Here is a 144179-nt window from a genome sequence, read left to right as displayed (position 1 = left end):
TCAATGTCGGTATAGCCTTTACCTATATAGATAAAAGAGGCCTTATCCGCTAGTACTTTACTTACCAGGGGGCGACTCCATAAAATTTAACTTTTTTGTATGACTACAATCTCCAGGATGCAATATACGATACATTGGTTGAAATAAACAAAGGTATGTCACAAACAGACATTTTTGCATTTATTCAACCGACCACTTTTGAAAAACCTTTAAAACACATTTTATTAAATTTTATAGTATTTGTTGTTAAAGCGGCAACAGAAATACATCATCTGTGAAATATTCAACTTCACAACTATCGTGGTTCATTATATACACAGCCTGGTGACAGACGGGCAGACAGACAAACGGACGTATACGGATGTAGTATTTAGGGTATTAGGGCCGTTATACCCTTTGGGTATGGAACACTAAACATCGTGCAACTCTTCTTAAACCACGTAAGCTTTTAAGGCAAGGCTGGATTTCGTTTTCGTCAGATCATATTATGAGCCAAATTCAACTTTGGCTTAGTTAAATTTATTCTAGGCCTTAAGTTTTCGTATAATACCCATCTACCTACTAGAAATTCTTAATTGTACATGATTGCCTTTTACGTTTAAAACACGGCCTCGCTAACGATGCCCCGGAAAGTAAAATAAAAGCTCGCTATCATTGTAGTATTTACTTTTCTGAAAAACTATGTTATATAAAAAGCAATTTCGCGGTTTTTTTTTCGCATATACAACTCTTTAATTAATTCTCTTTAAAATAACCAGTGATATATTATATGAAGTTAATAAATATAAGTGCTAATAACCTTGTGTGGATTGAAGAACATAGGATATCCACTTTGGAGTATCGCTTCCACGCTTCACGTCTTTGTTTCTCCTACTCACTTCTAAGATCTGGTACCCACTTCTCCGCTGACGTCTTCCCTGCTAGCTATGATTTACCTAAGTTTTTTTCTTATTCCACTACAAGTTAGCCCTCGACTATCAACCTCGCAATATCACGTGATGATGCAGTCTAAGATAGTAGCGGGCTAACCTCTCAGGGAGTATGCCAGTTATATTTAAACCATAACCCTTTTTGGTTTCTATGCGACATCGTACCGGAACGCTCAAACGCTTAGTTGCACTTCTTTGTCAGTAGGGTGGTAACTAGCCACGGCCGAAGCCACCAGAGAAAATTCAGATGTTATAAATTCCCAAATTGCCTCAGCCAGGAATCGAACCCGGAACCTCCAGCTTAAAACCACCGATCACCACTGCGCCAGGGAGGTTGTCAAATCAAGAGCGTACAGGTATATTCTAGGCAATCTCTCACCACCTTGGGCTGCATAATCACTTACTTTTTAGTGTTATTACAGTAAAATCTATATTTGAATAATTAAATAGTTCAAACAAACTAAAAAAACACGCTTGGTATAAAAAACTAAACTAATTTCTTTCTTTTAGTTTATTCATAATAGCGTTTTTTTTTTAGTTTTTCTTGATCTATTATTTTTATTAGAGCAAAATTAATCGGTAACCCATCCACCATTAAAGAGATAAAATATTTTTTTTATTCAGTGTGCCCGTCTCTCGAAATGCAAGTTCTAATAATTATTTAAAACAGGCCATTAAAAAGTAATAGCTAACGCCCTCTACCATTTAGTACCTTAATGTTTTCTGTGGAATTTGTTAGGTACGCGAACGCCATAGGTTTTTTTACATTTGGGTCTAGATGGCGCTGTAGTAATTAGTAAAAAATCTTATTTTTTATAGTGAAAATTGGAATAATCTTTTCAGATTAGTGTATTGTCATCGGTTCTAGATATGTCTACAAAGTTTGAAAGAAATCTGACCGTTTAAAGTGGGTCAAAATCGCGCCCAAAGAAGTCGGTTACAAACAAACATACAAGTGAAGCTAATATAAAGCGTGTAAAAAGGGAAAACTCTTACTTTTATTTACGCGGCTAAGGGTGTTATGGGCTCTTCTTAGACAAGGGCTCGTTTGGAACCCTCGTAGCTTTAGGTTTAAGTTGGCGAACGAAGTTAACACCATCCCCTTAAAATTATGTAAACATATATGTATGAACGCTTCATAAGTGCCTGTGATAGGCTTACATGAATAAATAAATTTTTAATTTGAATTTTGAATTTATTTATTTGTATCTATACATTATGGTATAAATGTATATATTAGAACACTCTTTGCACTATCCCGTTTTCTTGCTCGCTCCCGTTTTAGTCCGGTATTCAAAGGTTGCCTGTAAGATATTGCTTGCAGCTATAAGGCCGCCTTTGCATGTTTACAATGTGTTTTCCTGCAATTTCGTACTGTTCCTTTTCCTTTTTATTATGCGTGCAAAAAAGTGTTTCTTCGTCTTCTTCTTCGTATTACAAAAGTAGTAGAACTGCGGAATGTATAAAACAAATAAAATCTTTGGTAGGGGTGTTGGTCGTAAGATGTTTCATCAGTGACAACTCATTTGGCACTAAATGTATTTGTTTCGTGGCTAGTTGTCTTGGCCTGTATTTTTTTAAACAACAATGTCGGCATATTTGGCATCTTGTCAGTAAAATCTCATAAAGTATCTATAGTTTGAAGGCCGATTGGCGCAGTTTGGAGCGACCCTGCTTTCTGTGTGCAAGGCGGTGGGTTCGATTCCCACTACTGGAAAATGGTTTTGTGATTAGCATCAATGTTTTTCAGTGTCTGGGTGTTTATATTATGTATATTCTAAGTATTTATGTATTATTCATGTGGATTGGTAATTTTTAGGCTTAAGTATTTCTATTATATCATTTTATTGCCGAAGGGGTTGTGTTCGGAGTAAAGTTATAAAACAGCAGATGTAACAACGGTAATTTTATTACACCTTTGTACTTAGCAGTGAGTAATATCTTTTAAAAGAGGTTGTAAACCAAGGGATCAAAGAAGAATCCCAAATGGTAAACAAAACATATTTAGTAACGTCTGTATGCGTGAGAACGTATAGGTATAGATTTGTGTCGTGGCAAATTACCGATGCGGGTTGAGGAAACCCAGGTAGAGCTGTAAGAAAACCATGTAACGACGAACGGGCAGTCCCAAACTAACCTTGATATAGGACAGACCTCTGTCTTTTTATCTGCTATCTTCGTATGAAAGTAAATTCACTTATATTTTAAGCGTCTTGTGATTCCTTTGATATTCAATAATATTCGTATCCTAACATCCGATACCACATTCATAAAAATATTCATTAGTCATCTTAGTAACATAACACTAGCTACGCTTACTTTGGGGCTAGATGGCGATGTGTGTATTGTCGTAGTATATTTTTTTATCTTCTTTATCAACCGAAAGCCGCTTCAGTCGTTTCTTTAATAATTGCTACGTATTAGCGTTCGATGATTTGGAGTAAGAACGCCTTATCGATGATTCTTGTAAGACTTTGATTAGCTCCTGCGTACAAGGTTTCATAACACAACTCTAATCGCAAGTCAATTTTGTCCAAAACGATAGCGATAAGTCACTAGGTTTCACACTGGATAGCTTAAGTATTGCTTAGATGCTACAGATGCCACATATCGGAGGCTTTTAGAACGCTCTTTATTCGGAAATCGTAAAAAAAAGTCTTGATTCAAAGATCAGGAAACTCTTTGAATCAAGACTTTTCTCGACATTACTTTGTTGTTTCGTAGGTATTACGTGCATACACATTAAATACCAGCACGTTACGTTATAACACGCGATTATAAACTTTACGAGTCTAGTAATAAGGTTCTTCATAATCATATAAGTCCGTCAGTTGTTTGCCCGTAAGTTGAGACTACAAAAATGACAACGACAAGCACTTAGAAAATCAATAAAGCTATGATCAAATAAATTGCTATTAACAGCTTATCTCTTATAACTTTCTCATTAACCAACTGTTATTAATATCAAGAGACATAATATCCTAATAATATTATTTCTGAGCTTCTAATTTATCTATCTGTGAGAAAACCAGTTAAATCTGTTAAGGATAAATAATAGTATCTACAAATACCTGAGTGTGTTTGATCTGACAGTTTTACGTTCCGTTCTACCTATTATGATCTAAATATAGTTTTACTTTGCAACATGACACTCAGTTGTCGTAGCGTGAAACCGTACGTCGCAAACAAATTTGCATCATGATAATTTTGCCATATGTTGGCGAGACACATACCTATATACAATTTTATTTTTGAAATGGATTCCTCTTATAAATATATCTTTAGGTGTCACCATTTTTAGGGATATTTAAGAACTTTGGAGATTGTATTAAATTCCAAAGTGAGCGCATCAAAAAATCGGCATAGTTTTTAAATGAATTGCCTTTAATACAAATGTTGGAGCTATAAAAGTCAAGCGTTGACAGCCAAGTGGTAAGAATTTTATAGGGCTAGTACTACTGTTAACTTTTTTAAGTTATGTGCAATTTAAAGATTAAAGTATCTCTTACTGTAACGGTTAAGGAACATCGTGAGGAAACCTGCATGCCTGAGAGTTCCAGAGTTCCTGGGAGAACCAATCCGCACTAGGCAAGCGTGGTGGACTATGGCCTACACCCTTCTCATTGTGGGAGGAGACCCGAGCATTACGTCGATAATGGGTTGATATGATGGTGAATGCCTTGCCTCTTGAAATCCGAGAGGCACAGTCTATTACCATTTTTAAAAAACTTGTCAAAGATCATTTTTTGTCTGCATCTGCGGATCTTTAACTTGCCTATTCCCTTCTGTTTTATTTGTGGTTTGACAATATTGTATATTTATTTATTATTGTTATTAATTATATAGGTATATATTAATTATTATCACTATCTATATATTTTATTGTAAGTTTGTTATATGTACATTTTATATTTGTATATATAGGTTTATGCATGTTTATTTGCAACTCAGTACAGTTAAATGCACCACCTACCTCTCTTCTTGAGCTGTTTTTAACGCCTTTGGTTGCCTGGAAGAGATCGCTATGTAGCGATAAGGCCGCCAAATTGTATACCTTTTGTTAAATTTTTACTTTTAATTTGTTATGTTTATGTGGTGTACAATAAAAGTGTATTCATTCATTCATTCATTCATTATGATGATAAAAAGTAAAAGATAAATTTAAATTTCATAACCACTACAACAGCATGCAAAATTAAACAATAAACAAACTAATTTAGTTTGTAGCTCTAATGATCGTCGGAAAGCGCAGGCATTTTACTATTTTTCCAACCAAAATATTATTGCATACGACCGCTGAAACAATACGCGGTATCTACACACCCACTGACTGGCGGAGTTATGTTTGTATAATAAACGAATTTGTGAGTCAACATTTCCTACTAAAAATTACAGTAGTTGGAAAGGTTTTAGAAAAATAGTCCTCTACAGCGGCCCAATGTTTGTAATAAGTCTGTAAATTAATTAGGAAAAGAGAGCCTTCACATGCTTAGCACTTAAACAAGAAAATAGGTACTTTACTCGTAATGTGTACAGAATCAACAAAGCGAGATTAGATATTTGTTCAAGCTCCTATAATCATCGTCTTGAACCTCATTATAACGCTCACTCTTGGACACATGTCTTCCTTTTCACAGGTGATAGGAGTTGACAACGGCGTAGGTACCCGGTCTAGATATGGGAGAAACAGCAACAGTGAAGACCTTTTAAAATATTTTATGAATACCTATTCATTAGAGCAATGCAGAAATCTAACCATATTTTTGTAAAAAACATAAAACCATAATTTTGCAAATAGTCATGATCTATATATACTATTATTCCATTTTCTCCATACTAAAGTTAATATTATGTAAGTGTCTTTGTTTGGACCTTACTTTACGGCAAAATCAACTTGATTTCTTGCATAGAGTAAAAATTGAAAGGGCGGAGAATAACATAAGCTATATAGGTATTTATATATATATACATATTTATATATGTTGTATATGATTGTTAGTAGTTTACATTAATTATGGGTAATTTAATGTATGTTTATATCTTATTTGTATATTTTATATGTAATATATTCATATATATATTTTATTTATATATTTGTATAATTTTTAAATTTTATTTATTGCACCATCTACCTCTTTTCTATTGTTTTTTCCTTTTACGCATTGGTTGCCTGGAAGAAATCGCTATGTAGCGATAAGGCCACCAAATTGTACTCTCTTGCTATGTATTTATGTCTCTGTAACTACTTTTTTTCTTTGGTGTACAATAAAAGTGTATTCGTTCATTCATTCATTCATAAGCTAATTTTTATCCTATGATGAAAACCAGTGGTTTCCAAGAGTTTTGGAAAAAACCGAAAACAAACTAGTGCCCCCAGAAAAGATGCTGACTTTGATGCTGTCACCGCTAGCAATGCTGCCAATAGGTAATTATGGGTATCATAATTGAACGCATACTTAAACTAAAAAAAAAATGGTAGCTACCATAGATGAGAATTGTTTTAAGAATATGTATTCATTTATTTAAATGACCTTCGTTACCTACGGTATTGACACTTCCTGTGCTCCGCGTCACTTAATGAAAGGCTTTGTTGACGTTTTCAGAAAACACTATAAGAGTAGCAACGATAGGAGTCTGATTACCACAAATCCATATATAACATGGATATAATCGGAAGCGATCACACACACTCTCAAATGTTCGGATATAAAAATATAAAATGAAATCTACTGAAAAATCTACACGGAATTAAAATTTAAGCTATATGGATAGATTATTATTTTAATCGATGAAACCCTACACTATATAACGTTAAAGTTTAAATTACTTATGTCATTTAAGTTGGAACACATATTAGATAGCCTTTAAGACTTTGCTTGCGAAGAAAACTTGAAAATAGTTTTGTTCATTTCGCTTAATTTCCCCAAAAGACCATAACGGGACATACTTCTCCACCAACCGTAGGCTTACGTAGACGATGTCGCAAAGTAACTACATACTTAGTTAGTTTATTAGCCCGCCCTCTACGTTGCCATTACGTGGATGGTGTTTGAATTGCTTCATTTACCTAACATGTAACCAGCGCGTATTATGATTTTTTTAATATATAAAAGAAAGTAGTATTGTGGTCTCACATATAAACAACATCATTACACACTGAAAAAAAATACGTACACATAATCTCAAAAAGATAATATTATCTAATAAATAAACTTAGAACTTTTAAGTGTCAATAATTGACATAGCTATACAGTGTATAGTATACACTCTCCGGAGATCGCGGCTTCAGCAAGCCCCGTATCTCGATCAAAATCTTTTTTATGATTGTACTGCAATCACCAAACAATTAGGTATCAGACTGCATCTGACGAAAAGAGGATCCTTTATTAGTTATCTAATAAACGATTTTTAATATATTTTCTGAATAAGTAAAAGCGAGGACTAGGTACCAACTTCTAAACCTCAATTCTTCTCAAACGTAAACCCAATTCAATATTATAGAGGCGAAGAAATACTGCGATCTTGCCAAGAATTTTATGACGTTCCCCGTGCCGTATATACCATAAAGTTGGAATTGAAAATTCTATTTTACAGGCCGGTCTTACACTGGGTCGTTTTTTGTATATTGCTCTACTTTTATTTCCTAGAGAAAGAATTCTTAGAACATCCAGAAACCACATAGCGTATGCTTACTCACAAAATTAACAATTTATATCTTACAGATTGTTACCGAACATGTTATTTCCAAGATTAAATATTATAAAGTTTATGTATGTACTTTTGTATGTTTCTATATATTATATATTTATTGATATATTTAATATATTTATATAAATTGATAGATATTTTATTTAACTTTAACTTTTAATATAGTTTTTGTTATTTCTGGTCTTCTATTTTAATTTGTGCAATTAAGACTTTATTTATTTATTTATTAATATTAATCTTATTGTGAGGACATTTTTAATAGCCGTTAGCGATATAAAGGCACTCATTTCGATTGAACTTTTATCACGAGTGTGAGTTGTGATCTCACATACTATCGAGGGAATTTACAAAACAGCTATTAAAAAGCATATGTTTTAAGTTCGTCAAATCTTGAGCCAAAAAATACGTTATTGATAACAAATACAGTAGAAAGTTGCATAGGAAAATTGTATTATGCATTGATACCTGGATTGATTCGTAATTGGGATAGGAAAATGATTAATTTATATAATGTAATATATATTTTATTTATTTACCTGTTTCCCACGTTCTTCGTCGGCGTATATTACGGTTTTTTTTCCTGGGATTAAAAGTATCTTACTGTCAGCCCTTTCAACGAGATCTATGCCAAAAATCAATGCCATCGATTGGTTGTTTAGTTAAGGCGTGAAAGAAGGACAAACGTAAAAAGGTGTTTGTTTGTTTGTGTAAACAAACAAACACCTTTTTACTTTTATAATATTAGTATTGATGCTACCCAACAATTTTAGAGGAATTCCTTTAATTAACGCTGGCAAATATATTTGAGTGCTAGACACAACATGTGGTTATGTGGTTAAAGGAGGCTCTATTCTGGACAGATCCTTTATCTATAGTCATTTATTAAAAACATAGCCAGTGTCAATTTGGATGATGTAAAGATTCTATATCTCATACAAGCAAGTCTGTGCCTGAATAAAGAATTTATGGTGAAATAAAGCAACTCACATAAATAGATCACGCCTCCTTTATATTTAGGAGTAAAAATAGAGAAAGGTGTTTCAATAATTAAAATGTCAAGATGCCTCGAATTTGCACCGAGTAGCCAAACGGATCGTAGCGTGAAACCGAATATCACACATCACTGACGTCATCCCCCTCAACTCCTATTATCACGATACAGTGCACGATATGTCATAACGTAAGATATTATGTGGCCTAGTTAAGACAAAATAAAACTGGACATCACAACTAGATAGGATAAGCAATGTTTACCGATACGATAGGAGAATAATGAATATATAATTATTTATTTAAACAAAAATACATGAATATATTACTGGATTTTCATCATTATCATGATAGCCAATAAACGATATTGAAATTTTATTTCCAAATTCCAGGGATTTCAGCTGGTTTCGGTGTCTACCAACGCTTGCTTTTCGGATCAATATTCACGTATTTATTTATTTTTGAATTGTTTTTTTATCTACCACCTATTTTAAGCTTAATTTTTGGCATTTTTGGTCCAAATTGATCGTGAAGGAAGGAAATTGGTGTTAATTCCCTTATCTCAGAGAAAGTTACCGGTCCATGTTAATATAAATATATATATATATATATATATTTTTTTTTTTCTCAATAACCTTATATTTCTTAGTACAACTAAAAATCAAGAATTAAAAAGTCGGTTCCAAGTAAAATGTAGTTTTCCCAAAGCCGGGCGTTAACGGTTGAGGAGTTTTTCCCGGCACTTCTCCATCAGGTCCTTTATTGTGACGAGCATAAATTGCATACCTACTTTATACCACAATCGAGCGCAACTATTGTATTGTTTAGTTTCGGTGGCCATACTTAGTTTTTATCATCAGTTTGACTTGTCTAAATGGTACTTTTTGAAAGAATATGTCCTTAAAAATACTTGAGGAGCGAAATGTGTATAGAGAGTACATTACCGAAGATCTGTTTTAAGATCTGCATTGAAACAGCATGGTGGGTTAGAGCTCTGAATCCCTGTAATCTTTGATAAAGAGACTAGGACCCAGAAAGGGGTATTGACAGGCTGAGAATAACATTGTCACTCTATTAACACATTAATAATTCTCTGTTGATACCAGGTCCGTACAACTACCGCTTTATAAAGATTTATCGCTCGCAAACTCACTTGCATTTCCGATAGGATTGAAGAAAGAATAAAATGTATGCTCATGAAATGTATGCTCTTGTGAGCAATATTGATGTGTAAACATCCGAAGGTAAGCAGAGTGCCTTGTGATGCAGGCCATTGAAAATAATTGAAAATGCAGCTTGAAAACTACGACCAATCGGCATCACCGTTGTATTACAATGATTTAAGGCAAAAGCGAGTAATCAAAACTGGCTACACTATGCAACGAATATCCGAAGAGATATTTGATTCATTTAGGGAGATGGAAGCCACTGCATCGGCTACGGTAACCCATCAACGAAATTGAAGTGAATGTAGTAGTGACGTGAATAACTATAAATGCTAGTTTCTATGGCTTTGGCTAAATCAACCCGTCAGCAAAATAGAAGCGAATTTAATAGCGAAATTTCTAATATAGTTTATTAGTGTATTCACAAATTACAATGCTTTATTCAGCGTCGCTGCTGAGTATTCGTTGGATATTTACTTTTTTCCTTCGCAAATAATAGATATTTTTATAATTGGTTCATTTCAAATGTTTTTAGAATGAACCAATGTGGACCGGTAGAGAATGCCGCCTTTCGTACAATGTTTTTTTTTTCTTGTGCAATAAAGTTTTTAATAAAAAAAGAAAAATTTGTATTTTTCTGCAGAGTCTTGCCAATTATTATGTTTTCAATACTGATAGCCTTGAAAGGTTATTTACTTAGTAAGGGTCGTACTAATATACAATGTTTTCTCTTTATCTATCATCAGTAAGTTGACATTCGGAAGAAGGAGACAAAACATTGCGTAACTATCGCAGTAACTATGCAACCGCTTTTCAACGTTTGCCTATCAGCAAAGGTATATCATTTTATATTTATCATTAGGTAAAGGCTTTTCATTTTCTTCTTCTACTGTCATCGTGATCATATTGTTATTATTATATCGACCTTTGTATTTCCAAAGCTGTAGCCCATAGCTAATTTGAAACAATTTTCGGTCTTTCGATCCTCGCATTGAATTCTGAGGGTTAAAAGATCGAAAATTCTCTTAATGTCGTATATCCCTATAAACGAATCTACTAACGCTGTGGTGCATTGTTGCCAATCAATCATCTTTTCATCGGCACGTCCAATGGTTTTCGGAGCTATGTGCGCCAATTAAGCTTCGAAACACGTTGAGCTATAAATGGTTATATACGGATCACCTCAATTTTGATTTATACTGTAGTCATACTCCAAGCATTGCTCTTTCCTTAACTCCGTGAGCGACACTGAACTTTCTTTCTCCTGTATACTAAAGAAGCTAACTATGAACTTAAATACTACATTACCTCGGTCTTTTTGCTTCAATTACGTGGATGGTGTTTAAACTGCTTTATTTATTCACTGTCTAATTTGTAGTAAAAGGGAAGTAAATTGTACTCAGCGCCTGGCTACACCCTGTTTACAAAGACCAACGAATAGGCAAAAGTACTTAGCTTTAATGAGCCTTTGATAATTCATCGAGTTTGTAACTTTGTACAGCGTTTTAATGTTAAACGGACCAAAAATTTAGATTTACTGTAACGGATTTAAGGTTTTGATTGCTGCTGAATATTAAAAGACTATCTAAAACATACACCATTTATTAATTAACACCAATATGCAGGTAAGTATAATAATGTTCTTTTAGCAGGAGTTATGCTAATACATATTTATAGAATGCAATTGATATATCTGAACATTACAATAAATAGGACGGTACAGGAATAACCGTTTGTAGGACTATAAAATCCAAACTGCTGCAGGCTCAATACGAACGGTAATCTTTTATTAAATAATCCTTAATACAATACCGAGGTTACTTATATTTTTCCAATACGCCTACAACATTTTTGCATGCGGCCAACTGAATGGAAAAATCTACCGCCTTCCCGCCATTTTTCCAGCCGTCGTACCACCCGTTTTTCGTTTAAGCCCGCGCCGAGCGCGCCGCTAGTCCAATGCTGCCACCCACGTGACCACAGATAACGCACAATATCCATGGACGACAACATCCGGCCCTCCTGCTGGCGCATTCGTCCCGAATCGCGTTCTTGTCTGGTGTAACTGCTGAGAACAAAAGATAAGATAATCGAACTGTAACTTAAATGTTAGGTTTATTCCGAATGTGCACATTGAATCCAGAATAACCATTACACCTTTTACTCAAAATCAAAACACAAGGTACTACAGTGTGAAAATGGCAACTTGAGCGTGTATAAACCCGCGATCTAGGGTCGTGTATAGCTCATGGGTCGATGGATGAAACAAAAAAAAGGTTAAAACCTCTTGACAACGATCCATGCCACCATTGCACAGCGTTCACTACGGATACCTGATACAATTTTGCATCACACTGTAAACCTTATGTTCGAAGCAAATACATTAGACTTAGGAATCAGCCACTAATCCTCAATACATAAGTAAATAAGAAATAAAAATAATACCTCTGACAACATCCCACTTATAATTCATTGTTTTCACGACGTATCCAAGGTTTCATGTTTTCGACACACGAAATCCCATCATAACGCCTAGAGGTCCTTTCTGACCCTCTCATATCTTCAACTCTGTATCTGTCATGGCCCAATATTTCAGTGACTTGGAATGGTCCTTTGTACTGCGCCATAAGTTTAGTGCTCTGTCCGTTATTTGAACAGCTAGAAACTCTTATAACTACAAGATCACCTATTAGATAACAGGGTGCTTCTTTCCGTTTGGAATCAAAAGCAACTTTTTGTTTTTTCGCGCTTATCTTTATTTTAGAGTCCACTCGTTCTCTTAATGCAGTCATATCTAATAACTGTTCTTCGTTATTGCAATCTATGTCATTATTCATTCGTAATCGATAACCAAAAAATACTTCACTAGGTACTGCCGTCGTGGTTTTATTTATCGTACTGTTAATACCTTGTTGAATTTTATCGATGTGCTGATCCCATTTATCATTATCAGTATCTGCCCCCATGCTACGAAGCGCTTCTAGAATTGTTTTATTATAACGTTCTACTTGGCCATTAGAACGTGGTACCGCGGTTGCTATAACGTGGCGTCTAATTGCTCTATCGTTGCAATATTTAGTAAACGATTTTGACGTAAAAGCAGTTCCTGCGTCACATATTATCCGTTTTGGATTACCGAAAATTTTAAATATTTTATCCAATTCATTAATAACCCTTTTGCTTTTTGTATCATTTGTGGCGGCTATGAAAACAAACTTTGTGAACGAATCCACTACGACTAGTAAATAACACTTTATTTGGGTTGATTTTACAAATGGTCCTAAGTGATCCATATGTAAAGTATGAAAAGGGCGTGCATATTTGGGTATTGGATACAACTGGCCAGGTTTTTTACCATGAATGTTTTTATAGTAAATACAATTTAAACAGTTCTTTATATATATTTTTTACAGTGGTTTTCAACCGCGGAAACCAGTACAATGACCGGATTCTTTCGACAGTTTTGTCAACAGCAAAATGCCCGGCGTTGTCATGATTTAATCTAATAATCTGCCAAATACATTGTTTAGGTACAACCCATCGTCTTCCATATTCCGTGCGTCGATAAACTTTGTTACCTAAAAGTTCATAGTTCGCGAATATTTGTTTATGCTGTTCGGCCTCTCCTGATTTTAATATATCACGAATACTACAAATACCGAGATCTTGAAGTTGTACGGATAGTAACCAGTCACCCTCAGTAATATTACTTATATGGAATGAGCCATCGTTATTACCTAACTTAACGGGGTTCCTACTCAATGCATCAACATGTTGCATTTGAGAACCTGCACTATGAACAATCTCAAATGAAAATTCTTGAGTGCGCAAAACCCATCTACTTATACGAGGAATTATATCTTTCTTTGTCAAAGCATGCTTAACGGCATTACAATCTGTAATAATTTTAAAATGAGATCCCAGTAAATAGTGTCTACATTTTTCTAACCCCACCACAATAGCTAGTAACTCTAATTCAAAGGAATGATAAGCTTTCTCTTCTTGTGAAGTCTGACGACTATAAAAATGTATAGGTTTTTCACCACTTTCGGAAACTTGCATCAAAATGCAACCTAATCCGTCTCTACTTGCGTCGGTATATAAATGTATGGGGAGCTTGGGATCAAATATGTTAAGAACTGCATTATTAATAAGAGCAGTTTTCAAATTTACAACCGCTTTATTTTGTTCAATGTCCCAGTTCCAGGCAGCATCTTTTTTCAATAGATTTGTGAGGGGTTTGCTTAGTAATGCACAGTCCTTAATAAATTTCCTGAAGTAATTAATGAGGCCTAAAAATTGTCTCAACTCATGAATGTTAGTTGGTGTTGGATAGTTTTGGACTGCATTCAGTTTTTTTTGGACTGGGGCGGATTCCTTCTTTTGAAATCTCATATCCCAAAAACCCTATTTTCTTTTGAAAAAATGAACACTTTGTTATATTTAACGTGAAACCATGCTCCGACAAAATATTTAACACATCTTCTAGAGAAGATATATTCTCATCTAAACTATTTGTTGCAATAAGTAAGTCATCCATATAACATATAATATTTCCAAAACGAAGATTTCCCAAAACGGTATTCATTAGTCTTTGAAATATTGCTGGCCCATTAGAAAGGCCAAAAGGCATTCTTGTAAATTCATAATGACCATCACTCGTAATGAATGCTGTTTTGTGAACATCTTGTTCTTTGATTGGGATATGATAATATCCACTTTTCAAATCAAGCGAAGTGAAATATGTACAACCGCGCAATCTATCGATAAGATCTTCTATCATTGGCATAGGATATTTTTCTTTTACTGTAATTTTATTTAACTGGCGATAATCGATACATAAGCGCTTTTCACCTGAGGATTTATCGACTAATAGTGCCGGACTTGCATAAGATGAATTACTATGGCGAATAATACCGTTATGCAGCAAATCATCTACAATCTCGCGAGTAATGACTTTTTCCTGCTCAGACATACGATATGGTCGTTGATAAACAGGCTTAGATGTAGTAAGATCAATTTGTAACTCCACCGATGAAGTTTTTCCTAATGTCGACAAGTCATTTGAAATACATTTTGGATATTTGTTTTGTTATTTTCAATAAATTTTTCAATATGGGTTCTTTGTCCGAACAGGAAATGTTAAGATTTGGAACATTAATCATAGATACTTGGATCGCGACATTGTCAAATAAAAGGCTATCCCCAATACGACTGTACATTATATTTCTGTGTTCAGTAAAGTTCCTACCAATTAATATCTCGCAATCAGATAAGGAATCTATAACGTACATGGTCACCATCAGTTCAACTTTATCAATTTTAAGTGTACTCTCAATAGCTTTGTTTACTTCAATAGTTATAGAATTTGTAAATCCCGTCAATTTTACTGGTTTTTTAAGTTCTCGTGTTAGCAAGCCAAGTTTATTCACCAAACTCGGTACAATTAGAGAGCAATCGCTACCCATATCTATAAAAGCGATACAAGGTTTATCATTTAGAAAAATATTTTTAAAAAATTTTTGTTTTTCCGAAGAGACTGACTTCACCTCAACATCTTTTCAGTTTTCCCTTTCAATTTACCTTTACAGGCTAACTCCAAATGCCCAGATTTCAAACAAAACGTGCATTTTACACTATCTTTAACAGAACAGAAATTTCGTTTATGCCCTATTTCCCCACATCGAAAACAGGTAGGTTGACCTCTACTATTAGTATTACTCAACTGGCTACCCGTTGAAGGAAATTGAAAACTACCTACTTCCGGCTTTGTATCAAATCTAGATTTAGAAAAAGACGCAAATTTCTTATTAATCACTTGCTGATTAGAATTATTTAAATCTTGTTGGACTTTACTGTGCAAAAATGAAGCTAGATCATCACAATATTTGAAACTACCTGCTTCAGCCGCATTACATAATTGTGTATCACCAATTGTACCAACAATTATCGAAATGATATCATTCTCTCTAAAACCCAAACGTAATCTATCAATTTTACTTTTTTGTTGAAAATAAAACTCGTACAAAGATTGACCGTCGTTTGGTTTGGTATCTAGTAATTGTTTAAGCAATAGAAAAGTATTTCGTTTTATTTGGAAAGTGTCGGATAATGTATTTCGCCAATCTTTCCATTTCCACGACGTCCATCGTGTTTCATTCTTCTGTAATGAATCATACCAAGTTTTCGCTGTGTTCCTTAATTTTTGTAAGGCCTGATATTTAACCACTTCATCTGCCCAACCAAAACTAATCGCGTTAGCCTCTACCACATTAAGCCACATATCAACATCATCCGACAAAGGATCAAACTCAGGTATAACAGACGATAATAAAATATTCTGACTCACTCTTGGAGAACGGCGACGGCGTCGCTTATTTCTTTTCCGACGGTAATCTTCACTACCATTGCTACTAGATGAGGAAGATGTTACCGTGTCTGAACTGGATGACCGTCTGCGCGTTCGTTTATGCCGCCCTTTTTCTTTCCGCGGCATTATCAAGCGCCCTGGTTTCTTGACCACTTCTGATATTAAAAGACTATCTAAAACATACACCATTTATTAATTAACACCAATATGCAGGTAAGTATAATAATGTTCTTTTAGCAGGAGTTATGCTAATACATATTTATAGAATGCAATTGATATATCTGAACATTACAATAAATAGGACGGTAAAGGAATAACCGTTTGTAGGACTATAAAATCCAAACTGCTGCAGGCTCAATACGAACGGTAATCTTTTATTAAATAATCCTTAATACAATACCGAGGTTACTTATATTTTTCCAATACGCCTACAACATTTTTGCATGCGGCCAACTGAATGGAAAAATCTACCGCCTTCCCGCCATTTTTCCAGCCGTCGTACCACCCGTTTTTCGTTTAAGCCCGCGCCGAGCGCGCCGCTAGTCCAATGCTGCCACCCACGTGACCACAGATAACGCACAATATCCATGGACGACAACATCAATATGTTTAAAAACTGAAATTATAAATAATCTGTGCAGTTCTTCACTTCCGAAAAATTAAAAGTACCCATACATTATTCTTGACCACATTTCTGACTCCGGTTACACAGTTCTGTACCGTTCAGTACCATTTTCGTGATTGAATGAAATGTCAGTTTTCTTAGACATTTGTTACAATTTATAAAATATTATGTAGACACTACTGAGTACTTTATTTCATTAAGCTATTAATTTATGCTGGTATAACCCATAAAAATAAATTTATTTCTACCACGAGGTCATAGAGTTTGTTAGTAAGAAACACACAAATAACCTAATGTTAGTAATCCCTAAATTAACTAAATCTATTACCTATGATTACTGATTTGTCAGTACGTGCACTATAGGACATTAGTTCAGGTACTGACAATCAAACCTGTCTGCAAATGCCTTCAGGATGCCACTTGCGCATGGTCGTGTAGAAGAGCAATCTAAAATAAATTTTATTTCATTAACAATTACATTCATAACTTAATTATTACGCTGAGATCTCATTTTAAGCATGTAATATACTTGTACCAGGAGGTCTCGCTCTTCTCTATCAAAATGTGTACATACATTGAGCTAATTTTTCTAATTCAGCTGTATATTATTCATCTTTTTTTTTTTATCATGCTTGCATGCAAACTTGAGGAGTGTGTGTATATGTGTGTGTATGTGCGTGTGGGTGTGCGTGGGAGTGTGTGGGTATGTGTGCGATGGTGTTTGTGACTGTGTGCTTATGTAATAGTTATTGTTTGTTTATTAAATTAACTTATTATATTTTTATTAAATTGAATTATTATTTATTTATTAAATTGACTTATGTAAAAATTATTTTAAAACAATTTGAATGGGTTCTCTAGTAGAGATTCCGTTTTTTCGTAGGTTTTTGTTTTCAACCATTGAGCCAGCCTTATTTTTGATTTTATAATTAATTGTCGTCATGTGTGTCTTCGGTAGACGTTCCTAACGCGCTGCGTATCGAGGCAGCATCGAGCCCCTGGCATCCTGAATCCATTATTATACTGTACAAGCGGGACATTGTACTGTTTTTATGTGTAACCCACATGCTGCTCGTGCAAAAGGGAGTGCAGTAAGCTCTAAAGAACTTAATAAGTGTAGGTAAACGTAAGAACAATGAATGTTTATTAATAAAATTCTCATCTAAAGATGTAAAACTTATAATAAACTTTAGAAATTAATAATTGAAAAAATATTGCACACTAAAATTACATACTCAAATTAAATCCAGTTATGTACGCTATTAAAGTGTTAAGCTATAACCTATAACCGTTTAAATAAGAGGTAAGGTAGTTCGACTATAAACGCGCTGTCAAACGGATACACATTTTAACACTATATCCCAAAAAGGATAGAAAAGATGTAATGATTTAAACGGTAGCTCAATAAATACATAATTTATTGAGCTACCTACATATTTCTTTAAAATAAAGTCAATACGGTGTAATTTTCATAATATGTAGAAATTCGTACAGCGTTTCTAATGGACTTGTTATTATTTTTTTTTAACTACGGCTCTATTGAATAATAGAGCCGTAGTTAAAAAAAAATTAAAAAAAAAAAAAAATTAGCATTGCTTGTTACAAATTGGACTGGTGATTATCGGTATCATTCAGACATACAAACACACCACGCCTTGGGAAAATGAACAAATCTATTGGGAAGGGAAATTAATTAAAAGGAGTGATTATTTTGGGAACATCGTTTGATTGGATCAAATCGAATGAGCTCGCTCGCTGGATCAGGTGACATCACTAATTGGAGACTCGCCTGTTAGGTATTGACTAATTGATTCGTGCGTGTACTGTACAGTGCACAGTTCATCTCACCATCTAGCCAATATCGCCGTAATAAGGTATGCTTACTGCCTGCAATGTACTCACTGGCCTTACACTGGAAAGGGTGTTGTCAGTTTATTTGGTCTTCAATTGATTGATGACATTAGGCAGTGGAAGTTGTGAAGCTGTAATACGAGTGCCTAAATAACTAAATTTTTAATTACTAAAAATATTATGGCCTTACATAAACGTGGTATAACGTGTCACTCTTCAACTGTGTGCACCTTTGTAATATCAGAGAGTGGAAGACCATGTATTTTGGTAAGGCCCTTATGTTACTTCCAGAAACACTTGTATTATACATTTTGCGATTCAAATAGGCATAATTTAAGCTGTCATTTGCATGGGGACACCAAGTTTTTGAACGTCTTCTGACAGGAGAGAGGGTTTGACACCATAGAGAAACTACACAGCTCCAATGTTAAAATGGTATGGTAGCGGATTAACGTACTCTACGAAACACGATAGAAAACCCAGTACGTAACTTTTTTTGTAGTTACACAGGAATCAAATACAAGACCTTGAAATCCATAACTGGGCATGCCAAGTTAACGAGGCTGGTCTGGTATATGTTATTCCACAATAGTTACCCATTTAACATCGCCAAAATTAAATAGCATCAAATTTGCATAGAGGGCGATCACCGCAACGCATATTTAACGAGAAGCTATGTGTTCGGCTAATTAGAGTTGCTAAACTTAGATTACCCAGCTTAACTTGTACGAAGTTTCGATTGGCAGGTATCTCTACTCAGTAAGTCGACCTTAGAACAAGTTTGTATATCTCTCCCTATTATGCTGTCCTGTGCGAGATGTTTCATACAAATTTCTTTGTATCTTACTATTTTCGTTTTATCCACTTTTACATGGGTTGCTCAAATGATTTCATGTATTTATTTAAATAAGTGATTTACTAGGATTTGGCATAAGTCATGAATGATGAGAAGTAATAACGGGGTCTAGGTTGGAGCGCGTTTGTCTGAAAATCCCTTGTCACTCTTGCCTCGAAGATACTCAAGTTACACGTTGCAGTAAATACAGTTACCAGCAGGACGATCCACAGCTTACCGGTACGAATCAGAATGCATTTTGATTGAAAATCAACCACCCGTTTACGTTGTCCCGCTGATACGTAGTAAAATGGCGACGGGGAAACTAGGTTGTGAAATTCCTGAGATCACTCAGCAAAGCATATCCTGTAAAAACCAATAAACAGGAACATTGCGTCAGTGATTGTTCGCATCTAATAATTCTTCTGGCGCGACGGTCCACTGAGTCTAAAGCTTCAAGCTGGTACTATGCAGTCACTCTATAGGTGGCTACAGTGAACTGTGCTGTTTAGACTTAGCCTTCTACAGCGTAAGGAGTTGTCCAGGCTAAAAGTACCTATACAAGTGTTTTAGCAGCTGCTTTAGCTTGAGACTTGGTTTTATAATAAATTGTAAACAAATAATTATTTTTAGGTTTGCATAACGAGCCTGTCAGCCTTAAGAGATTAAGTGAAGTTAGCAGCTCTCAAAAGTCTTGCCAGTTTTTTTTCAACGTGACATTTTCTAAAAAATACAATCGCCATAATATTAGTACGTTATAAATAACCTTGAATTTCAGCCACAACGCTTTGCGCTTGCCAATTTATTATTTCCATAAAAATTATAGCGGGCGTATGAAATTCTTACCCCTAATCCCCTCACAGAGAACAAAGCAGGCCAAATGGAAAATCGATGGAACCCTCACACGTATCTCTTTAAATAATGAGGTTGAAGCACGGCAAAGCGAAATGGGGGAAATGATTGTTATTTTATACCGAGGGAATTCAATCGCTTGTCGACAATTCATTATTTTGGAAAAACATTTTCAGACAAGAGCGAAATTTAGCTAAGGCTGTAATGACGTTTCTATTTAGTAATCTTTTACAATAGCCGTTGTTAGTTTTCTAATTCATTTAAAACCCGGCTACGTGCAAGATGGATTTACCAAATTGAATTTTGGTAAATCCATCTTGAATTTTCAAGTTTTTGTTTTTTTTATATTGACAATAGAACTTTACGGCTTAAGAGATACAGCCTGCTGGAGTACAGATGGATGGGCGGACGGAATGATGGATGGACGGACGCACAGCAGAGGCTAAGAAATAGGGACCCGTTGGAATCCCTCGAGTACCTCTCCTCGGTACCCTTATAAATTGATGGTACTTTTATCTATTCTTTAACGTAGACTGAAGCGCACGCAGTACTGCAACGTAATAAAAGTGGGACTTTTAAAACAAAATGCGCATGCGTTACTCTATCTTATTATATCGTGTATTGAATTGAGTGATATACGTCGCTCTCTTTTGTTCAATTTCTATAACGTCAGAATTATGCGTAAAAATTCTCAGTCATCGAGTCCCATACATCATCATCATCAACTTATTACCAGGCCACTACAGGGCACGGGTCTCCTCTTAGAATGATGAAAGTTAAGGCCACAGTCCACCACGCTGGCCCAGTGTGGATCTGTAGACTGCAAATGCCCTTGAGAACATTATGGATAACTCTCAGGAATGCAAGTAAAGCAAGTGTTATTTGCTTAAATTAAAAACGCACATAACTCCGAAAAGTTAGAGGTGCATGCCGAGGATCGAACTCGGTGCCTCTGAAAGGGAAAACGATGCCTTACCCACTCACTTACTTAACAACTTATTAGGCCGTCTCCGCTCTCTCCTATAATAAGTGACATACGTTCCAGAATACTTAAGGCAAATAAAAATCTTCCAACTGCCACTTCAGCTTACTAATCCTTTGGTCAATGTAGTTCTCCAACCGATTAAATTTTTTAAATTAAATCGAATAGGAACTAAAGTTCAAATACGTATGGATTGCATAAGATAATATACTATAATATCCAACTTCAAAATACAGAGAGTTAGCAGAGAACGTTTTTTTTTATTTAAATCGTATCGCTCACCGGCGACGTATTTCCATTACCACTATCGACTATTTAAATCTTATTTCCTAAGGATGATAGGCATTTATCTTGGCTATCCGGCAGTGCATCCTTACCAATATTCTAAATCCGAAAGTGGTTGTTTGTATTGGTGTCCTTCCTTAACACCCCGACCAATCAACTAAATTTTTTGGCATAGAGATAGTTTAAAGATTGCGAGTAACATAGGTTACTATTTATCCTCGGAAAATACAGTGCTACAGTGGATGTCGTACACGATACCTAAGTGTTCACTTATTTCAGTCTCAGTTATTTTAACACTGCTGTGCTGGATTTTTAAAGCAGATTTTTTAGACTGGTAGGTCTGAAATTGTATCATTTTTGTATTTTATAAACAAACCTTTAAGCTATGTTTGTTCAGCCATTGCATTATATTTGCTAAAGCTTCATTTATTAATGTTTAAACTGTTGTGTCATCAGCAAATAAGACACAAGGATGATAAACGATTTGGAAGGTCATTTATGTATGTAAGAAACAAAAAATAACCCATTATACTGCCCTGTGGCACACCTCTTTCAATGATTTTAAATATATTTACAATTAAAAAAAATATATTATTTATAAATTTTCCTACGGCATTTGTAAAAAACTGTAAGAAACGCGGACTAAGAAAACCGCTAACTTATACAATTATGATTTCACAATAAAACAATTTATATAAAATGTATAAATTACCTATGACAAAATTATATTAGCTCAGCAAGAGTTAAAGCTTTAAAACATCATAATCTAGGATTCCCAGGAATCAAATCAACAAAAATCTAGGTCAAACTCGGAACATATTCCCGACACAATTTACTAAAAGGCTGTTCGTAGAGATATTTCAAAGCAACAGGTGTATTCTAATCAACATATGAATCATTATAATAACGAAGATGAATGGATTAAAATACCTATTATAAACTTTAATAATTACAATTGTATTACTAACAAAGGATACACTTAGATTAATTAATTACTTAATAAATAATCTAACTTTTATTATTTACTACCCGCGTTCTTCGTCAGCGTTTATTATAGTTTTCTCACAATCCGGTGGGAATTGTTTGTAATATGTAGCTTTTGTTATTTCCTTCAATGAACTCCATGCGAAAAATCCAGTCGATAGGTTGGTTATTAGGGCGTAAAATGAGGACAAACAAACAAAGACCTTCTAATAAGAACCACTTTCTAATAAGAATAAGTCTAGTCTTTATTACACATAAAAATAGAAAGCTAGGTTAACAAACCAAACCATGATACAAAATATATGCGCAAAGGCGGCCTTATCGCTTGAAGCGATCTCCTCCAGACAACCTATGGTTGAAGAAATATATCATGAAACGGGATAGTGCAATACCCAAATTTGCTAATTATATACATAACATATATCTATACATAAAAATATAAACTTTAATACACATTACCATAAATTTCGCATTTCTAATATTAAGTAAGGATAAGGATTGAAACTACCAAATAGGTAAAAACATATCAGCAATACTTAAAAAGATCAAGGTATGTAGTCATGTCATGTTTTTGCTTCACGTATTAATATACAAATAAATAATATAAAAAATAATAAAACGTACCACTTTTGCACGGGAACATCAATCATGCTCGCACCTAGACGTTTTTGCCCAGTTAAAGTGTCCCGCGATCGATATATTGTAACAAGTGAGCCCTTGACCACTCCATCATTCAAAACGCCCGCTGTTTGTCGTATCGCTCAAAATATCTACAACCTGTTATGACATATTGTTACTCACGAGATTCGTTAAAATCATATGCAGCCTGTTAACTCTTATAGACGACGAGGATTTTTTAGAGCATAAACCCACCACACTGCTCCAATGACGGTTGGTGGTTGGTTGGTGATTATGGTCGATTGCGGCCTAAACCCTTCTTATTGTGGGAGGAGACCCGTGCCCTGTAGTGGAAAAGCAAAAGCTGTACGGTGTAATTTATAATTTCTTCAATCTTTATCACACTAAACAGATTTTCGGCAATGTACTCACTTAACAATTATTCATTGTTAAGTCAACATCTCCTGAGGGTTCTCCGTTATCGGAGCGAAACGTACGTATAGAGTACAATGCTAAATATATGTGTGAAGTATAGATATTGAAGATATAAAATACACCGTACTGATTTTCCTGCTTCTCGCGGAGTATAGCAAATTAAGGTTAATTTTCATAGTCTCTTTCTAGCCAAGATAGCGTTGCGATCGCCGTTTTCGTAAATTTTGCAAAAGGTGTGGAGTTTAGGCAGTTAGCAGCCGAGTTTGACGGCCGATTGGTGCAGTGGGCAGCGACCCTGCTTTCTGAGTCGAAGGCCGTGGGTTCGATTCCCATAATTGGACAATATTTGTGTGATGAACATGAATGTTTTCAGTGTCTGGGTATTTATCTATATATTATCAGTATTTATGTATATTATTCATAAAAATTCATCAAATCAGTTATCTTAGTACCCATACTCGTAACACAAGCTACGCTTACTTTGGGACTAGATGGCGATGTGTGTATTGTCGTAGTATATTTATTTAAAAAAAAAAAGAACCTGAATTATAAGCTTATATATTTGCAAACCATTACTAGTTATTTACTTTTGTTGAACATTATTCTATCCTTCAGGGATTTTGTTACAATGTTTGTATTGCAAAGCATTAAATCGCCAATGAGTATTCAATCACTTTTTTACACACTATACATGTATTTACAACTCGATTTGAAAATTACAAAGGGAAAGCCACGGGAATAGTGTTTGATCATTCGCGGTTCAGCTCGGTCCCATAAAGCGTAAACACTTAACCGTTTCATCATTCAAGTTGCCTAATCGCTCCAAATGAAACACCTTTCCGACATTCTAGTGCGACGCTTGATAGTACATGGAATAGCTATGATGTACCAGCAACGAACATCTGACATAGCATTTGTATCCTCTTTGCTGGAAACAACACAAGCCTACAATTGAAGCAAAAGATAAACCGTTTTCATCTTGTTTGTGATGAAACAGTGAAAGGTGTGGATAAAGTACCTAAGTAATTTACTTGTTTGACGAGCGACGAGCGCAGCACTGAGCGCTGTGGTTTTAAGTGGGCGTCTCCGGTTCGATACCCGGCAGGGAATTAGGGAGTTTATAATTTACAAATTTTCTCTGATTTGGTTATCTTCGGCTGTGGCTAATTACCACCCTACCAACAAAGACATGTCGCTTAGCAATTTTTAATTTCTGTAAGAAACTAGAAACTGATTAGGGGTATGGTTTAATATAACTGTCATACCCTTAATAGGTTAGCCCGTTACCATCTTAGATTGCATCATTACTTACCAGTAGATGAGATTGCATTCAAGGGGTAACTTATAGTGTAATAAAAAACTACTGTAGCGTTGGATTGATGGAGCGATCAACATCTCTTGCGAGTAAAAGCCATCAAGCTTACTGACATAATAGAAAAAAAAAATGCCACGTAAAGGAAAAATTTAAATTAAATTAAAGACTAATATTTTTATAGTAAATAGTATTTATCTACGTACTTATGATGGACTCTTACTGAGCGCACGCAGTTTACAAACTCATTAGATTTTTTGTTTATAAAAACATACAAAAACCTATATATAACAATAATTAAAAAACATCAAAGCTAGTGTCTTAATAGCTATCAACTTACATAATAAATAGATATGTACCCGCTATGTAGCAGTAGATACGCGCAGAATGTTACAGTCGACAGTTAAGTTGCAATTTGATATATTTCTAAGTACCAATTAATATAATCTACCTGCTATATTAATAAAAAAATTAATAAGATACAACTTTGACATTTAAAATTAATGATGCCAAGTTATTTTTGGAGGGATATAAAGGAGGAAATTTTTTAGTATAAGGTCAGAGGTGAACCAAAGCAATTTAACAGTTTGCCTTACAGAGTTTTCGAGAAAATAATATGCTACAAAATGTTTAACCGCGGTTAGTTACCTACTTATACCTCACTATCTGGTATAAAACTATTCTTATATTATTAAATATATCATAGCTCATAGGTTGCGTTCTGGACACAATCCATCTAATGTTGGTATTTCTAACGAGGAAAGTAAATTCTGCCAACTGCGATTAAGTTGTACGAAAGATGATGTACGTACTAGTATCTATTGGAATGTGGCAGACACAGAATTATGAACATACAGAAACAGTGTACACGACTAATATTGAAGCATGCGAAGCCACTCTACTTTAGAATGGTTTCTCGAACAAACGGTTAGTCACTTTTTACCATTTAGCAGTTGACAGTAATTATTTTACCCCTAATTTCTTAGCGTTCACTATTAAATGGGAAAGTGGGAAATAAATTATGAGCTAGCAACATTCCGCAGGTGTACCTACAGGGAGGCGATCGCGGGGCGTTTTCACTGTTTTTGGACACAATGCATTGCATACAATAATGGCCGAATAAGGATTCTTATGTTATTAATTCAATGGTAGCAGATATAAATTGGAGTGAAAAGATGTTATGCGGAGATATGACAACAACTGATTTGATATACGTGTTCTATCGAGCCTTCTGTCTAAACCGATCAATAATATTTAAAAAAATATCTTGTTAAGATATTGCGGAGGTGAGAGTAACATATATCAGTGGTGTATCTGTTACATTTCTATTATAGTAGATTTTATTTCCTCTCAGCTTAGCTGTATTGCCTAGTGATTTACCTTTCCGTTACTATGTCGCAAAGATATAGATTAATAATTCCTTCATTCAGAATAGAAAGGTCCCATTTTTGGCTCTTACTAATTAATCAACAAACTACGTTCAGGTTCTCAAGATCGATCTTAAGCTTACAAATATTGCCTTAAAATACTTCAAATAGCATAGATTGATTAAGAGGATGCCGGTGTCAGATGTTAAAAATCAGCTTGTAAAGTCAAAGTCAAGTCAAATATTTCTTTATTCAAATAGACACATAGATGGCACTTTTGATGCGTTATTATATACAAAATGTATACACAGCAGTGAGTAATGATGGCGATAACTACAATCGTAAACTTTAAACTAAAGCTACGAGGGTTCCAATCGCGCCCTGGTCTAAGAAGAAGCCCACAAACTTAGCCGGGTGTTCTTTTTGTTATCACCATCTCACATTGTCATTAGAAAATATTTAAGCAGCAACCTGGTCAGAGCAATTGTTCACACCCAAGCTTTTTTATCGTTTACGTCATCCTGTATACTATAATATGACTTTTCTATAAACTTTCGCTTAATACAAACTTTAAACTTCTTTAGTGACATCCCCATGATATCAACCGGTAATTTATTGTAAAATTGTATACAATTTCCTTTAAAGGAATTACTTATTTTGTGTAGTTTAGTGTACTGCAATGCAAGTTTATTTTTGCTTTACTTATTGTTGATAAGTTTATAGAGTGACTGCTGAGTTTATTGCCGGCTTTTTCTTGGTAACAGCTGTCGCTTTCCAAAGAGTCTGTACATATAGACACACTTTGCGTTTCAGAAGCCTATTACTTATAAATAGCCTTTATTAACAATCTCATAAATTACATTTCACCTTATTCTACTTAATACTACCAAAATATTTATTTTATTTATTTATCATAGGTATTTACATGGACAAGTAAAGTAAAGTAATTATAATAATTATACAACCAAATGCGTACCTCACATCTTATATTGGTGAGTATGTAATAAATGTTTGTTATGGTGAACTTTAAATCTACTGTCCCTGATTTTGGTAAAAACCTGTAACAGGCGACAGTGCTCTCCTTAAATTGTTGTCTCGATGATTGAGTGTATGATTAAAAGGCCTATACTAATTTCGGCATCGACGGTAGGAGATAATTGGAGAAAGCGCTCAGGCCGCGATTGCCAGAGAGTCGCAGGTTCAAATCCTGTTGGTTCCGAAAAATTTATTATGCATTTTAAATTTATAAAATTGATCATTCCTCCAAGTGTAGTCTTCTCTTGTTTCAAACGTGTCTCATTGTAATATGGACCTTTGAAAAAGTAGATCGAAACTGCAATTTTTCCTACTAGATGACGCTACCGTCGCTATAAGACTGATGTAAAAAGCATATACTAATTTCGGCATCGACAGTAGGCGAACCGTAGCTCGTTTATAAATATAAAAAAAAAAAAAGTAGCAATAAAGCATTTCCACCGCGTGTACCAAACAAAAAAAAATGCATGCAAGGAAAATGTCCTACAAAATGCTTCCCTGTGTCCATCAACCTGAGGCGTAGGTTGATCAGTAGAGCTTTTGAAGCCTCAAAAGCTCTACTGATTCTAATTACTATCGCACTTTGTGATTATAAGTTGCACAAATATCTTAACCTAGTCTCAAAGTATTTTTTTTCTGCTCTTACGCATCCCTTCCAAGGAAGGGTATGTGGGACTCGATGGCAAGCCATAATACCCACTAAACCCCAGCGAGTGTACTGTTGTGCAAGTGAACACCTCGGTGCTAATGGGATACTCCTTGGTGTCCACCGTTAGTGTTGGTGTGGGAGAACAAGTGAATATGTGGGAGTTGTAGCAGTTGCTGGGAGATATATTATATATACTTATATACTTATAAAATGTGTGTGAATGCTAGTGGAAATGAGGTTAGAGTGTTGTGTATAGAGTAAAAAGCCGTGTGGGATTAGTCTCAAAATAATTAGTATTGACATCCAACTGAAGCTTCGCTATTTAAAAACTTTTGGCCGACTTGGGTACTACTACGGACCTAGAACTCGTGTCCTTAGTCGACCATGATGCAGTTATACAGAACTAAATATTATGAACATGGAAAGTATGAATTAACCTTTTCGTAATGCAATCACTGCATTGACACTTCACAGTGACCGAGTTTGTACGCCCCGGGGATATTGATTTTAAGCCACTCGACTATAGTGTGAATCGCTAACAGCTGAAGGACGCCATTAAATAAAAACTTGGCTAGCTTCTAGTTCTGGCGTCCACTTTTTCTTATAAATAATTAGCTTGTACTAGATAAGCAGCATTGTTACAATGCTGTGATCCTGGAATAATTACAGGCACATACATGGGTCATAACACCAACGCCTCAGGTTAGAGGACACAGGGTGCACGTTGAAGGACGTCTTCCTTGTATGCCTTGCAAAGTACTGTTTATATGCGATGGTTTTCCACTAATTATCAGCTTCCCTCTCTTTGTCCGTCAGGTTTTTACAGGTTAGCCCACTACCATCTTATATCTCATCATCAATTACCACCAGGTGAGATTGCGGCCAAGTGCTAGCTTATAAAATAAAAGTTGTATTATTCCTTGATTGAAGTACAGAAAATATAAACATAATAAAATAGATAATAAAAAAAAAATAGATAAGCTTTTGCAAATTTACTATAAAACCATGAAACTATGAAACTCCTTGTGGGTAAACACTCTTAATATCATCTGCCCATCGGACCTTTGGTCGACCCCGTTTTATAACTTATAAAGGAACAAAAAAAAGTATATCTATTTAAAAAAAGAAAGCTTATGCGGCGTTTTAATAAAATCCGATACCAAAACGCCGTCGTACTCGATGATTATGTATTAATTGAGGTTCCGTTTGGTTTTTTCCTACAATCGAGATAGTAACTATTATATGTAGGAAAACCAAAATATATAATTATTATAAGCCAAGTAAATGTTAGGCGCAATGTATGGTATCTATTTTATCCTCCTTTTCACTTGAATATCGTTGTAGATGTTACTTTTTAATCATACTTTTTAGTTTTGTATAGATTTATGTTATACGCTAGTAGTTTATTTAATAGTACTTATTCGATTATTTTTAATTTTTTAAGTCGGATAATTTTTAAAGGATATTTAAGTCTATGCAGAATATTGTACCTAAGCGTAACTTATCAAACTAGTAGTACGTTTGTAATTTATTCTATCATAATTATAAATTTTGTGTGCTATTAAGTAAATACATATCTAAATTACCGGTCCATTACAGGCTAGGGTCTCCTCGAAGGATAAGAATGTTGTAAACCATAGTCCACCACGTTGGCCAAGTTTTGTTTGACAGCCTTCGAACACCTTTGACGATGTTTTCCTTCACCATTACAACAAAATGAAACTGTAGAAACACGTCCGCTTGAAACTAAATTCTCTACCATACCCCTTTTTTCTTTTCTTTTAGGTACAAAACTAAATGGAAACCATCCTGGAATGTCTTTTAATCTAAATATGCGTTAAAAAAATCTACAAAACTGCATATTAAATTGTGTTTTGAAGTTTGAGTAGTACTTACATTCATATAAAAGTTTCAGATTTTTAAAATATTTTTTTCAATCAAAGACCCCTGATTGTTTAAGACTTTTTACTTAATATATACCTAAAAAATACCTAAAAAATCCTACTGCAGTAAAATGCCTTTCATTTTATATCAATTTGACACAAAACGATCGCCAAGTTTTCGTGGCTTTAAAATTGCCTGAAAATGAACAGTGACAACATCAAACGAAAATAATATCAAAGCCCTGCCAAGAGAAAGTAGGTATAGTTTAAAGGTCAGCAAAACCGATAGCAGTGGTTTATTGTAAGGTGAAATTAAATTGTAGAACCACTTAATTAAAAGTTGATATTTGAAGATTTAATGAGGCGGCTTATGAAATAATATATATGAATAAATGTACTACGAAAATGAAAACATTGCCATATAGCCCTAAAGTAAGCGTAGCTTGTGTTATGGGAAATATATATACGAAATATATACGAAATAAAATATTACCAGTTCTATTTACAGACTCTACGTGAACATCATCCGTAAGATCGATCTGTTTGCCTAAGAAATTTTATTGTATTCTAGACAGGAATTTTAAATAACCGGCCGCAAATCAATTATTTATAAAAAAAAAAATATTTTGGACCATAGATAAGGTTCGAGACACAATCATTTTGCTGTAGGTAAGTAAAATTAAATTAACATTTTAACGATTCATTTTGGGATTTTTAGTAACTAGGTATAATAAAATAAATTATTATTTAGTTACAGCATTAGAGCTAGGAGATCGCGGGTATGTAAATTAACCCTGGCCTTTAGTACGATTCTTTCTAACACAAAGATTATATTTTCTACGGGGAAATATTATGATAAAATATTTCAAAGAATTTCGCAACACAAATAAGAATTTCAATAAAAAACATTGTAGTTTGATTATGGTCGCTGGTCGCAGATGTCATATTCATTAAAATTTGTGAGTTTCCGCCCTTCGGCTATTTACCTAAATAATGAGGACAAAACCGCATATTATGTATGTGATTAATGAATCATTCTGCTTCTTTATTTATCGATGTTACCAAAACTCAGGCGAAATTTAAATATGGTCATACTAAAAGATTTACAAGCATTGGATTATAGACTTTACCTTTATTGACCCAAAAATGTTTTTTATAACAATAACAGTAGGTAATTATAGTTAAAACAGTAAATATATTGCATAAGTCGGCTGTCTGAAATCATTAAACGTGAAATAATAAACTTCTGTTTTAAGCTCGCAAGAAGAATTAATGTGGTAAATATTAGAATAGGCGTACAAAATGTACTTAACGCAAAGTAAAGTGGCGTGAAGTGTTGAGTACTCCGCTTAAAAAGTACTTAATACTATAACAAACAAAACGCGCTAAAAATCTTGCTTTATCCGCGTGCTTTGACCGCTGACTAAATGATTATTTAGTTTAGTCGATGGAGTCCACAATAACGCATCTTCTGTTTAAAAAATACTTAATTTTTAACCATCATTGTTGGGCATATATTATTGATCCTTACAAAATACGTAAAAAGGGTAATTTTATGATCAAGACAAACTTATCTTTACTGAACCTTGCGACCAAAATAGGCAAGCCATTATTAACTTTAAATTAGTGGCGTACGAGATGGTATTACTTCTATTAGTAAAGTATCCGTATCACCAAAATACCATTACGTTACAACCCTAACTTAAAGCGTGTGAAACCGTGGGAAACAGCTAATAATGAATAAAAGCCAGTTGACAAGTAGAAATCAAATTAATTCAACTTCTGAATTATTTTCAAAGGATCCCTTTTGTCTTGAAGCAGCCAACAACCCCAATAAAGGGTGTAGTTTTCTATTATTTTACTTTCCTTAAGTGAGTCAAATTATGGAAAAACCCGCTTGAACAGTTTTCTCATTTATTTTTTCTAACCCTTTATAAATTCGCTGTCGGAAACAGCGGCAGTAAAAGTTTTCATAATTCCTTTTAAGTCACTGTTCATTTCTTAAACTAGTGGGTAAATTCATTGTCCTTTGTATTTCAATGCTTTTTGTCTGCTTCGAGTGGTTTTTCAGATGACTGAGCAAAGAGCTGTGCCGATAGATGAGGGTCGTAAATGGTTCCGATAGTGGCAAAGCCTAAATGCAAATTTAAGAACCAATCGATCCAATGTCATTGGTAGTCATAGATTCGTTCAGTGACTTTATGTTTCAATATCGCTCATCGAGGAGTTTGGTAAATCATACTAATATTATAAATGCAAAAGTGCGTCTGTTTGTTTGTTTGTTTCCTATGTCTGGCTGAACCGTTAAGCCGAACTTGATGAAATTTAGTGCATATGAAGCTTACATCCTGGAGATAAACAGAATCACATTTGTACTGGAAATACAGATGGTTAAAGTAACCCGCAGGATATTAAAAAAAATGCATTTGTTATCCATACGGTTAAGTCGTGGGCAACAGCTAGTAAAATACCGCGACTTTGTCCGAGCTTGTTTCAGTTTTCATTTAATCCCACGGAATATTTCCTAAATAAAAAGTCCTGAATGCAAACTGACAGTATCATATATACATATCATATATCATATATACATATACATTGCCATGATCCATTTAGGTGTAAATTCGTACATAGGCATTCTGGAGAGTTTTGGAGTGCCATTGTTAAATTCTGAAGCGTTTTTTGTGCAGAAATCAAATAGATTTAGGGATAGAGTATATTTTTAAAGAGAGTCACCCGTTTTAATACTCTATTACAAATACTAAAGTAAAGTCTGAATATTAATCAAATGATCAATAAATTGACTTCATTATTTACTTCATTAAGAAAAAAAATTACTGCAATAATTTGAACACTAGAAGTAAGAATTAACTTACAGTGCAATATACTAGATAACATACCATTCACAATTCGTTTAAAGGAATCTGCATAAAATTTGAGACCAGGATGCGTTTGGAACCCTCGTAGTTTTAGTTTTAAGTTTACGAATATGTATATTGTCATCATCTCACTACCGTCTACACATTTATCATGTTATTTTATTCATCAAAAGTGCCATCTATGGGCCAAGATATTTTTGACTTTGACATTTACGAGGAATTTAAAAGATTTTCGATATGGTTTCGATTTCATCAATAACACTAGAAAATGGCTACTGTTGGTTTCTAGTCAGAAGATATTATGTTTATTTAAAAATAAATATTTTTAATTCGTACATAGGCATTCTGGAGAGTTTTGGAGTGCCAAGAAATTCTGAAGCGTTTTTTTTGCAGAAATCGAATAGATTTAGGGATAGAGTATATTTTCAAAGAGAGTCACCCGTTAAAAAACTACAATTTGAAAATTTCGCAGGAACGTAATATTTCCGTCATCAAAAGTTACCTACGCCTTTAAAAGCTTTTTTGTATTTCTGTGAAATTAAGTTAGTTTTTAAACCTAATATAAAAGTAATCTATTCTATCCATTTTGTTCCTTTTTACTGTTCCTCTAAATTTACTTACAGTTCGCGTTTTACACAAACGGCAGACTATATTATTCCTCGTACCTATCTTTATACTTAGGTACGGCAGAGTGTTATATGTATGCGAACATTAAGAAAAAGAATACCGGTTGTAGAGTTATTACAAACAGACAGACTGAACGTTTCAAAAGTGCTTATATATAAGGCCTACTTGAAATAAATTCATTTAGATTTTTTTTAATTTTGAAAACAAAACAAATAAGGATTTAATTAAAGCCCTGTCGACCATCTCAGTTTTTATAAATTCCGACGACAGCATAAAGTTTACTGCCGAGCTGAAATAGGGTCATCAAAATGTATTAAATGCCTTGCGTACGATGGTATACGCATAACAAAACGAACTTCCAATTGATGTCCTTTATAGGGGGAGATTAAAAACAGAAATAGATCCATCATCATATCTTCCCAGGGCACGGGTCTAGTCCTACAATGAGATGGGCCGTAGTTCTCCACGCTGGCCTAGTGCGGATTGTGGATTTCATAAACCTTTGAAAGCATTATGGAGAACTCTCAGGCATGTTGGTTTCCTCACGATGTATTCCTTCAACTTTGAAACGTGTGATATTTTAATTGCTAAAAACGCACATATCAATATTATTTAGCAGAATGAAGTTTTTTTTTAATTCTTACTATAATGTCCTGATAGCATAAACTTAATTTTAAGATTCTATACTTAATTTTCAAAATACTGATTGTCTCAAATTTTCAATACTCGCTAAGTTTCGTTTATTCGCTAAGACTTATCTGTATTCGACTTAGCAGTAAGTTGAGATAGTTGTCTTACCGACTTATATATTTTTATTTTTTTTTAAATTGTAAGGCTATTCCCGTGTTATTTTTATTACACTTATCAATATTATTTAGCAGAATGAAGTTTTTTTTAAATTCTTACTATAATGTCCTGATAGCATAAACTTAATTTTAAGATTCTATACTTAATTTTCAAAATACTGATTGTCTCAACTTTTCAATACTCGCTAAGTTTCGTTTATTCGCTAAGACTTATCTGTATTCGACTTGGCAGTAAGTTGAGATAGTTGTCTTACCGACTTATATATTTTTATTTTTTTTAAATTGTAAGGCTATTCCCGTGTTATTTTTAATACACTTGTTGCACTTCTTTGAAAGAGAGCTATACGTGCAATAACATGGCATTAGGATGAGCCATTAAACTAGATGAACAAAGAAATAAAAATTACTGTCTCGTTCAAAATAGAGTAATATAAATAAAGAAAGAGAATAACGAGGCCAGATACACGTAAGCCGTTAGATAGCGCACTTTATCTTAAGCTCATGTTTTCTACATCTCTCTTAAGATGGAAGGTTTAAAGGTCTTGGATTATTACGACCTCTGGTATTGTTGAATCGACTCACATGAATAACATTGGTGTAAATGATTCTTTCAGTCTTTTATATCGCCCAGAACCATAGGAAAAATGTGGACCATAGGAATTATCTTTAAAATATTTATTTTTAAATAAACATACTATCTTCTGACTAGAAACCACCAGTAGCCATTTTCTAGTGTTTTTGATGAAATCGAAACCATATCGAAAATCTTTTAAATTCCTCGTAAATGTCAAAGTCAAAGTCAAAAATATCTTGGCCCATAGATGGCACTTTTGATGAATAAAATAACACGATAAATGTGTAGACGGTACTGAGATGATGACAATAGACATATTCGTAAACTTAAAACTAAAACTACGAGGGTTCCAAACGCATACTGGTCTCAAATTTTATGCAGATTCCTTTAAACGAATTGTGAATGGTATGTTATCTAGTATATTGCACTGTAAGTTAATTCTTCTAGTGTTCAAATTATTGCAGTAACATTTATTCTTAATGAAGTAAATAATGAAGTCAATTTATTGATCATTTGATTAATATTCAGACTTTACTTTAGTATTTGTAATAGAGTATTAAAACGGGTGACTCTCTTTAAAAATATACTCTATCCCTAAATCTATTTGATTTCTGCAGAAAAAACGCTTCAGAATTTAACAATGGCACTCCAAAACTCTCCAGAATGCCTATGTACGAATACTCTATGTAGGCAAATGGCACTCCCCAATGGCGTTTAATTTGAGTCGCATTCTATATCCGTGTCTTTTGTACACCACACCTTCTATAAAGACTGTTATGTGATGTTGGATTTTAATGTTATTTATAAATAGTTAATGCTAGATTTTTATTTGAATCAAAATATAATATACAATAAAATAGGATGGAATATATTCATAAAACTAATTTATTTCTATGACGTTTCAACTTTAAAGTTTAGTATAAAATCAATAGAACTTAAGAAAAACATATTATCAATAATATAAAGTTACGTAGAATATTTTTTTATAAAAGCCGTTTGAAAAACATAAAAGGCTTTCTATCACAAAGAATACCTGTAAACGGAAACTTTACATTCTCAAGGATTACAATTCTTTAGCTACATTAAAACTCCGTATAATTTACTGCTGCGTTTTCTTACAAAGACATTCTTTTTACTCCGTTTGTGTGTGTTGGAATACATAGCTGAAATGAATAAAAGAATTTAAACATCGACTTTTTTTTTCTAACGTTTTTCGTTAAGGGTCCGACTAAGTTATTCATGCTAAATAATTTATTCATTCATTATATTCAGGTGCTTCCGTGGTTCACCACAAATCGCCATATTACTGCGGTAAACCGCTTGTACTACTAATGGTCATGTTTGTGGTAGTTTTAACATAATATTATACAGTTTCGATGTAATATAATGAAACCGACGGCAAAGAGAAGATTTTCTATTTCCTCTAGGCCGGATTCTATCGGTACGCGTTGTTAAAATGAACGTGTAGGTAACCGCTGATTTCTAAAATGCTGACCTTTGTCCAAACAAGCGAATCATTTAAATTAATTAATCGTTTAACATTTATAAATTTTAGGTACTAGAAATGCTCGTGGTCTCGCCTACAATTGCTTCAGTTTTTTTAAAATCCCGCAAAATCACATAATTTATGATATATGTATGGTATATACACTTAAATAATAAAAATAATGCCCTTACAAAAGCCGTTAGTATCCAGTCAAACAGTCGGGAAGGAAAATATAGAAGTTTGAACAACTGTAGGAGTTTCAAAATTTGTGGTTCCCAACTTTGACTAACGTGTAACTAATACGCTCTAACAAAGCGAATTTACACTTAATTTGGTGTAGGTACTCATGTAGACTATTATATAATATTGCTTGGCCCTCATTCTTTATGACGTTTAACCTTAACACACGTGTAACCTTTACAGGTCAATCTTACCTGAATAATTGAATGAAGATGCGTTTAATTTCACATACATATATTCATTTCCACAGTGAAATTAGAGAGCGGAGATAGCCTATTTAATAACACTGCGGCCTCCCTTTCGGGGGTAAAGAGTTTGATTCCCGGCACGCACCTCTAAATCATCGGATGTAGATTTTTAATATATTTATTTAAACATCACTTGATTTACTCTGTGACTGAGAGATCTCCATACTCCAGCGATGTGTACTACGGCCAATATCCCATTTTTATTATGACAGGAACGTACCTTCACTGCAGTGGGCTGATAATAATGAAGATAATAATGATTTTACATCTCGGGTAGGACCTAAATTAAGTTCAAAGGTAGTAAGAAACGTTATTTTATTAAAATATAATATAGACTCATGCGAGCTTGAAATCCTCGTAGGTTCATTAATTACGAATGTACACTATAGTGCTACTAATCGTAAAAATTGTTCGCACGCATCGAAAGTTTCACCAATTATATTTAAGTAATGAAAGTTTAGACTTTGTGTAGGGCTTTTAGGCTGAGGACCCATTAGGAAAATAGCTTATAGCTGACTGTATGTTAGTTGAGTCTGAGCTGCAAATTGGATACAGCGACTGCCGTCGACTGGATCAAATGTCACCCGTATCGTTTTGGTTCAATTGACTGGATACGACGGCAAGCAAAACACCGTAAAGAACGTACAGTACGTAGGTATTATATGAACGCGAGATCTAAAATATATGAAAAAACTATTTCCTTAGTACTATTTCGTCTATAATACCTTATGCTGGTGAGCAAAGAACTACTAATGTAATAGGGGTTAAAGATGAAATTTCCGTTGTGTTGGTATTAAATTCATAGTGGAAGATTTTTAAGTGAAACTTATGTACCTGCTAACTAACTTTCGTCCAATAGGTACCAATAAGGTTCTTCCTTTAAAAATTGTGAACTATTAGATTTTTGATTTTATAGAGGCTTCAAAAAGCAGAGTTATTTATGAATCAGTGCTTGGACGCTGGTATTTTTAAAAATAAATGTTTGCTACGAAATTGACGTCATTTTCACATTGTTTCGATTTAGGCTGGCTTAGAAAATTACCACAAATGGGAACGTATCATTTGGACAGGAAGCGCAAATATGCTTTGTATATTCCAAAGAGCATCAAGTGATCCTCTTTGAATAAAGCGTGTTTTGAGTTTAACCTGAATATTACGCTCACCAAAGTTAGCTTGTATTAACAAGCACAATCAAAGTTGCAAGACAAGTGAGTGCTCCATGATGGGTCTTCTCAAACAACATTTGATATTCATGCTTAGCTAACAATAGTGACGCAGGTGTGTCGACCGACCTTGCAGTGTATAAAAAGCATTTTGTCTTCGTTATATCGATGTAGGTATACAAGGGGCGAAACAGCCTTTACAGCCAAAATTTTTTGATGTTGTCTAGCTCAGTTTTGACAACTTATTCAATCCACTGTTCAATCCAAAATCGTTTATCTCAAAAGTCTTGAACATTATCTATTGCAAAATTCATAAAATTGAAAAATATAGAATAATATTTTTTTTTATATCATTTTGAACAGCTTTTATCACGTCATGTTACTGATAATCACCGGGACGGACCTAGCATTATTATTAACTTGTCTGTGCAAAAAGAACATTTGTTTTTTCTTTCTATTTACTACAATAAAAGTAGGCATGCAAAGGCCGCTGCAAGCAATCTCTTACAGCCAACCTTATTATTAACCCGGTAGCATAAGAATACAATTTTTGGGAAGAACACTAGTTAGCCCTTGTTTGCTATTTTATCGGGCTAACCTGTTAGGGGTAAGGCACGCCACGCCACGGCCGAACCAGATATATACCCAACAATATCAGTCTCTTCCCGAAAATTGAACTCTTTTGCCACAGGATTATTAATAAGTTTGGCTGTAAGAGATTGCATGCAGCCTTTGCATGCCTACTGTTTTACTGTTTTGTTATCTGTATTCAAAATTCAAAATTCAAAATTCAAAATTAATTTATTTCAAGTAGGCCTAATATAAGCACTTTTGAAACGTCAAGTCTGTCTGTGTGTAGTGACTCTACCACCGGTTCGGAAGGCAGATTCTACCGAGAAGAAGCCGGCAAGAAACTCAGCAGTTGCTCTTTTCCAACATTAACAATTTACATTTTACATTTCAAAATTCATTTTTCTATCTTGTGAGAGATGAAAGCGGAGCCGGATGCTTCCAAGCAACCTTGTCATTAAGAAATTCATCAATTGCATAATAACCTCGCTGTAATATATGTGTTTTAACACATTCTTTAAACTTATGCATTGGTAGGTCCAAAATTACCTTAGGAATCATATTATAAAAGCGTATACTCAGTCCCACAAATGAGTTCTGCACCTTTCGCAGACGATATGCAGATGTCACTAATTTATGACCATTTCTTGTAAGTCGACTGTTTATATCCACTTTTTGTTTATAAAGACTAATATGTTGTCTTACAAATACTATATTGTTATAAATATATTGTGAGGCTTTAAATATTTATTTCTTTAAATTTTTCACGGAGGGATTCACGTGATTTAAGTTTATATGTTGACCGTACAGCTCTTTTCTGCAATATGAATATAGTTTCAATATCAGCAGCTTTGCCCCATAATAAGATCCCGTAAGATATTATTTTATGTTTTGCGTTCAACAAAGTATTTCTCTTTCTTCTTGAACCCAGCACCTTGTGATCCGTAATCGAACTTCATATTAATCTGGAGTCTTACAAAAAAACTTTGCAACGCGGAATGTATTTTTAAAGTGTGGAAAAACACTGCATAGTAATTCCGATGTTATGCCACGTTCCATTGTTCTTTAGTACCTACGCGCGTTATCAGATAAATTCCATTCAAAACTTTTTAAATTGTATTATTGCCTGACTGGGGTGCTACGAATAACCCAGTTGGAAAGTGTAAGCAAAGCTATGAAAATGTCACTACTAGGAAATTTAAAGAATTAAAATTTGCTATGTTATTCTGAGTTGTCGTGACCGGGCACAGTTTATTTCGAATGCAATTGAAGCACGATAAAAGTTATTTTTAACTACTTTGGATGGCACTACAGGAACTACAATTACGGAGTTTCCAATCCGTTTCAAGTCAAGAATTGTATTTATCATAATAATCATTAGATTAGATCAACCGATTGCAGGTCCACTATAGGGAACAGGCCCCCTCCTACAATGAGAAAGGTTTAGGCCGTACTCCACCACGTTGGCCCAGTCCTGATTGGTGGACTACACACACCTTTGAGAACATTATGCAGAACTCTCAGGCGTGCAGTTTCCTCATGATGATTCCTCACTTACTCAAAACGCACATAACTAAAAAAAAATTTCGAACTGCATGCTGGGATTCGAACTCGGCCCTCCGAAAGTGAAGCCAATGTCCTAAAAACTGGGCTATCACTGCTTCGATTTGTATTAGAGTCAATTAAATATTTACTATGCTTAAGAGATTTGGTGCCGCGACTGCAGATCAGAGTAAATTTGTTACCACCACCTTCACTTGTGGGTTTCATATGAGGCTTCTCAATATACATAACGGAGGATGGACAGCAGCGTACTCTGTGCCACTTTTAACATCTACTGCAATCACCAACCCGGCCGCCCAGTGTGGTGGTTAAAGGCAAAACCTCCCTTTGAGAGAAGTTCGCAGCAGTGGGCTGTTATAGGCTATTTATAATGAAAGAGAGTTGATTTAGTCACTGTGCTCACCTGTATTCTCTACATCTTATTATCTTACCTACGGGTGGCCACCCCAACTAGAACTCCAACTAGTTATTTTCTAATCTAATCTTTCAGGTATATCGGTGACTATTACGGTTTTACGGAGTTTATTACGGTTTAGTGCAAATTACGTTGGAATCGTTTGTTTTCCTGAAATAAAAAGTACCATGAAAATTAAGCTCAATTTGCTATACTCCGCAAAAAGCATGAGAATCTGTATAGTGTAATTTATAACCTTTTCTATCCTTATACTTCACACCAAACAGATCTTCGGCAATGTACCCTCGTTTACATAATGGAAATATGACTATTTCCATTATTAACTTATTATTACTAAGTTAGTCCAAACCTAACATCCAAATAATAGAGAGTACAAGCCACTATTTCATTAAAAAGTAATTCTCTATTAATTGCAAGGATGCGTTCCACTCAGCGAAGAAAACTGTGGTAAAACAATCACGTCATCTGTCAATGATCTAATTTGTGCATTTCTACAAGTCACCGCTCCGCTCTGTTCCACTCTGTTGGCTCCCGCTTCAGTAAAAAACCGCGCAATAATATTGAAAACACATCGTAGTTTAATTGCAACCAATGTTATAATTTATTTTCAATTTTGTACTAAGATATTTTGATATGTGTAAATTGTGTTTATTTCGATAACGATCATGACCACGACATGTGAAATAAGATCTATAGTGATATGCTCCCAAATTAATTTGACCTCAAACCATAAATTTTAAAATTAAAAATACGAGGAATAAACTTATTATTTAACGAGGACGAGTATTTATAAATAAGTAAAATAATTGGTAAACCATGTATCTGTTATTGATATTATTAAGTTAGTTTAATTTACTATATGTGATTGATACCTATTAATTAATCATTTGTACCATTCATCGGATATTAGGTATATGGGTACAACGTTATAAATACTAACATATTAAACATTTCTATTTTTACTATTTTATGTAAATTCTTAATGAAATCAAAAATAAAACTTATAAAAAACCAAGTCTCGCAACTCAGTTTTTCCACCGTAGTCCCTACTTTAGAGGTCTTCTGTGTTATGTTATTACGTAAATAACTAACCAAACCAAAAAAAAAACTAGAACAAAGATTGACTTGGCAATTGAACAAAATAATCCTATTATGTATTACTTTTTTTTTTAATCTTTATTTTTTTTGGGGACTTTATGTATTACTTGTGAGATATATTGTGTTTATGTATGCGATGGCCAAGTCAATCTTTTTTATTTAAAACATAAATCATTGATAAGTAGAATATCATGAGTAATTAATTATATATAAACTGGTTCAAAACTTCATACACGAATGAGACGTTTAGAAATAAGTTCAATATATTGACTACACTTTTTGTAGTTGGATTTAATCACATGTTTTTTTTTTAATATCTCTAATAAATTACTGATTTGTTAATAACATTTTAATAATCATTATAATTTTTATGCAAACAACTTAAATAAAAAGCGAAATGTAATACAATTTTCTTGAGAAACCGTATGTGTTGCTCCTGTGTTTAGTGTCCAATAACGCTCATTTTCGATTAGTTCAAACTTTGAACTAATGAGTCCTTTATTTCATATAAACAGTTTAACAGCATATAAAACCTTTTAAGAGCTCAGGTACTGGGATAAAATATTTTTTATCAATTAGGAGTGCTTCGAATTCACAGATGCTGATTTAACTGTTAAAATGCAGATAGGCGTGTATCGTCGGCCTAGTCGTCTGCCTAAAATACGCTCCATAGATTTGACTGTTATTCCAATTTTCGCCATTCTCGCTGTTCTAATTTACGCGCCGCCATTTGGAGGAATTGTCTAATTAACCTGCCTGTTCCAAGATTTATTACCGAACCCTTCGCTGTCTCGGCGTAATTTCGTAGGACCTTTATATTGACTGTGGTGTTGAGCATAAATTAAATTACGTCCTAACAAATTTGCTTGAAAAATCGTGGGTAGCGTATACTTACTATTTTTTTTAACAACTTTCAATAAAGGTGGCTGTTTTCAATTCTAGACGATTTTTTTTAGGCCTGTGTACGAAGATTTCTGGAATGATGCTTGGCTGTATTGCGTATGTAATGATTTTATATGAAAGAAGAAGCTCTTATATAGGTCCTGTTACAGATTCATTCTTGTTTTAATAAAACTATATTACTGTGACACATTTTAACAAATTTTTGCTATAATTACGTGCAAAGGAGAGAAATGGTCAAACTTCGTCTTACTTCCATAGTGACCGTGTATCGTACATCGCGTACACTATAGGTACTTTGTTACATTGTATCTTGTAGTCAATTATCGGTATATCTGTCTGTTATGTTTATCTGGTTAGACGCTTTTTTATAAATGGATGTCTTTAAATAAAGATTATATTTTCTATCATTTATTGATTTTCATTACTTTATTTATATTGTTAATGCACTTTTATTTTGCGATTGCGTGCGATAGCATTCTCCCGATCAAGCAATAAGCAAGCTAGATGTCACAAAATAATTCTAACTAAACCTTGACTCTGCGTGGCTTAAAAGTAAACATGATGATTTCCTGACTTTCCTGATTAATCTAATTGTTAAAAATGGTTTTTAATCTAGGGATGTTCATAATCGATAATATATATGTAATAAAGGATTCTTTCGGCTCTACAATCTGAAATTTTGCCAAATAAACTTTACCTGACAGATTAATTTGTCATTATGATAGATTTGTGCAAAAACAATTAAAATGTCAAACTTTTTCCACGGTTGCTAGTTGCAAGTTATTTGGCGGTTGAAAATTCAGACCTAAATATCTTTCAGATAAGCCAGCATAGCTTTGTTTTATTTGTCACTGGAATAGGCGGGCAAATTATGGAGATATGCATTTTCTGGGTCATGTGAATTTTTATACAGCATAGTGAGGTAAGCTAATTTGGCATGGAGCCAAACTAATGATCATCTTTGAGTTCAAAACGTGTAACTAAGGGGTAGTTAGTTGAGCCGATGGATACGCATCCCGTTATTCTTAAACAATCACGCATTAGGTATTTCTCTACTCATTACAATAAACGTATTTTGTCGTTTTTTTGGAATATAAAATTAATTTCTTGTCATAATCTTTATTGTCTTCTGAATATACATTTCTGCAGTATACACACTATGTTTAACGATATATTAAAGAATACTTTATTCTACACATAATCATCATCAACTCATTACCGGTCCACTACAGGGCCTCTTCTCAGAATGAGAAGGGTTTAGACCGTAGTCTACCACGCTGGCCAAGTGCGGATTGGTAGACTTCACATACCGTTTTCGAGTATAATGGAGAACTCTCAGGCATGCAGGTTTCCTCAGGATGTTTTCCTTCACCGTATAAAGAAAGTTACTTACTACTACTACTAAACTTAATTTAAACATTCTAAACATTATTTTAAAAAAGCTAAAGAATATCTAAAAAATCCATAACAAAGCGTGGCTGGCTTCGTTCCGATAATATGTAATCCCACTTCTGTTGTAACTTTCTAATAAAAAGTATGTGAAAACACTAATTGTATATTCAAATTTAATGTTGTCTAAACATATCAGTTGACTTTTTTTCTACTTTTTAAGTTTAGTGGGCGTATGAAAACAGTTTTTTTAGTTGCGTAAATTAAATATACCATTAGAAATTCAAACGAATCTTAGCCGTAGCTGTAAATATTTTTTGTAAAGTCAATTAAAAACGCCATCCTTCAGGATAACTAAATGTTTGATTAATGATATTTGAAGACACGCTTAGTAAGCATAAACAAGAAAGTTTTGCTTTAACTGCGTTTGCAGCATCGCTCCTAATTGCGCTGAGCCAATTCTGACAGGCGATTGTGTCTCAAAGATAAATGATAAGGGAGTCTCCGGACTAGAATAATAGAACGGAGGAAAATCAACAAGGAAATGAACGAGTCCCCTAGCAATTAAATGTGTCTTTATCAAACTGTTTTTAATACTTGTGTAAATGATTCCGTTTTAAATTTTTATGGGCAAATTTGTAGTTACTGGACATAGAAATATAAATATATATACATATATATATATAGTTAATAATAAATAAGGACACCCTATGTTCAAAACAAATTAAAATATTTTAAAATAATTACCTTAACTAAATAAGCTATCTTTAGACACTTTTGATATATGTAACTCCGGCAATTTCTAAAATCTCACTGGAACTTTTCCCGGTAGCATTTCCCTTCAAAAGTCACAAGTTTCTTAAAGAAGTCAAGTTCATAAAGGATCTAGGTATTATAATAGATTCTGCACTAAGTTTTCGCGAACACGTAGAACACATAACCTCAAAGGCATCTAAGATATCAGGACTAGTTTTCAGACAAATTAAAATATTCAGAGACCCCAGTTTATCAATTATTGTCTTCAACAGTGTTGTTCGCAGTATTCTTGAATATTGTAGCAAGGTATGGAGCCCAGGGTATCAAGTGCATTCAGATAAAATGTAACGCATCGAAAGTAGATTCTTGTATCACTTTTCATACATGGATTAAATTGTAAGAAATTATACACATACGACTCGCGACTTGAGTGCTATAAAATGTTTTCACTGTAGGAGCGTAGAAAGATTACAGTTGTAATTATTAGCAAAATTAATGAAAGGCCTAATTGATGCGCCTGAGTTGCTTGAGCGTTTAAAATTCGTAGTTCCACGTAAAAGTAGCCGCCTCCAAAACCGTAAGAATTTTTGCTAGCCCAAAAACCAGAACTAATCTTGGCCAACATAGTCCTATGTATCGAATGCAATTTCTTGCAAATTGCTTTCGTGATAGTATAGATATACCTAGTGTAAAACATACCTAGTGTAAAGCTTAAGTTAAGAAAAAAGTTATTGCTTAAGTAATTTTATTTCCACAATATTTTGTTTTTTTTTGTTTTTCTTTTCTTAGTAATTTATATTTTTTTTTTATATTATTCTAAATTTGTTTTTTTAGCTGTTTGCAGCAGCCTTATGTACCCAACGGCTTTGCATGCTATGTTCGCATCGAGAAGGCACAATTGTATACACATGCCAAATAGTCCTATAGATTATATTAGAGTAAGCAGTTGACTGTTAGTTTTGCGAACTAAATAAAAATAAAAAAACAAAGCTTTAGGATGCAAGCCACATACAGAATAATTGCATAATTTCATGAAGAACAATGCAGCGGTTGCTCCGAGCATAAGAAAAATCATCGTCATTACAATCGTCTGCAACACAGGCCTCCTCTGTAGCAGAGGAAACCTACCACACCGCACCAACGCGGGTTTCTTGGCCTAACTATTGTCGCAAGTAAGTTATGATAACTGGGACCGACAGCTACCTGTTCTCCGAGGGGGTTGACTACGCCAATTTACTAACTCAAGGCTGGTACTGAAATTCTTTTAACTAAAAAAAAGCAATACAACAAACAATTTTTAGCCCCACCCGGGTTTCCTAAACAATTTTTAAATATTCTAACCTCTCCACCAATGATACAAACAAGTAAAGATGCCGATATACTTTTGCATTAATAACATTAATACTCGTACCTACTATAAGCTATAAATGGTGTAAGCTCCTATTTCAGCACTAAATCACCTGCGTATTTATGGATACATGGTGTACTTATCTTTGAGCTTTTGACGTTTTTGTTACAGGACAAAGGATGGAAAATGAGAAAGCTGGACAATGACAACATGTCCCCGCCGCGTGCGATGACCCTGCAGGGCGCCGGGGGTCGCGAGCCGCAGGCGGGGCCCGCCCGGCACCATGCGCCTCGAAACCCGCCCTCGACACCACGTTTTATGAAAAACATAACGCTTATTAGGCTATATCTACAATTTATGTGTGTTATCTCACATCTGCGCTACACTTCGATGCCGCGGGTGCGCGCGAACTTAAATTTTCCAAAGCGTCCTCTAGTGAAATTAAAAGTGTATCTATTCAAATTTCGAACTAGTGTATTGATAATTAAATCGTTGTTAGTGAATACTGTAGTGCAATTATTCGTTGTTGCCAAGTGTAGAGTGTGTGTGCGTGTGCGGAAGTGCAGCAGAGGTGCGTGCCTGCTGCTTATGTTGAGTGGGTTGTGTAAATACAGTGATGGGAAGCGTGATAATGACCTGCATATTGGTGGTATTTTTCCGATGGAGGGCGAGGGAGGCTGGCAAGGGGGGCAGGCGTGCAAGCCTGCCGCTGAGTTGGCTCTCGCCGATGTCAACGCGAGATCGGATCTTTTATCTGGCTTTAAGCTACTTCTACATAGCAACGATAGTAAGGTAATTGATGATTTTTTTTATGTTTCTTTATGTAGATTCAAAAAATGCAGAAGCTACGAGATTACTTTTAACCCTGCTTTTATACTAAAAAAAGCATTGAAATATTTTCTCATAAATTATATCCATTTTAGATTCAAGTTCTATTTAGAAATATCACTCATCAGCAATGATAATATACTTACACTTCTAGGATAAAAGTAAAATATCATTTACTTTCGTCCTAAATTATATTTATTCAGATATTGTTAAAATTTTACCAAATTTACGAGATTACTGGCACACCCAGTTTACTTACCAAAGGAACAATGTAATATTTTCTAATGAAGCAAATAAATTTCACATTGCAGTTCCATTTAAAACTGTCAAGTATGTAGTTTAGTACTTTAATTGTTTTATTCATCGATAGACTCAGGTGTTGCAATTACTTTCACCGAGGCGTCTATTTATTTACCTTCGAGTACAAATTACAGTTTTAATCAACATAATGTTCACCATTTTGTCGCCTACTCGAGTAATAAGCCCAATCAATTACGTCTTTCATTTAGATAATAGCTAGGGAACAGCTGGGACAGTAGAATGTTAGCTAAAAAGGGGTTTGACTGGAAGAGCATTACGTTATGGTGCCCAAATGGAGAGGTTTATTGAAATTAATGACTTTGAGATTACAAACTTATTATAAAAATTATTATATCAGGTATTTAATAAGCATTGGAGACATTCATTGAATATATGCCGTTTGGTCTACCTATATCTACGTGTCCAAATTAGAAATGAGGAGATCCGTAGAGAAACTAAAGTTACCGACATAGCTCGGCGAGTCGCGTAGCTGAAGTGGCAATGGGCGGGGCACGTAGCACGAAGAACCGATGGACGTTAGGGTTCCAAGGTGTTGGAGTGGCAAACCCACACCGGTAAACGCAGCATTGGTCGAACCCCAACCAGACAGACAGACAGACCACATCAAGCGAGTCGCGGGGAGCCGCTGGATACAAGTGGCCCAGAATCGTCGAGTTTGGAACGCCCTACAAAAGACCTATGTCCAGCAGTGGACGTCAATCGGTTGATTTGATGACAATGCTAATGGAGACATTCCAAATTCGTATATTTTAGTTTAACCAGTATTTTTGATCTGCTACCACTTTTAATTTTTAAATTTGTCTTATTATTAACTCAGTGAAATAAAATGATAAATATTTTGTACAGTGCGAACCTGGGCTTGGTGCGAGTGTCATGTACAACTTGTTGTACAACCCGCCGCAGAAGTTGCTGCTACTGGCTGGTTGTTCCACCGTGTGCACCACTGTTGCTGAGGCAGCGAAAATGTGGAATCTCATGGTTGTAAGTATCCACTGTCTATAAGCTACAGGCTATTTGATAAGAATAGTAGAATACTATTAAATTATCTGAAACATAGTATGAATCCCAAACGTAATCGAGTCTAATTATGGGCCTGATAAGAAGGCTTACTCGGAGACACGGATAGAGCTATGTCTGCAGATACGTGACAAAATAAAAAAGATGAATATCGCTCCGCTGGAATTCTAAAAAGTGAATAGATAGACGACATAAGTTTCGCCATTCTATACAAACCAAATTAATTTGTTTAATGCAGTTTCTATTTAAAACCAAATAAGTTTCTTGATCAACTGTTTACCCTAAGCATGAAAATTGCTGTTTCCTCGGTAGACCTTGTCGCACTGCTGAGTACGACCATTATCACTTTAGTAACAAGCTCTCGGCATGACGTGCTCTCCGATACAGGGGGCTGGCCGACACTTTATTAAGTCCTGGTACCTATTGAAAATTTATGACTTTTGAGAACTATACCTGAACATCCTACTGGAAATTCATGGCTAGAAGAAGATATTATTTTTGCTATCCAGAGAGAGCCTAGACATAATTAAAATGCGTTACTTCTTTGCAGTTATGTTACGGTGCATCTTCACCGGCACTGTCAGACCGAGCGAGATTCCCCACGCTCTTCCGCACCCATCCATCTGCAACAGTGCACAATCCTACGCGGATAAAGCTTATGCAGAAATTCGGATGGTCACGCATTGCGATATTACAACAAGCCGAAGAAGTCTTCATATCGGTAAGTTAACCTTTAACTTCATAACGGTACCATCACGAGTGTCATTATTAATGAAGTAATCGTGGAGGACCCAACTCTCACCCATCTTACCAATATGCTCCAATTAAATGGATACAATCATCATCATATCTACCTATGCACGTCCACTACTGGACGATATAAATGAGTTTGGATTTCATTGTGCCGATTGCATTTATTGGCTCCCTGCGACTCCTTTAATGTCACCCCCTTAGTGCGGGATTGCCAACGTGAATAAAACTAGGGTAGTATTATTTACAGGTGTTATTTATTTACCAGAACCGGTGAATGTTTAACATTATCTTCGAGGCACTTTCGAAGCATCAATGCCTAGTTTAATTTCTTGCCTAGTTTAGTGACTTGCGCCATCATTGCACAACCAATGCAATGCAATCGGCGTTTTCGCTCTTTTGTAATTAGACGATTAGGTAATAAATACCGAATTTTCAGAAACTATTTAATGCGTACCTACGAAAATTCTACATATTCTTCTTAAAGTATATATTCATAATATCATGTCTTCGACAACATTCCTGGCGCAACAGTGAGGGCTGTGAATTTAGGAAGGAGTTCCCGGGAACAAATCCCGGCCGGCGCAATTTCGGAATTTATATTTTCTTAATTTCTCTGGCCTGGTCTGGTTGGAAGCTTTGGCCGTGGCTAGTTACCAGCCTACCGGCGAAGATGTACCGCCAAGCGATTTAGTGTTCCGATGCGACGTTGCGTAAAAACCGATTAGGGGTATGACTATCATACTCCCTAACAGGTTAGTCCACTACCATCTGCAGGGTTAACTTGTAGTGGAATAAAAAAAAAATTACAGTTTAGGGTTGTAATATTAAATTGGTGCAGGATGGTAAATCCCTCAAGAATCCACCTTTAGACAACCTGCGACCTTCTGTATTTATCTACCTTTCAATTTTCCGTGTAGTAATAAAGAAAAGTAATCTGTGTTTTTGTTCAAATAAATTCTGGTAGAAACCTTACCGCGCGTTAATTTAGCAAAAACAAAGTTAGTTACTGGATAAGTTTTTGTGTTTACTTTTGTACGAAGTCTTTCTACTTGTACTTTTGACATTCAGACGTATAAATGGAACAGAGTAAGGTTATGTTTGAGCTAAAGAACCTGTATGTTATTGTTTTTGAAACGTATTTGTATATCGTTTTCTATTTCCATTTACTAGATCCTGGAAATTAGAACTGCCTACAAATAAATTACCTATGTCGAACAGTGGGCGTGAATAATGTTAAAATAATGATGATTATAAAGATAATTCCATTGATTTTCAGTCCGTGAATAAATGAGGAAAATGTGATGTAAATAAATACAGTAGGTACTAGGTCTCTGATAAGAAAGAAGGAGTAAGAGCGTATCCGTCCAAGCTGCTCTAAAAGACTTATGACTTTACATGCTCACAGCGATGGACAAATCCAGTTTTCCTGATATTTTAATATCGATACTCACGAAAAGTTAACGAGGTGTGCAAATACAAAAATTTGATGCGCCATGCTCGCTTCAAACTTATAAGCCACCACAGTTATATGCATAAGTGGTGACCTAATTCTGTTAAATAAAGTCAGCGCCTAAATTGTTAATGCAAAGTCACACGAATTGTAAATATTTCATTACTTTTTGACCCCAGCGAAAATGAGGACCGTAGACCGTAGTTTGTAGGTTTCACTGGACTATGCGTTTCTTTGTAGCATTTTTTTTTATTAGCTCCGCTTTGTCATTCTATGTTTTGCCATTTTTTCTTTGATCAGACTCCTACTTTATAAAACTACTCTCTATAATTTGCTACTACGTTTTGCCGTTTATTCTTTAGTTGTGATGCAGTCGGATTCAATGAAAATACTTTTTTTGTGAAAGTTAGTTATAACCGGGACCGACTTTATTTTTCTTTTTTTTAATAGTTATAAATAACAGATCAAGCATGTGGCACTCCTGTAAACAGAGCAACTCTTCGCAGGGCATACAAGGAAAACGTCCTGCAACGTACCGCCCAATGTCCATCAACTTGAGGCGTAGGTACTAAGCCTCATGTGCCTATAGTTAAACCCTTCCGGAACACAGTATTGCAACACTAAAATACCGCTTAGCTGCAAAAATAGTGGTAATAGTTCCCCGGACGTTTACCCGGACTTGGAGTCTTAACGTGACGTCAGAGACCCCAGGGCTGTCACCGCCAATATCCTAGCTCCAAGCTGGTCTCAAATTATTTAAGCGCTAAACCCAATAGGTACCTATAAATTTTTTTGAGACAACCGGTTGGCACAATGTGTAGCGACTCTACTTTCTGCGTCCAAAGCCGTGGGTTCGATTTCCACAACTGAAAAATGTTTGTGTGATGAATATGAATGTTTTGTAATGTCTTGGTTTATCTGTATAAGTATTTGTGTTGTTATATTAAATAAAAATATTCATCAGCTGTCTTAGTACTCATAATACAAGCTACGCTTAATTTGGGGCGAGATGGCGATGTGTGTATTGTTGTAGTATATCTTATTTATTAATTTTTTAGCCCGAATCTTAATTTGAACCGGGAACATAAAGACTTTGAAGTTAAACATGCAAACCACAAAACCAACGAGGCACAGAATACGGGTCTCCTCCCACAATGATAAAGGGTTAAGGCCGTACTCCACGACGCTGGAAAGGCACAATCGCTACTTATAAATTGTGCATTGTAAAGAAAATAAAAATTGAAGAAATTATAGATTGCAACGTGCAAATGTAGATTGTCATGGTTTTAGTATAGCAAATAGAAGCCTATATTCTATACAGAATTTAAAAACGTGAATTGTTCAAGAGAGTTCACTGTTATTAAAATATATAATCATCATCATCATCATCATCAACCCTTTACCTACCACGGTTCAACTCTCAATATGAGAAGGGTTTAGGCCGTAGACGCTGTCCAAGTGTAGTGGTTCACAAGCCCTTGAAAAGGAGATTTCTCAGCCATGCAAACCGGCTCACGAACTTTCCTTCAATGATATTTAATTGCTTAAATTAAAAACGCACATAACTCCAAAAAGCTAGATGTGCGTGCCGGAGATCCACACCCAAGGAAAGCCCAAACGTTATTCAACAGGCTATCACGGCTTTTAAAGATTAGAGACACTTAATTTTGTTTTAGTGCAACTTAGTAAAAAAAAAATATTTTGTGTCACAGAACACCCGACGAAAGTGATTATTTTTACTAATTGTTTTGAAAATCTTAGTTAATATTAGACTAACCTTCCTAAAAAGCAGTCACTAAATGGATATTTTATGTAAAAATATTCTTCTTCAATATCTTTAGGAAGATATTTTTCCAGTGAGTCTACAATCAAAATTCAAATTCAAATTATTTTATGTGCATAAAACATTGTAGGTATACATGTTTAGTCATAATATATGACATGCCATCTTAATTTAAACAAATTCATTTATATAATAACTTAAAAACATCAAAATAAACAAAATCAAAATAATCAAAATATGTCGGCTGAATATAACAAAAATGTCATTAATTTTACTGTATGGAATAATAAATTTATAATCATGGAATGTCAATTAAAAAATAACATTTAAATTAAATTAGTACCTAAATAAATTGTATTTTATTATCCAAGAACTCTCTTACCGAGTAATTGCATTTATCAACCAACCAGTCACGTAATTTTGCCTTGAATTTCAAAAATGGCAAATCTTTAATAGCAAAAACCATGATAAATTCTATTTATAAAGTTCTCTTGCTATTTATAAAACTTACTTTCCACACTGGCACGGGTTAAAATCTCTTTATCGTTGAGTGCTTGCAGGTACTCTTTTACAGGATTGGAAGAGCACATACATGGTAAGCGCTCAAGTTGAATCGAGTCTGAGTTTTTGCACTAAGCTCTATTTAATTAGGTCACAGCAGTTTTTCGCATCGCTTTTACCTTTAATACGCATCGAGAATGACGTATAAAAACCGCGATTCAATCTATACTTCTATTAAAAAAGACGTTTTTGTTTGTACCTTACATGCCCAGCAACTAATGGATCTATGTTATCAACTTAAAAAAAAAAATAGGCTAAAACATTTTTAAATAAAAAAGGTCCCTTAGAAAATTGTAATAATGTAACTTAAAGCTGCTGATAATATATAAAAACTATGTATGATCAATAGTTTTCTAAGAAAAGCCCCTGGAAAATTCCCCGGTTCCCGCGAGATTTGCAAAAAACTATCGCAGACGAAGTCGCGGGCAACAGCTAGTTATATTTATAAATTTTCTTACAATATATGAAACTCTTACTTACCACACTGATTACTGACACAGGATAAATTCTCTACAAAACCGAACCGAAAACTAAAACCGATCTCACTGACACGAGTTAAAGTCTCTCACACGTTTATTGCCTGACCTTATACAGGGTTGGTAAAGTACTCGCTCAAGTAGAACTAAGTCCAAGCTTTTAACGCTGGCCTCAATTCGATTAGGATGCTGCTATATTTCGCTAAGTGGCAATAATAACTTTAATACGCATCAAAAGTCACCTTAATATTGGATAGAAGCTGGCTTAATTTTGCGGAATTCCATGATATACAACGAAACAAAAAGCCTAATTTTCTATTTTCCGTGAAAGCTGGAGCATCTGTACGGTATACTTTTTAATTTCTTCATGTAAGTCAATTATCATTTATTATTTAGCAAGTATTCATTGTAAAGTGAAAGTCTCGTGTGGCTCCTTTGGTGTTCCAGCGAAATGATCCAGCGAAGCATACAGAGCATTGCAGAATATCTTTTTGGTGTGGAGTCTAAAGATTGAAGAAATAATAAACAACACCGCACAGATTCTCCTTTTAGCAAAGTATAGCAAATTAAGCTCAATGTTCATTGTAAGGGAAATTTGTAAAACCCGTGAAAAATTAAATTTTTAAAATTTTCTTTTAATATATTATTATAACACTCTTACTTTCTACACAGACACATGAGTTGTTATCTTTTCAATGTTGAGTGCGTGCAGGAAACTGTGTACAGGATTAGTAGAGCATACACCCGGTACTCGGTGAAGTTTGAGTCCGAGCTTTACGCTGGCCTTAATTTAATGAGGGTACTGCCATATTTTGCATAAGTGGCAATGAAAGCTTTAATAAGCATCAAGAATCGCTTATAACAACCGTGATTCAATGTATAATAATAAAAATAATAGTATAAAAAGGGAAGATTTTCTGTTTTGTTTGTTTTACCCATCAAAAGCTCAACTATCAAGGAAAAACCTAGTCTTTTATTTTTTTGAAAGAAATTAGAGATCCCTAAGAAAATTGCAATAAAGTAAAATAAAGTAGCAAAACGTGCGCTAAGAAAACTATTCATGATAGTTAACAGTTATGTAGCTAATGCTTGAATGTTTGAATGTATGAAAATGTTGTAGCAATAACTCCGCCTTTTGTAAACCATTTTTTTCTAGTGTGCAATAAAGTGTTCAAAAAAATCTGTACTTTCCACACTAACACAGTTCAAAATCTCTTTGCCTCCAGGAAAACTATGTTCAGATTTAGTTCTCAATTAAGTTGAATTGAGTCTTGGCAGTTTCGCTAGCATTATTGCTAATAACACGTTGTTACTTTTCACATAATTCATTTTACTTAAAATATTTCATACTTAATGTTTTTTAAGTATATTCAAATTTATATATTGGAAAGAAGCAGACGTTACTTTGCGGAAATCTAAATATATTATGAAAATTAATCTTAATTTGCTATAGTCCGCGAAAAGCATTTATAATTTCTCCAATCCTTATACTCAACACCAAACAGATCCTCGGCTACGTACCCTCTACGCACGTTTCGCTCCGAAACCGGGGCGGGGCATCCTCAGGAGATGTTGACAAATTAAGCTTAATTTTCATAATATATCAAATTTATATATGAGCTTTAAACGCTTTTTTTTACAAAAGTCGCCTTTCCGACTACGTTAGTCAATTAAGCATGATAATATCAATAAAATACGCATCAAAAGTTACAAAAACCGTGATAAATTATACTTACGAAGTTCTCTTGCAATCTCTTGCATGCGGTGTTTACTTACAAGTAGCTAAATATTTTGTCTTCATACTCCATAACCTAGTTTAAATTGTTCTTTGAAATGCTGATAGTAAAAAAAAAAAAATTAAACTCTTACTTTCCTTACCCACTGAGTACTGACACGGGCTAAAATCCTTTTTACGCTGAGTGCTTGAAGAAAAACTTTTCACGAGATTAGTTGAGCACACACATTGCACTCGCTAGAGTTTAATTATTGACTCCAAGCTTTACGCTGGTTTCAATTTAATTAGTAAGCTGCTATATTTCGTTCAAGTATTTTTTCCTAAAATATTTTTTTTTTCAAAACTTGTACCATAATAGAATTCAATGATTTATCAAAAATAAAATTGGTTTTCGTTTGATAAGCGTCTGTCTGGCCACGAATTTCCACAAGATAATATTATATTTGCGTGCTTACGTTAATGGCTGCAGTCAGCATTAAATATTAAAATAGGTACACATAAAACTTTATTACTAAAACCGTGATAAATGATATTTATAAAGTTCTCTTACAATCCATTAAACTCTTATCTACTTGGCTTACCTACTGACACAAGCTAAAATCCTTTCTACGGTGAGTGCCAGAAAGGCGACTTTTAACGGGGTTGGCTGAACGCACACAGAGTACTCGATTGAGTCTAATTGAGTTCAAGGTTTACGCTGGCGTCAATGTAATTAGTGTGCTGTTATTTTCCGCTTATGTCACCTACAATACTTTATACGTTACCTTGTTTGCAAATCTTGTATCATATTCAAATATGAATTGATGATTGATCAAAATAAATTTGCATTTGTTTGGGACATCGCATGTCCATACACGGAAGTCCATGAAACTGAACATGATAATAATGCTTTAAAGAGCTGCATTTACAATTTGTGAAAAAAAAAACTAAAATTTCTATTAAATTTATATTCAATAGGTTCAAAAATAAGTTTGCCTTAAAAATTTGCAGGTTTGATACCTGCAAATTTTTAAGGCAATATTTTCTGAAATTGTGTGGACAAATTATTTTTGCAAAGGTGAGGAAAAAGAACATTTTTATTATCCTACAAATTCTCAGTAAAAGCTCTCATATCTCAATAATTTTATTAAAATGTTTGCAATGTATATCTTTAATCAAATCTTCCTATCCGTATCTCTCAAGGTTCCAGCCATATAACGCGCGTTTCAAATAAACCTTTATAAAAAATAATTAATTTCTACCCCTGCCTGTCATGAATGTAAATCTTTTCATACGCTTATACGAGTATGCAGTGAAACATTTCATAAGGTACGGGTACCGCATACTCGTTCAAGATGAATTGAGCTCGAGTCTCTGGCGGTAGCCTCAATGTAATTAGAGCGCTGGCTGCCGAGTTTCTGCTCAAGTGATGTTTAGACGTGTCATTTCTATCGTGTCAATGCCCAAATGCTTGTACGTATAAGCTTAGATACACCGTTGGTAGGGTGAAAGACAAAGCTAAAGTTGTATTATTTAATTATTTAAATTAAATAATACAAGTTTAGGATTAGGATTATATCCTACAGTTACCACCTTTCCCTTCCGTACTCCATTGTAGCGTGTAACCTTGCAGGTTAAACATGTGCTTGGTTGCCAGTCTTTTAATTGCCAAGATTCATGTTCACTATGCTCTTAAGTTTTCCCTTATGTTGGAAGTAAGCGGACTAAAATATTATTTATTATGCCCTTGTGCAATACTCATTGTAATATTATAAATGCAACAGTGTTTCTTTTTTTTATTAGTTTGTTTTTAGCTATACTTATTCGGTTCAACAAAATATGTAAATCTTGATGAAACTGAATGAATGAATGAATGAATACACTTTTATTGTACACCAAAGAAACAAAAAGTAGTTACAAAGATATAAATACAATCAAGAGAGTACAATTTGGTGGCCTTATCGCTACATAGCGATTTCTTCCAAGCACCCAATGGCGTAAAAGGAAAAAACGTCACATAAACTGGTAACATATTAATTACTAAAAATTAAATATCTACTTGTCGTGAATTCAAATCCCTTCATACGCTTTTACAAGTGTGCAATGAACCTCAATATAATTAGTTCGCTGGTTTTAGTACTATTGCCTCTACTCAAGTACTATTGCTTCGTGTCATTTCTATCGCGTTCATTGCAAATGACCTGCTAGGTATTTACGGTGAGACATGTGAGAGTCTAAGCAGATAACTTTACAGTAATTGTTTATTGCCAGGTTTAAGTGAAGTAAAACTACTTTTTTTGCCCTTGTGCATAAATGTGTTTATTCGATAATCTAAATCTGATGAAAAAAAAACTGGAATTTCTTTAATGCATGTAACACTTTCCCCTTACGAAAATATTTGATTTTCTAAAACTTATTCTCATTTCAGACCGTCGAAGACCTAGAAGCACACTGCAAGAAGGTAGGAATAGAAATAGTAACTCGGCAATCATTTTTGTCCGATCCAAATGATGCGGTGCGGAATCTTCGAAGACAAGACGCAAGGGTCATCGTCGGCCTCTTCTACGTAGTAGCAGCAAGAAGAGTCCTCTGCGAAGTCTATAAACACAAACTATATGGAAAATCGCACGTCTGGTTTTTTATTGGTAAGTTAGTAGTTTATAACTGTGAAGATATAGTAGTAGTTAAAATGTTAGGTAATTATAAGAATAAACGATGTGCCCTGCGGCGTCGCCCGTGTTAACGTACTGCTACATAGACAACACCTAGCTCAATAAATCAAATACTAGACGTATAGGTTTTTCAAAAGTACAGATAGTATTTCAACATATTTAAACACAAACTGCTAATGTGTAAGTAAATAATAGGTTCACTTGTTCTTGCTCTTGGATCTTTAATCACTTACTATTTAAAACCTTCAATCACGAAAACATTGACAATCGCGAATGACCGGCCCGCGAAGCTATTCCCTTTTTGACGTATTTAAAATAATTTTAATTTCCTATAACAAGTTACTGCAAATATTGGGCGCCATTACAGCAGCACTACATATTAGTCGATAGCTCAGGGTAAGCAACGTTTACCCAAGCCAGTAAATGGATGGGTGCCCATCTTTGAACATTTAAAAGATAATTTGATATCAATCAGTTTTAATACTAAAGGTTATAAACATTCTAGTTCCAAGGTTATAAACATTATTCTTCCAAGTATTTCTAACATTTTTTTATTTAGTCCTGGCACTGAAATTCTCATTAATGTGAATCGTTAAGTTTGAGGTTTGCTGCTATCCGCTGAGGAGTTCTGTCCTTTATTTCCAATCACAATTATCAGATCTACAAAAAATTTGGGCAAAACTAAACTTATAGTATATCCTATCTAGTAGAGAGAGAGAGTTATTTAAATCGGTTAACATTTGGCTTATGGTGTAAAATTGTCAAACACTTTTATCCCCTCTCCCAAAAAAACATAGCTGAAATTTGGGATAGGAAGTATCTATGTTCTCCCTCGTATGAACTATTGAAAATATGCCGTAGTTTTAGTTGATGTGCGGCCCAGATTCAGACAGACAGACAGCCACGAATGAAAAAAACAACAGTTTTGTGTACAGTATCGGTTAAAAAGTGTCCTCCAAAAAAAATCCGCTTCAGATTTATTATAAGTATGGATAAGGTGTTGGTAAATTATATATATAAAACACAATATTTACCATCATCAGGTTAAACTACATATCATTAGGTTAAACTACAGTGTATTAACTATTTAAATATTCCATTTTTATAACTGTTCCTGATAGTCATGTTAAGATTTTAAAGACAGGCAAACATATCATTCTATAAGTATTATTTTTTTTCCTTTGCTAGGTACGATGAACTAAAAATCATAAAAAGTATTAATATCAAAGGATATGAATTATCACAGAAATCAAAGGTAACCGTGTGCATAATATCAAATACAAATATAATATTAAATGTTTAACTGCAAAGCTTCGCTTCAAGCTATGTAAGTGTAAAGATCGCAGAAGTGCCACAATGCGGTTAAACAATTCATAGTTCCAAATTATTCACGAGCACAGAGCTTTATGTTCCAACTTACAGATGTTGCCCTGCCTTTAATATATTTAACCTTTGACCCATGAATCATGTACGGGCTAAAATTTGTTATTATCTAAGAGCTGGTGAACAGTTTGTTGAGTAATTTACACGGTTAGAACTTTTAACATTAATAATATAATAAATAGATAAACGGTATTTGTTTTTCATTTAAAGTTTAAACAATTCTATCATCACTGTGAAACAAATAAACAAATAAGAATAGTAAAAATAGCTTGTCATAATTTTTCAGAATTAAACATTTGAAAATCCTATGCGCGGATACTCAAATTGAAAGATTTCTGAATTCTGTTCAAGCCTGTTTTGGAGGTTTTGGCTGCTGTTAAGACAAAGAAACGATTTAGCGTTCAAGTGCGATACGACATAGATGAATCATATACTGCCTCGCTAGAATAAACCGTCCTCAAACCCTTCTCTTGTACGATGAACATTAATATGTATTAATTTGCCGTATGCCGCGAAAAGCAGGAGAATCTGTACGGTGTAATTTAAAATTTCTTCAATTTTATATTCCACAGATCTTCAACTCTCTCCAGACACGTTTTGCTCCGACACGTGATTCAATTTACATGAATTGTTCATGTAAATTATGAATCATCTTTTTAGAAAAATGTTTTAAAGTAAAATTGTGGGCACACTGCCGCAAGACCTACAAAAAGCGCATTAGACGTAGAAAAAAAGTATTCTTCACCTCAAAATGGAGGCATCGGCCTCGCCACGTCAATACAGCTCTCTTTTGTGGCCGCCTCATTGAATCCTTCTATTTTCTTTTTGCTCTTATATTGCGTGATGTGCGCGCTCTTCTTTTTCTTTCTCCATCTCCCGACTCTTATGCTTTTTCTAAAACGTTAGGCATTTGAGCCTAAACACAAAAAGTTCATTTTTCGATGTTTAGCCACGTTAGTAGTTAACGAAAAAGATCTAGAGCATAATCAATCTACTCTTGCGCAGAAATAGAATAAATCGGTTGAAAATGTAGTAGACTTTGGAGATTCTAGAGTCTGGATCTCGGTTAAATCGTCGATGAAAAGCTATATTAAATGCTAATGCTGTAATCTATCGCACCTGTTAAAACAGTGAAAATAATAATTTAAAGTTTTTTTAATACATAGTCTCTCAGAGTACATCTCGTCAAGTTTTACGATGGTATACATAATAGGGAGGGAGGTGATACAACGCCTTCTGAGCGAAGTTGGGCTAAGTAAGCAATTTTTTTAAAGATGCTGAAATACATGTATGATGCCTTGGTTGATCTCGTTGAATTCACTTTCAATGAGTATTTTAATTAAGTGATCTTAATTTGGTCACGTATAGTACTAAAAAATTAAAGGAAATAATTATTTTATGGTTCACATATAATAATTGCAATAAAGAATATATTTATTCATTTACAAGACTGGTGATTTTCTTACCGGTTTCTTCTTAGTCGAGTCTACATTTCAAAAAGAAAATGAACTTTCAAAAGAGAACTTACACACAACTTACATGAAGTTTTTTCAACTTTCAATTTTGAATATTTGTTTTTTCGTTCACCCATAATGAAATAATGTAAATGGACACGGCTGATATGAGCTGAAACTTTGCTGGATCTTTTTTCTAAATCTCTTTCGTGTTTTTTTTTATGGTGACTAGTGATTTCAAAATGAAATCTCCAGCCGTTTGGATGCCATTCCTCCATAGTTCATACATTTCATTATAACGTCATTTCCGAAATTGAAAACTGGCGAACAATGTCTCTTTAACTTATTTTGTGTCTGAACTTAAAGATAAAAATCTCGATATATATTCACCTCTATTGAACATATTCAGAGGCACTAATGAGGTGGGAGGGGCTTAGATAGATTAGGTGGGGGTCAGAAAGGTATAAAAGGCGACACATTTGGCGAATTTTTCAGATTCCGACTCGCGCATCATTCCGACTCGCGCATCCGTTCATTCCGACTCGCGCATCCGTCCCGTACGGATGTCTGTCTCGCAACCGATTGCTCGAGGTGAAAGTGTCAGTGGAAATCAGTGTCCGTTTCTGCGTTGTGGTAGTGCAGTGTAGTTCTAGGGTCTAGGATTCCTGTAAGTACACGTGTTATTATTAGCGTAGTTTAACACCCTCGTCACCTAAAGGCGAGGCCCCATAGGGCCACACCCTTTTTTTAGGCACACACCTCCCTGCATGGCAGGGAGGTCAACCGCTACCCCGGGGGCCGCCATGGCCCTCGCCGACTCCGACCTTAATCTGGAGGCCCTCTTAAAGGACCTCCAGGAGAATAACGCGGGTTACCTAAACCGCTTTAGGACTGTTAGGCCTAGAGTGTTCACGGACAGCCCGCAATCCCCGGCTCCCGCAGAGCCGATAACTGAAGACCCGGTCGCTATCCCTGCGATAGCGATCGAAGAATCTACCTCCCCGGCATCATCCGAGACCGACGACGGCTTCACCGTCGTCGGTGCTAAAAAGCGGAAGCTTAAGGCTTCCAAATCCAAGGCGAACCCGCCAAAGAAAGTGGTAACGGACCGCCCGATTAAGACCCAGTCCCAAGCGCCCCGCGCAGCGCCTCGCGCAGCGTCCCAGGCTTCCCCTGCGGACGAAGACGAGCCCGAAGACTCCCCTATGGAGGAGCAACCCCAACCCAGGGATAGAATCCCACCTCTCTTCATCCGCGACAAGCTCGCATGGATGAAAATCATCCCGCTTCTTGAAGCGAACGGCATCGGCTTCACCGGTGCCCGATCCACCGCTATAGGCATTAGAGTACAGTGCCTATCCTCCGACGACCACCGTCGGCTAACTTCAATGCTCAGAGAGCATAATATAGGTTTTCATACCTACGCCCTAAGAGACGAACGCATTCTCCGCGTCGTCATTAAAGGATTACCGAAGGAGATTAGCTCCGAGGTAATAAAAGCCGACCTTTTGTCGCAAAATCTACCTGTCCTGGAGGTACATAGGATGTACAATACCAGGACGAAATATGTCTACGAGATGGTTCTCGTTTTATTAGAACTTTCCCCCGAAGGTAAAGAGATTTACAATCTCGAAAAAGTGTGCCACCTTTCAGGACTCACTATCGAGAAGCCCCATAACAGAGGCAAGGTCGGCCAGTGCCACCGATGCCAACTGTACGGCCATTCCGCAAGGAATTGTTTCGCCCGCCCTAGGTGCGTCAAGTGCCTGGGCGACCACGGCACCGCCGATTGCTCCCGACGGGACCCGACCGTCGACGAACCACCGAGCTGTGTACTCTGCTACACCCAAGGGCACCCCGCGAATTATCGCGGATGCCCAAAGGCGCCGCAGTTTACACGGCGCAGGGGTCCGCCGCCGGCTCGGAGACCCGCAGCACAGCCCGCCCAACGCTTCGTCCCAGCGCCGGTACCCGCTACCAGCGCATGGGCCAAGCCCCTTAACGGAGCGCCTAGCGCCTCCGCCCCCGCCCCCGCACCGGTGCCGGTAGCCCCTCAGGCCACCGCACCGGCAGCGGCCCACCCGGCCTCAGCGCCCTCGCCCATGCACCTATCTCCGGATATGGACCCCCTGGACTTCATCCAGTACCTCGTGTCTGCGGTTGACATGAACGAGGTAAAAGTATTCTTTGCAAAGGCAAAGGTCTCCCTCAACCAGGCTATGCGTGAGCACTCTAGCCTCCTAACAACCATCGGGACTATCCAAAAAGCAATCCGTTAATGGGTAGTACATATAAAGGTAGGGTAAAACCACACTCCCTGGCAGTCAGCTTCTTTAATGCAAACGGCATTATCGATCAAATGCATCAAATCCGTGAATTTATATGTGCACAACAAATCGATATCTTCCTAGTGCAAGAGACCTTCTTAAAACCTAGTAGAAGCGATCCCAAAGTTGGAAATTATAACTTAATTAGAAATGATCGGACCACCAACCGGTTGGGTGGTACCGCGATCTATTACAGAAGGGCTCTTCACTGCACTCCTCTCGATCCTCCACAGCTTACCAACATGGAAGCCTCCGTATGTCAGGTGGGTATGACCGGCCATCCGTCGATCATACTAGCATCCGTTTATCTCTCACCGAACAAAACCTTTTTAGAGAGTGACTTACTCGCTCTCCTATCCTTAGGTGACTCTGTCATTTTGGCTGGCGACTTCAACGCTAAGCACACCGACTGGTCCCGCTCCACTAACGCGCACGGACGACAACTTAACATACTTGTCAGACGACCCGACCTCAACTTTATCGTAGTTGCCCCAGACTCGCCGACTCGCTTCCCGATGTCGGATAGTTCGATCGACCGACCGGACATACTCGACATAGCGCTCCTCAAGAATATCACCCTTCAGGTGAACTCTGTGGAAGTGCTATCCGAGCTATATTCGGATCACAGACCTGTCAAACTACAGCTAGGCCCCGTAGGCCCCGCGATCCTCCCGACCCGTAAAGTCATCGACTTCAAGAAGCTCTCCGGGCTACTCGAAGCGAAGGACTCTGTGCACCTCTCTAAAATTCCTGACGTCGTAGAGACATTAGAGCAAGCCCAGGCAGCCTCACTGCACCTGACCAACCACGTTTGTGACGCTACGAGCGAATGCTCCCGCGAGATGCCGTGCGGATTTTACCGCATGGTACTCACGGAGGACGCGCGAGAGCTAATCACAAACAAGAATAGGGCCCATAGGGAGCATGACAAATATCCGACACGACAGAATCGGTTAGAACTCTGGAGAGCCCAGAGGAAGGTAGTGTCTATCATTACCGCACTCCGACACGGACAATGGGACAGGTTCTTGGGGGAGCTCTCGCCATCGCGTAGTGCGTTCTACAAACTGGCGAAGGCTCTCAAAATGACCCGCGCTCCCGCCCTCCCCCCGTTAGCACGGCCCGACCTTCCGCCCGCCTTTGAAGATATCGATAAGGCTGAATGCATGGCTGACTGCCTCGAATCCCAATGCTCTCCGAGCACCGTATCCATTGATAGGCCCCACGTCTTGCGAGTCGAAAGCGAACTCGCAACAATCCTCTCGACCCCTCCCGATGGTGAACCTCTCGCCCCTACGACCTGCGATGAAGTTCATACTATTATCAAGGGTTTCCACTCTAAGAAAGCCCCAGGCCCCGACGGCATTACCAATAAAACCCTAAAGTTACTCCCAGGACAAATTATCAACCTACTAGTGGTAATTTTTAATGTATTCTTGGCAAACTGCTACTTCCCCAACCAGTGGAAGGAAGCAACAGTCATAGGTATTCACAAGTCGGGCAAACCCCGCGACCTTCCCTCCAGCTATCGCCCTATAAGCCTCCTCAACACCTTAGCAAAGGTGTATGAGAGGGTAATATTACACAGACTGAAGGCAGTCGTAGAGGAGAAAAACCTCCTTAACGACGAGCAATTCGGCTTTCGAGCCAAGCACTCTTGCGTCCACCAAGCGCACCGCCTCACGGAGCACATACTGGCAGGATTCAATCGATACAGACACATGAGCCCCACTGGGGCCGTGTTCTTAGACATTGCCAAGGCCTTCGACAGGGTCTGGCACGCCGGCTTGTTGTACAAGCTGCACCATCTGGGCGTGCCAGCTAGTCTCGTTCGTTTGCTGCGAGCGTATCTCACCGATCGCACATTTCGCTATCGTCTAGACGGTACGCTCTCTTCCCCTAGACCCATACGAGCGGGAGTCCCTCAGGGCTCCGCGCTCTCCCCACTTCTATACGCGCTCTTCACGAGCGACATTCCCCGCGACCTACCGGCGACGGTCAAACTGGCCCAATTCGCCGACGATACCGCTCTCTTTGCGACCGATCCCAAAAAGAGCAACATTGCAAGTCGACTCCAAAAGGCGCTCCACCTGCTGGGCAAGTGGTTCCGCCTCTGGAGGATCGAGGTTAACCCCGAGAAGAGCGCAGCGGTGCTCTTCACGGGCAAACCGAGAGGCCGCTTCACGGTAAACCCCGCAGAGGTCACCCTCTACGGGCGTCCCATACCCTGGCAAGACAAGGCCAAATACCTGGGAGTAACGTTCGATCATAGAATGAGCTTCACCGCACACATTCGCAAGGCCCGCAACAAGGCTGCGTATGTGATGGGTCGTCTCTATCCGATGATTTGCCGCAAAAGCAAATTATCCCTCCGTCACAAGGTAACCTTGTATAAAACGTGCATACGTCCCATTATGACATACGCCAGCGTCGTATTCGCCCATCGCCCTCACAGCTCCTACAGGAGCTTTCAAGTCCTGCAGAACAAATTTATGCGTATGACCACGGACAGTCCGTGGTACATGCGCAACGTAGATCTCCACCGAGACCTCGATCTTCCCACCATAGCCCAGTACATGAAAACATTATCAAAGACCTACTTTGAAAATGCAGTCCGACACCCCAACCCCCTAGTGGTCGAGGCGTCCACTTATACCCCCGTCCCCGACGTCGAACCAAAGCGGCGACGTCCGAAGCATGTCCTTGACGACCCTGACGACAAAATAACTACCGACAACGTGTCCCAACAACACACACACACGCAACATTCACAGCGTCTTCGCCGGCGAAGACGAGGGCCCCGATTTCTGACGTCATCCGGACGTGGATCCTTACCACGGTCACGGGGGCGTTCGGACTAAACAATGATTAGTCCAAAAGTCCACCAACAGTCAGATTAACGTCGAACCGAGCCGAGGTCCGAGTCCTCGCAGGAGGCACCCTCGGGTCGACGTCTCCCATACTCCCCCCGATGTCGTCGAGCCCTGGGGCTCTTCTCATGGCGAGCTTTCGCGCTCGCCCCACTCCCCCGGTGACGCCGTAGCAACCCCTTAGGTGGTTATCGGCAAGTGTCCTTCCGAAAAAGCAAAAAAAAAAAAAGCGAATTTTTCACTTAACAATTATTCATTGTAAAGTCAACATCTCCTGATGATGCTCCGGTTTCGGAGCGAAACGTGCGTAGAGGGTATATTGCCGAAGATCTGTTTGGTGTGGGGTATAAGGATTGAAGAAATTATAAATTACACCACACAGACTCTCCTGCTTTTCGCGGAGTATAGCAAATTAAGCTTAATTTTGATAATATATCATGGATTTCCGCAAAGTAACGCCTGCTTCTATCCAATATTTAAAAATCTCGATACGTTTACGATGAGAAATACCATGATTTTTGACGGGAGCGTCGCCTTGTAAATTACAGAAGCTTTAAGCCAACTTTTCTTAGAAGGAAACATTCTGTTAGCTGTCGCAGTTTTTTTCCCCATGCGGACAAAGTGCTGTGACGACTAGCTTGCGATAGAATCTTCCAAGGTCTTTTCGTGTCGTTTTATAGCCGGTAATTTTATAAATAGTTCGCTTTATTTGCGGAATAAAATAAATTTAATCTAGACTAATTTATCGAACACGCTAGCGGTTTGGAACGGAAATAGAATTAAAACTGGAAAATATCAAATACAGATATCCATCGAATAGAGAATTTTAGTCACGTTATCGAGAATTTCAGTAACGTAATCGACAATTAAAAAGTCTCTCATCAAGATTTTTGATAGATACTTCTTAAAAGGTTAATTGAAAGAAAGAAGGTGAGCACAAAAATTTTATTCGCAAGGTTATTTATATTTTCTAGGGTTTAAATGAACAAATATATTTCATAAGAGTAGAACAGCGATATTTTAGCATAAAGTTTTATGCTGAACTGTATTTTATATGTAGTTATATTTTACATGCCATAATTTCTATTTTGCTCAAAAGAACAGCTGGAATTCTAACCACTACGATTACTTCAAAAAACTAACGTTATTTTGCTAAAATGTATCTCTATCTTACTATGTCTAGGAAATATATACGTAGGTCGATATATAGACACAATTGGAAAACTTTATATAAAGGAGACGATAAAAGCAGATGTCAATTGATTTTTCAATGACAAAATCTTTATACTTTCTGGGTAAATAAAATCTATGGTATATCCATTACCTAGGAGGAGCAATAAATTTAACATTCAGAAGAAATTGAAATCTTCAGAAGCAGTTCTACAGGAAGCGCTTTGCAGCGAAAATGATAAATATCTTAAAAAATATATGAATTTCCTAATATTTGCAACAGTAATAATTATGAGCTGTATTTACGACCGCATGAGCTGTATATTATGAAAGTATCATAGCTATTATACTTTCATAATATATTTATTATACAGGGATTTCAGTCAAACGTTGGTCACGTTTGATTGACACACACACGTTGGAATATCAAAGAACTTGAGTGTGCTCACACTCAAGTTCTTTGATATTCCAATGTCCAGCTAAGCTCTACAGAGGAGTCCATTAACACTGTACTGTGCTGTTGCTGCGCAATTCGTTCAGCTATAGTGGTTCTTCTATAGATCTCTTCGTGTCATTACGTCATGAAGAGATACTCAAAGCCTAGCTCTCTCCATAGCCCACTGAGGCACTCTGAGGCTTCTGAAGAGGACCAGTGTAAGCAACTGGTTTCGGAGTTATGTTAAATTTTACGTACTTGCGTGGAAGTAGGTAAAGATAAAAAATAATGGAGACACGGGCTTTTAACGGGTATATATTGAATCGTAGTGGTTATATATGGAATCCCTATTGTTAGTATATATCGTGTTATATACTAACAATAGGGATTCCATCATGAATGTTCTGATACAAAATCACGTTAATATAATAATTTTCCTTACAAGCTAAGCACTTTTAACATACATACATTATAGCATTATAGGCTTGCTTGCTAAATTGAATATTAATTATTATCTTTAAGGTTGCTTGTACAATTAGGTATAGTCATAAATAATTGTTTGATAACCTCTTTTCTTCCTCATTTTTAAATCGTACAGCAAATAACAGATCTGCCCTTCTGACGTTTTCTCAACCCCATTTGAACTGATTTTACAGTTAAAATCAACAATGAAGATCGGTTAAATTAATACCCCATTGCTGACTTATCCATGGCTTATCCCTAATAGATCAGAGAATATAAATTGTAAACCCACCTCATTGCTCGAATGTGGGTTGGGGGGTTCCAAATAAATTCAAATACCCTAGAAAACACGTCATGTTAATATTACTTTCGATTTAAATTCATGGTTACATTCATTACATCGAATCGTTGTAGTACCAAATATGTAATTGAAGCGGTATTTTGGCTTGGGCCCAACAATCGACGAAATCTCGATTTCGGCAGGTTCTTGCCATCCGGTTGACCTGAATATGAGCCTCGAAAACCTCTTCCCTTGGATCGTAAAACTTTATTACGACCTATAATTTTTTTGTCAGCCACGGCCTAAGGGAGTGTTTGTAATAGTGGTGTTTGTTTTTAAATGTCCCAACTCAACTCAACACCTTTTTCACCAAAATCACTTAAAAATTGAACATGATACTTTTTAGAAAATTGTAAGGGAAAAATAACACTCGTTATCTTAAAACTAATGATGCAAGGATTCATATTGCACCCGGGTCTACGAGAAATCGTCAAGATTATGAGATATATTAAAAAATATCTCACGGCTCGAAGCGCAGTGGTATTAAGTCTGAACTAAATTGGCAGGCCTAAAAATACTGGTGTACTTGACGAACTCCCTGGTGCAACAGGTGAGCGCTTTGAATTTAAGTAGGAGGTCCCGGCTTCGATACCCGGCGGCGGCAATCTGTGATTTTTTTTATTTTCTTCGGTCTGGTCTCGTGGTAGGCTTTGACCGTGGCTACTTAACGCACTACCGACAAAGACGTGCCGCAAAGCGATTGAGTGTTCGCGTAAAAACCGATTAGGGGTATGACTACCATACTCCCTAACAGGTTATCCCGCTACCATCGCTTACCACGAGGTGAGGTGCAGTCAAGGGCTAACTTGTAGTGGAATAAAAAACACAAAAAACACTGCTATTACATTGCGGAAGTTGGTGTTCTTTTGCTTCCTATCTCTCTGCTTTTCCGCACGAAAGCGTTTCAGATGTACGTCAAACTTCCCCTTTGCTGTTGCTCGCTATTCCAGCTATAAAAGCTCGTTGCTGTAGAAGGCCGCCCAAGTTGATAACTACTTTTGGGAAACTGTTTTTGGATCTCACGTACACATCAAGTTTTTCTGCCATACAAAAAGTCTTAGTAAGTTATTATTACATGTTGTGTAATCACAAAATTATAATAAATAAATATAAATGTTATATAGTCAAAGTCAAATATTTCTTTATTCAAATAGGCACATAGATGGCACTTTAGATTATATACAAAATGTGTACATAGCAGTGAGTAGTGATGGCGATAACTACAATCGTAAACTTAAAACTAAAGCTACGAGGGTTCCAAACGCGCCCTGGTCTAAGAAGAAGCCCACAACAAAATAAGCCGGATGTTCTTTTTGTTATCACCATCTCACAATGGAATGGAAAATAACTGACAACTTGATGTGGTGGAAGGACTACGAGATTTAGATTTTTGACGGGAAAACTTCTTTAGCAAATTTATGCGAATTTTGGTAGATGAAAAACTTATGGTTTCTCGTCACCGATGACTTCAACATGCTCGTGAGGCGTAGTGTATCAGCCTATGTACATGAATACGCATATATACATTACTTTGTATATAATTACTATTTGTAATATATAATCTTGTAATTTCGTTGATACCATTTTTGCTATCATTATTTACAGTTTTCTCTTCTGTCGGCGTCTTTACGACTTTATTTTTCGTATATGCTTTATAAGACAAATTGCACCATACAGATTTTCCTGTTCCAGGATTAAATATATATATAATTAAGTTTAATATTCATATTTAGTACTATTTTTCGTTTTTTTTTCTTTTTAATAAAAAAGAAAAACTCGCGAGTTTTTGGTAAAACAATGTTGTAATACGAGGTTAAGTACTGAATGAAAACGTACAAACACTCAGCGTGTCGTGTTTTCACAAACTGCAGAATTCTTTTTACTTGCATTAAATAGATTTCTCACTGAAGAGGAAACTTTTTCGCAGCGGGCGGTCTGTCTATTGTGTTTTGGTAAAAACGTTCGCTATTTAGGTCAGATTGTTGCATTATGAATTAAATGGGTCTTTAAAAGTAGACACAGGCGATACCATAACTTTAATTTTGTATATTATTGTATATTATTTATTAACTTCAATTTTAAAGTCGCATTGTATTTTTTAACATTTAAATATGCCGATAAATATAAAACCAAATATCATTTACATTCGAAAAAATATAAATGAATTCAAAATGAATTATTAACTGAATAAGATTAACACACACACTCAAAATATACGGTCAATCCAGAGGTTTAAGTTTTGTTGACGAGTCATTTCTGGGCAATCATTTGTCCATTATACAACAATATCCATGTGAATCAAACGGTTTCAGTTAAATAACTTAGTAAGGAGATTTCTAGGTTAATTTTTACCTTTTCTAATGGAAAAAAATCTGTTTTCCAATTACAAGACACATATCAATTAAGTAATAATAATATTATATTATATACTAGCCGTTTCCAGCCCGCTTCGCTGGGCGAATTGAATAAGGAAATAAATTACATTTTATGTTTCATTTTTATTTATTTTTTTCATATTTTTATTATTCTTCTTTTTTTTTATTTTTGTATGAACATAAATAGGCCCCGCGGATAGAACTGTAAGCATCGATATTGTTTAGACTTACTCAAATTCCAAATTCCATCGATTTAGCCTGTATCTTTCATCCAGGTGATTTTTCTCACTAATATTCATTGTAACTTTCAATGTGCAATCATTATAACATTTCCGTGCCTTTCTTCCAAAAATTAATAATAATTGACATGAAGAAAAAAATTTGAAATGAGCATTGAAAGTTTAAGTTAAAGTCATTGCAAGTCTCATATGTGAAGTTGAAATCTGTCTAGGTTCAAGTGCGACGAATTTTCTGTTAACTAAAATTTTCTCCGTGACATCAATTTTTTATAGAAAATTAATTGTGCATGTTTTTTATGAATTCTATAGGAATAAGTAACTAAATTTCTTTTCCACATCTCATGTGCTTGGAAAATGCATTCATTTTAATCTGTTACATTTCCGCGATCCCGCAATAAAAGAATTCGTCGGTTATGTAGTCTGCAAAAGTAAAATGAATGTAAAATTCTTAGTCCGTTGATTGGATAGCTACATGTAAAGTTAAGTTTTTGAAACCTCTCAATGACTTTTTCTCCGCTGCCAAAAAGACGATTGTTGTAAGGAAATACACGAATGTCCCCACCAAATTTGGAGTCTGTAGAAGTTACAGGTTAGAAATAAAAATTTTAGATTTTAACACCCACCCCCGCAATTCCTGTCGGAAGTAGACTTTATTGAAATCCATTTTGAGATGTTCTTTATGTGAATAATAAAAGATTCCTACCATATTTAGAATTTTTAGAAGCTATATTTCGAAATTGAAATTTTTTATTGTTTACACCCACCCCCGCGAACCTTATTGGAGGTGATTCATTGTAAAATCCGTTTGAAGATCATTTTTATATTACATATAGAATACTCTCACTAAATTTGGAGTCTATAGGAGCTATAGCTTGGAAATTGAAAATTTTCATTGTTAACGCCCCCGCAATCTTCTTTGGGGTGGGATATCGTAAAATTTGTTCATAAATCATTTTTACATCACTTATAGAAAATTCCTACAAAATTTGGAGCTTGTAGGAGCTTTAGCTGGAAAATTAAAAATATTAATTGTTAATACCCACCCCCGCAACCCCCTGTGGGGTGAGCTATCGTAAAATTCGTTCATAGCCTATTTCTACACCTCTTACAGAAGATTCCTACCAAATTTGAAGTCTATAGGAGCTATAGTTTAAAAACGGGAATTGTTCATTGTTAACGCCCCCGCAATCCCCTTTGGGGAATGAATTTCATAAAATCTATTCATAGCTGACCTCTACATAGCAAAAGTAATATTCCTACCAAGTTTCACGTTTCTAAGTCTTATGGTTCCCGAGATTTCGTGGTGAGTGACTATATAGATGGGAATTCTTCGATTATCATCGAAATTTTTAACTTTTTATCGGGCTTTTTTAAAATTTTCTTACATACAAAACTTTCTCCTGACAATTCTGAAGATAAAAAAAAAGCCCAATTGGTCCAGCCGTTCTCCACTACCGTGAGTAGATTCTTAGCTGAATGTAAAAATCCATAATCCGTTTAATACACTCTGTTGAAATCCATGAAAACAAAAGAATCAAGAGAAAATGCTTATCTTTTGTTTTTATTAGCGGGATAAATGTTCATAAAAGTAAAACAGCAATAAAAAAATGAAGGAATGTTGGAATTCAAAAAATAGATAGCCATAAACCATCTAGGAAAAATTTCGGATCGAATGGTGGTAGTTTCATGTCGATACGATCAGTGGTTTAGGCGTGATTGAGCCTCAAACGAAGACCATTTTGATTATATTTATATAGAAGATAGAAGATAGAAGAAGATATGTGAATAATAAAAGATTCCTACCATATTTAGAATTTTTAGAAGCTATATTTCGAAATTGAAATTTTTCATTGTTAACACCCACCCCCGCGAACCTTATTGGAGGTGATTCATTGTAAAATCCGCTCGAAGATCATTTTTATATTACATATAGAATACTCTCACTAAATTTGGAGTCTATAGGAGCTATCGCTTGGAAATTGAAAATTTTCATTGTTAACGCCCCCGCAATCTTCTTTGGGGTGGAATATCGTAAAATTTATTCATAAATCAATTTTACATCACTTATAGAAAATTCCTACAAAATTTGGAGCTTGTAGGAGCTTTAGCTGGAAAATTAAAAATATTAATTGTTAATACCCACCCCCGCAACCCCCTGTGGGGTGAGCTATCGTAAAATTCGTTCATAGCCTATTTCTACACCTCTTACAAAAGATTCCTACCAAATTTGAAGTCTATAGGAGCTATAGTTTAAAAACGGGAATTGTTCATTGTTAACGCCCCCGCAATCCCCTTTGGGGAATGAATTTCTTAAAATCTATTCATAGCTGACCTCTACATAGCAAAAGTAATATTCCTACCAAGTTTCACGTTTCTAAGTCTTATGGTTCCCGAGATTTCGTGGTGAGTGACTATATAGATGGGAATTCTTCGATTATCATCGAAATTTTTAACTTTTTATCGGGCTTTTTTAAAATTTTCTTACATACAAAACTTTCTCCTGACAATTCTGAAGATAAAAAAAAAGCCCAATTGGTCCAGCCGTTCTCCACTACCGTGAGTAGATTCTTAGCTGAATGTAAAAAACCATAATCCGTTTAATACACTCTGTTGAAATCCATGAAAACAAAAGAATCAAGAGAAAATGCTTATCTTTTGTTTTTATTAGCGGGATAAATGTTCATAAAAGTAAAACAGTAATAAAAAAATGAAGGAATGTTGGAATTCAAAAAAATAGATAGCCATAAACCATCTAGGAAAAATTTCGCATCGAATGGTGGTAGTTTCATGTCGATACGATCAGTGGTTTAGGCGTGATTGAGCCTCAAACGAAGACCATTTTCATTATATATATATAGATAAAGATAAAGATAGATTTAATAAAATAAAATTAGTATATTCTATTTTTTAATATATTATTTGAAGCGGTGATAGTATCACTTGCATCAACCTGCATACCTGTGAGTTCTCTATCTCTCTTATGTTCTCAAAGGTGTGTTCGGTCGGTCACCAATCGGTACTGGGCCAGCGTGGTGGACTACGGCCTTAACTCTCATAGTGGAAGGAGACCCGTGCCCTGTAGTGGACTGGTAATCGGTTGATATCATGATGACGATGAGGATATATAAAACACCTTTATTACCGCACTCTGGTACAAATCATATTAAATATAAATTAATGACAACGTTAAATAATTTTGGAATACGATAAATGGCCGCAAACTCAGCATTATACTTCGCATTGGCAACAGTGCTGAGCGGTGTTTTTCAGTTTGCTCCGCGTCCAGCATTAATCTGAGCTAACGACCGCGTCGCCTACCTATTGCACCATTATTTAATAATTTATTGTATTAAAAAAAGACACCCACGAAAAACCGTGGTATATATGGTAGTATATGGTAACAATAATACCTACTATTCAATATACACACATATACACATATACATTTAGTACAGCTTAATCAAGCTTAATACATTTTTAATATAGTTCAAACACTGTCCCAAGACACTTCGTCTTGGAACATTGTTATTTATTTGCTACATTTTAACTGGCAGACTAGCAAAGACTGCGTGTCTGCCTAGACTTACAACCGAAGTTAGTGAATCAATGGAATGCAAAATCTCCAGATGACGAATTGAATCGGGCAGTGCTGTCCTTATCCTACTTGTATCGGTGGACAAGGATAGCACTACTAAATTCAATCTGCCATTTGAAGATTTTGGATTAAAATTGATTAATAACTAATATAGCGGCCATTAAACTCAATGCTATGTTACGAGTAAGGGCTAATTTTGGCATCGGTAACTATAACTTAGCTCGGTTATAAATATTCTCAGACTTCGTCTAATCTATATAAATAAAATAAAATAAAATTAAAAGCCTTTATTCAACTACCAATTATTACATTTTTCTTTCATAACATTTTTACTAATCATTATTAGTAATTTGATAAACATTATATAAAGTTAACTTTGTGATGTCTTTTACTGTCTAATTCTTAGTTTAATTTAGTCTAATCTATATAAGTACTTTTAATAAAACTCCGCATAATTATGAGAATAGTGAAAATCAATACTTATTTATAACTTATATAATATTAAAACTGTGAAAAGTGGATTATCTTTTGATCTTTATGTTGTTATTTTTTGTTTTTGTCTAATCACGTGTTTGGTCACAGGATGGTATGAAGATAACTGGTTTGAGACAAACCTAGAACGAGAAGGTTTAGACTGCACGGCAGAACAAATGCGGGAGGCAGCCGAGGGTCACCTAACCACTGAAGCGCTGATGTGGAATCAAAACGCCAATCAGACTACAATATCCGGAATGACTTCTGAGGACTTTCGGTAGGTCATTGTTCATACAATTTTAAGCTAGATATTGTTTCGATATATGTCAACAACAGGAAATTATTGCATTGAATAAGTTCTAAGATTATTTGTTGGTCTAGATCACAAATTCCTAGATTCGATTCCCGGATTACTAGATGTTAGTTTTTACTTTTATTAATGTATTTATGACATGTTAAAGTATATATATTAGTTTATTTTTTTTTTGAATATTTATTATATTATGTATTATTTTATATGTGTAATCTTGTTCAATCATTAGTATGTATTTTTTTAATTATGCACAACCTGCAGTCTGTTATCCTTTTGATTACCTTATGCTAAGATTGCCTGGCAGAGATCGCTAGTAAGCGAAAATACCGCCTTTTGTACACTGCTTCTGTATGTGTTTTCTTTATTATTCTTCTGTCTTTTTTGTGTGCAAATAAAGAGTATAAATAATAATAAATAATAATGTTCGACAGAAAAATCACTGTGTATCAAAAACAAAAATTATTGAATGTTTCTTTCAAAAAATTTTCAGTTAAAGTCTGGATACATCAATAAGACGTTATCTATACCCATGTCTTAGAGAATAAGCTGAATCTTCAGAGCCGTTTATAATGCCAGACATGAGAGTATCAACCCGCATTGGAGCAGCGTGGAGGATCAAAGCTCAAAATTTAACTTGGGAGATAAGACCTGTGCCCAGCCGTGGGATACTTTTACACTGAGGATGTCAATAAATAAACTCAGCTGTCACAATTTTGAATAATATAAAAAATACGATTGCCGTTATAGTATTTTCGTTTTAAAAGTTACATGAAAATACAAATAAAGCAACTATCCTGTATAATTACGATAAAGGTATAGATATTTAGCTACATAATGGCAAGTACACACTACCGACAGCGGGGGCAACAGTGCCGAGCATTTAAAGTTACCCAACAAAAATTCATATGTACCTGAGATTCCAATGTTAAGATGATAACAACTCCAAAGCATTGATGAGTTTCACGACTCAAATCTGTATCTTTTTGCCACTAGCTAACCCTGCCGTCCCCAGTATGCACTGCTTACTCCAATAATGTCTACTATTCTAAGTTAGATGAGTTGTCATTTATTTAATATTAATACTTCATACTCTGAATAGTTTATATCAATTCGGGCAGAAAGAGCTAGATATTTTTGCAGCGTCACGATAAATAAAATGGTTTTGACAACTTTTACACGGTTAGAAGGGATATACCTATTACTTCTTTTCTTTCGCAAAATTGTATTCAATTGAAAGTGACAGACGTTCGACTGAGTTTTCGAATTGATATTCAGACAATGAGTTCAATTTTTTCCTTGAAACGAATAATAATATTTCCGCCTGTTATTTACTTACTATAAAATTAAACGATTATTTAAATTACTCAGAGTAAACGCCCAATTCGCCCCCTTGTTGTAAATTGGTTTTGAAAATTAGCCATTATGTAGGAGCTTTTCACCTCTTCTACTGTGAGCTGTTTCTTTATACAATGTTAGAGTTTTTTTTTATATTATTTTGCACAAATTGAAGATAAATCAATTCAAACTAGTGCTATGCCGTTTTATCGTCTCGTCATCATCATATCAGCTGACGGATATTCACTGCCGTTCTTTTGAAGGCATTTCCAAATTGTATGATTACTAGTGCCGTCTATATTCAGTTAGTCACTGCGATACGTCTGATGCCTGCATACTCGTAGTTTTCTAGCAAATCTACTTAGCTTTCTTTCGTTGCTGGATCGTCATTGCAATACAATGAAACACCAAAGTCACTCACTAAGTTTCTAATCTATTTATTAATAATAGATCCTCTATTATACTGGTTTTTAATCACAAGAGTACCCTTAGATAGTTAATGTAAAAACAAAGAATTCTAAATCCACCGAAGCAGAAGTCATGACTTAGCTTTGTAATAAGTGGGACGAAAAGGAGTCTTCCACACCCCATTTACGATTATCTGTTCGGCAATTTCAGCGGAACGTTGACGGAAAATGTTTTTCCGGGCATGCGGAACTTTAGTAGGGTTGTTTGGTAGTTTAACGATTACCTACGCTTTGTTGTATTATTTTATTATACATACCACGAATAATAATGTCCAGCTCTATGATTGCCAATAGTGGGAACCAGAATTATGGGTGTGCGACATTCCCTCCCCACCGTCCCCAAAATCATCGGACCCTCGAACCTACCTGTCCCGTGATTAAGAAAATCTCTTACATTGTTCAAACAGTTCTAGTCTATTTTTTGCATCTAAAAATAGTCAAACAATCTTGCGCAGTGGCGTATCAAAAAAAAGATTTCCCAAATGAGGCTGACATGGTGGGTAAGATGCGGTTTGGAAAACACAAAAAACTACAACTGTTATTAACAAATTAAGATATAAAAAGAAAATCGTTTTTTCATCTTAATTTGCTATTATTAGTAGGTATTTATGCGCTTATTTGCTCATAAATACCTCCTATATCTCCTTTCAATACACTATTCTAGAAGGCATTCCAAATGTAATGACAGATACTTTTAGGAACTAGATAAAGATGTAACACTTCTTAAAACTTGTTGACTAGGCTTATAGTGTAAGATTTGCGAGTTGAATTTCATAGGTAAAAATATTATGAACCCATATTAAATTAGGCCTAGAGCAATCTTGTATTCCAAGTCAAATGACATTGTATGAATCAGACATGTAACTTTGTTATCGCGGACGTAAAGTGTACGTGACTAGAACTTAGTAAAAGTTTCTCGGCAATAGAAAAGCATCTTGTTAAATAACCCCAAAATGTTTTCTACATACGAGAACACATTTCCTTACGAAGATCATATTATAAGTTTGAGGCTTCATGAAGTTGTTAAAGGTGCAAAATATTTTCAAACCGTTGCTTATTATTTGGCAAAATTTTGATTCCGCACGCGTGTACCAAACACTTGGCAAAATATAGCCAAGCAAATCATGGACTATCCCACTTTTGCGTGTGATTTTATTACGCATATATCCCTTTATTTGTACAAAGCTCTTTACTTCCTTGTTTCTTATCTTAAGATTCCGACGACATGATTAACGTTAAAGTGCTTCAGCTACATTTATTACTACGTTAATATATTTTACTTTATATGATTTCCCTGGACAAGACTTTGCTTTTTTATAAATAGTCAGAAACAAACAAAAAACAGCGTGTGTCGTAGCGCGTTCACAACTTGCATTAATGCCATGCGAGCGTATGAACTGCAAGCGTTTGCCACGAGCTTATTCAATTTGCGCCAAAAAACAGACACTCAATCGGATTTGCGGCAAACGCTTGCAACTTGACCAAGTAGTAATTGCCAAGTCAAACGCCTGATCAAATCGTTGAAATCGTGAAGGCTTGTCGAGGCTTGGCAAGCATGTCGATATGCCATTATCCATAACACTCGCGCAATTAAAAATGTAGCTGGCATATTAGTTCAAACTTCTTGATGCGCGTTATGAAAATCAGATACGAGTAAGAGTAATATTCCCGAATGAAAATTGCTCACGCAGATGAACTTTATCTCAAATTAGAGTGATTCTTTTCCTTACTAATAAGCGTCCAAAAGCGGTTTTCTCGTGTAAAACTAGTGAGAGATGACTATGACAGATTGAGAGAAAATTTGTTCAACTTATCACCGGTTTTTAAACGATTATTATTAATATAGCATAAAGCCTTAATTAACTAACTAACGAGGGCTAGCGTCGGAATAGTAATGCATTGCTCTTCCAAGCCTTTATTTTGAAAGGTGCTGTCAGTTGAAGTGTGACCAAACACCGCGTAACTATTCCAACGTTATGCCACGCTTATATATAAGGCCTTTAGCCTCAGTCGTAGTAGGTATTTAATGTTGTCAATTTACTTAACTCAGTTATTTATCTGCGTAAAAAAATACTTATGGTCAACGCCAAAGAAGTATCACTAACTTTTGCATTTTTAATGTAATTTTATATTTTGTAACAGATCAAGGCTGAATGAAGCACTACGTGAAGCCGGCTATAACATCGACGGGGAGAGATTTCCGGAGGGGTATCAAGAGGCCCCCCTAGCCTACGATGCTGTATGGTCCGTTGCTTTAGGTAACTTCCATGAATACTAAGTTACATTATACAAATAGGCGCACATAATACAGTACCTAAGTCTTCTTGTATTTCTTTTATAATGTTCCTTCAATAGTACATCATTGATCAAGGTTTAGATATAATAAACACACTTTTAACTGTATACATGGGTTACACTTAATTCCGTTTATCTTTTTATTCTTAGGATGCCAAATGTCAAGGGTGAAGGTTGACAATTACTAGTGCTATCTCTACTTCAGATACCGCTGCTTTATATAGTGATTTGGTGCTTTTTCCAAACCATTGTCGTAAGATTTGAGCCATTTTATTCTTCTACGGCCAGCAGTGGCGTGCATAGCGGGTATGCACTGGCAGTGGCGTGCATAGAGGGTATGCAGATTATATAAAATGAAGAAAACCTCCAGTACGAGCTATAAAAAACTTAAGGATAGCCATTGTAAGAGTTATATAAAACCTACCCTTACATATTTATAACTCGTACTGTAGATTTTCTACATTTTATATTATCTGCATACCTTATGCACAGTTGCGTGCATAGAGGGTATGCACAGGGTATGCAGATGATATAAAACGAAGAAAATCTCCAGTATGAGTTATAAATACTTGAGGGTAGGCTGTTTATTATATAGGCTTTATTTTATATCGTTTGCTCTTTGCGCGCTGACGCCCTGGCTTTCTACTAACTGCGTGGCACTTTACCTTGTATGTGACAACACGAATCTTGCCGTGGAGATGCGGTGACGTCACTCTGGGTCTAGAACACGAATTTCGATTGGATGTTCCACCGATGTACAACGGACAGGTTCTACTCTTCAAATGTTAGGCACTGGTCTAAGCAACAAGCAGATACTTACCGGTCGTACCGAGGCGATCCAGACCGAGATCTGTTAGGTCGTATTTCGATTGTATGGGAGACAACGTGGCAATGCTCCCTGGAGAATCTGAAGATTTGGATCCACACTCCACTCACACACTGCACAACAACTGCACAACAACTTCACAGGGGCGAATTAACTTGAATTATGTTGTCTACTACGATAGCGAGAATAATAGAAGATCAAATTCTATTCATTTTCGAATTAGCAGCGTGGTTTTGCTACGTTCGCGTCGATAGCAACTTTGCAACTCTTTTCGGCTGGGGCCAATGAGCATTCGTGTACAACCGTAAGCTCGGGAAGCTCTGCCATTGGCTAGACCAGATAGCAATATAAACTATAACCTCATAAACTATCCTATAACCTCCACTTTGCTATGTTAAATTAAAAACAGCAAAATTCAAAATCGGTAAAATTATTTAAGCCGTGCATATCAACAAACAAACAGGTACATTTTCACATTTAGAAATTTAATTATCTATAAATGGTTTCATTATCGCCATTGTATTATTAAATTAGGTACTAACATTTAGATTCTTGTAAATTTATTTCTAGTTACTTATAAGAACAAAAACTTCCAGACAAATTCACCCAATATTTTTTTTCAGCCTTCAACAAAACAATGGAAAAATTAGAGAAGAGCGGTTTAAGCCTGAAGAATTTCACGTACACTAATAAGAAAATTGCGGACGATATTTACGAAGCAATAAACTCTACTTCGTTTCTAGGTGTGTCGGTAAGTACCTATTTTATTTACAACTTAGGCTTTAAAAGTAAAACCACGCCTCAGTGCTGAAACGTAATTAGGTGTTTCTTGCGCGGCTCATTAAGCGTAGCTTTAGGCGCATACGTGGCGCAATAGAGGTAAGGTTCTGCGTGGCATACCAGGACGTAATATGTGTCATTATTATATTATTATTATTGATTTTATTATCATTATTATCACTATTCTGAGCGCATTATGTCCTAGAAGCCGTTAAGTCGACTGTTTAGGTTGTTCTTATCATTCTTTTGTTATATTTCAATTAAAGCTGTAATGCCCTATATTTTTATACGCTTTATTATAATGTAAATGGTCTATGTTTACTGCAAAAAAATACGACGCTAATGAACTAAATTATAATTAAAATGCTCATAAATAGTACCTTTTTAGGCGAACCAACAATATCTTTGATTAGAAGCATTTCTGTATTTCGGTCTAAAGGGCGTGATTGCCTATTTTAACTTCAGGCACATAAGGCAACATCTACGCCTTAAGGCTGCAAATTGTAGGCCGTGTTCTTTGCATGACCTGTGAATTTTTGTTCTGGTTTCATACGATGGTTTTCCACTATCCATCAGTTTGACCGTGTGCTTGGTTTGTTAATTATTACAATAAAGAAATAAACAAAACTTACTCAACACATTTTTCATATAACCATTTTTCAACTATAGCTATCATTTAAACGAATGTTTTAATGATGGCTATAGCCTCCAAGCTTTAATAATCGTTAAAAATAACCGTTTGACGGATAGACCACATTTAGACACTGGCGTCCATTTTCTATATTCAATCTATCTGTAATCTGTTGATAAGTTGCTTAGCAATGTTGTTATTTGTTAAAAATCTTTTGACAATAACCACGTTGCTTACTTGTTAATCTATAGATTACGGATGGATTGTATATTGAAAATGGACGATAGAGTTTGACGAATAGATTGGACTGCCGATTGGCGCAGTGCGCAGCAGCCTTGCTTTCTGAGTCTAAGGCTGTAGGTTCGATTCCCACTACTGGAAAGTGTTTGTGTGACGAACTATCTGTATATTATAGCATTTATTATTCATAAAAATATTCATAACTCATCGTAGTACCCGTAACACAAGCTCCGCTTACTCTGGGGCTAGATGGCGATGCGTGTATTGTCATAGTATATTTATTTATTTATTTTATTTATTTATTTTATTTATTTGTCACTTTATAATCTTCTACTAATGCTCGTTGTAGATAAATAATTAGTCTCATTAGAATACTTCAGATAGCAGATTTAATTAAAATGGAATCCTTAAAAAAGGATTCCACTAAATTCTATCTCCCATCTTGAGATTTTGGATTGCCCATTAATTTTGGATTACATGGTAGTTCTGGAATGAGTGATACATATGTATATGAATAATATATATAATATGCTTATTATATACAAATAAACACTCAAAGGATGAAAAACATTTATGTTCATTACACAAACTTTTTCCAGTTAAGTGGGAATCGAACCGTCAACCTTAAACTCAGAAAGTAGGATCGCTACCCACTGCGTTAATCGGCCGTCATATTCAGTAATACAGAGTAGCTATATAGAGACAGGAAAATTATAACCATATTTCTAAGCATCACAGTTATTTTAGAAATCAGCAAGAACTTTTTATTCATGAACTAACTTAGGCGGTTCGGCGTCTTCGAATTAGTCGAACAATTATAATTTAACGAAATGAATATTTAAAATATTATTTCCAGGGTAAATCGAATTTCCTAATGGATTTTGGTTATTTACCTGGAATTTTAGCCAATTCAACAGCAAATTAGTACTAATATGGGCCCAGTCTTGCACCCCAAATTGGTGAGGCAATTATACTCTATGTACGCTCAGTCTTAGATTTTTTTTCCCGAGCAAAGGGCAAGTTAAGTTACCCTCGTTAGCCTAATGACTTGCAGATTATATTACCATTAGAACTAAAATTTGGGGTGAATTTTGTTTTCGTTTTAATTGCATTATTTTTGGGATAGGGTGAAAATTAAATATCAATTACACTTGTTGGCTTCTACTTCATTCCATTATTGTTTTTTCACTTAAAAACTTTATAGACATTTTCATGTTTTTTTTAAGCCGCAAAGCGAGATGCTTAAGTGTTTAACGCTGTGGTCTTAAGTGGAAAGCCCCTGGTTCGGTCCTCGTCAGAGGCAAATTAAAGAATTTATAATTACTTAATTTTCTCTGGTCTAGTTTGGAGGAATTGAACGTGAATTATTTGCGTCCTAACGCCATGAAACCAAGGGATTAAGCGTTCCGGTACGATGATGCGTAAAATATATGTTGGCATTATGGTATAGTTTTTAATTGTAAACACTCGTTAGGGCGTCTAAACTATATTAAAAGAATCCTATGCAATTCACACTCGAAGTAGTGAAACTTCTGAAAGTAGCCTACGTGAGATGGATATAGAGTATGAGACGTATCAGGATATATCTAAAGATTATTATTTTTTAGCAAGCTTTAAAATTATTTTATACTTTAATGTTAAATATTATATTACAAATATTACATATTATACAGTTTCCATGCTGAAATAAAATGTGCAATATATTTATATCTCATTCTATTGCCGATTTTATCCTTGTGTTAATTTCTTTATCGTGACTAAAGAATTTTCACTTTTTTTATTCCAACACAAGTTAGCCCTTGACTGCAATCTCACCTAGTGGTAAAAGATGATGTAGTCTAAGATGGTAGCGGGCTGTCTGGGATCATGGCAGTTATATTTAACCCGTAATCGGTAACCCATGACCGCTAATCGCTTTCTGCGCGACATCATACCGGAACGCTAAATCGCTTAGCAGCACTTTTTCTTACTTTAACTGGCCACGGCCAAAGCCTCTCACCAGACCAGACCAAATTCAGAAATAATAAATTTCTAAATCTTCCCAGGCGGGAATCGAACCTTGGACCTCGAACTTAAAACCTCAACCCGCAACAAGGTAACCGCTTCGCCATGGAATATAATTTATGGTGTTAAATATTCCATAAGTTACAAGTTACATTGTCCATTCGAGACACATCCTTTCACGCGTGTATGCCTATCAACATAACTATCTGTTATCTTACCTGGTACTATACAATAGGTTTTATAACAGGGTCTGGTGGCATTCTCCTCTCAAGGAGATCGCATAGCGCTGACACAGATAGAGCAGCTGACGGACAACCATTATGTGAAGTTGGGATACTACGACACGCAAGCCGACAACCTCACATGGCTAGACAGGGAGCGATGGGTTGGTGAGTAAATTTGTATTTTATTTACACTTACTTTACATTCTAAATTTAAAAACCAAGACGTATCATAGCAAGGTCTTGAACTCATAGTAGTTACTGTTGAGTTATTGGCATTTGGGTATTTTGTCCAAATAAAATAAAAACCAGTCTAATACGTGGTTTAGTTATCGATCATAATAAGAATGTTTTCTTAGTTTATTCTTAACTTAGCTAAATGATAAAGACATTTTTTTATTAACCTTTCTTTTGTAAATGTAGTCGATTTGTCCTTTGTGCAAAATTACATCTAATTATGAATTGAGAATTTTATTATGTTAAATGCATCCCACGCCTTCGGCCGCGTGTCGTTCAGTTTTTAAAATCCAGAGTGAACAGTGTCCTTCCCAGGCTAAAACGTATTCTTCGTTATATATATATTTTTTTAATAGTAATTCAATAAAATATTAACGACAAATTGGAAATTAACAAAAAAAACCGTTGCTTCGATAATATCGCCATCTTCCCCATCTACTCCGAATTTAGTTAAAAATAATCATATCAGTCTGATCTGATGAGGGTTACATTGATATAACTCTTAAATATGTACATAATTTATTAAAATCGGTAATTTTATGCAAAAGAAACCAGAATTTTCTAAATAAAGATTATAGGTTTATTTTATTCACAAACATCTCAATTGAGTAGGTATACTTATAAATATGTTATCAAGGCATTGCGTTCATCGAAGATAAAAAAACTACGTTATACTTGGTTTTCTTAGCAAAATAATGCTTCAATATTTTTTTTTTCCATTAAAGTACCCTTTGCCCCGACCGAGGAGGTTTCAATTCAATTTCTTTTGCGGCCGTTCATGCGTGATGGACTGTAAGCTTCAAAAGGGCTAGAACTCAGAGCAGAGCCGTAAACCAATGGCCTCCTAATTTTGGAGTTTTGGAGCCGTTCTTATAATATTCGTACCTACTGAGATAATATTGTTAATCTAAAGATTTAACTCATGAAGCGATTATTAAGTACAATCGAAACGTGATTATTGTTACTATAGGATTGATGAATTTCTTTACCTGGCTTCTTAGAAGCACGCCGCTCCGCTCTCATCTCTCACAAGATAGAAAATTCTAAAGATTGTAAACTGTAAAATGATGTTGGCAGGCAATCTGCTGTTTCTTGCCGGCTCTTCTTAACCGGGAGGAAAGATCTTCTTCTGCCTTCGGAACCGATAGTACAGTCAGTCACTACAAACAGACTGACTGGACGTTTTAAAAGTGCTTATAAACAAGGCCTACTTGAAATAAATGAATATTGAATTATGATAAAAAATTATTACATACGTAAATAAATTATTCGTCTCCAACCAAATAATTTTGTATACGATTACAAAGTTATGTTTGGTTAGAAAGAAAACAGAGACATGAAAATGTATGGAAAAATAATAAAAAGGCTATTGCTTAGAAGCTATCTGACGACAACATGAATCTAATAATTTCCTACAAATTTATCTCTAGAGAACAAACAGTTCATGCGGGTTTTTATAGAAAGAAACACGCGCGTACGCAGCCAAAACCAAGTTCGAGCGTAGCATACAATTTTAATTGCTGTGCGGTTTCGAATCACATTTACAAATCGTTGTAAAAAAATATCACCTGTAATATTGAATGTATGTTGGCTGTTTGAAATCTGCACAATATTTTATTATAAAATGCAATTTCGTTTAACTCAATAAATTTGAAAACACGCATAAAATATTTGCAATGTACCCAATCGTACATTGTGCAGGATGTTTGGATAACCTACAAACTTATACCTACGAGTAAAAATGCTGAAATTCTGTTATTGTCCCGTACAAAAGTATTGTAAAGTTAGAGGGTAACTGTATCAAAATTGAAAATAAGAAATAGCCTGATTTTTATTTATGCTATTCTAAAAATAACAATTACATATACGTAAATTACTATATTTCTTTAAGTTTAGTTATAACCAGCGAGCGTGATTTCTTGTCAACTGATTATAAAACAAAAATATATATTTTATAGTAAGTTCCTAATGTTTATTATATAAGTGACTAGCTGTAGCCCACGTTCTTCGTACGCGTTTATTAAGGTTTATTACACATCCCGAGGGAACCGTTTGATTTCCTGGGATAAAAATTAACTCTATGCCAATATCGCAGCCATTGGTTGCGTAGTAAAGGCGTAAAGTAAGGATAAAGAAACCAACACATTTATAATATTAGTATGGATAACTAAACCCTCCGCGGTCAAGTTGAAATAAGTGTTTATTATCCTATCACAAAAAATAAATTATAACGGGCTGGTAGTTCCCGCTTTAAAGATTTGTATGACATTTTCAGCTTTATGATATAATCTCAATTATTTATTAATATAATACGGTTGATAACCAATGAACACAAAATTGTCGCTTACAAACCCATAAATATGAATCCACTAAAGCTTGCAAGATTTGATTGCTAAAATTGCTATACAAACCTTACGTAAGTTAAAATTAAGTTACGAGTTGGCACGCCAAGATTGTGTTTTCTCTTAAATTGTACGAAATATTAACGCTGTCGAAACATTGCAAAGAATAATAAATGTGTTCCGTCCCACACAGTTTTACTAATTATTCCGATAGATATTAGCCGAATAGTTCCGAGCTCTTCTTAAATAATAACTTTTAAGTTGAATCGCAATTTACAATTACCTTGTAAATTGCGATTCAACTTAAAAGTAATACAAGTAAATAAATGCAAGAAGTCATATCTTCATCATTATCAACCCATTACTGACTCCAGAAGCCTTTAAGAACATTATGGAGAACTCTCAGGGAGGCAGGTTATCTAGCAATATTTTCTTTCACCGTTAAAGCAAGTGATATTTTTAATTTCCTAAAATATGAACGTGCAGAACTCCGGTAATTAAAGTTGCGTGCCGGGGATCGAACTCGGTCTCCACAAAAGGGAGGCCTCAGCTCTAACCACTAGGCTATCACTGTTTTATCGTAACAGTATCCGATCGTAACCTAAGCCTGTGGTATGTTGCTGTCACTAGTCCCCTACAAAGAAATTGTATAAAAGGGGACACGTCGTTAAGTCGGAGCGAACGACCGATAATGCATCCCAAGTAGGACACACATTTACCACCTCTGCACAACATCCTTGTCGACAAAGACGAGATGCTCGATTTCTAACGACATGCGTCTTATCCACGGTCAGAGGGCGTTTAAACGAAACGTGACTCAAAAAACCCACCCAGCACCAATGTCCGAGCCTCACAGAAAGCACTTTAGGGATTTCTTCACTTTCCCCTCTGATATCGTTGAGCCCTGGGGCTAACCTCCTGGCGAGCTTTCACGCTAGCCATTAACCGCCTCGCCGGTGTCGCTTTCCAGTCTGAGGTTGCTTATCGTTCTTTGTGATTACGTCGTGATGCATAGATCTACACTGCTATACCTACTTAAATTAACTACACGACTAACCATCGTTATGCCTCATAAATTTGACTTAGTTAGTATCTGATATTTAATAAGATCACCAAAAACGTATAGTTGGTTAGTATTACAATGTAATCAATGGGTTCCTTTGTTAAATATTTCCGAAAAACCTTCGTTCCCATTGATATGAGATTGTTTGGTGTGGAGAAATAGGTGAAATTCGTGGTTACGTAATGTGACGTCGGATTTAGGAACAGGTGTGTCGCGTAACAGTTTTGCGTTACCTTAAACCAGACATTCGATACAACATCCCGGGTTCGTATGGAATTTTAATAATTGACGTCAAATTGGTGTGAAAATTTTCGCCTGATGTATTTCAACGCAGAAGCTTTTTATTTTATTGAGCAACATAATGCAACAAACTTTACTTTTTGACTACTTGTTGCTATTTGTTGAATGAATGTTGCTCATCACATCCCCAAACTACGCAATCTCTACGCAGGTTGCGTGATACCTGTGCACAAATAAATAGAGTTTAATTTATTTCAGACCATATTAAGTAGGTACATATAAGACTGATAGTGTTAAGTGTTTTCCTTACAAACTTATATTTGTGTTGTCATCTTGAAGACAAAATAACACAAAAGACGTTGTGTGAAGTTAGTTTCAATTTTCATCAGAACAAAACGTACGTAGAGAGTACGTTTCTGGAGCATCGGTATCTCGTTACTTATAAGAAATATAAATAAAATTATTTTCTTATTGCCCATGCCCATGTGGCAAAATTCATTAAAAAAAACGGCATTCAGATTTTTCTCGCTAGCACGGATTATATTTTTCTATAGAGCCGAGATCTACAGAGACTGAATTTTAACAATATTTTAACATCAATCGATAACATACAATGTTGCTTGTTGATTTACTGTCTGTCGAAAATGATATTCTGATGCTCAAACAGCAAACAATCAAATTGTGTGAATATTGTAGTACAGAGCAGCTCTGATAATAGGTGAATGCTTATATTACTCGTGCAACTACAATGCTGCGAAAATATCATTTTCATTTTACCTAAACCAAAATATTTATCCATAACGTTAAAGTAAACAGTAGTTTCGATTTCAGACCGGTGTTGGTAATTTAAATTAAACCTCGTATGAGTTTTAACTACAATAAATCGTTTGACATATTTTGAAGTGAAACTTTTAATGCGACTTCCAACAAGGTTGCGTTAAACGTTTAACACTACCATTGATGGGTATACTATCTGACAGATTGTCATATTCTGATCGCGTATTTCAATGCAGTTTTCGCCAACGTCCATATCATGTTGAATATACCGGTTCTCGTCCGATCACCGATGTAAAATCTTATGGATGTACTCGTATTTATGTATATGTAAAAAAAAATAAAAAAAAAATGAGTTTATCAATGCATTCAATTGGATTTCATTCAAAAGGTTTTAGTTTTCTATTTGTATTTATCTCAATAGATTTAATTTAAGTGTATGGTTCTCGCTCCAGAGATGGGCGATAATAACTGCGACTCAGTCTTGCACTATAGCGGTAGTATCGAATGTGGGTTTCATGATACACATTAACCTATGTTCGCCTTATTTTTTACTATTTTTAATTTACTGTGTGACTGTTAATTGAAATAAATTTATTATTATTATTAAAAAAGCCTGGGAACCGCACCGCGTGATGTTGGCTTTTTGCTTTTTTTTTGAATAGAATCTAACATAAATAAGGAAGTCAATTTTAGGCTTTTTTACCTAGTTTTACATAAAATACAATGGGTGTAATTTTAAATTCTTCTAGGAAAACCAGCGGAATGAATAAAAATTTATCGTTCGATTAATGTGAGCGAAATGGACTGTGTTAAGACACTCGAAAGAGTAATTGTGTCCTACTGCTCCCTACACCCTTCGCACTTTATTTTTCTGAGAATTTTAGAATATACTTAAGAAAACACGAAGCTGTAAGGAAATTTTCCGTTCAATTAAATAAGATAAATGATAAAACAAATTATCTATTACTCTGAAACTTTTATTTCAAAAGAATAAATAGAATTTTCAATAACAATTGGAATCTCAAAAAGTATAAACACGGAATTCATTTATAATATAATGTAAAGTTATTATTTGTATTAATGTTTAAACGTGCTTAAACTGAGGAAGTGAAACTGGTACAGTCTACTTTAAACGAGTAGTTTGTATGACCAGCCTCTAGTAAGGCTTAGTTCTTTCATAATGTAGTATACTAAGAGTAATAACTCATTACTCTTAGAATATTTTTCATAATATAAAGTACCCTTAAAAATACACCCTGACTTTTTAGCATTAAAAGGTTGTAACTGTTTTAAACTTTAGATCTATTCGAAAGGAACCTTGCTTGCTTACCGAGTAAAATAAAAAGTAGCTCTTCGTCCTTTCATCTAACTCTATGCTAAAAATCTAGTCGATTGTTTGCTTAGTTAGGGTGCGAAGATAGGACAAACAAACATACTTTCGTTTTTATCTATTCATCATGAATACCGGCCCACTATAGGACACGGTCTCAGCTCCCACAATGAGAAGGGGTTACAGCCGTAGTCCACCAGTAGCCCGGTGCTAATCGGTGGACTCCCCACATTTTTGAGAACATTATGGAGAACTCTCAGGCAGGATACCTGTATATCCTCACAAAGTTGTCCTTCACCGTTGACGCAAGAAATGATGCCGGGCTTTGAACTCGGCCCTCCGAATGTTAAGTCGAGCTCCTACCCACTGGGCTAGCACTGCTTCTATCTATAGTATATATATATTAATAAGAAAAGAAAGATTAAAGATTAGTAAAAAGAGGTGCTAAACTTATTAAGACAGGTGGGTACCTGTATTAATATTAAAACAAAGGTATTTTAAGTAACAAAAATATCGTAACATCGTAAAGAATTGTACCTGTTCGAGTATTAGGTACAATGTGTAATAACAACGAAATGTCCCATTTTCTTTCTGGTGCATTAGTTTAAGTAAAGCAAGACTGTTTTATGGCTTAAGTTTTACGATCATCGGACATAGGGGATTTTTATGAGCCATGTCATAGTTACAATCTAACACAGGCGTCTTAATATCCCTCAATAGAGTAGTTAATGTGTCTTTTAGCATTATTTAGGTAAAAGTAGGTAATAGGTAGTATGATCCGTGCCTCCTTTTTAATTTATAGTAAGGTGATGAATATCCCCAAAAGCTATTAGCATAGCACATAAACAAACTGTTTCCGGAGATCTTCGAAAAACTTCGAATGCGTAGAATTTCTGATTTCCCGAGAGAAGAAATATAATAAATAAATATACTACGACAATACGCACATCGCCATCTAGCCCCAAAGTAAGCGTAGCTTGTGTTATGGTGTACCCATAACACAAGCTGTTGAATATTTTTATGAATATAATACACATAAGTACTTATTATATACTTATAATACACATAAGTACTTATTATATAATCCAGACACTGAAAAACAATCATGTTCATCACAGAAACATTTTTCAGCTGTGGTAATCGAACCCACGGCCTAGGACTCAGAAAGCAGGGTCACTGCCAACTGCCCCAATCGGCCGTCAAGAATTATTCCACAATGCCTATGCCCGACTAGAAAGAAAGCTAGAGGCAAATGGTAAATTAACTTTGGCAGGCCGAACTTAGCGTTTCTAGCGAAATGCTAATTTTAGTGCTTTTTAGTTGAGCATCAAAGAAGTTTTATACAAATATGTAAACCTTGTACCCGTGTCACTTAGAAGTAAATTTTCCAAAAATCCTTTCTTGCCTGACATTTCTTACCTTTGAACCTGACGAGTTCAGCACTCGCCCCATGGTGACATATAACCAGCATCTCTATGGCAGTTACAGTTTATCCGTTAAAACGAGTACTACCTACCGACCTATCTTTTTTTTTTATTCCACTACAAGTTAGCCCTTGACTGCAATTTCACCTGGTGATAAGTGAAGATATAGTCTAAGATGGTAGCGGGCTAACCTAATTGGTTATATGCTAGTTGGTTTCAAACTAAATCGCTTAGCAGCACGTCTTTGGTGGTACTTAGCCATGGCCAAAGCCACCAGACCAGACCATAGAAAATTAAGAAATTTTAAATTCTCAAATGCCCCAGTCGGGAATCGAACCCAATACCTTCTACTTAAATTCATAGCGCTCGCCGTTGCGCCAGGGAGGTCGTTAAAACCTATAAACTACATACTTATGCCTTAGCTAAGTGCCTAAGCAAGGTCAACGAATAGTCTATAGATCTCAGCTTCATTGTCTACGGTGAACATGCATAAGAGCCTGATTTATCAATAAAAAATAGCACTGTAAGCTTAGTATTGATCTGAAAGTTACATACAAGAGCATTTCAAAAGCTGGTACTAAGACAGCACCTATAAAAATTATTATGAAATATAAGCTTAATAATTGAGCATAATATTTTTTTCGTAATAAAATTAAATTATATTTTTTTCGTAAATATTTTTTTGCCTTCTAGAAAAGCAGAAGAATCTGTATGGTGTAATTTATAATTTCTGCAATCGAATTCAAATTTATTTATTTCAAGTAGGCCTACTTTATAAGCACTTTGAAACGTCAAGTACGAGTATGTATGTTTGTAGTGACTCTACCACCGGTTCGGAAAGCAGATTCTACCGAGAAGAGCCGGCAATAAACTCAGTAGTTGCTCTTTTCCAACATCAACATTTACAATCATTTTTCTATCTTGCGGGAGATGAGAGCGAGTCTGGCTGCTTCTAATCTACCTTGTCCTTGTACTGAACACCAGAATCGTCAGCAATGCACCCTCTACGGACTTTTCGCTCCGAAACCAGAGCATCCTCAGGAGGTGTTGACCTTACAATGAATAATTATGGATAAAATTTATGGATAACACTCGATTTAGAGAATTTCATCTAGAAGCAACCTTACAAAAATATACCAACCCTGACTAATTGTAACATGACATCATATTTGTGTGTGTGCAAGTGAATGCCATGGTTATCGGCGACCCCATTTGACCTTATTACACACAGCTGTTGTTAAGGTTGTCACTGCACTTTTTATGAAAACTTCGTGCAGTTAAGTCTCTAAAAGTAGTAGGGCAAATTGATCTCGGTCGGTAGAAGATTTTAATCAAAAGTTTTTCACTATCGTAAATACTTCCTAGAATACTCCAGCCGCACAGTCTGTACCACCTTTGGAAATATCACTGAATGTTTTAACAGTGCAATGTATAAGTTATCAATTTTCTTGAAAAAACGTACTCCAAGAAGTGTATTCATTGCACGTAGCGTACCAATCTTAATCTCCCACAGCCAAACAAAGTCCCTCTCGTCCGTTGGGTATAAAACTCGAACTTTATCGTAACACGCTGCCCTGATACGTTGCATCACGTACGCGTTGGTTAAAAAGAGAGGTTTTACTGAGATTATTTGCTACTTTGCTGAAATTAAAATTGGTATACTTTATTTTATTTAATAAAAAATATTGTACAGTGTTGTTAAAGATAAAATATGCAACACTATTATTCTGAAAACACCTCATTAGTTTATTAGAAGTTGAAGCTCAATGGTTAAAACATATATTTGCATTATCATTGTACACATAAAGCTTTTGTCATAGTACTAGCAGATCCGGCACACGTAGCCCTGACCGAAAAAGCAGCGTCACATTAAATGACATATTTTAATAAAATTTGCTGCCGACAGAAGTGTCCATTAGTAATAGTATTCAAACCCGCCAACATCTTGAAATATATACACAAAATTTCATCTAAAACGGTTCAGCTGTTAAGGAGGAGTTAGGCGACAAACACACGTAGGTACATAAAAAATTATATATATTTAGATTTTAATATTCCAGTTGGACATATAAGCAGTTTTTATGAAAACGGATAATCTATTGACGTCATTAAATTAAAAACTCTATGCTTCATTCATATTCTAACCTTGTGGAGCGTCCTCGAATTTTATTGAACCAGTGAATTAAAATAGAACTCCTTGTAAATATATAATGTTTTACCAGGTGGCAAGGTTCCGCCGGATCGCACGGTGGTCGTGAACGAGTTGCGAACTGTATCGCTATCTCTGTTCGCCTGCATGACGGCGTTATGTATTGCTGGAGTTTTGGCGGCCATAGCTTTAATAGTCTTCAATATCCTTCACAGGCATAGAAGGTAAGTAAATAAATCAGTAGACTGACGCGCTAGCATTCAGGGTTTTAGCTGCCGTTGTCATGATAGTCTAGGTCCACAACCCACGTCAGTATGCTGTTTGATACATTATTTCTTACTTAAACTTAAATATAATTTAACTTTGTTAGGTAAAGAATAGTTCTTAGAACATTTGTAAAAAGTTGCTGAACTGAAATACTTATTATAAATGCGATATCATAAATGGAACATTTATTGAATTACGAACGTCAGAAAGTAATAATATAACCATGTCTCTGTATGTCTACAATTGATATTTACCTTTCCCTTTAATAAATCTATGGACATTTATTGACAGATATTTTTGAGAAGGTATTCTTCTCAACGATCATTTCTAGAATTAGTGTAGTGAATAATTTTGTTTTAACAGGGATTCTTAAATTTATAATAGCATGACCAATTACATTGTAAAAGTGCCGTGAAACATATTTTAGGAATTCTTGGCTTGTTTATGGATGGTTAGTAAAATATCAGTTCAGAAAAATCTTAGAAAAACATAAACATATTTCTATCTCTTCCCATTGTAAATTGAAACATAATTAGTGTTAAAGACTATATTTCAATGTTTGGATCTAGTCAATGAACTGTAAGATATGCTGCGCGGAGACAATAAAGCTTTGATAGCTTTCATTCATCTATAAATAAAATAAATAATAAATAAATATACTACGACAATACACACATCGCCACCTAGCCCCAAAGTAAGCGTAGCTTGTGTTATGGGTACTAAGATGACTGATGAATAATTTTATAAATTATATATACATAAATACTTAGAAAATACATATAAACGCCCAGACACTGAAAAACACTTAATGCTCATCACACAAACATTTTCCAGTTGTGGGAATCGAACCCACGGCCTTGGACTCAGTAAGCAGGTTCGCTGCCCACTGCGCCAGTCGGCCGTAAAATAATCTCATAAAATTTTTTATGCAACAGGGTCATCCAATGGTCACATCCAGCTTGCAACACGGTCATGCTCTGCGGTTGTTGCATTTGCTTCGGCGCCGCCATTGCTCTCGGGGTAGACGGAAGATGGGTGCTACCGGAGCATTTCGCCGGAATCTGCGCCGCAAGGGCTTGGCTGCTGGCAACCGGCTTCTCCATGGCTTACGGCGCTATGTTCACAAAAGTTTGGCGCGTCCACCGACACACGACTAAGCCTAAAGTGGAAACAAAGGTATTTTAGTTTTTCTTATTTTTTTATTTTAATTGAATAAGTACAGTTAACACCAATTACACTAATTAAATACATAGTAGATCTCTATGATCATTTTTAAAATATCTTATGATGATCTTTAAAAAACCGTAACGGGCCTGCTACAGGAAATGGGGTGTGGACCCCATGTACACCAAGTATGTAGATAGTGGTATCTCAAAATGAGAAAGGTTTAGGTTGTATAGTCTACCACGCTGGACAAGTAAGGATATGTGGAGTTCACCCGCCTCTGATAACATGATGGAGGAAAGGTATGCAAGTTTACTTGTGATGTTTTCCTTCTCCGTTACAGAAAGTGATATTTAATTGCTTAAAATGCATATAACTTCGAAAAGTTAGGATACCAAGGATTGAGATCAGCCCCCAGGTCTTTAATTGGCTTCATGTTTGAAGACAATGAAAGACCTAGAATTAAACCTAGAATAAAAAATATATATTATATACCTACATAATATATTAGATTTCTTGCTTATAAGCTTTTCTCGGCTTGACACTGCATATAACTCTATACAGGATTAAATAAAAATACCAGAAAGCTCCCGGCCTGTAGTTGTTTACAATAAATCTAACAACTTTGTTATACGATTAATCTAGCTCGATAGTTTGAAGTATTAAATATTGACTATTTTACATATCTATGTAAAATAGTCAATACTATTTAACATATCTATGTAAAATAGTCAATACTATTTAACATATCTATGTAAAATAGTCAATACGGAGCAGTAACCACGACTCTATCGTGCGGACACTGACCCAACTACATGACTTTGTCGAATCACATCTACTTGGTCTCACAGTGTAATGTCACTTTGCAGAAAAAACATTATTTTATGCTTCATGAATTTAAAAATATTGTAGAATAAAAGTTGTAAGTAATAGTGATAGGAACAACAAGGTCCAGAGCTTTTTGGTATTTTTTATTAAACCCTGTATAAAACGCTGAAATCAAAGAATATCTTTATTAATAGTAATCAAAAGTAATCTATGACAAAACACGAAATAGCACAACTTTCTATAGATAATCTTTATTTTTAAATACTTAAAAAAACAGAGTATTCTTTCGGAGAGCAATGAACTTCATATAATGTTGGTTTCCATTTAACCAAATAGGGTACGTATAGGGTAACTAATGAATTTAAAATACAAAACATTTAGCTAATGATAAGTGAGAATAATTTTAAAAATTCCTATAGAAACTTATTACTATCCAGTGGTTAAGTATAAACACATACTTGTGCTAATCAAACAATCAGCAAGGCCTTTCATTTTTGGAAACTTCATTGAGAGGCCTTGCTGTTTTCCAGGGAAAAATTATGAAAAGGATAACAATCCTAGTAGATACTAGTTAAGTTTTGTTTATGAATTTATAATACTTAATCATATTGGTCGTTATTTGGTATGGAATTGGATAAATACCCTAGCTGCGTCACACAGCCAAGCCACCTTGACAATGGTGGGTGCGGCTGCCACTAGTGCCAAGCAGACCAAGAGGCGTAAATACGAAAACCTTCCAGTTTCATTTTTGTGCCTTTTGGAGTAGAGAATTTGGGTCCGGAGGCACGAGCTCTTTTTAAAGAATTATCAAAAGGGTTATTGAATCTACCAGTGATCATAGAGCGGGCCACCTTGGCCAAAGAATTAGTTTGGCCATCAAAAGGGGCAATGATGCCAGCATCTTAGGAACTGTGCCTCGCTGCGGTGGTTTCGAAGACGTTTTAGATTTTATTTAGTTTTACATCGTTTATTTTAGGTTATATTTATAAAAAAAATGTTAAAGGTGTATTATTAAAACGCAATAAATATTAGTTAAATCACTATTAGCTTTTAGAAGGTAGTCGTAGCACTATTTTCATTTTGTTTCGAATTACTAAAATGACGCACGGACGGAAACGACGGACTCGACGACTATCGATATAATATTATTTATTTATTTTATTAATATCTTAAGCATAAAGCGTTTGACGTAGATCTTTAACGTAAAGCGGGCACAAAGGTAACAAAGCCGGAACAAATAAATTCACTCTGCAACGCAAATGGCTACAGGCAACTTTTGTTCTGCTTTTAATCTATAGCAGGGACTTGGAACGCGAGTACAGGACTCTGTTTCATGTTATTTTATTTTGTTACTGTGAACTGAACAATGGTCTTGGTTTATTAGGGGCGTAGTTTGAACGTGTACGGGTATATCGCCGAGTGCGTGTTCGCATAAAACTTGTTTGAATGTGACATACGAGTATTTGGGAGATTTCATAATCTATATATATAAAAGAGAAAGTGTGTGGGTATGTTTCGTATAGGCTCCGAAACGGCTGGACCGATTTCAATGAAACTTTCAGGGAATCTCCGGATTGACCTGGCGAGTAATCCTTTAAAGTTTGGTGACAATCGGAGCACTCCTATTTTTGAACGGTCAAACTGTGAAATACAGTTTTTATTTACTATGATGATATTCTATTGTTGGGTGTACATGGATGTAGATAATGATCTTTACCCGCTCGAGAAGAGAATAGAAGAGAATGAATACGGAGAGAAATAAATGATTTAATATATTATGAGACTTAAATAAAAAATTTAATGATGTAAGTTTATTGTTTAAATGAAATAAAGCAAAATCTAGCCCAGCGAAGCGGGCTGGGTACGCTAGTGTTTGATAATATTGGTTTAGCGAGCTACTGTGATATAGATATAGATATAGAATCTTTGGCCGCTACAATGTTTTACAATTTACACTACTTAGCAGATGTCGTCAGATTTTGCAAGCTTTAACTTAGTAAATTCTGGATTATCTTCCACTATAGCCAACTTAAAAATTGGAACATTTTGAGGCCTTTAAGAATGAATCTGATGGGACATCAGCACAACATATTATTTTTAACGAGAAACCTTAATCAAGGTTAGTTATTTATGGTAGAGTGAGTAGAATTGAAGACATTCTGGATAATGTACGTAATATTTACGGTATGCGTAGTCTATAAGTCTTCTCTAGCGCAAGTTGAGCGCTATAAATTTTAGTAAGAGGTCTCGGGTTCGATTCCTGGCCGGTGCAATTTGGAAAATTATAATTTCTGAATTTTCTCTGGTCTGGTCTGTTGGGAATCTTTGGCCGTGGATAGTTACCGAGAAAGACGTGCCGAAAGAAACCGATTTGGGGTATGACTTCCATATTCCCTAACATGTAAGCCCGCTGCCATCTTAGACTGCATCATCACTTACCACAGGGTGAGATTGTAGTCGAGGGCTAAGTTATTTAATAAAAAAAAAAAAAACAAAAACAGATATGTTGGAAGATTTATCAGTTTAATTTTGTGCGGGGTTTTGAACGTGAATTTTCCAATATTATCCAGTCACGCGCACTGCCAGGTAAAATAGTGTCGTACTCATAGTTTTGTGCGACCCAAACCTTTCGGCATCAAATGGACAACCATAAAGAAATAGTCGAATGTTGTACCTGATGGCTTGATTTAAACGTGAATTGCTCAATATTCAGTCAACCGCACCGCGATCCAACAATGCGGTTATTCACCGCAAAGTTAGATCACATTGTCCGGATATCAAGTGGACAATCACAAAGAAGGGGTCTTGGATCTTAAATCAGAATTTATTAAAGCTGTTCTTTGATTTCATTAAAGCAATAACCATATACGTATCTAATTTATACTAACATATTGAATATGGTGTATATTATATTCGTTTTGAGAGCAAAATATTAACATATATTGGTGACATTGTTGAAATTTTGAGATCACTGGTTGATATTCGTTTTATGCTTATACACCTTTATCGCAAATTGCATAAGTTAACAAAATAAAACAAAGAGCAACATTCAGCAACAGGCCAAGCTGCACGGCACATGTTCACACACTTCTGCTAGCAAAGTTTTTTGATCCTTATTGCTCATCAACCTACTACCCACTACACTACACGTGTCTCCTCTCATGTAGTTTTTCCCACGATGTTTCTCTCTATCGTTGAAGCGAATAATATTTCAAAGACAAAGTCAAAGTCAAATATTTCTTTATTCAAATAGGCACATACTACACACTTTTGATGCGTACATTACATATAAAAAATAACATAGAAGTGAGTTGATGGCGATAACTAAATTTGTCAACTTAAAACTAGAGCTACGAGGGTTCCAAACGCGCCCTGGTCTAAGAAGAAGGCCACAACAAAATTAGCCGGTTGTTTTTTTTTTGTTATCACCATCTCACATTGTCACTTAAAACTATTATTTAATGCTTTAGACACATAACTGCAAAAAGTTATAGCTAAGGATAGCTAATTCAATATATAATAATAAATAGTAATTTGAAAATCTAAAATTATGTAATAATTAAGCTAAATGGCTTATTTTTTTTTTATTTTTTTTTATATATAAATAAATATACTACGACAATACACACATCGCCATCTAGCCCCAAAGCGTAGCTGGTGTTATGAGTACTGAGATAGCTGATGAATATTTTTTTATGAATATAATACACATAAATACTTATAATATACAGATCAACACCCAGACACCAAAAAACATTCATGTTCATCACACAAACATTTTCCAGTTGTGGGAATCGATCCCACGACCTTGGACTCGGAAAGCAGGGTCGCTGCCCACTGCGCCACTCGGCCGTCAAATTTCATGTACAATACCCTACCTTAAAGGAATTATAATCTATGGCTGATACAAAAGTTACTAGCGCCCCGGAACTTATAAGTTATCTCTGCAATACCCGACTGGAATGCTACTTGTTTTATTGTGTGACTATTCTATGATACGAGTATACTCATAAATTGAGAATCCTGATCTCCCCTTTTCCTATTTTTTGCTCGTGTAAGCGGTTGGTACCTTCTATTTTATTGAGGGCACAAAAATAATGTTCAAGTATCTAGGTTACCCTCGAATACATATCCTCGCATTCAGTAGTTGTAACTTAGTAAGTGTAGTCTCCTATTAATTTGGTTTTTACATTATGTATAATTATTGTTGTAAGCCTGCAATGGCACGCCATTACGTATAATTGATAATGTTCTATTTTGGTTCATTTTTCAAAATTCGGTTCACCCTCGTTTATTTAAAAAATAAAATATTAAACTTACTGTACAGATTTATATAAGTATTAAAAAATACTGCTCTAGTTATTGGTATTAGGTTCCCTACAGACAAATGAACTTTGCCTGATTTGAAATAAAAGAAGGTAATAATAGTAGATTGTTCAAAAACAGGGTAATGTCTTACGTCACAGGCCGCCTGGATAAATCCCAAGCAAACGAGGGTTTTTAGACTAACTCCTGAACGTAACGAGGGTATTGCAGCTAGAATCCTGAGGGTAGTGAGAGTTTTAGGGGCGCCTTAAATGAAGGCAGCGGTAACCCTTAGTGGAATACTCTACCTTTCACACCTCGGGAATCAAATTATGTTTTGGGGTTTTTTTTTTACAATCTATACTCTATGGTTCGCGCTTTACAGGCTCTGGTGAGTTCAGGGATAGCAATATTAGAATGAACAGATTTTATTTAGATACGCCGTTCGCGTTCCTTATTCAAATCATAAAAGCCCCTTTGGACTCCAGTACAACATTACTAACCCGCTAAGCCTATAAATGTATAGACGTACTTGAGCTTTCAATACTAGGCTATGTAATAAGGCGAGGCGAGGGGGAGCGAGTTCAAATTCCAACACGCACTAATTTTTCCAAGTTATGTGGTTTTTAAGTAATTAAAATATCACTTGCTACAACGGTGAAGGAAAACATCGTGAGAAAACCTGCATGCCTGAGAGTCCCACAATCTGCACTGAGCGTGCGTGGTGGACTAGGGCCTTAACCCCTTCTCTTTGTGGGAGGAGACCCGTGCCCGTAGTGGGCCGGTAATGAGTTAATATGGTGATATTATACAAAGATTAAATTGATTGGCCGGTAAAAAATAAAACTGCGCAAAATCTTATGATATTAATTGACCTTACTTAATTCCCAACTTTTAGAACATTGATCTGCAACTGTTAGTTTGTTTTTTTAAATAAATACTATTAATTTATTTAAACAAAAGAGAAAAAACATGTATAAACACCGGGCAGTTCCTTACTAAAAGGGAACCCAAAGTCGTTCTTTTTTTCTCTCTTTAATAGATTAAAACGACTTGAAATGCCAGTTCAAAACTCCACATTTCCTGTTGTTAATTAAATAACAGTCGCAATTTTTCCTTCATTACTTAACTGTGTTTTGCTTTATTTATGATCTCGAATTAGAGCATTCCGATTTCATTTCGGTACACTTAACTATACCTCTCAACTCCTCTCTAGTTCTCTCTCTCTAATTTAAGGAAATGGCTGCTGCAGCTCTTGTGGTATGTCCATCACAAAAGTGATCTTCTACTGACTGTAGACTTCCTAAGACCTTGCAAGATGCCCAATATTTAAATTGGTCACATCTATTGAGACAAATTAAAGTAAGACTAGCTGACCCGCGCAACTTCGTCTGCACCGAATCGGTTATTAGAGGGTATAATATCTTGTCAACAAAGAAACAAAATATCAACATCAGAATAGTAAGAATTATAGCCTCGCGGATTTTTCTGTAGATAATCTTGATTACTCTAAACATGAAGTACATTATTTTAATGTATCATCAATCATTTTCGCGACGTACGCCAGTAAAACTGAAAGTCGGTATGACATCTTTAGAAAACATCGTTATATTCCAGCCAATTTACAGAAAACCATAGTAAAACATACACTAAAACTATCCATCTATACATACATCCATCCATACATCCATCCATCCTCACAAACTTTCGCATTTATAATATTAGTAAGGTGGTACGCATGCATTCGATCGTTGTACCATATGCCTCGCGACTTGCTGGTATCTGCGAAGAGTTATGTCCTTTATCTCCGACAATATTTATCAGATCCTAATTAAAATTAGCCAATACATGCTTGATATTATACACTTTCAAATAAATAAAGAATTATTAAAATCGGGTCAAATTTAATGGAGCTATGAAAATTGATAAAAAATTTCATCCTGTTTCCCGGTGGAAACTTATTATTTATCGGGATAAAAAGTATCCTATATGTTGACCCGGAATACCAGCTATACCAAATTTTATTTAAATCTGTTCAGTAGTTTTCACGTTATGCCCGGACAGACAGACAGACACACAAAAATTAAATAAAAATCTGTTTTGGACTCAGTTTCGATTATAAAGCATCGCCCGATCAAAATTTTCAAAATATATTAAATTTACAGAAATCATCCAGTTACAGTTTTATTATAAGTATAGATTACAAGCCTGTTCCATTAAGAATAAAGGCTTTTTCTTCTATTACTTAAAATTTTATCTAATTAAGCTTAAGAGCGTAATGTGACCGGATTTGATTACAGAACGTTGCAAATCAAAACTTTGTTAATTTTTTTATTTAGCAAGAAATTTTTATAAGTAAGAGGTAACTTTGTAATTCGTTGCTGTAGTGGCGATTTTTACTCAATCGTTTACACATAATATAATATGTAGTCAAATATTAAATGTTCAAGAATAAAGCTTTTTAATATGGTAGGTATCTTTTTTTCACTTATAAGAACTTTAAAAACTTTATAATAGTTAACTAAACTAAAATAAACTTTAACTAAGTAGTAAACTTTAACTTTATAATAAGTTTAAACCTCACTTGTTTCAGTATCTGTAAAAGTACTTGTAACATAAAACGATTTTTTTAACTGTCTGAATACTTACTTACTACCTTTGTAGGATGTAAAAAAAATGTACCCCGGAGACTTACATTACCGTTTACAAAACGAAACCAATTCATAATATGAATAATATACATTTTATAGAGCTACGTCTTAATATTTATGAGAATAAAGATCAATACTAATTCCCTTCTCTGCCAGGAGTCGTGTCCCTCGAGTCGCTCATTAAAATCACTGGACCGAAAAGCCATTCTTCGCAAAGCTAATAAACAGCGTTTTATATAAAAGATAAACCGGTAACGACTCGAAGGCAAAGTTAACGGTACGCACGCTGTAATTTACATTCTGCCAAACAAGTACAGTTCATTTGACGTGAACAGCATATTCACGGTCCTTTGATGGTCGCGAAAATATTTACGTGTTGTTTTCTCATAACTTTACTTTGAAAACAAAATTTGGAACAACGGGCGAGAGTTTCACAAAGGCTCAACTACATTAAGCCCTTCCGGCAGAAAGCTTTCTATATAAACGAGTTCGCTCACTTTGAAAAGAGGTTTGAGCCCAGCACGCTCTTTCAATACAGGTTGGCGGGTAAGAAATATATATCTAACATAAAATATTTGTTAGGTACTTTATGTGTACCTAATTGTATCAAACTTAGACCTTTGACCAACTGAGTTGCTTTAAGTAGTGGTCAACCACATATTCAAATATCATATAGTCCAGTAAAATAGTTGATGGATGATGGTACAATACAATACAATTTTCCATCAATATTATACTCAGTCAGAGGACCATCGTCGTTAATGGTAAATTACCGGCGCTTTATATAATTAAAGCAAGAAAAGCAGGTGCTCAACTTGCCTTAAGCTTATCCTGCTTGCAAGTCACTCAACAAATAGATCACATTTCTGTTGTGGGGTTTGTTACAAACTTGGGCCCAAATACATTTCCTTACCAGTTTCCCATTGTATCGACTGAACATTTTATAATTTTTAATTTTTCTCGGAAATGGTTTAGTGGAAGGCTAACTTGTGGTGGAATTAAAAAAACCCCTTGATGTCATTAATATGTTTCCTTTGTTTAGAAACGTATGCACGGATGGAAACTGTACACGATGGTGGGAGGTCTACTCGCGGTGGACATGGCTTTGTTAACCGCGTGGCAAATTAGGGACCCGCTGCAGAGGCGTGTCGAGATATTCCCCTTGGAAGCACCACGTCACCACGATGACGACGTCCACATACGCCCCGAGCTGGAGCACTGCGAGAGTGAGCACAATACTGTCTGGCTTGGTAAGTTACACATTCATGCACTCATATCATTATCCCTAAAACCTACTGTCCACTGCTGGACTTAGGCCTCTCCCGGCATCTCTCTCTGTCGTCTACCATCATCGCAGTTGATGGTAGTAGTAGCACAGAGGACTCGTCGACCGGTCCTCCGATATATTCCTTTAGTCCCGTCATACGACGGCCGCGGGAAAGGCAGAGGTGGTGACAACTGTATTGTGATCTGCCGCCACCATACCACAAGACCTCTATTATTCAATATCACAGTACCATTTGTTGCCACTTTATATTGGTCTACAATTAACGGGGATCCACAGACAAAGCTGACCTCACAGGGTGCCACAAGAAATCCAGCCATGTCAAATTGAAAACGTCGTACTTGTTTTGTTTTTTTTGAACGCGGCATCGTACAAAAATGTAGTTAGGTCAATTTGCAGTCCAGCATGTCCGAATGCGTTGATTCCGCCATGAAACTAATCCTTAAAAAAAATAGGAAATCCCCTCTAAAAACCCCAGCAATATGAAACGTGACAATGCGAGGGTCGACATCTTTTTCAATCAAAGCCGCTTCCTTTATTGTTAGGAACAAGAGCCGGAAGCCGTCCGAGTATTTTATAAGGTTACGTAGCTATTTATTTTTAAACGTTTAAGTGTTTGCTTTATACATAATACAATCAATACTTATAATTAAACTGTGTCAGGCAAAATTCTGTACATTGAAGATATTTAAAAAAAAAAATTCGATGGCACTCTATACCCAATACTGAACCCAAAACAATGTTTACGTGATGGACGGTTTCAAAGTCCTAGTGGTACCTAGTTAAAGCTCCCAGAGCAAATAGATATATTATTCACCAACACCTAAGTCGTTAATTTTAACATGTTGAAATATTATCTTTACTTTATATCGTAGGTTTGTGTGTTTGTTTTTACGTTTGGTATCTTATTTATTGAGGTAGGTGTAGACTATGTAGCATTGCGCTGGGTCCCGTAATTTACGCGGGTGAAGCCGCAGGGCACATCTTGTTAATAAATAAAATAAAAGTGTAGGTATATCTTTGATTTAGGCAATTCTCTAACTGTTTACTTCAACAGAAACATCACTCAATCTCACGCTTCTAAAATTATTGCTTGTTTGTTTGTTTGCCCAACATTCGGAATGGCTAAACTTATATCACCGGGGCTATATTTTTCAAAAGAGGACTTTGCAGGAATAAACTGTGTCACTTTCTACCGCGTGAAGGATTAGTATTTTCGAGTTCAATGGATTAAACCTATTTCCACGGAACGCTTTCTGAAGTAGGATGAGGACTTTACGACGAGAACTCTATGTTACTTTGAGTATGGATTTTGGTACAAAGTTTGCGAAGGTAACTGTTCCGTAAATTATATTAAAAATTATCATAAGCATTGCTATAAACCCATCACCAGCCCAATACAGGGCACGAGTCACCTTCATGAATCGAAAAGTTTTAGGCCATTGACCACCATGCTGGCCAAGTGCAGATAAGTTCAATAAGGATTCAATAAGGAGCAAACTCACGCATGCAGATTGCTCCCGATGTTTTTCTTTGCCGTTAAAGCAAGTGCTCTTTTTGATTGCTAAGTATTAAAAATTTGCAAGTGTTTTTGCTAGTTTTTCCTTCAATCACGCAGAATCAGTTTCTGCGTGATTGAAGGAAAAATGGATAAACCATTTTTTTTTTTATCCATATCTATCTATTAGATCGAAATATGTTCGAAAGAGCATTAGAGGGATAGACCTCTTAGAATAGATATATCTAAAAAGGAATAACGGCATTTGTGGAAATTATAAATATGACAGTGGGTTTTTGTTTGATCTTCTTTCACGCAGCAACAGTCGCATTCACAGCTTTAGTGAGAAAGTAGGGATACACAACACGCGGACTAAGCCGAAGGCAAAACTAGTTAATTTAGTCCACCTAGTATCTTTTACGCTTCAAAACGAGTTCGAGTACGAGTTCAAAATTAAAATTTGTTACTCGTTATACAGACATAGCCTTATTAAGCATTTTTATATTTTTCTGTGAAGTTTAAAAGTTGGCTGTGTAAATTTTAATGAAGGTTGTTAATGAAGAGTACGCGTGCTATCTACGTATACTTTTTTTATATCAGTGAGATTAACGTTATTGCAATATCGTTAGGACTAAGACGGTACCCTAACTTTGTGATATGGTTGCTCATCGCAGTGTTTTGCTCTTGGTCGTAAAGGTTTATGACATAGATTCAAACGATGATTCTTTTAATGCAATAAATAAATTCTGATTCTGATTAAAATACTAAATCTGGCTGACACAGTGTCACTTTTTGACTAAAATACAAATTTTAGTTATCAACGCAATGCCATACATTCAGCCCTTAACAATTGCGATAGTGGGTTATCTATTATATTCATCCGGTCTTAAAAAAGGCAAGAATACTATAAAAAATTAATACCTGCGCATAATTGTGAATCTTTTATTCTCAGTGTTACAGATAACTACGATGTCAGTGTCACTGGCGAATTTAAGCTATAGTAAATAGTTAGTGAGTGTCTCTTAATGTGAAAATCATGCGGTCTCTCTTAGTGCTCTTTTAGCCAACAATCAACAACAAATAAAAATTAATATTTGTGCGGTACCGTCATTTTCATGAATATGACAAATACCATATTTCCGTATAAATGTACAATTTTGCTAATAATGTCTCTTGTTTCAGGCGTAATGTACGGCTACAAGGGTTTGGTGTTAGTTTTTGGATTGTTTCTTGCGTATGAAACACGTTCCGTGAAGGTGCGACAGATCAACGACTCTCGTTACGTCGGCATGAGTATCTACAACGTGGTGGTTTTATGTCTCATAACGGGGCCAGTCACACTCGTCATTGCAAGTCAACAGGACGCCGCCTTCGCCTTCGTCTCCCTCGCGATTGTCTTCTGCTGTTTCCTGAGCATGGCTCTCATATTTATTCCTAAGGCGAGTTTATATATTATATTAATTCAATATGACATTCATCACCATCTCAACCCATTACCGGCCAACTACACGGGTCTTCCACAATGAGAAGGGGTTAAGGCCGCAGGTTTCCTCACAATATTTTCCTTCACCGTTGAAGCAAGTGATATAAAACGCACAAAAAGTTAGAGTTGCGTGCTGGGTTTCGAACTCGGCACCCCGAAAGTGAAGTTGAAGTCCCACCCACTGGGCTATCACTAATTCAATATGAGATTACTAGTTACAATTATCAATCTACTACAAACAGACGCTACTGGTCTCCTTGCAGAGTGAGAAGGTTTGAGGCCGTAGTGTTGGCCAAGTGCGGATTGCTAGACTTCGCAAGCATTTGAGAAAATTAAGAAGATTTTTTGGGCATAATGTTTACCCCACGATATTTTCCATCACCCATAAAACAAATAATATTTAATTACCTGCATTAATTAAAAATGCACCGAAAAGTTGGGAACAGTTTGGAAATTAAGAATTTCTGAATTTTCTTAATCCTGTATAAAGAAATGCCACGTAGAAACCGATTATTGATTTAATCCAAAATTTATTTATTGCAAGAAGGCTTACTCTATAAGCATATCATATAAATTCCATACCCCTAACAGCTTAGTCCGGTAACTTGGAGTGCATCATCACTTAAATTTCAAGGTTAAGATAGAATTTAGCTCATTCCTTATCAAAAATAACAGCATGCGAGCGAGCGAGCGGCAGAAAAGAACCCGCAGGGGTCCTACTACATCCATTTTAGTTGGAGCTGCGTGCCTACTACTGAGCCCCTTAAGGGATAAGGGAAAAAGATGTTGATAGCGATTAACAACAAAACAGTCGATAACGTAAGACATAAAAAAACGCCCGTTATATCAAATGGTAATTAATTTTAGCCTATGCTCAATGCACCTACCCGTGGCACCAATGGCGGGTTTTGCATAAAATATATGGTAACTCGGAATGCTTAAATAATGGGTTTAAATATTTTAAATAAATGCATAGACACGCCCTCTTTGTTTCCTTTATTAGATATTTAAATGTAAAAACATTGAAAATATTAAACGGCGTCTTTTCTCTCTTAAAAAGATATAAGCTAACTTTTCACTTTTTAAACTAACTTTACGAGTATTAAAATAGCCCCAGTGTGGATAAGCGTTCTCCGTGGATTATACCTAACTAGGCTCTGGTTTAAGTTTGGATGCGGTAAACTATAGGTTTAAGAAGTATTCCGTTCATGTACACCCTTTATTACAACTAAGAATACTTGGCATAGAGCAAAAATTGAAATCAGAATGATAAATTTTACTAACGATGACCCAGCACTCTCTAATCACAATCATTTCATTTTAATATGGTAAAATGATTACTTACAAAGACCTGGAAAAGGTTCAAAGAAAATAAATATGACCTTCATTAGAATCAAATTTAAAAATCGTTTGCCCATAAGGGCTTGGAAAATCATTAATGTTACAGCCTCATTGATGCCTGTAATAAAACGAGGAACGTTCAGCGATCAAATGTGATTGGCAGTTATCGTCAAAATTTTCCCTTCGAACACCGATCTCCATCTTTTGCTCTTATTATTTGGATTTTTGCTATCAATAAATGGTAACGATAATCCTAAAATATGAAACACCATAATGTATTATGTAAAAGAAATAGTTGATCAGATTGTATCGTTAAAAAAAAAAAATATTATTTTAACTTATCTAAATTTAAAATAAACTGTAAAAATAAAAGATTTAACCGTTCTAGCACTTATTTAAGTTTTAAGTCCAGACACATCATGTCAAGTCATGATTTTATACAAATATTTTTATGTAGGTTATTGAAGTTATACGACATCCAACGGAACGTCCAGAAACCGGTCGAGGATCAGGTTCAGGATCTGCCCCTGCTGACGAGGAACGTTACCGAGAGCTTGTCAAAGAAAATGAGGAATTACAGAAACTAATTGCACAGGTACACATTTTCTCATTAATGACATAAGTAGGTGCCAATTTCCGTGAACATCCTGAAATATTTAAATGAAGATGTAATGATTCCGCAGATGCAAACACTATGCTTAAATTAACAAATCTAGCAATTTCAGTTTTGTTTTGGAAAATTAATCCAAAGAAAATATTTTTTATGCGGATTTTGTATTTACCATAGATTAAAGCAGAAAATAGAATAAAAGCGTTTTTCACAGAAAGAGGAGCGGATTCGTGTTCTTAAGCAGAAATTAGCAGAGCGCGAGGCGGCAGCGGCCGATGGTGTAACGCAAGGTACGGGCGCAGTGCTCGCAGACCTCGCAACTGCCACTTCTGATTACGGCACTTCCACCAATTACACGCGCTCTTCGAGAGCGTCAGTCTCCGACCTTGACTTTTCAGAAAGCTATCTATAAAATCCTGATAAATTCTTTAAAATATCAATATTAATGAAAGTTGCAAACGATCAAACGCTATTAACAAATCGCGAAAATTATTTCAAAGAATCCAATCAAAGATATGAAGCACCTTGTTATCGGTTGTTGCTATTTTCAAACATATTATATTGCATCCTAAATATTGTGGAACTCTTATGAAATTTCAATTATTTTTATAATTTTTATTAGTGTTTTTACCTACACTTAGAGGAATTATCAATTAATCGGCGGTAGGACTACGGCTCTCCTACGGCCTTTAGTGGTTAAAGCAGATTCCAGAGAGTTGCAGGTTCAAATCCTGTCCGTTCCGAAAATATTTATATGCATTTTAAATTTATAAAATTCCAATCATGCCTGCATTTAGTATTATTTCTTCTAATGAGCTAATGCGCTACCCGGGCTCCTTCATTTTAACCTCAAATATTATGCTGTTCTTTTTTTATTTATGAAAATAATTATAATACTAGGAGTAAGGTCGAGGAATAGAATAAGTATCCTTATTTCAATATTTGCTAATGTATCACTCTACGAACTGGGTCTTTAACATAAACCACTCTACCCCTATATTGTACATGATACCTAGGGTATTTAGAAATTAAATATTTCTGGTTTATTATTATTTACCGTATAGAAATAAAGTAGCGTAATCAATCGCATCCATGTTATTTTTCACGTACAATTTATGATGTTTCTGCTATTAAAAGTGAGGAAAAAATATAGAAATTGCCAATTACGTACTGCGGTAATCAAAAGTCCCAAATTTGACGATTACTACGTCCGTAATTAGACGTTTTACGCACTTTAAATATCTATGTTAATATAAATTTTGGTAATGACTATTTAAAATTCAATTTCAAAATCGTGCTACAATCAAAGTTGAAAGTTTTCAAAAAAAAAATTTTCAAAAAAATTTTGAAAATTCCAATATTTCTAAAAAAAATTTGAAAATTATTGGAATCAATCCAATAATTTTCAAAATTCACATTTATCTAACTGTAGAAATAAGTTTGATTACTTATTCTTTATCGTGCTGTCTCACACCTGATTCCATGTTGCTCCGTGTTCCTCCTCAGCCTAGATTCTACCTCACGAATCGTGACAATTTGCACGTGTTTCCTTGTGAATTGTACATACCCTACCTTTAACTCTCACTAGACTGACTTAGAATTACTATTAGATTAGGGAGCTACACGAAAAATTTCATTGTTTGTAAACGAAATCTACTTTAGCTAAGTAATCATTCTTGCCATTGTAATGGCACTAACTTAAGTATACTTTGTCTATCGGACAAAATGCAATAGCATTAGGTCACTACAACGATGTCTTTATGCTTTTTAAATGTTTAATACCTATTAAGATTTACACGAATGTCTTCAAATTTGTCACATTTCAATTTAATTAGCACAAATTTAAATTTAGATATAGATTAACGATGTCGTTGACAAATGATAATTTATGTGAAACGTTATTTATTTATAGATTAAAATATTGATCATGTTCATTGAACCGTACATGTTTACGCTATTAATATTTTTTTATTATTTTTAGATGCGTAGTATTTTTGTTCGAGTTCATGCAGTCAAATCTCGTTAAATGCATATTTAAAAATATAAAACTAAATTTCTGATGTATATAATAATATAAGTTGGCATTAAAATACAATCATTAAATTGTTAATTGGTAATGTTTTCTTTTCAAAATTGACTTATAATGAGGAGAGAGATCATAAAGTCCCGACAGGCGTTGTGACTAGCGATATTTCGAGAGTTCTGAGTGTTAAGGCTATGTAAGTATATATAGCTGCAGATGTTGTTCCGTATCCTGTAGCGCCCTGTGCGTATTTGTGTCCGCAGTCCCCTTATCACCAAGCATGACCCCACACCCCACACTGCACCGCACTAGCGTCGCCGACACGTATTGTACATACATATTCTCGCTTCACCGAAAGTATTTTACGTTCATTCACAAAAACGGAATTATGAAAACGCAATATTTTTTGTGGTTACATTTTGGAACTGTGTAACTTTTATTTAAAGAAACCATAAAAATATCATTATTACTACATTTCCTAACAAAAAAAACTGTGAAATATTTTTTTATCATCAGTACAATAATAGGAGAAAATCATTATAATTAATTTATCTGCAATCAGGTTTATCTTATTTTAAGTTAAACGTATACATGTCATTCAAATCAAATGATCATCATATATAAACTTATATAAATATGTCATATGGGGTAATGTTATCGGGCTTTTTGTTTTTTATTTTAGTCCTTTGTATTAGTAATTTGTACACATTTTATTGATATTGATGTCAACCAATATTTATTTTCCATTTGTAAAACTAAAAATTTCAAATAAAGCTCGGTTTAGCTAAAAAGTGCATTAATATTAAATTTGAGTTAAAAGAGTTGTCATGAAATTGTTGTTTAAAGCTATATCAGCATTTATATTATCCTATAAGATATATAATATTATGTATATACGTAAAATATAATATTTTAACAATATTCTAGAACAAATTACAAATAAAAATCATATTCAAAACTTCATAATATTACCTGTGTTTTAGTATTGTTTGGTACTTTCTTTAGAAGTTGTTATTGGTCTGAAATGCTGTGTAACGAGATTTCCTTGCATGAATGTTACTGTTCGTAAATAAATAAGTCTTTAGCTTTATACGTTGAAAGATTAACAAAATTGATTTACTTTACAATGCTTATTTATAACATGGTTAAAATACCTTCCTACGCTTTTAATATTCTTTGCTAGAAGCTTAAATGGAGGAATATAATTTTTATGCTTCTTAATGTTGGTCTTAATTTATATACTTAGTTGTACAATATCACTGGTGTTTTTTTAATTCTCTAATCTCTTTTCTTCACAGATGTCCAGGATGAACAGATTTAATCACCGACGATGATTCTTCGGTAAATTTGTCACAGTGCTATTTAAAAAATATAACAGTTTATAAAAACAATATTTTTATTACGCCACGCTCTAGCTCAGACATTGAACGGTACTGAATAGCTGGTACATACAATAAATATCTTTTAACATCTCTGCGATGACATAAAGTAAATTAAATTTTCTTATCCATGCCTACAAATATCATGTTTTGTGGAGGATATTATATATTACCTCTCCTGATCCCGTTGAAGCATATCGGGAAAAATCTTCGTGAAATGCACATTGCTAGATCAGACGGATTAACCCGTTATTAAAATGAACATCAGAAATGTGTAAGGAAACTTTAGTGCTCATACTATGGTTGGTTGTTTATCTGTATTTATAAAATACTATTTTATTTTTCATATTTTGAATTATGTATATATTTCCCGGTTATAACTGATTTTATATTTTGTGCTCGAATAGCTATAGAATGGCGTGCTAATAATATTATTAATTGTTTACCTTTCTTGTTACTGGAGAAAGGTTTTAATTTACGAAACAATACTTAATGATATGAAATAAAAGTGTTCTTATAAAAATAGATGATTGATTATAGTAGTTGATATTGTGAGGATTAGCATATTTATAATAATAAAAAGGGTTTAGTCTGAATAATGTGAAGATTATATTATATTATGTTACAAAAAAAAGTAAGACATGATATTTATAAAGGGCAGATATCAAAATAGTTATAAATCTATTGGTTGTAAACAATGATCGTTGCTCAGTAATAATTTAAGTTGTTAGTGTCAACCAAAAAAGAAAACAGATGGATTGTTTTATGAGATTATCCAAATCGTAACATGTTATATATATTTATTACGACAGTTATTTGTTTAATGATTAAACTAAAAGTGTTACTAATATAGATATTAAATTTTTTATATTGCCATTTAAGAACCGTAGGAAATCGCAAAGATGATTTTAAGAGATTTATCATTGTAATAATACAAAACTTAGTAGCTTCACAATTATTACTACGCTAAGCACATTAAACTGCAGGCTACACTTATGAAAAAGCGAATTACTGCAGTCCAACTGTGACTTTTAGATTATTTGAATTTTGAACATAGTAGATATGATAATTTTTATATACTGTACTGTAAGAAGTTCCGGTCGCCTTTTTCTTTAAAATAATAGTTTACTGTGTGATCTGCCGAAATACCCACGCTCTAGAATGACAAATGTATATAATATAGGGATTTCCTTTTTTTTTCGTCAATTCAAGAAACGAATTCATTAGAGTAAAAAATAAACATAATATTATGGAATTGATATCAAAACTTCATTTGCAGATTTCAGCGTGGTTTTAAATATCATAATAATGTAATTAAAGAGATGGTACATATCACATCGTAAATACAATAGAAGCCCACTTTTTTTGAATTAATATAGTCACCAATTTAAAAGCATCAGTTTATTCTCACAGTTATGAATTTGTATATTAGTGCCTATAAAATATTTTTGGTTATTCACGATAAATTACTGGCATGCACTTAAAGTTTCGGGACTAAAAAATAGTGATAATTTCTCCACATCATAATTATTGGGATGGCAAAATGTTTTAAGTGTTCGACAGTCTTTATTATGGACAACTAGGCGGGTTTACTATAAATAGTCAATAAAATCCATCTTGTCTATGTACTTTGTTGTCTAAGGTGGGAAGTGGGTAAATGCACAGCTGTCATGATAGAGGATGATGCATTGGCTATAAACAATTTGCTTTATACCAATTGGTATCCTCTCCATAAAGGTCGTAAAACAGTTATTCTTGCGTTGTGCTTTTAGGGAGATCTTCATTTCTTTCATTTTGCATTCCTATAGCCTTATTTCATCACTTGATGTACGATGTTAACCATTTGAATTTTGATCCTCTTAGTTGATTTTCCAAGTACCTTTTTTAAAAAAAATTCCACTAATAGATTTTACATTTTGTGGACTTCCCTGGCGAAGCGAAAGTTATGTGGTCGCGTAGAAACCGATAAGGGGTGCAGGTATAATATAACTGACATATCTCGAACAGGTAAGCCGCTACCATCTTAGACTGCATCATCGCTTACCAGATGAGATTGAAGTCATAATACTGATACTTACATTTTTAAACAGTAAGTTAAAAAGATTATAATCTCAGCCATCTGTCAGCTTCATCATATCAACCCATTACTGGCCCACTTCACGGCATGGGTCTCCTTCCTCAGAGAAAGGTATAGGCTGTTATCCATCACGCTGGCCCAGTGCGGATTTGTGGGCTACAAACACCATTGAGGATATTGGGAGAATTCTCAGGTATGTAGGTTATCTTACGATGTTTTCCTTCACTGTTAAATCAAGTGATATTTTTATTGTTTAAAATGCATATAACCAAGGAAAGTTAGTGTTCTGGGATTCGAACTAGGCCCCCCGAAAGTGAAGCCGGAGTCTTGACAAACAGGATATCTCCGCTTTAAATATACCTTTAACTCATTGCATTATCCAAGTAACACTACAAACTCAATCAATCAATTCATCAAAATCAATTCATCTTTTTACTTAATATCTGTCACCATCTGTCTGTGTATCATAGGCTGGTGTAGTCATGCACAAAATCATCGCTTTATTGACTAACTGTTGATTTTGGTTGACCCTCATGCTAATCCATGAGATTATGTGATCACGGCGTTTAATATACTGACGCTGGAATTCCGATAAACATGTTTCATTGTGCAAATAATCGGGCTTCATTGTGAAATACAGCAATCATTCAATAAATGCTAGTTACGTTACACTAAATTTCAAGAATTCCATTCCATTTTCATAACCAGTTACCAACAATATAATCTACGATTAAAAAGCACAATCATTCTTTGTTTTGATAATATCTTACAAAAAGCTCTAATATGATGCACGTCTCAAAACTCACCTTGATTCGCACCGATCGATGTTATTTGGTATATCTTATATTGATTCTCGAAACGTTCAGCGAGCCTTATATTATGTGCAAGTGGTTGATGCTACTTTGACATACTTAGATTCTCTTAATTAAAGATTAGTTAATGGGCTTCTTGACTGGTCTGAATAACAAAACATAGACATTGAACATTGGTATGGTATATTTTCTACTTAAAATAAACTATAATATGGCTCTATCTACAGTGATAACAGATGCCAAAATGTATAATGTAATATAAATGGATCACATTTACTTTTTCGCGTAGAAAATCTAAGACAAAGTTATCGTAACAGTTACCTGATAGTTAAACTTATATTGAAGTTGTATAGAATACGTCACAGTACAGCACTGCCAATTAAATCAAGATAAAAAGTTACTGTTAGTTGTAGAGTGTTAATGTTAGTTGATTTTCATGCATTGCTTTCTTAACTTGGATTATAGTTATAAAAACTGAATTGTTGATATTTTTAACGTCAAGCACAAATCATTTTCTTCATTTATTTTTCTTGACTTTCAAATATCAAATTATTGTAACCATTGTGGGATTAGGAACGCTTTATATTGGATCATTATTCCCTAAATAACTACAACTTTAACAAAACTTATTCAATTCAATTCAAAATTTTATTTATGCAAACTTAAACCTAAAGTGAAAAGAAACCATATAGATCACTACCAGTTTCAAAGAATTTAATTGAATAGTGGTTTAAAGTCTTTTTGACACTGGACTAAATAAATGAGCATTTAGTTATTGAAGTAAATGACATCTTACCTGTTAAAATATTTGTGACATTAACATGCTTATGAACTTGTTTATCAAAGGGGACAACGTCATACTTGCCTTTATTAGATGGAAACAAATTGACTCTCTATATCTCTCTATCTCTCTTCTATGTTTAAAAAAAGTTAATTTTTAACGAATGCGGTCTCAGTGTTGTGTCCTATTCGTACTTTGATTATTTATTAGTGTATAGATGGAACACTTTCCTCTATGAGTTATTTAACTCCAATTATTCAAATTTTACGAAGTGCTTATATTTAAAATTAACTCATTTTAACTAACATATTATTCGAACTGAGAATCTTGATTATACATGAAGACATCTAAAGTAATAAAGTTTTGTAATGTCTATTTATTTTATATACGCACATCAGATTTTTTTAAATAATGTTGTTATTTTATGGTTGTTTATAAGCGTATGATATTTTTATATTTCCATTAATGTTATTTGTGCCATAACGTGCTTGTTATAAAATAAATTCTGCTGTTTAGATTTACTCAATTATTTGATTTTCTAAGCTTAATATAATATACATTCAGTATTTTCGTTTTGATAGGACTAAATAAACGTGTCCCTAGTCAAAGATTTGACTGCATAGAGTTATGTCTGATTATTTTTATTGATATTACGTGTTGTTGTTACGAGTTTTTTAGATACACACAATATTTTAAAGATATAAAACTGTTAACGTTTAAAATTTTAATAACACTCATTCTGTTTTCAGTGCAATTTGAAGTGATGTTATAATTTTTAATATTGAATGTTATAATTGAAGATACGTTTTTGAAAGTCTAGACTATTTTTGAGTAGTTTAGAAATTTAGTAATAATTAAATAATTACTTTTAAAAAAATCAGTTTTATTAATTTTCTGATATCTGTTTGTTATAAGTTTGACTGTAAATCTCACCAACATGTAAATAAAGTATCATTGAATGATCTAAATGTATATATTGTTTTATTATTTTACATACACTTAATAGGTACAAATGAAGTAAAGATAAAAATAAGATTTTTAATAACAACGTACTTTTAGCAGATTATTTTAAAAGCTGACGCGAATGCCAAAAGTCGAACTAAGATAACATAATGTGGAGGAAACCTACTTGCACAAAAAACTTGTTTAGATAACAAAGATTAAAAGAGACATACGAGTACATTATCACGATGTAGCAGAATTGTAAAAAATACCTCTAATGCTGTGTCACTATATCAATCACCTTCTACGAATGCAAAAATTTGTGTTTAGAAATAAAAACTAAGTACAAATAATGCTCGTTCACTCCGCCAAAAAAAAAAAAGATTTTTTTTTTTTTCAAAAAGGGTTCAAATTTTGAAATATTTAATCAAGTCGTAATTGAGGTGAAACTCTTTTAAGATCGTTGTGACTTGAAGCTCGACTAAACGGAAATAAATGACGATGAAGATACAAAAACATAAATGTATCGGGGTTAGGTCAGCGAGAGATTGAGATAGAATACATTACACATTTTGTTTTAGTTAGTTTTATACATATGTTTCACATTCAAATATTAAATAATTTTTAAGCTCGGTAAATAATAATAAATCTACATTTATCCTAATACTACTAATATTCTAGATCCATCTCAATCTCTCGTAGGCTATTTTTTAACCTAAATTTTAGGCTAAGATTTACGTGTCTTTGCGTCTGACTGTGTCATCGTAGCGCCCAAACGGGTAAATCAAAATCAAAATCATGATTTTGTTTTTATTTTTTGTTAAGAAGCTGAATTAGTTTAGAGTGTTCGTAGCTATGTTTGAAGAAAATCGGTTTACGATAGCCACCGCTACATGGCATTTTAATTATTTTTACACAATTACCTCAAGATGGGTCAAATCAAATCAACTAGCTCGACTAGTAAAATACACTTTGAAAAATGCCAAATCCAAGATGGTCGCCAGTCGCCACTACAAATGGAAATTTTCATTCTTTATATGGGTTTGAAATGATTGGCTTGACTAGGTAATATGATGATTGATCTTAAATTTATATTTATTTTTTTTGCTTCTGCCGTGTGTAAATTGCTATTCAACATGACAAAAATAACACTAACTAAGAATCAGTACTTGGAACACGCTACGTCTACGGGTTCCTAGCCACTGATTGCAGACAGTCGAACATCGAGTACAACTGATTTAACTTCTTAACTAAACGGCAACACTAAATTTAGTTAGAACTACTTGTTATTAGCAAGTTCGAACCAGCTCTTGGGCAAAGTTTAAAGCCACGAACCGCAATGTTGACGAGATTCCCGACTGATACTCTAGTTACGCCAGTCAAATACTCTTACTCAACGAAGTTTTTATGAGCAATAAAAACCTAATGACAGACATTATCATTGCTTCTCGAAAAATGTTATTATGATGTAAAAGAATATTTATTATAAACTAAATAATTTTAAATATAAATTATGGATCATTTATTTCGATTTGGTTATTTATTTATTTATTTACTGACATTTTTAATTTTATCATGTGTTTGTAGTGTTTATTTTAATTTATTTTGACCTTTAATTATATTTGATCTTTTTAATATCCTTGAACTAAATTTGTACACTATTAATTTAGTAGAATGTTATGCTCTCTAAACTAACTATATTGTTTACCAACATCTTGATATTGTACAAACGTTCTTGCAAATAAATGATTATTATTATTATTATCAAACTGAAATGGGATTCTTTATAAACACGAATTCCACACAAATCCATTTTGACGTGACAACGTCTTATAATTCGATGGAGCCGGCTGCACGGACGAAAAAACATGACGTATGCGTTACCTCGCTCTGAGGCGTTCCATTCAAGGCTTGAAGTGCAAGCGAGAGCGCGGAACGAGCGACAAAGAGGCACAGTCAGCCTCCGCGTTCGACATCTGTCTCTCTCCTACTTGAGTGAGCTATGCGTCCGCGTGGACAGCTTCTAAACTTTTGTTTACCGAAAACATGTAAATGTATTTTTATACATTTACATGTTTTCGGCAAGGATGAAGTGCAGTGAAAAGTGAATGTGGTGTCAATTGTTTATAGCAACGATAATATCTATCAAACAAATAAAATTAAAATTTTCTTTTGAAAAATGTAACCATTCCATCAGTAATTTCTTACGACGTTGTCACGTTCAACTATCGTCAGTAAGCCGACTTTACAGACAACCAATTTTTTAATAAAGCTTTCGTCGATAGAACTCGTGCGTAGTGTAGTATTTATTACAAGCAGCGTTGTTGCAAAGCTGTGTTAGGTCTAATAGGCGTTATTGAAGGTACAAGAGGCTTATCGCCTACGCCTCAGGTTTATGGTTTATGGGCAGCACATTACAGGACGAGTTCCTTGCATACCCTGCGGAGTGTTGCTCTTTTTATAAGCGATGGTTTTCCACTTACCATCAGGTGGCCATCTGATTAGTCCGCCACTAGCTTTGTAATGGTGAAAGAATTCAAATCGGTTCAGTAGTTTCTCTGAAACTAAATTCAACCAGATCTTTTTTATTTGTAGTGCTAGTAGTGATAAGATATATAATACTGAGTAAATAACTCCCCACGTCATATACAAACATCAGCCGCAGCCCCCTCTGGTGAGGAACTCATAAAAACCTGTACAATAGGAAAAGATTCAGCGTTACCAAGCCACAAAACATTTATATTAAAACCAGCTGTTACCGACGATCTTCATCTGCGTTTTGTAAGGTTTATTCCGTGAGAAATGTGTGTACCTATTCCTGGGATACAATGTCGCTTATGCTACGTTCTTTCCTTATACCTAACTCTATGCCAAAAATCAAGTAAATTGGTTACTACGTTAGGGCGTATAGGAAGGACAAAAACAAACAAATGAATAAAATCTATCGCGTTTATAATTAAAGTATAAATATAATATAATGGAACCATAGGCCGTCCATTATAGTAAACAAGTTGCTTAGGTATACGGCTCAGCGATTAAATAGTACTTTTCGTGATGCGGCTTGAAGGAGAAACATACAAACTTCGCCTAAGAATAGTGTGATATTGAAAATATTTTTTAGTTTACAATAAACAACGTATAATACACACGTTTAATACAATAAAACAGAATTACACAGTACTGAATTAGTACTTCAAAAAAATAATAAAACTAAGTACTCCATGGTCAAGCAAAGAAACCTTATACTACATTAAAGCCACTCATAAGATCGATATTAGAAGATATATTATATTTCTCTATTCCCTATCGATCTACCCGTTAAATAAATACCAACATTTGATTGGATTAATACAAACTTTGGTGTTAAATCCCAGAATCCTAGTGCAGTATATCGGTTGCGTTTATCGTGTTATAATATTATAGGAATTTATTAGAAACGGACCTAAATTAGTGATATCTGCATATCGTCTGAGAAAAGTACAGAAATGCTTTGTGGGGATGGGTATATGCTTTTATAACATGATACCGAAGGTAATATTAGAAATACCTTTGCCTAAGTTTAAACAATATATTAAGACACATTTAACAAATCGTGTTTACTACACGATTTGATGAATCCCTTAACGACAAGGCTGCTTGGAAGCAGGCCACTCCGCTCTCATCTTTCACAAAACAGAAAAATTCTAAAGATTGTTCAACTATAAAATGATGTTGGAAAAGAGCAATCTGCTGAGTTTCTTGCCGGCAGTGGAATCTGCCTTCCAAACCGGTGGTAGAGTCACTACAAACAGAATGACTTGACGTTTTAAAAGTGCTTATAAATTAGGCCTACTTAAAATAAATAAATTCAGAATTTTGAATTTTTGGATAGTGTGAATAATAAAATAGATGCATGCAGGATTGCCGAGGAATATCCCCTACAAATTGGCGAGTTGGTAAGTTATCAAAACTTCCCTATAATTAAATACCCAGTATAGGCCATCCATGGTCTAGATATTTCTTATCTTTTGTTAGCTACTAAAAAGTAAAGGCGAAGCGCGGCAGTGGGATGGGGTATATTGTGTAGACGAGCCGATGGAAATATGTTTAAATAAAAGCTGAGCAAAAAATTACTTAGCTTTATAAGTTTTTTCTAGGTATTGTAATATAAAATGCTTTCACATATATTGTATTGTTATAATATTCGCTAGTAAAAGTATATATTTTACACTAGCTATTACCCGCGACTACGTACGCATTCTGGATAAAAAGTAACTCGTGCCCGTCTTCAGGATGCAATTTATCTCTTTTATTAAGATCAGTCCAATTGTAAGTACGAGAATTGTTTACAAAGGCTTTTTTTTTAATTCCCGGGAAATATAACCCCGGTGTTTTTCCTTGATAAAAAGAATCCTATGGCCATCTCCAGGATGCAAGCTATAACGAAATAGTACTAAATTCCATCAAGATAGTGCAACGGTTGAGCAGAAAATAGCTACCAACAAAACAAACATATACTCTACCGCCTTTATAATATTAGTAGATATGTGTTTAAAAGCGTGGCGCCATCCAATATGGATTACAAAGTTATATTTTCACTTTCACACTTCCGTAAGCCTTATAACACACATTGAAGGGATTAAGCTAAAAAGGGAGAAATTAATTAAATAGGATTACGATCCAATTCGGCCCACCGAGATTAAACAAAGTTAACGCTGTTATAATTTCGTAAAAGCGATACAATAATGATTAAGGCACAAATAGGTCATTGTCGGCGACTAGCTTTTACATTAGTTTAGAATAATTAATATAAGTAGGAAAAGTAGTTGCATAATTATAAGCGATTAGCATTTAAGATATTTTGGTAAGGTAGATATTATTTAAATGTTAAATAGACGATTATTTAGTAATATAGTTAGAGTGAATAAGAAATATTATTAAATAAAGAGTCTCCATTGGCGGTCGAGTACTTTCACGCTCGATAGCTCACCAAGAGTTCTCGACCGAGAAATTAATATAAATAGACCACTCTGACGAACGCCAGTCAGTCGACCCGGAGCATTGAAACTAGAAACATCTCGTCTTTTATTGTGAAGAACATCCTGAAACCTCAAAAACGGTGTCGCTACCCCCACCACGGGCTACGACTACCTGAACACGGTGAAACTCACGACCGGAGTGCGCAGCAGACGGGCGCCGACCAGCGCACGAGACAGAGCTCCAACTCTGTCTCAGAACATAAGGCAGGGTTCTTATACCTGTCTTATTTCGCGCCTCGTCACCCAGTGGGACACGTTCCCTTGGCGTTGGTTCGGCATAAAACGCCGACGCGCCGCAACAGTCATTATTATTAATTTAGGGGCCATTATATATGAGTTCGGATTTGTGGACATTAGGTGACTTTGTTTTTTTGTTAAGCATGCTCATGATTATGGAGAAAGTTAAACAAGAAAAACAGTTTCCCTTTCGGTCACAGTTCTGCACAAGAGTGTGCGCTAAATCAGACGCACTATGACCTAGCGGACTATGAAGGTGAGGGGACAGAGAGTCCACTCACCTTCATAGTCCGCTAGGTCGAAAGCTCCGACACGACCGGAAAAATATCACGCGTAGGTCCGACAGCTTCACGTGCCTCCTAGGTACGGGAGTGTATCACACCCAAAAGTTTAAATTCCGGGCTTGTACCTACTAAGAATTTCTTATCTAAGTTAGTTTGTAATGGACAGGTGTCTATACCTCCGCAATTTCCGCTTGACAGCCTTCGATTTTTTTTTTTAATTCACCATCTTCATCATGTCAGGGGCACTAGTGAGATTGTACTGTTCGCAGATGATATGCCGTGTGTAAATTGCTATTCAACATGACAAAAATAACACTAACTAAGAATCAGTACTTGGAACACGCTACGTCTACGGGTTCCTAGCCACTGATTGCAGACAGTCGAACATCGAGTACAACTGATTTAACTTCTTAACTAAACGGCAACACTAAATTTAGTTAGAACTACTTGTTATTAGCAAGTTCGAACCAGCTCTTGGGCAAAGTTTAAAGCCACGAACCGCAATGTTGACGAGATTCCCGACTGATACTCTAGTTACGCCAGTCAAATACTCTTACTCAACGAAGTTTTTATGAGCAATAAAAACCTAATGACAGACATTATCATTGCTTCTCGAAAAATGTTATTATGATGTAAAAGAATATTTATTATAAACTAAATAATTTTAAATATAAATTATGGATCATTTATTTCGATTTGGTTATTTATTTATTTATTTACTGACATTTTTAATTTTATCATGTGTTTGTAGTGTTTATTTTAATTTATTTTGACCTTTAATTATATTTGATCTTTTTAATATCCTTGAACTAAATTTGTACACTATTAATTTAGTAGAATGTTATGCTCTCTAAACTAACTATATTGTTTACCAACATCTTGATATTGTACAAACGTTCTTGCAAATAAATGATTATTATTATTATTATCAAACTGAAATGGGATTCTTTATAAACACGAATTCCACACAAATCCATTTTGACGTGACAACGTCTTATAATTCGATGGAGCCGGCTGCACGGACGAAAAAACATGACGTATGCGTTACCTCGCTCTGAGGCGTTCCATTCAAGGCTTGAAGTGCAAGCGAGAGCGCGGAACGAGCGACAAAGAGGCACAGTCAGCCTCCGCGTTCGACATCTGTCTCTCTCCTACTTGAGTGAGCTATGCGTCCGCTTTTTGCTTTTTCGGAAGGACACTTGCCGATAACCACCTAAGGGGTTGCTACGGCGTCACCGGGGGAGTGGGGCGAGCGCGAAAGCTCGCCATGAGAAGAGCCCCAGGGCTCGACGACATCGGGGGGAGTATGGGAGACGTCGACCCGAGGGTGCCTCCTGCGAGGACTCGGACCTCGGCTCGGTTCGACGTTAATCTGACTGTTGGTGGACTTTTGGACTAATCATTGTTTAGTCCGAACGCCCCCGTGACCGTGGTAAGGATCCACGTCCGGATGACGTCAGAAATCGGGGCCCTCGTCTTCGCCGGCGAAGACGCTGTGAATGTTGCGTGTGTGTGTGTTGTTGGGACACGTTGTCGGTAGTTACTTTGTCGTCAGGGTCGTCAAGGACATGCTTCGGACGTCGCCGCTTTGGTTCGACGTCGGGGACGGGGGTATAAGTGGACGCCACGACCACTAGGGGGTTGGGGTGTCGGACTGCATTTTCAAAGTAGGTCTTTGATAATGTTTTCATGTACTGGGCTATGGTGGGAAGATCGAGGTCTCGGTGGAGATCTACGTTGCGCATGTACCACGGACTGTCCGTGGTCATACGCATAAATTTGTTCTGCAGAGCTATGCGTCCGCGTGGACAGCTTCTAAACTTTTGTTTACCGAAAACATGTAAATGTATTTTTATACATTTACATGTTTTCGGCAAGGATGAAGTGCAGTGAAAAGTGAATGTGGTGTCAATTGTTTATAGCAACGATAATATCTATCAAACAAATAAAATTAAAATTTTCTTTTGAAAAATGTAACCATTCCATCAGTAATTTCTTACGACGTTGTCACGTTCAACTATCGTCAGTAAGCCGACTTTACAGACAACCAATTTTTTAATAAAGCTTTCGTCGATAGAACTCGTGCGTAGTGTAGTATTTATTACAAGCAGCGTTGTTGCAAAGCTGTGTTAGGTCTAATAGGCGTTATTGAAGGTACAAGAGGCTTATCGCCTACGCCTCAGGTTTATGGTTTATGGGCAGCACATTACAGGACGAGTTCCTTGCATACCCTGCGGAGTGTTGCTCTTTTTATAAGCGATGGTTTTCCACTTACCATCAGGTGGCCATCTGATTAGTCCGCCACTAGCTTTGTAATGGTGAAAGAATTCAAATCGGTTCAGTAGTTTCTCTGAAACTAAATTCAACCAGATCTTTTTTATTTGTAGTGCTAGTAGTGATAAGATATATAATACTGAGTAAATAACTCCCCACGTCATATACAAACATCAGCCGCAGCCCCCTCTGGTGAGGAACTCATAAAAACCTGTACAATAGGAAAAGATTCAGCGTTACCAAGCCACAAAACATTTATATTAAAACCAGCTGTTACCGACGATCTTCATCTGCGTTTTGTAAGGTTTATTCCGTGAGAAATGTGTGTACCTATTCCTGGGATACAATGTCGCTTATGCTACGTTCTTTCCTTATACCTAACTCTATGCCAAAAATCAAGTAAATTGGTTACTACGTTAGGGCGTATAGGAAGGACAAAAACAAACAAATGAATAAAATCTATCGCGTTTATAATTAAAGTATAAATATAATATAATGGAACCATAGGCCGTCCATTATAGTAAACAAGTTGCTTAGGTATACGGCTCAGCGATTAAATAGTACTTTTCGTGATGCGGCTTGAAGGAGAAACATACAAACTTCGCCTAAGAATAGTGTGATATTGAAAATATTTTTTAGTTTACAATAAACAACGTATAATACACACGTTTAATACAATAAAACAGAATTACACAGTACTGAATTAGTACTTCAAAAAAATAATAAAACTAAGTACTCCATGGTCAAGCAAAGAAACCTTATACTACATTAAAGCCACTCATAAGATCGATATTAGAAGATATATTATATTTCTCTATTCCCTATCGATCTACCCGTTAAATAAATACCAACATTTGATTCGATTAATACAAACTTTGGTGTTAAATCCCAGAATCCTAGTGCAGTATATCGGTTGCGTTTATCGTGTTATAATATTATAGGAATTTATTAGAAACGGACCTAAATTAGTGATATCTGCATATCGTCTGAGAAAAGTACAGAAATGCTTTGTGGGGATGGGTATATGCTTTTATAACATGATACCGAAGGTAATATTAGAAATACCTTTGCCTAAGTTTAAACAATATATTAAGACACATTTAACAAATCGTGTTTACTACACGATTTGATGAATCCCTTAACGACAAGGCTGCTTGGAAGCAGGCCACTCCGCTCTCATCTTTCACAAAACAGAAAAATTCTAAAGATTGTTCAACTATAAAATGATGTTGGAAAAGAGCAATCTGCTGAGTTTCTTGCCGGCAGTGGAATCTGCCTTCCAAACCGGTGGTAGAGTCACTACAAACAGAATGACTTGACGTTTTAAAAGTGCTTATAAATTAGGCCTACTTAAAATAAATAAATTCAGAATTTTGAATTTTTGGATAGTGTGAATAATAAAATAGATGCATGCAGGATTGCCGAGGAATATCCCCTACAAATTGGCGAGTTGGTAAGTTATCAAAACTTCCCTATAATTAAATACCCAGTATAGGCCATCCATGGTCTAGATATTTCTTATCTTTTGTTAGCTACTAAAAAGTAAAGGCGAAGCGCGGCAGTGGGATGGGGTATATTGTGTAGACGAGCCGATGGAAATATGTTTAAATAAAAGCTGAGCAAAAAATTACTTAGCTTTATAAGTTTTTTCTAGGTATTGTAATATAAAATGCTTTCACATATATTGTATTGTTATAATATTCGCTAGTAAAAGTATATATTTTACACTAGCTATTACCCGCGACTACGTACGCATTCTGGATAAAAAGTAACTCGTGCCCGTCTTCAGGATGCAATTTATCTCTTTTATTAAGATCAGTCCAATTGTAAGTACGAGAATTGTTTACAAAGGCTTTTTTTTTAATTCCCGGGAAATATAACCCCGGTGTTTTTCCTTGATAAAAAGAATCCTATGGCCATCTCCAGGATGCAAGCTATAACGAAATAGTACTAAATTCCATCAAGATAGTGCAACGGTTGAGCAGAAAATAGCTACCAACAAAACAAACATATACTCTACCGCCTTTATAATATTAGTAGATATGTGTTTAAAAGCGTGGCGCCATCCAATATGGATTACAAAGTTATATTTTCACTTTCACACTTCCGTAAGCCTTATAACACACATTGAAGGGATTAAGCTAAAAAGGGAGAAATTAATTAAATAGGATTACGATCCAATTCGGCCCACCGAGATTAAACAAAGTTAACGCTGTTATAATTTCGTAAAAGCGATACAATAATGATTAAGGCACAAATAGGTCATTGTCGGCGACTAGCTTTTACATTAGTTTAGAATAATTAATATAAGTAGGAAAAGTAGTTGCATAATTATAAGCGATTAGCATTTAAGATATTTTGGTAAGGTAGATATTATTTAAATGTTAAATAGACGATTATTTAGTAATATAGTTAGAGTGAATAAGAAATATTATTAAATAAAGAGTCTCCATTGGCGGTCGAGTACTTTCACGCTCGATAGCTCACCAAGAGTTCTCGACCGAGAAATTAATATAAATAGACCACTCTGACGAACGCCAGTCAGTCGACCCGGAGCATTGAAACTAGAAACATCTCGTCTTTTATTGTGAAGAACATCCTGAAACCTCAAAAACGGTGTCGCTACCCCCACCACGGGCTACGACTACCTGAACACGGTGAAACTCACGACCGGAGTGCGCAGCAGACGGGCGCCGACCAGCGCACGAGACAGAGCTCCAACTCTGTCTCAGAACATAAGGCAGGGTTCTTATACCTGTCTTATTTCGCGCCTCGTCACCCAGTGGGACACGTTCCCTTGGCGTTGGTTCGGCATAAAACGCCGACGCGCCGCAACAGTCATTATTATTAATTTAGGGGCCATTATATATGAGTTCGGATTTGTGGACATTAGGTGACTTTGTTTTTTTGTTAAGCATGCTCATGATTATGGAGAAAGTTAAACAAGAAAAACAGTTTCCCTTTCGGTCACAGTTCTGCACAAGAGTGTGCGCTAAATCAGACGCACTATGACCTAGCGGACTATGAAGGTGAGGGGACAGAGAGTCCACTCACCTTCATAGTCCGCTAGGTCGAAAGCTCCGACACGACCGGAAAAATATCACGCGTAGGTCCGACAGCTTCACGTGCCTCCTAGGTACGGGAGTGTATCACACCCAAAAGTTTAAATTCCGGGCTTGTACCTACTAAGAATTTCTTATCTAAGTTAGTTTGTAATGGACAGGTGTCTATACCTCCGCAATTTCCGCTTGACAGCCTTCGATTTTTTTTTTTAATTCACCATCTTCATCATGTCAGGGGCACTAGTGAGATTGTACTGTTCGCAGATGATACATCTCTCATTTTTAAGACTGATAGAAAAAAAGATAATTTTGACGACGTAAACCGTGCTTTGTCACATGTGTCAGACTGGTTTACTGTTAATAACTTACTTTTAAATGCAAAAAAAACCAAGTGTTTGGAATTTGTTTTGCCTAACGTAAAAAGAAATTGATAAAAACATCATAATAAATGGAGAAACACTTAAAATAGAAAACTCCACTGTTTTTCTAGGAGTGACCTTAGATTGTAAGCTACAGTGGGGTACCCATATAGAAAGCCTAGCGAGTAAACTCAGCTCAGCTGCATATGCAATCAGGAAAATTAGACAGCTTACCGATGTTGAAATAGCTAGGCTTGTTTATTTCGCATACTTTCACAGTATTATGTCCTATGGGATCTTGCTGTGGGGAAAAGCTGCAGATATTGAAAGTATATTTATACAGAAAAGAGCCGTACGATCAATATATAAACTTGGATCACGCGAATCGCTTCGTGAAAAATTTAAACAAATAGGTATTCTTACAGTAGCTTCGCAATACATTTATAATAATATAGTCTTTGTGAGACAAAATATTACTCTTTATAAATCAAAAGCTGAAATTAACAATCGACTTACCAGAAACTGTCATAAATTAGTGATATCTGCATATCGTCTGCAAAAGGTGCAGAACTCCTTTGTGGGATTGAGTATACGCTTTTACAACATGATTCCTAAGGAAATTCTTGGCCTACCAATGCATACATTTAAAAAATGTGTAAAAACGCATCTAGTACAGCGAGGTTACTATACATTTGATGAATTCATCAATGACAAGGTAGAATGGAAGCAGCCAGCCTTTCTCTCATCTCCCGCAAGATAGCAAAATTATTGTAAATGTTGATGTTGGAAAAGAGCAACTACTGAGTTTCTTGCCGGCTCTTCTCGGTAGAATCTGCTTTCCGAACCGGTGGTAGAGTCACACAAACATACATGCTTGACGTTTCAAAAGTGCTTATAAAGTACAGTCTCCTCTCAGAATGACCCATTCAGGCCGATTGGTACACTTCACACGACTTTGATAACGTTACGGAGTACTACCAGACATTTCCTCGAGATATTTTCTTTCACTGTTGATGCATAGAAATAGGTTAAAAAACATTAAAATCACAGTCAGTGTTTTGAAGAAGACACTCGATCTTCCCCTTTCACCGAATAGTTTGTTCTCCAGCAAAATGCGGGAAAATTCAGCACTAAGTAATGGCTTGCAAGTGTCCAGTTTCTGTCGTTCCTTTAGATTTATGTGAGACTAGTTTAGGAAGAACAGTAAATGTTAGTTTCACTTGCTCCTTACTTCCTAGTTACATTTTAAAAGTTCAAGTTACATGAAACCACAGTGCTTTTTTTATAGTAATAATGGACGGACCAGATGACCCACCTGATGGTAAGTGAAAAACCATGGCCTATAAGCAGAGAATCACTTCCCAGGGCATGCAAGGAACGCGTCCTGCAACATGCTGCCCTGTGTCCATCAATTTGAGGCGTAGGTGCGATTAAGGCCCACGTGCCTGTAATTACACCGGCAACCAAACCCTTCAGACCGAAATACAGAATTGCAACAATGTTCCTAGTACATCCCCCGACGAGTTCTATAACAAAAAGCACACACACTTAAACTCACATACACACAAAGACGCACTACTCAATCGTTTAATTTTTTCTAGTCTTTGCCGTGGAAGAGTGAGGCCTCCTGACACAGGTATTTTGATGCTTACTAGGAGGTCTCCACAACATGCATCATTTACAATGTAAGAAACACAATAAACGATTTTTTTTTTTGTTATTGGTAATCAATAGCGTATTACAGTCCACCGCTGGACTACAGGTCTCTCCTAAATGCAAGGTTTATATTTTCATTGTTATATTATCTTAATCGCCTCGTACGAAACCCGTCGGACGAGGGGTGACAACTATATGGTGATCTACCACACGGCGTCTATCATTTCTGCTTTACTAATATAAAGACCTTCCACGCTAGTCCAACCTGCATTGGATGTCCCAATACGCATTTTCCTATAAGAGAGAAGACATGTGCCTGGCTACAATGCTAGTTATTAAAACTGGGTCACAGGTCTCAACTCATTGAAAAATTACCTTCTCACCTTTTGTCCGGATAAATGGACAAACACAGGACGGATTAATTTTTAATGAAGGTTTTACGTTTAGCACATTTCGTTAACCCTTAAAAGAAAATGAATGGTAATAACTGTGGCCAATGCATTAACGTGCTCTCCCAGACACAGGGGGAAATTTATGGCTAAACTTAACTAAGATATAAGTTAAGAGAAAACCGGGGGACCGAGAAAGGGACTAAACCTACTCCACTTTCGCATAAGATAGGTGGCCTTTGCCGCACTTTTCAACCTATTTCTAAATAAATTCCAAATTCAGGAATCGAAAAGAATTAAAAACTCTTTTAGTTTGATTTGCCAACGTAGGTAGGTACTAAGTAACGTTTTCTCTGAGTACAAATTATTAATCACGTTCTTAGAAACGACTTTAATCTATTCATATTGAATATGTCCAAAAGATTTGTTTGGGTTACCCCCTTGGAAATTTCAGGAGCCCACGAAGCGTCATTAGTTTCAAATTAAGAATTTAGGAAAGATTTCAAATGGTAAATAATAAATAAATAAATATACTGCCCACTGCACCAATCGGTTGTCAGACTAAACTAATAAGAATAACCTTGTCTTTGTGCGAAGTGGCCCCCGACTTTTTAAACAATCTATCTGGATTAATGCATTTCTAACACCACTCGCTCAAAAATCTCATAACACTGTTATCTGAAGGTGAGTCGATCTGTTCAAAGGCCTTGTCTGGGTTGTAATGTTGAAGTTATTTGAACTATAAAAACCCGCATTCCAAGAAAATTATATTGATTTTAATATTGCTATCTCGTTTTAATGAATGTGACTATTTCACTTACCTACTAGAGCCGGTAAAGCGCGTACCATAGAGTATGGATTATTGAAATTTCTCTTTGAAACTCCAAAAAGTTACATTGCGGGTTTATTGTAATTCAGCAAGGCCTACTGTAATATACTCGTATTGCAATGCCACCTCAATGAGTGTTGGCTCTGTAATTTTGCTCTACATTGAAATTAGCAATATTAGGACTGCTTTTGCAAAGCATTAAGAGTTGATGTGTGAACAAATCTGTATAGATTATGTAGTCTTTGGTGGATGTATATCAGTCATTGTAATATGTATTATATGAGAGTTATTGTGCCTTCGTCTTCGCCCATGGAACTATGATCTTTCCCACACTTGCTTCACTCAGGATTCTAGAAACATCATCATGGCTACGTACGGAAATTACTTTAAAATTCCTAGTTGCGCTAGGAACACAGTGCCCGCATTACCACACATTGCATTTTAGTCCCACTATAAACAGTCTACTGACCTTAAGCAAAAATTTAGAATAATGATCTAAAGAAGCAATATTGTCCAAGACTCAGCTTCTCAATCTTGCTCAGCTGATTTATTCCTGCTCAGCTGATTAATCACTGTTACAGTTTCATTTATCTTATAACATGTATAGCTACGGCTTACACACTCATATGCGTTTAAAGCCCGCTAAACTGCATTTGAGCAGTATTGAAAGACTAAACTCTCCCTATCTCTCTCCCTCTCTTTCCTTCTATCTCTCCCCCTATCTCTCCCTCACTCTCTCTCTCTCTCGCTCCCTGCCTCCTGAGAAAGGCGGTCTGTGGACATCAACTAGGCACTTATATCACTGAGGAAAGAAGGCTAATATGTCTTTCAGAATCGGTTAGAACTCTGGAGAGCCCAGAGGAAGGTAGTGTCTATCATTACCGCACTCCGACACGGACAATGGGACAGGTTCTTGGGGGAGCTCTCGCCATCGCGTAGTGCGTTCTACAAACTGGCGAAGGCTCTCAAAATGACCCGCGCTCCCGCCCTCCCACCGTTAGCACGCCCCGACCTTCCGCCCGCCTTTGAAGATATCGATAAGGCTGAATGCATGGCTGACTGCCTCGAATCCCAATGCTCTCCGAGCACCGTATCCATTGATAGGCCCCACGTCTTGCGAGTCGAAAGCGAACTCGCAACAATCCTCTCGACCCCTCCCGATGGTGAACCTCTCGCCCCGACGACCTGCGATGAAGTTCATACTATTATCAAGGGTTTCCACTCTAAGAAAGCCCCAGGCCCCGACGGCATTACCAATAAAACCCTAAAGTTACTCCCAGGACAAATTATCAACCTACTTGTGGTAATTTTTAATGTATTCTTGGCAAACTGCTACTTCCCCAACCAGTGGAAGGAAGCAACAGTCATAGGTATCCACAAGTCGGGCAAACCCCGCGACCTTCCCTCCAGTTATCGCCCTATAAGCCTCCTCAACACCTTAGCAAAGGTGTATGAGAGGGTAATATTACACAGACTGAAGGCAGTCGTAGAGGAGAAAAACCTCCTTAACGACGAGCAATTCGGCTTTCGAGCCAAGCACTCTTGCGTCCACCAAGCGCACCGCCTCACGGAGCACATACTGGCAGGATTCAATCGATACAGACACATGAGCCCCACTGGGGCCGTGTTCTTAGACATTGCCAAGGCCTTCGACAGGGTCTGGCACGCCGGCTTGTTGTACAAGCTGCACCATCTGGGCGTGCCAGCTAGTCTCGTTCGTTTGCTGCGAGCGTATCTCACCGATCGCACATTTCGCTATCGTCTAGACGGTACGCTCTCTTCCCCTAGACCCATACGAGCGGGAGTCCCTCAGGGCTCCGCGCTCTCCCCACTTCTATACGCGCTCTTCACGAGCGACATTCCCCGCGACCTACCGGCGACGGTCAAACTGGCCCAATTCGCCGACGATACCGCTCTCTTTGCGACCGATCCCAAAAAGAGCAACATTGCAAGTCGACTCCAAAAGGCGCTCCACCTGCTGGGCAAGTGGTTCCGCCTCTGGAGGATCGAGGTTAACCCCGAGAAGAGCGCAGCGGTGCTCTTCACGGGCAAACCGAGAGGCCGCTTCACGGTAAACCCCGCAGAGGTCACCCTCTACGGGCGTCCCATACCCTGGCAAGACAAGGCCAAATACCTGGGAGTAACGTTCGATCATAGAATGAGCTTCACCGCACACATTCGCAAGGCCCGCAACAAGGCTGCGTATGTGATGGGTCGTCTCTATCCGATGATTTGCCGCAAAAGCAAATTATCCCTCCGTCACAAGGTAACCTTGTATAAAACGTGCATACGTCCCATTATGACATACGCCAGCGTCGTATTCGCCCATCGCCCTCACAGCTCCTACAGGAGCTTTCAAGTCCTGCAGAACAAATTTATGCGTATGACCACGGACAGTCCGTGGTACATGCGCAACGTAGATCTCCACCGAGACCTCGATCTTCCCACCATAGCCCAGTACATGAAAACATTATCAAAGACCTACTTTGAAAATGCAGTCCGACACCCCAACCCCCTAGTGGTCGAGGCGTCCACTTATACCCCCGTCCCCGACGTCGAACCAAAGCGGCGACGTCCGAAGCATGTCCTTGACGACCCTGACGACAAAATAACTACCGACAACGTGTCCCAACAACACACACACACGCAACATTCACAGCGTCTTCGCCGGCGAAGACGAGGGCCCCGATTTCTGACGTCATCCGGACGTGGATCCTTACCACGGTCACGGGGGCGTTCGGACTAAACAATGATTAGTCCAAAAGTCCACCAACAGTCAGATTAACGTCGAACCGAGCCGAGGTCCGAGTCCTCGCAGGAGGCACCCTCGGGTCGACGTCTCCCATACTCCCCCCGATGTCGTCGAGCCCTGGGGCTCTTCTCATGGCGAGCTTTCGCGCTCGCCCCACTCCCCCGGTGACGCCGTAGCAACCCCTTAGGAGGTTATCGGCAAGTGTCCTTCCGAAAAAGCAAAAAGCTAATATGTCTTTATAATGTAACAGTATGTAATATGTTATAGAGTTCGAGCCTTAGTACGCACTTCTGAACTTTTCGTAGTTAGACGTACATAAGTAATGTACGTTATACTAAAATTATATAACCCATAAATATTTCTGCATTGAACAGACATACAAAGGTATTGCTGCGTTCTATATAGTTAAGGGCGTCAGACAAAGGCGCCGCGTTGGGATCTGACTATAAAATTCATGAAAGGGATCAACAGAGTAATTACTTTGAGGTGAATAGAGAACTACCGGACCATGATTCTCTATGACACTCAAATCTTAACAACGAAGTTAAAAGACTTGAATCTAGGTCATTAAATTAATCAATAAAAAAGAAGACACTCGTAACCAAGGTCAATAAGTAAAAACCTAGGTGCAGTTAGTAAGTATTTATTTAAGTGCTACGATCTAAAGATAAGTGAATAGGAAATATTACTTAGTACAAGAGAAATGATGTATTTACTTTTTGAAATCTTTCCTAAATTCTTAATTCGATACTATTGACGCTTCGTGGGCTCCTGAAATTTCCAAGCGGGTAACCCAAGCAAACCTTTTTGAATAACATAGTTCTATGAGTTTCATTAAAGTCGTTTCTAAGAACTTGAATAATAATTAGTACTGAGAGAAATCGTTACATAGTACCTACGATTCACTTTATTTCTGTGACGAGTTTTGTGTGACGAGTTCCACCGCATCGGCAATGGATCTCTGATTGATTGATTGAGCAAGAAATCTCTACCAAAATTATACTTACATGAAAATGTGAATATATCCTGCTTTCCCGCAGCAACAAAGCAACCGATAACCTAATGGTTTTTTTTATATTTGAACCGCCATTACCAGTCATTCTACCTGTATTTTTCCTAATAGGTACTGTATAGTGGGAATCCATACTAATATTTATACTTGTGAAAGTGTGTTTGTTTGTTTGTTTTTCCTTACTTAACGCCTTAATTAAGCTACCAATCAACGCGATTTTGGCATACAGTTTTACGTAGACGTAGAGAGTAACTAGGCTAGGCTACTTTTTATCCCGGGAAAACAAACGTTCCCACGGGTTTTATAGAAAACCGTAATAGCCGCGGCCGAAGAACGCAAGCAACGATAATGCCTACTATTGTAAACAATAACACCTACTATTATAAATGCGGAAGTGTGACAGTTTATTTGTTTGTTACCTATGATAATCTCAGCGACTACACCGATTCTGTAAATATGGACATTTTGCGCCGAATTAGTAACGTTTTCGGGGGATTAAAAAGTAGCATACACTACCTTTGCATGGCTGGACAGCTGAACCGTTCTGAACAGCATAGGGATTTCTTGCATCCTGGATCATATGCCCATATATGATGTTTTTATCCGGCCAACCGCTAGTTTTAATTTAAGTTATCAGTTATTTAATAAGAAAATTACTCTCTTCCTGTGACTTTCAATAGTAAATAATACGACGGATCCCGCTCTTTAACGATTGCTCTTCTCCCAACTTCTAGCAGTCGGATGCTCGATTGCCGGAAACGTATATATAAATCTCTCTCTGCTATGACAGCGAAGGAATGCATTGCAATGCAATTTTTTAACCCTTACGCAATATGATCTTGTGATGTTTCAGTCAAAAATGGTAGGGCTAGCCTGTTATGGCATGTTGTAATAAAACCATAATCGTAATTTATATCTTCGGTTTCTAAAACGTTAGGTTCCACGTCTTTGTCGGAAGAAAAGTACCTAGTCACGGCAAAAGACCGAACCAAACTAGAAAATTCTTAATTCCCGGGATCTATTGCTCCTGCAGCGAAACGAACCCGTCACATACCGTTTATAAGACCACCACTATGCCACTATGTCTTACACAACGATTAGGACACAGCTTTACATAAGGCTAAGAAAAAAAATTATGATGATGGAAATAATCAAGTCAAAGCTTAAAAGAAAAGTTTCTAGCCGTGTGATATAATATCATATCAACGACAGTGTTTTGTAGTTATTTATTTATATTTATTCAGTAGGAATCACCACCTGAGCAAGTATTTCAAGAGGATTGATGTTAATTAAAGCCAAGCCTGTAGGCTCTCTCTTTAATCAGAGGCCTTTGATCGTTGCTGGCAGCTTTCTCTTTATCATAAGGACATTAATAAGTAAGTATTCATGTATCTACCTTCAGGGCGAATCGTGTACAACTACAGGAATCGGGCGCTGGGCTTTCGGGAAACCAATTTGTGTGTACAATATTTACTTACATTTTGTGCGATATGTTTTGGTGTTGAATAAAAAAGGTCTTTCGACCCCGAAAAAAATTCTTGATCTTTTATACAATGAATATTCCGGCAGTCAGATTTGCATATCTTCTGCCTAACCACGTCTAAAACCTTCTCTGAGTCTGAGTTTCAATACGAGACTGAAGTGTTTATTGCAAATGGTATATGCACAATAGCGAGGTATATAAATACAATTTTAAATATTCATTATTAAAATAAGAATTATTAGGAAATTCGTTAAAATTCTAATCAATTTATAGCTAAGAAAATTCTCATACCCAATTTACAAAATTACTGTAACACACGTTTATCAACGTTCGTCTTCATAATCTTTTGAAACCTTACCCTTAGGTACAGACCACTCCATTAGCGGAGCAAGGGATAGAGTGATTAAGCAATGCACTGTTACAATACGGGTTGGTGGGTTTAGATGCTACACTACAATCCATAGTTAGTTAATAAAAAGGTTTAATATGATCGATCGATTACAATGCTGCAGACCTGCGCTCTGAAATACTGTAGTATTTCAGAGAGCAGGCAGCTCTGCTTCTAAAGCTGGTCAACTTTGCTAAGGTATTCAATAAGGTAGGTATCTATTAATTGTTATCATGTCTGAGACTGTCAGCTTCATATCTCCACTGAGCCTCAAGGTAAAAGCCAACTTTCAACCACTAAAGTATTACCTACTGGATAAACGGTGCTTACAAAATACAATCGATTCATATGCAACTAGGCCACGCAACTCACATTATCAACTTTAACGAGTGGTAAACCTTCTGACCACCAATCGAATAGACTGTGGTATTGATTGGTAGAGGCATAAATAAGTACACCTAATGACGCCTCGGTTTTAATTAATTTTATAAGTACTTATTGAATCATATTTCAATATAATTTATTTTAACTAGAGTTTCTTTATAGGCTGCTTTGAAATTCGAAGTTTTTCTGTACTGCCACTGGTTTGAGAAAACTAATTTAGATCTTAATATCATAATTCTTGGTTCAGAGAATGATTATTTATTGATTCAAGTACCTTAGTTATTATTTAAGTTTTCATTTGTATAAGTAAATATTAGGTATTATTTAAAAAATATGTAATGACTTGGTATAAGATTTACAAGCGTATATTTGAGTGTGTGTGTGGGTCCTAAACGTGCTCTATATTTGAGTGTGTGTTTGTCTCCGAGACACGGGGGTGGCAAACGACAATCCAAACTAATAGTATTAATGTGTGTTTGTTTGTCCTTCGTTATGGCCCTAACTAAGCAACCAATTAACTTGACATTTGCCATAAAGTTGTCTAGGAGGCTTCTTTTTATGCCGGGAAAACAAACGGCACCTACAGGATTTATAAGAAACCGTTATATAAGCGAACGAAGAACTCAAGTATAAAATATAAACATATTATATACGGATGTAACATTATCCCATCTTTATATATTTCATATTTACATATTTTTATTCAATTCATAATTATATATCTCATATTTATATATTTTTTATTTTCATTGATGATGTGGCAACATAATCTATCTAATATTATCTAATATATTTTAGTTGACTGCTATTCCTATGAAAGAATGACATAGGTTCTAGCCGCAGTCCGAAGATATTGATTTATTGTATCTTGTAACTTCTTATTCCTTATTTTGTTTTTAATTCAATCAGTACGGTTAACACTAATTAAGTACAAAGGAAATTAAATTGAAAGACAAATAAAAATATTCCAAAAATGTAACAATTATATCCTCACGACATCAGGTTCGCCGTAAAACAGTCAATTCAACTTATACATTTGATATTTAGAAACTCAGTTCAGTTCACAATCGATTGTCAATAAATTAGTGGTTTCAAAGAAATATATATAGAAATTGCCCGCAGCACAAGTCTGCACTGTTCCTCTGAATAAATAACAGGTTTACACGAAAATGGTCTTTAGTTTGAACCCGTGCCAAATTAGATTACCTCGGGGGTTGTAATCTGTACAAATGTTCTTGACCTAGAAAATCATATTTCTTCGTGATTTTGTTTTGCACGTGCCGATTAAGTTAAATACTAATTAGTGTTAAGTTAACAGAATTTTGTTTTTTTGTAAGAAACTTGGTGCGTAATGGGGCAACTAGACTTGCGTGCGAACATCGATGTGGCCATGCGAGCCTGAACAAATGCACAAAAGCCCAAAACCTGCTCGTGGGTACTTAAGAAAAAAAGAAGATATCTTTATTATAAGCCCGCGGCATCGTACGCGTTTTTTTTGTTTTTTTCATAAATCCTGCGGATCCGTACATTTTCCCGGTTTAAAAAGTAGCATATGTGATAATTCAGGGTATAATCGATCCTCATTCCAAAATTCAGTCAAATTGGTCCTATGGTTTTTGCATGAAAGAGTAACAAACATCCATCCATACAAAATTTCGCATTTATAATATTAGTAGGATAGGATCTCTGCCACAAATTACAATACTATTAACGCTACGCACCTAAGTATTAGATGCCACCCGGCGCCTCCGTTAATGGAACACATAAGTTAATGCTCAAATAACAGAAACTCCAGGATAACGCTTGTCATGTATGGCACAATTTAGCAAAAGGTTCCAGCTCAGCATTGTGACTTCGGCGTTGGCTGGTTTGTACTTACGAGCTGATCTTTTTTTTACGCACGAGCCAATGGACGTTAAAAGGTAAAGGGCAAACAAACGCCTCTACGATGGTGTGGAAAATTGCGTCCCACGCAAATAAATCATAATAATTAACAAAAAACGGCGCGGCGTTAATATATACTGGTCATTAATTAACTAAGCAATTTATGTTTATATAAAATGTATTAAGATTCCAAGCATCTGCCAACTATGTTTTGCAACGTCTTCTAATTTTTTTACACATTTGTCTCACATGCGTACCGAGCTACCGGAATAAACGACGAAAAAACAATTTTTGCCTCCTTCTTTCAGTACCTATCAGTTATCTGCGACTGAAGGATTATAATGAGCCTTCTATGAGATTCTCATACAAATCTCATTTGAATAGACGTGCAACGAAATAGACGTGCGGTGTGAGCATAGAGTCTAAATCGGCCATCGAACTGACCGTTGAAAAACGCAAGACCCGGATTAATGTTTATTGACATCGTAACTAAATTATACATTCATATGAAATAACGACTAAAGAATTGTGAAAATAAAGCTTAGTTTGCTATCCTCCGCGAAAAGCAGGAGAATCTGTATGGAGTAATTTATAATTTCTTTAATCCTTATACTCCACACCAAACAGATCTTCGGCCATGTAGTCTCTATTACGTTTCGCTCCGAAACCGGAGCATCTTCAGGTGTTGACTTTACAATGAATAATTGTTAAGAACCGGAAGATATTAAAAAAAAATTCTAACATAGTTCATCATCATCAACGTCCGCAGTCTATTAACATCAACTTATGGGCACACTTGAGACGATTTTCGGGCTTATACCCGTGTAGGCTTAACGTAGTTACGTAAACCCAATGATCAGTAATAGAGAGTTCATTCTCTTACCATAAATATATCATAATGATTGGTTTGACCTGCCAGATGTTAAATTGTTAAGGTTTCTGTAAGAACTTATTTTAGGACAATAATTTGATTTGAAACTTTTCTGGCAAAAGGCCTATTCTACTATGACATAGTTGTCATATACCCTAAGATAGTCTTTACTTACTTACTTTACTTACTTACTTTACCTTTGATCAGTAAAATGCTCTCTTATGAGTATACTTTTCTGTAACCTCAATACCTTAAAAAACTGAAGCGGCTTTTTTATCTGTAAACTTTCTTCAATGCGAGCCCCCAAACGAAACGTAAATACCAAAGGACAATAGAAACACATGCCAAGTTTACTACTGAAGACTAAAGTGATTGCTTATAGACCCAGAGACAGACGTTAGTTTATCTAAATAGAAAAAAAAACATCAAATAATTTTAGCATATAACGAATTTTCAAATGTCCTTACATGCTTTAAAGGTGAAGGAAAACATCGTGAGGAAACCTGCATGCCTGAGAGTTAACCGTAATATTTGCAAGGGCGTGTGAACTCTACCAATCCGCACTTGGTCAGCGTGGTAGACAAGAACCATTCTCATTCTGGGAGAAGACCCGTGCCCTGCAGTTGGCCATAATAATGATGACGTTCGAAATGTGTTTTAGTATAATATAGATTTTGGATTCAGCTTCTAATGATTACCCGAGAAATATGAAAAAATACGCAGTATATTTTGTTTTACATTCTATAATCCGAGTTAAGGGCTGTAAAAAATGTTACGGTCGTCACTAATATAAGTAGGTACTTTAGCTAAAAAGGACCTTTGTAAATAAAATGAAAATTATTTAGTCAAGACTATCAAAACTGGCTTTTTGCATAGATGTGCGGCCTTCGTTACACGAGTTATCAGCGAATTCTAACTAACGTAATAATATTGTATAAGTTTGATATGGGACATAACTTATCTTATTTTTCTCAGATAAAAAAGTAGGTTATATGACAAGACATGAGGAGACGTCGAGTTCTGAATAAATTAAGTTTTATATTCTTATCAAAGTTTTTTATCTACACTATTTATATAGGATAAACTAAACCTTAATAAACATGAAAATAATACTCCCCTAAACTAGCTTTGTTACAAAAATTACTCCTGCAACTAAACTACATCCATTCAATTTTTTCTTGTACCTATAACGTAGTTAATATGGTACTAAACAATGGTTACGCGAAATTACTCTTGAGCATAAATTGTGGAACAGAAAGGTTAATTAGACAAATTGAAAAGATATAGGTACTTAAGTAGAAATCATTTTTTAAATCAATTTAAATATTATAGAAAAATAATACGCCCAAATGTATGCTTATTAAAGCTGTATTCTTTATTAAGAATACTTACTAACTTTATTATATTATTAATGCAAAAATATGTTTGTTTGTGTTTCATTCACGCCAAAACTAAGCAACCAAACAACTTGGTTTTTGGTAAAGAGTTATTGGAAAGGACAAAGAGTAACATATGCTTCTTTTTATCCCAGGATAAAAAATGGTTCTTACAGGATCTGCAAACAACCTTAATAAACGCGAGTGAAGAACGCGGGCCGCAGCTAGTGTTATAGTACTTTAGAACTTTCATCAGCAGTCAAAACTTAGCGATCACTATTTTAGCACTCGACATTTGACATGTTCTAGCTTTCTGCACTCCTTCTTCATATAAACTTGAAATGTTCCAGATCTGTTCGGTTCAAAGAGATTCAAAGTATTAATTTCATTTTATTCAGAGTAATTGTGATAGACTAGTGGTTATGACTTCAGCTACACTTGCGATGGACTGAGTTCGAATCCCAGCACGCACCTCTACCTTTCAAAGTTATGTGAGTTTCAAGCAATTAAAATATCAATTGCTTCAATGGCAAAGGAAACCATCTTGAGGAAACCTGCATGCCTGAGAGTTCTCCATTATGTTCTCAAAGGCGTGTGGCGTCCACCAATCCGCACTGATTAGCGTAGTGGACTACGGCCTAAACTCTTCTGTGAGAGGAGGTTAATGTGATAGGTACAAACCTATACCTTTTTTATTAAGTCTGTACACAGTTGCTAATAATACCTAATCGGTTGTGTTAAGTTGTGAGCTTTAAAGTGACGATGATGAAAATTAAGCGTATCCCGAATAAAACTTGACATCAAAACATGCTACTCTCGTAATGAAATAACCAGTATTTATTAAGTCAGACAAAGTTTGAGCGGAAACTAATAGAGTGGGGAGTACAGCCCCTCGGAATTCCGCCCTTCGCCGCTTTCTATGCAAATGTGTTGAACTCTGTAGATTTCGGCGTTTTTCATTTCAACTAATTGCTTTTCTTGCTAACCAAATGGTTGGGTATATTATATTGGCCTAAGGTCTTAGGTCGTTAAGATAAAAACAGATACGAGATTTTTAAAACTCCCGGAGTTTGCAAAACAACGTACTCCCCTGTGCCTCGGTAAACACTTATAAGTCATCCTACCCGATTATTAACACTAATATGGAGTAAACCTTAGGATACTAATAACCTGTGGGTGAAAAACTTCGAGCTCACTGGAGATAAGCAGTAATAGAGGTTTTACGTGTATCAGTGTACGTGTAAGCTTGTTCGTTGCATGGTCTGCGAAGTGTTGCTCTATTTATAGGCGACGGGTTTCCTTTAATGAATACTAAAGAAAAATAAAAAACAAAAAAGATTTAATGGCAATGAAGATTTCTGAGCCCATAAAAAACTTAAACAATAATTTGTGTCGTCTACAAGAATCATACCTGACCGCTTAACTGTTTAACGGTGTATCTTTATTGGTACGAAGAAGGTGGAAACTAAACCACCAAAATACCCTTGGAAAGGTGGAAACTAATGATGCTCTTTTAAATTATAATCGTAACTGTTTATAATTTATGACATAAATTTACAGGCAATGTAAGAAAAGCCGTAAAAAGGTATTTTTCGTGCGCCGTTAAGATTTTAATACCATAGAAAAATGTCGCCCAGATATCAACCATTTTCTATATTAATATTAACTAATATGATCAAAGTCTAAAATGAAACTACAGGAGATTGTAACTTTATTATTTTTGTTATTTATTTTGTTCACCAACAGGTTTTTTTAGAATCAAATTAATCTTATCTTACGAGCTGAACAATTTACCTCTGTAGGTAAGTAACCTACAGAGGTAAATTGTTCAGCTAGTTATAGGTACCTAAACACCGCAAGAAAATAAATAGTGTTAAATTAGCTTAAAACTTCAATAACACCATAAACGTACGTTACGTAAGTTTTGTGTGTAGGCAGTATAAGGTTTCAAAAAATAAATATGTTAACTGAACATATAAAACATAAAACCACTGACTCAAAATTTATATTATTATAAAAGGGTTAAATGACTTCTATAATAATATCATCAATAGGCGAATAGGACAAGACGAACTTAGAAAGACCCATAGCAAGCACCTTTACGTGAATGAATGAATGAATGAATACACTTTTATTGTACACCAAAGAAACAAAAAGTAGTTACAAAGATATAAATACAAATCAAGAGAGTACAATTTGTACGTGATAAATTAATAAACATTAAAGTTGTGAGAAGGCAGTTATTTAAATAGTATTTAATTTCTGTATAAGCTTCTCCATTTTCACAATGTTAACAACACACGAAAATTTATTTAGCCCAAACGTGAGGCAATTTATATGGATCCAGACACAATTACAAACTCATCACACTAAAAGCGGAGTTGTGATCACGTATTACATTACCTAATAACGTTTGACGTCACAGTACAATCCTACTTAAGGTCTCCACACAATACAAGGGGGGAGTCGGTGATACACGCAAGTTGATACGAGAAAACATACCAGGTAAAAGTTTTATGTAAAAGAATTCTTCAAGCTACTTTATTTATCTAACTCGCTAAACAATAGCCAATTATCGATGAGAACTCTGCAACTCGAAAATGTTTCCTAGGATGAACAGTCCAATTTTAAGAAAGAGGTAAACCGCAAATATCTACTCGGGCAGGCAGCGTTTGGGATGCTTTTCGACATCTTCATGTCTGAAATTCCTAAGTTCCTGAAGACCGAAGTCTCCGAACAGAGCGTGTTGCCAATGAACGCTTGGGGCTCGGAAACATGGTTTCTAACTGTGGGCATCATAAGAAATCTCAGAATCACTAGCGTGCGATAAGAACAAAAAGATTCTACGATGATCCAAGTTATCATATCAAATGAGGAAATCGCTAGAAGAACCAAATCTACCAACTCAACATATAAGGAAGCTAAAGTTGTAAGTAGCGGGACACAGCTCGGAGAACCGACAGACAATGGTTTCTCAAGGCGCTGGAGTAGCGACACCGCACTGGAAGGCGCAGTCTTGGTAGACCTCCGATGTGGACAGACGACATAAAACGAGTCGCGAAGGAGTTGCTGCAGGTACTTGCGGCACAAACCGTAGCGTGTTCAAATCTCTACAATAGAGTTAGGTTCCGCAGTGAATGTCCTGTGGTTAAGATGATGATAA

At 35.7% G+C, this 144179-nt stretch overlaps 1 protein-coding gene across 1 annotated transcript; it reads left to right on the top strand.

Moving 5' to 3' along the window:
* The first annotated feature begins 46124 nt into the window (after window positions 1-46124).
* On the top strand, window positions 46125-109156 carry LOC120637882 (gamma-aminobutyric acid type B receptor subunit 1). Its single transcript, XM_039909929.1, has 14 exons — window positions 46125-46730; window positions 47934-48068; window positions 48655-48825; window positions 57270-57486; window positions 74747-74915; window positions 78896-79011; window positions 80498-80625; window positions 83777-83918; window positions 93386-93536; window positions 94515-94755; window positions 103570-103777; window positions 106493-106749; window positions 108592-108729; window positions 108959-109156. Exons 1-14 carry the CDS (start codon window positions 46125-46127, stop codon window positions 109154-109156), a joined length of 2877 nt encoding a protein of 958 aa, XP_039765863.1.
* Window positions 109157-144179: the final 35023 nt, after the last annotated feature.

The sequence above is a fragment of the Pararge aegeria genome, chromosome 4 (genome assembly GCF_905163445.1).
Source record: "Pararge aegeria chromosome 4, ilParAegt1.1, whole genome shotgun sequence".
In the NCBI taxonomy this organism is placed as follows: domain Eukaryota; kingdom Metazoa; phylum Arthropoda; class Insecta; order Lepidoptera; family Nymphalidae; genus Pararge; species Pararge aegeria.
Note: the sequence above shows the minus strand (reverse complement) of the source record. Positions and strands in the feature narration are given on the sequence as shown.

Bases quoted from the DNA above. Each gene is read 5' to 3' on its own strand.
- LOC120637882 (XM_039909929.1), top strand. From the start codon at position 46,125: ATGAGAAAGCTGGACAATGACAACATGTCCCCGCCGCGTGCGATGACC. The intron at 94,756-103,569 runs GTATTTTAGTTT...TCCTTTGTTTAG, and splicing joins AGCCTAAAGTGGAAACAAAG to AAACGTATGCACGGATGGAA. The intron at 108,730-108,958 runs GTACACATTTTC...CGTTTTTCACAG, and splicing joins TACAGAAACTAATTGCACAG to AAAGAGGAGCGGATTCGTGT.